The 144,179-nt window shown below is 36.7% G+C and overlaps 3 protein-coding genes and 1 non-coding gene across 4 annotated transcripts; 1 reads left to right on the top strand and 3 right to left on the bottom strand.

Moving 5' to 3' along the window:
- Window positions 1-19,690: 19,690 nt before the first annotated feature.
- LOC121428055 (glutamic acid-rich protein-like) lies at window positions 19,691-37,399 on the top strand. The gene is made up of 6 exons (XM_041624628.1): window positions 19,691-19,854; window positions 32,095-32,763; window positions 33,573-33,685; window positions 34,610-34,790; window positions 35,164-35,259; window positions 35,593-37,399. The coding sequence occupies exons 1-6, from the start codon at window positions 19,728-19,730 to the stop codon at window positions 35,754-35,756; spliced, it is 1,350 nt and encodes a 449-aa protein (XP_041480562.1). The 5' UTR covers window positions 19,691-19,727; the 3' UTR covers window positions 35,757-37,399.
- Window positions 26,608-26,679, bottom strand: TRNAS-UGA. Its single transcript has one exon. It is a non-coding gene; the product is annotated as a tRNA-Ser (tRNA).
- A 16,341-nt stretch (window positions 37,400-53,740) lies between the features above and the next one.
- Window positions 53,741-72,344, bottom strand: LOC121427229 (calmodulin-binding transcription activator 2-like). Its single transcript, XM_041623530.1, has 14 exons — window positions 72,309-72,344; window positions 71,901-72,027; window positions 71,208-71,339; window positions 70,076-70,161; window positions 68,921-69,117; window positions 66,051-66,126; window positions 64,727-65,641; window positions 63,644-63,849; window positions 62,248-62,426; window positions 61,781-61,845; window positions 61,101-61,175; window positions 59,748-59,941; window positions 59,308-59,388; window positions 53,741-53,827 (listed from the first exon to the last, which is right to left on the bottom strand). Exons 4-14 carry the CDS (start codon window positions 70,145-70,147, stop codon window positions 53,773-53,775), a joined length of 2,115 nt encoding a protein of 704 aa, XP_041479464.1. The 5' UTR covers window positions 70,148-70,161; window positions 71,208-71,339; window positions 71,901-72,027; window positions 72,309-72,344; the 3' UTR covers window positions 53,741-53,772.
- LOC121427838 lies at window positions 71,161-133,089 on the bottom strand. Its single transcript, XM_041624406.1, has 11 exons — window positions 132,956-133,089; window positions 130,297-130,394; window positions 117,194-117,261; window positions 95,197-95,332; window positions 88,314-88,385; window positions 77,378-77,537; window positions 76,519-76,562; window positions 74,806-74,944; window positions 72,309-74,572; window positions 71,901-72,027; window positions 71,161-71,339 (listed from the first exon to the last, which is right to left on the bottom strand). The coding sequence occupies exons 1-11, from the start codon at window positions 132,978-132,980 to the stop codon at window positions 71,161-71,163; spliced, it is 3,312 nt and encodes a 1,103-aa protein (XP_041480340.1). The 5' UTR covers window positions 132,981-133,089.
- Between the last annotated feature and the right edge of the window lie 11,090 nt (window positions 133,090-144,179).

Raw genomic sequence — 144,179 nt, 5'->3', positions numbered from 1 at the left:
GGAAATATTTAAAGAAATTGTTAATTTTCTTGAGAACATTGTTACATTTAGCTTATAAAAACTCTGTGATTATTGTAAAGTATATCATCTCGTATGAAGTGTGATATTCTATAGGTATTTTCATGCTAATTATATCCAAACTATAATTCATATACTTATCAATGAAATTCAGCCTGAAGTGATAGGCATTAGAAAGCATGACAATGTTTTTGGCCAAGGATTATTGAAATAAGATAATATTTATCTTTTGGGTGGGGGAGATGGTAGGGGCAAGACTATGAAAAAATGAGAGTTTAACGTCATTGAGAGGGTAAAGCGACTGAGCATTTCAAACTATTTTTTTTTCATTTTTAAATTATTTTTTCCATTATATTTTATTTCATTTTTCTGTTTCTCATTTCATTTTATGTTTGTTTTTATCATCATCATTATTATTATTTATTTCATTTTCTCTCTTTTTTTTTTTGGGGGGGAGGCTAAAGGTGACCTTTATTGTCTGCGGTCATGCAACAGTGAGATATTGAATATCACGCTCTGAAAGCAGACTAGTAAGAAAGACTATAAATCGAGAGCTATAGTTGGGTGAAATCAATGTCTTTTTTCATGTTGTATTCTAGCCAGAAATAAATTTTCTTGCCAATGTTGACAAGAAGATTATCAAATAATGGACTTAGTTACACCCCATGTACTGAACCTCCTTCCATATAGTAATCTTATCTCATTTGTTCTCAAAGTGTATAGGAAACAATATGCATTGTCAAGAAATGCATCTAAATTAAGTCTTGACGAAAGAAGAGGCGGTCGGATTTCGAAAGCGCATCGAAGAAAAGAGACGAAAAAGGGGTTAACAGACAGCATTAATTCAATGGGTTCTAACTTACTGCAAGGTGATATGTGATGGACACACAGATGATGCTGAAATGTGTGGTGGATTGATATGGAGTAGCTTGACTAATCACCTCGAAGTTTTACAGATTCTTTACATGTAAATTTCAAAATCCCCCGGAAAATGGTCAGCATTTGTTATAGCTAAAAAGTTCGATAGTTGGATCTCATCATGAAGATGTCAAGTAGATATTCTGGTTTGATGTTCGAATGATAGACATAAGTTTGGATAGACCGACCTTGCATGGAGCTACTAACGTTAGTAACTCCGTGGACCGACAGAACGAATCCAGACTAGGGTTCGAATGACGGGGGGGGGGGGGGATGACGTCTATGGAGTTACCTGTCTTGGCGCCAATTTAATCGGGTGCGGAAAAGTTCCACTGGCTAATTAATTAGGATTCCTGACTACATCATAAAAACTGGCATTCGAAACCAGTCCACAATACTCGATTATCTACAGTAAAATTTTCATTAGATATATTTTGGCTTGAATGAGGAGGCTTTTCATAGCCTATTTTCATATTTCCCTTGCCTTTGACTCCCTGCATTGAATGAATTTAGGATATCTTGTTTCACTTTTAGATAGTGAGGTTATTTTTTTCCAGGATGCTAGAAAAGCATAATAATGTAATGAAGCCGAAATCTTAGTCTTTTTTCTAGTCTACAATAATAGTTTACTATTTTTATCCTTGGATGTCTTTGGATAGGTCTAGGGATATTCCAAATGAGTGGTAATTATTATTCATATTAGTTAAGAGGGTATTATTTAAGTCCATTAATGCATGTTCTCATGAATGTCCTACCCTTAATATTTTGTTATTGTGTGAATCATCCACGTGTTTGTATGTGGGGGAGCATCTTATTCAAGAACTAATGTTGTAGCCCTTTTTAGCATTTGTCCCTTATTCGGCGTTGTAATAAATTTACATACATGTACGTAGTGGAAATACAAATTTTCGAGTAATCATTATGTGCTACCTGTAAGACGAAAATTATTGAGTTCATATTCCGGTGTAGGGATTACAGGATTCCTGTGTATTAATAGGAATTACATTTCACATTCTGGTGAGCGGCTGCCCTTCGCTCCCGGCCTAATTGTTCCATCATCCCAGTCCAAATGAATTCTAATTTCTTCAACGGTACCGAACTTTGTGCAACCACATGGAACGGTTAGCCAGCGTGGAAAGTCGGAAGCCAGGAAATCAACTTTCGCCTGCGACAAACATCATCAAAAAAGATGAAAGATGAAGGTAGAAAGGGTAAGAGCATCCGAGAGCTTCCATAATTAAATCTTGTTTCCAATTCGAGTGCAGAACGGTCAGGAGCGTAGACGGATGTAGCTCCGCAGCGCACATTATGATAGTGATTACTACTGCGTACATGCCTGCGTTACATAAACTACAAACATATAGGAGTTGTATGATTAATGTAACGCAAAAGTTCAAATAGAAAAGCAAATTACATTCATACGAAAAGAAGAATTGATTCATTAAAACGAATTTATTTTCTCTCATCCAAAATAATTGGTAGGCCTACGCATGCCTTTGCATAGTAGCCATCATTACAAAAAAAACCTCACCTTAAAATGTAGAAAATATATGATAAAAAGAGGTTGGACTGTCATTGAATTTGATCCCTAAGTTTCCTCCACGCAGGAGACTTGAAAAGGGGAAGAGCAATATGATGTTTAAATATCCATTTATCTTCGCCCAGATATCAGAGTTATATTTCATTTCGAATTTATTCCACGGTTTGCGAACAGGTCACCCTTTTTTTAATGCAACAAAGAAGGAAACTCGACACTGCCATAAGGTAGGCAATAACCTCATGATATCATACCCCTCGACAGATGGGTATTAGTCATCCCGTAGCGGTGTATGATATGTAATATCGCATCTTTCTTCAGCTTTAATGAGAGGTCAAAAGATATTTAGTCATCGTCTTTTGTTGGTGACCTCACAAGCATAACGGAGGGGGTAGAATCTTTTATTTTTTACCCACTCAATTACTTCAACAGGCCTGGGTCCGTTGCAGAAAGAGTTGCGTTTAAACGCAAGTCAAAAAAATCGATAGCAAATCCCAAATGCGCGCTGTTGATTGGTTGAAAATCAAGTTGCGCGTAATTTTTAGAGTTGCGATTGATTGCAACTCTTTCTGCAACGGGCCCCAGATTTTGGCGAAGCCGGTCCGGGTAGACACGGTCACGACGGGAAGGCTGCATTGTCGGGCAAGCTGATATATGTATCATTGACTGTAAAGTATGGCGGAGGGATATATTTTTTGGAACTCGTTTTGACGTGTTTTGTTGTTTTACATGTTTCAATAGCTTCATATTGCAAATTAGATTTTATACTTAGGCCTACCCCTTGAAAAAAGTGATATTGGAAGGGGTAAAATTAGAACATGAAAAATGGACGGGAGGAAGGAATATATGTGAACCTTAATTTGTCCATGGATACATCACGCTCCTGTATTTACCCAAGTCTTACCTTTCGTGCAGTAAAATTGCACACAAATTAAAATTTACAATTGGGCGAGGAAAAAAGGGAAATACATGTATCAGTATAGAAAAAAAGCTCGGTATATCCAATATACAGTATGCCAGGAATATTGAATAAGGAAGACATAACTTTGCATTTCATAGAGGCGAGCGCAGTAGGCCTACTCCTTCAAATTGTAAAAAAACAATGAACATAATCACAAGTATAAAGACCCCACAAACAGAAGATGCAAATCTTCCTCGTGCCATGGCCCATAATCACGCTAACGCATAATACTTTAATATCTAATGCTGAAAGCAATCTTTCATCATCTCATTAATCGCATAATATAAGACGATTGAGAATGAAATATTTAAGAAGAAAATAGTTATAAAAACACCTGCTACCCACATCAATTTTCTTTTTTTTTTAATTCGAACTTAGATATGTTTTACCAATCTCAAACCATCTTTATCTTGCACGTCAAAAGAATTAGATTATGAGAGGCGACTTATAATAATGACACTAGCACACGAACAAAACATTATCATGACAGCAAGAAGCCAGGCACTGATGGGCTTTGCATTGCCAGAAAAAGCAATAGCACGATAAACTTACCCGTAAAAGTCATTAGATGATGGATTTATGCGGGAAATGTTGTTTTATTTTTCTTGTGAAGATTTTATTTTCTACTCGAGCTTATTCATGGTTCAACCACTTCCATCAGCCATTGAACATTTCCTGGAATCGCATGGCAATCTTATTGGCAGAGCCTGGGACTTCTTGCTTTTATTCGATGGAGAGAGGGTGTTGTGTGGATGGAAATTGAATGATTACTGCTGATGGTTGCTGAAAGTCGATGTCTGTTTTGATTGGTTCAAATAACTCTGTTTTTCATGCCCTTTTATGTCCTTGTGTTAGTTAAGACTTATCTCCATTATCTCCATTCAATGAAAATTTATCTGAAACTTTTTATATTATTGTATTGTATTTATGTCTATATGGCGTATCCCGCGACAATAATCCTTATAGGGTATACGCCTTCTTCTCTAAACCTAACATGTACATATCTATGAGGCGCCAATTGTACCAATATCATATAGAACAATTATTTGCTATATTTTGTTATTAATAATGAAAAACAAGTAATCATTATTTATGAATAATGGAATGTCGAACTATTATCATTTTCAAATAATGAAGTATTATTTGGAATCATATAAAAATAATTCGAAATGTTATTTTATATAATAGTAATTATTTACAAATAAAAGTAAATTATATATGAATAACAGTTATTATTTAATAAATAATGATTATATAACAAATAATTGTTCTTTATAATATTGGTACAATCGGCGCCTCAAACATAATATTCTTCATAACAAACTGATTTTTGTATCAATTTATGTTCACGAAAAATGTAGAAGTTGGTGAAATTGAAGAAAATAGATGTTTATTTGCACTGAAAAAAAAATCATGCAAACTTAAGGGGTTTTTTTTATTAGAGGGCAAAGCCAATAACCATTAATAGCGTTGTGTACTTATTCGACCTACACTTTAAAAAAACCCCGTGATTTTACAGAAAAAAAAAGATTTTGCAGAAAGCAATTACAGAATCATTCTGTAAATTCATAAAACAGGAATTTTTCAGCAATTTAACAGAACAGGTTTAAAAAAAGGAAAAATGTGTTTTATTTAAGGAAATTTGTAAGATTCCATACACCAAATACTACTTTCCTGTAAGATTACACAATCTGGTAAGATTACATTAATTCTCGAGACTCTGCTGTAGGAACTTCTTATATTTTTATGATAAATTTTCTAACTGTGTATAAAAAGCCGACGCCGTTGTATTTTGATGTGTGTGTGGGGGGGGGGGGCAAGGCGACATAAGGCATAAAGATGACTTGATTTTTCTCAATTGAATGACATGAATAAGATAGAGCACCATAGCCTCCCCTCATTTTTTCTTTCCCCTCTTCTTATTGTCTTTTTCTGTTTTCCCCTATCCTCTTAAAAAAACAATAAATCAAGGAAAACTTGGGCCCGCAGCTCCCCCTCCCCTTGGTGCCGCCACTATCCGACATGCGCGATGAAGAATCGAACAAAACCACAACTTTCTAAGCTGATAATGCATTATTTATTCGAAAGACATAAACCCGAGAACCGGTAGAATTACAGATGAAACGAATCTGGTCTGTGGATGAATTTAAAATGAACAAACTGTGAAAAAGAATACTAAGAACCAAAAAAAAAAATGGATCGGATCTTTAACAGCAAAATAAAGGGTATTGGTCTAACCGAAGGTTTGTGAGGAAGGCATAGACACCTCGTTTCCAAAGAGGTCGTTAGAACCGCGAAAGAGGATGATAATTTTGTAGGAAATGCTGAATGTAGACGAGGTCTCGTAGATTGGGTGGTTCGATGGCGTTATATACATGTAAGTACGAACGAAATCAGTGCCTCAAGATGTTTGTTTCTGCAAATGAATAATGATTCATTCTCTTTCGACATGTTTAAATTATAGTTTCCGTGGGTGGCTGATTCTGATTTATAACCTTGTAATGAATAGAGCTAACAAGTGAATTAGCCATAAAGGTCCTGTTTGAGGATTTCAAGAAAGTAAGTTGCAGTCTAAAACACTGAAAAGAGATAGAAAATAATCTCATTCGTAAGAAATCAGGAATCTCCAGTCAATATAATAAGAAGAAAGAGCATGCAGGCGAAGATGAATGAAGGCGAAGAAGATGAGAAAAAAAGACGTGGTAGGATGAAGAGAAGAAGAATAATAAGAAGAGGAGCAGGTAAAAGAAGAAGAAGAAAAAGAAGAATATGAAGAGGAAGAAGAAGAAGAGGAAGGAAAAAACAAGAAGAAGTAGAAGAGAAGAAAAAGAACAAGAGGAGGAGGAGGAGGAAGAAGAAGACGAAGAATATATAGAAGATGATGAAGAAGAAGAAGAAGAGAAAGAAGAGGGGCATGAGAAAAAGGAGAGAAGTTGATGAGCAACATCAATGACAAATGAACAATAAAAAATATTACGAAGAATAACATAAAAACAAATTGAAATTAAGGAGACGAGAGGGACTTCGCATACTGCTTTTTAGCTTAAGCCTACTCCTGATTGCCCGATGTCATACGTCACGTGACCTATATTAAACCTCATCACAGAATATTTAGTGCCTGAACACCAACAGGAAAGATGTTGACAACATAAATGACATCTCCATTCTTTGAGTGCCACCTGCTACCATCCAAACGCAATTCTACATGGACCATGATCACGCTAACGCATATTGGTTTCTTCATTTCTGGTCTTCGAGGAAAATTGCCTCTATTTATCCTATAACATGGCTTACGATGCTAGTCTCCGGCTCCCCAGAAATGGCAGATTCCTTTCAGGTCTTCATTGTACTCATTCAATCAAATAGAAATAATCAAATGTAGACAGAATTAAAACAAACAACATTATTTTGTTTGATTTGAGCAATCCATCAGTTCTTCACAGCTACATGCTGTCAACGGCGGAAGATCACAGATTATTAGTTGTCGATGATTTTTCTAGTAGATGAATAGAATTGTCCTTTTGTTATTTGACTGTGATAGAAATGAGAATAATATTAAATCATGAATAGTATTAAATGAGAATAATATTAAATCATGAATAGTATTAAATGAGAATAATATTAAATCATGAATAGTATTAAATGAGAATAATATTAAATGATATTAACCCCCGCAAGCAACAACATGACACACAGAAAAAACTTTGGTGTTAACCGGTGTATATAGAGGACCACTCCAGTTATTTTACACCGGTGTTAAATTGGTGGTGTTAGTTTTACACCCATAGGTGTTATTACAACACCTTTGGTTGTTATATTTACACTCTTTGGTGTTATGTTCAATCTCTGGGGTGTAGTTTTAACACCTCAGGGTGTGGTCCTCTATCAACACCAACTGGTGTCAGTTTTAACACCACAGTTTTTACAGTGCAGTATCAACGCAACCCTACTGGAATGAACAGTGTCCTATAATGTGTTGACAGTGTGGAACACAATGTGAAATTCCCTTCACACTGTTATTCTTGAGCATTTTAACAGTGTGAATATCATGTTCACATAGCCGACCATGTGAACACACTGTGAACAGTCACACTGTCGAGGTGTCCACAGTGTGAAAATGTATTCGCACTGTTGAATTTGAACATTTAACAGTGTGAATGATATTTTCACATATTCCACTATGTGAACACACTGCAATGTAAAAACTGTGTTGTTAAAACTGACACCAGTTGGTGTTAATAGAGGACCACACCCTGAGGTGTAAAACTACACCCTAGAGATTGAACATAACACCAAAGAGTGTAAATATAACAACCAAAGGTGCTGTAATAACACCTATGGGTGTAAAACTAACACCACCAATTTAACACCAGTGCAAAACAACTGGTGTGGTCCTCTATGTACACCGGTTAACACCACAGTTTTTGCTGTGTGTGATCTCACTATGTAACAATGTGTTCTTTCCAGCATGGAACAGCCGAAATTGTAACACATTGTCTTCAACACCCTATAACAATCAGCACATACAGGCAGCTTATTTACGTCACCCTCCCCCTCCCCCACTCCCGATCAAAATACTACGTGTGGCGTTACGAATACACTCGAAAATTGCAACGATCCAAACGACCCAATTATTTTACATAGCTACGAGCTTTACAAACATAATTTTCTCTCAGCATCATTACCATGATTACGATCTCGATGATCTATAGACCAGTTCGTAGTTACTTCATGGACAATTTTGGTCAAATGACCTTTCATTTCTTTCATTATGATAGGCAGATTTCAAAGCAAGACATTACGTAAGCATGCCTTACATAGCAGGATGAAGAAATTGAATAGACCAGGTGACTAGAATAGCACACCAATGAACACTTTATGAAGGTATTTGTTGCATTCCTACTTTGAATGCATATCATAGCATGTTGCACAATGTACTTGGCAAGCTGTGAAATACCAGTCGTTCGTGGACGCATTGTTGTTGTTTTTGGATGTAAATGAAAAACACAATTCAAAAGAATATATGAATAATCAAGACATCAATGTTGGTGCTTATCTCATTAGATTTTAAACCACCATGTCACTTTAGTACAAATGACCTTCCTCTGCATGATCATGCGCAGAAAGGAACTACGAACAACCTTTGTTACGGTGAGCATTGGCTGATTCTGGAGGAGGGGGGGGGGGCAAGCCGGCTTTTTCGTGGACGAAAATATCTTGAATTTTGGGGTGAAAACCTCTTATCATTTTTCTATATTCTATTTCTTTCATTTGTCAATATTTTTTATGTGGACCGAAATGACCTTAAATTTTGGATGAAAACCTTTTTTATTCTTGGCTTCTAAAATTTTCCTCGGGGAAAGTGTGCCCCTCCCCCTTGGAAAATCCTTGATCCGTCCCTGCCTGTGAGAGTCCCTCCTTGCCCTTAAATTCCCCTCACATTCTAATACTATAGTCGATAATCTATATTACTTACTCATCAGTGCTGGACGCCTATCAGAATTCACAATTGCAATAATTTCGCACCCTCATCGAATCCGATAATCGAATCTTATATTCCATGGAATACAGAAAAACAAATTACCCCCGCCGTTTCAATACTATCCCCAGCCCGAGGGAAGGCTCGCACTTTCTTGTATAATTTCAATTTACAAACGACACATCATAAGAAAGCCACAATATATTTGATATGGATATTTGTAAAGTTCATCTCGCATTATGAAGACACTCAATTTTAGTATCATCGTGGGAATAGGAATCCATATCGGTAATGGATTTACGGTTGTGAAATTTGATGGAGTTTGCACGGGGAGAGAAACATGGCCGGCTCGTCTTACGCTTGTTTCTGAATTTGAGAATGTTCAGTTGGTGATGATGGGTTTTGGATTTCTGTAACATGTATTGTAGTCCTTGGGTCGTGTGTGGAAATGTTTAATGTTCAAGATTTATATTGGGGGATTCAGGTGGGTAGACAATGTGATATCGATCCTTTACACTGTTTGAAATGATATCTTCTTGTTAAACCATTTTTAACGTTTTATTTACCCAGGGTAATCACTACAGTTAGAAAACAACTCTACCAGCGGGCCTTGCACCTGACATTGACCTGCCACCCAAACCAACAATAGGTCGACCAAAATTCATATTGACATTTTTTATTGAGCTTGATGAAGATTAATTTCCTAAGCTTTGAAATGATATATAATATGTTAAAATTGACCGACAATAACCGTTAGAAGTACTTAATGATTGAATTCAGAAGAAATTCAGTAAGAACTTAAAAGATCAGGAACAAACAAGGCTTGAATTTTGGGGTTCACTTGTATGTGTAATCTCAATATAACTTACAAGCAGTCTGAAAAAAGTAGTGTCTAAGAAACTCTTGTATCTTTTCTTGTATTCATCTTCACGACTTCGAATTTTCAAAGTATGATGTAGAAGAGTTGTTCTTAAAGATAAGCCATTTTTTTTTATTTGGGAGACTAAATTACTATTTTGACAGAGAACCTTACCTGGCGACTCATTGGTGGTTTTGGGGTGGTAAGTCTTTGGTATGACTCGGCCAGGGATCGAATCCACGACCTCCTGTTCATGGGGAGGGCGCTCTACCACTGATCCACCATGTCCGGTGTAACTTTTCGTTAATACTTTACGAAAGAGGAATGATATCTAAGGAAGATATTAAACTAGTCACAACAGATCCTCAAACAAGTAGTGAATGGGGAGAGATGGGAAAGTTGTAAGCCAGGGTGTGTGTGTGTGGGTGTGTGAGGGTGTGTGTGTGAGAGAGAGAGGGAGAGAGAGAGAGAGATGAATCCAGTGGCTGATGATAAAGAAATGAATTATTGCTAGGCAGGGACATATAACGAATGCAGTGAAGACATAATGGAGAGAGAGAGAGAGTACTGAAAGTGCATTTTTTTCTAACGGGAATAATTGACGTTTGACTTATTTACGTCAGATAGGTACTTCACAAGAGTACATTAAGACAGATAAGCTCAAGCATAGCTTAAATTATGGCAAGCCCTGTTGTCATGATCATGCTGCTTGACTTGAATTGTGACGTTGGGATGCGAGGAAAATTATCAGGATTATTAAGCTCTATATGTACAATGTTCTGATGATCATCATCATTGTGAAAAATTATACATGTAAAACATGATGGCAACTCTTTTTATCTAATTGATGTGAAATAAATGGGATTAGAGAATAGTAGTAGCTTAATTCAAAAATCCTCAGAGCTATCTTTTTTTTAAACTTTGCTGAGGCCGAAGAAAATGTCTCTGTCAGGACTCGAACGTAATTGTTTCGAACACACACACAATTTATATAAAAATCAATAACTGCAGGGAACTCAAATAAAAAAAAAATCGTCGTTTTCCAGTGAGTTCCCTTTTTATTTCTGTAATTTATATTTTGCTTTGTAATTACTTTTCATTTTGACTTTGAAAAAAAAATACAATCAATCAATCAACAAAAAGATCGGCCTGTGTCTATAGGTTTCATGACGAGAATAGCATCGGGATATTGACGTCACTAAGGTGGATTTTCCTTGACCTTCGAATGCATTTAAATGATATTGATGTATGTTATATCGAAATAATGTACACGCAGGTTATTGTGTGCTATTTCCAGCAGAGTTATGTACGATCCTCGCTATCCGTCAATATTCATTTATACAAGGACATGGTTTCAATCAGCAAGGGTTCGGGAAACTGATGCCTCTTTCGATTTATACGTGCATTTATATTACGAATTTTCACAAATAGACTGTATCAAATCATTCATTTTCTTTGGTAAAATGGTAAAAAACGGTGAGAATATTGTCACCCCCCATAGGCGGCGGAAGCGGGGGGGACGGGGGGGGGACGTGTCCCCCCTAAATTTTAGGTGAGGGGGACGGTCCCCCCTAAATTTTTTTTTGATAACTTTTTTTTTTTTTTTTTTTGCTTGCCATTTTTTTTCCTGCGTTCCCCTCTAAATTCACGTGGACCCCCCCTTGAAACGTGTGTTGCCCCCCCTAAAATTTAGGTTGATGACCTTTTTCCTTTTTTTTTTTTTTTTTTTTTTTTTTTTTTTTTTTTTTTTTTTTGCTTGTCAAAAATTTGTGGTTAGCAACTCATAAAAAAAAATTGGGGGGCCAATTTTTTAACTGTGTCCATCCCAAAATTTCAGGTGGACACCCCCTAAATTTTTTGTCTTCCGCCGCCAATGCCCCCCCCCCCTCAAGGGAAAAATATTCGGCCTTGTACAGGAATAGTAAAACAGAATATCAAACGTAACCTCATATTCAGATCCTCTTGCCTCTCATTTGTTTAAACCTGTTTCCACCTCTCTCTCGCCCTCTCTTTCCAAATCTTACAATAGCGTAATGAGCCCAAAAAATGATGGTATCAAATTGCGTATTGGGCAGAATTCATATAAAAATTGTGAGCGAGCGAAACGATCAAGCAAAAAATGTACACATTCTTATTTTTTTTTTAATCAAATTTTGGGATAGATTTTGACATAATATTTAGGAGATTTTACCATTCTATCTTTCCTTTTATCTTTTTTTGGGTCGTGATATTTCTTTTCGGGGGGGGGGGCAAGGGAAGCACCCCAGCCCCATTTTATACGCCACTGCTCTCTAATAAGCAACCAACACGAGCCACACTTGCAGATCTAAGTGCAGTGCTAACGCTTCGGTACTGCTATTTTTATAGCAGTCATATCGTAAGAGTATGGGATGAAATGATTCGTGTAATCTGAAAAGCAAGAAGTCTGTAAAGCAGATGGAGCGCGGTATCTGTGTTGTGCTGTATTGGAAATTGTCTTGTCTTCTTCCTCCCTCCAAAGTGCATAGTCTACGTGCCTCGACAGCAATATAAAAAAAACGATTTCTAAACCAAAATTTTCCTTTAAAATCTGGTGTATATGCCTTTGATTTTTTTAAATTTTCAATTATGAAATTATGAATTCATCTTAAATGAGTGTTTTTTTTCTGAATACTTAATTAGAAACAAATTTGAAAAAGCAACCGATCACAGAAAGCGAACGTGTTTTCGATGGACAAATCCCAGAAGAAAGGCGGAAATCCCAGGGGGACAGGGTGGACGCGTCCCCTACCAAAAATAGTAGGAGGATACAATTTCAAATGTCCCCCTACTATTTTTGGTCTTTTATGATGAAAAAATGCATGTATTTTGGACAAAATGACCTTACATTTTGGGTGAAAACCTCTTTTTTTGCTTGTATTTTTTTGTTAAAATGACCTTACATAATTGGGTGATAACCTTTTTTGTTTTGTTTAAAATGACCTTACAGCTTTGGTAATAACCCTTTTTTTGCTTGTCAGATTTTTCAGTCCCTGTTCCCTCTTACCTTTGGGGACATATTTCTGCCCATATATATTTTATTGGAGACCCCATCACCTTAAGATTTTCAAGAAAGCCTTTATTGAACGATCGTAACTCCTTATTGCAAAGATCATCAATACAGCCTAGAATGGACTCATCTCTTACGTTTATTTATTGTACAGGGGCGAGTCAAATACTTCAAGGCGTTTTATTATAATTCCATATAGATTAAAAAAAAACGAATTTGAGATTCATTTGATTCAATCAATATTTTGTAGATTTATTTAATTAATCGATAACGGGAATCAATGAATTATCACTGACTATAATACCAAACTAAGCTAAGTAGTATCACTGTGATGTAACGATGAACGGGATGCTAGATGAACATCGAGTCTGAATATGTAGACTAGATCAAGGTGTACCTCAAGATGAGATAGAAATGATAGAGAGAGAGGAAGTCATCCGACGGAGAAGCAATCTTTTCTCCACGTCCCAGGGGAAATTAAAACACCAAAATGTGAAAATCGGCAGCGCATGAAACACCTTTTTCATCTGGCTGAGCGGTAAGCGAAGGAGGATGTAGTCTTTCATTCAAGTGAATACTCTTAAATAAACTAGTCATTATGACTCCATGGAGAGTGGTAACCTTATCTTTATAATTATCTTTTGGTCATATTCATTCTGGGGTCAAATTTGACTAGAACGCTGCTATTTTTTGTACTATGAGAGGTAATAAGACAAGACAGATTAGTTCACCAAGCTGACATGCTGACTCCAATTTATTTTAACTCATTTGTTTATTGTGAGTGTGTTAACCTTTGACTCTGGGCATTAATTTGAAAGTAGGAAGTTTTCGAAAACCAATGCGAACGTGAAATAGAACATGCAGAAGATTAAGATAAGCATCAAACCGAACCACCCACCCAAAGATGCGTCCCATGTAGCCATGGAACAGAAGATTCATGGCAGCTAATAACAAGCTGTGAAATAGCTTGCCCGGATTTGTTTGGGGCCGATAGACATGAAACCCCTCTTTTTATGAAGAACGAAACCTCGTTTGAACATGAACAGAAAACTCGTCTTAAAAAGGCCGGTCGTATCCTTTCGCCCCCATTGATAATTATTAATTAGGCATATATCATGGGTTAATAGTTCATCCTTCAGTAATTGGCCAAAAGACTGTCACGTGATTGTACGTATTTTCATCTATTCCATTGTGTTATGTGTTCTGTAAATCAATTATGATGTCACATCCATCAGTTTTCGTGATGAAATTCCAGCTTAAATTAAAGCCCAATTTCTATGGTCTGGCAAATCATAAATTCTAAGTAGATATATAATTTCATGAGTAGTTTCTGTCTAGTAATAATTTTTTTTTGTGATGAATGTTATTTAAGCGCCTTAGCATCTAATCAAGATGGAAAGTACGTGCGCTATATAAATCTTATGTATTATTATTATTATTATTAATTCATTTCATGGAAATATCTGTCGATATTAGAATCGTTCAATCAAATGATCAATATAAATATTTGGTACCAATAGGTAGCACATCGCTCTGTTTGTGATTGAAATGAATTGTAATAATTTGAATTTGTGACCGTTTATCAGAATCACTAATTACACACATGCACGTGACATACAAAATATATCCCCAGGAATTGACTCGAGACTAGCCCTAAACATCGTCACGCGTCCTCGAAGCTCGTTACGAGCTTTTGCTCGTCGATTAGAAAGGTGTCGAGAGAAAATAACAGATGTCTTCGCAATATCCAGGGCGATTTTTTCAATCCCGGAAAGGAAAACCAAAGATCAAAGAAGAGAGGGAAGAAGAAAAACGTGTTATTTTTAATAGAAACTTATGGATCAGGGAGTTTGTGTTAGCACGGATCAACCACCTTGATATATGGATACGCATAGATTCGTAATTCCGAAGCTTCGTTATTCCGAAGGTTCGTTATTCCGAAGGTTCGTTATTCCGAAGGTTCATAATTCCGACGGTTCGTTAGTCCGAAAACGAAATGAGGTTCGTAATTCCGATGGTTCGTTAATTCGAAAACGAAGTGAAGTTCGTAATTCCGACGGTTCGTTAATCCGAAAACGAAGTGAAGTTCGTAATTCCGGAGGTTCGTTAGTCCGAAAACGAAATGATTAACGAACCTTATTTCGTTTTCGGATTAACGAACATCGAGGTATAGGCAATGTACTTGTTTCGGAATTACGAACCTGCGGGATTACGAAGTGTAACCGTATGGATAGCGGGAGAGACAGATGGAGGCAAATAAAGGAAAGGAGAAATATATGTGTTAGAGGAAAGCAGAGAGAGAGAGAGAATTTTGATGGACAGGTAGAGACAGGCCGAAATACAATGGGACAGGTAGAGAGAAAGAGACTAAGAGACAGATATAGAGAGAGATTGATACTTTAGACGGTGGATATAATTTGCTGTCAGTTGAGGCGGAAATTGCATCAGCTGCGTGACAACATGCTTGGTTTATTCCTAGGTGGATGCTACTTTCATAAACACAGGCTTTCTTGTTAAAGGGTATGTTTCGTAAAAAAAACATTGAGCTAAATCGCTATCATTAATATGACGGAAGACAAACAAATTCAGTCGAAATATTTCACAATGAAATTTTAATTACTGTAAAAGCTATCGTTACAGTAATATACGTGACGAAAAGTTGAAAATAAAAATATTTCCATTTTTATTTTCCGCCTAACTTTGTTGTTTTATCGGTAAATGGAGTAGAAATAGATATTACTGCATGAATTATGGACTGTGGATGATTCTGATGACGACAACAACGACGATTGTGGTGGTGGTGATAATATTGATGGTGATTTCGATAAGAATATATTGATAATGGTGTTGTTTGAAACGATGATGACGGACATGATGGAGATGATGTAGTGATATTGATGACGATGACGATTGTGATTGTGACGATGATCGGGATGATGGTGATGATGACGACGACGACGACGATGATGATGATGATGATGTTGAGGAGGATATTCGTGAAAACGATGATTATTAAGACGATGATGGATTGATGCCTATGCTAGTTATAGTAATTTTTGTAGAAGAAGAGAATTAACACTAACTGTTAAACATTCACTATCTGATCATTTTTGTACATTGACTGTGAAAACAAATGTAAACTGGAGCCATATTGACTGTGAAAGCAAATGTACATGTAAACTGATGGTTTATTGAATAAAACATCATACTGGGTGAAAAAGAAACTGGGGAGAAAAGAAGAGAATGGGAATCACCGGTCAAAGAATGAAGACTGTGTAGTAGACCTAATATTGTATTGTATAAGGATGTAGGAGGCATATGCCTGAGAACCTGGTGATTATTACGATACCAATAATAACATCAATGATGATGGATCCATGATGGTAAGAGGCCTTGGGATATACCGCCATAATTTTCAACCTTCTGGCTCCCCCTCTCTCTTTCTTTCTTTCTTTTTTTCTTTCTTTCTTTCTTTCTTTCTCTCTTTTCTTTCTTTCTTTCTTTCTTTTCTTTCTTTCTTTCATTCATTCTTTCTTTCTTTATATCTTCTTTCTTTCTCTCTTTTATTTATTTCTTTCTTCCTTCCTTCCTTTATTTCTTTCTTTCTCCCCCCCCCCCCTCTGCCTGCCTCTCTCTCCCTGCCTTCTTCACCATTCTCGCTTTATGCTCTACAGTCATATTCTCATGCCCCCTCTCATACTCTTGGTTTTGCTCCTATTCTTCCCTTTCCGTTTATCCCCCTCTCCTCATTTCTTTCTCCGTTTCCTGTATCTTTCCCCCCCTTATTTTTCTCTCTTTCCATGCCTGACGCTGTCTCTATCTCTGTTTCATAATTCCTCTTCTTTGGAGGAATATTACAGTAGAGATATATGACATCAGACAGCCTTAAAATGTCTGAATGTCGCCCAAATCTTTATCAATACGTGTCTAAAAACACTATATGATGAGAAACAGACGTTAAATACATTTACAGGAAAACAACTATTCTACAAATTCTCAACCACCACCGCACGATGATAAAGGCGCATCATGGCGCATCCCTGTGTCTGCACCTCCATAATCCATATACATTCATTTTCTGACAGCCTTATTCTGCACCATACAGTATATCGCGATATTCCTAATTGCATTAACATTTTATAAAACCTGGCTTGTCGATAACACCGCTTTGATCCTATTGATGATTCTAACATCTTACTTTGACATGGGATTTTTTTCAAAGCATAAAACCACATCTGTGTAGAAAAAGAAACGCTTGAAAAAACTATCAATAATTGCCTTGGGTAATATTCTTTGAAATCATGGATTTGTCATTTTCGTTGCTGAGCCTATTATTGAGACAACGGGCGACGAATGTAAATTGTAATAGGAATTTCATTTCAATGAGTTGTTTTATAGTTCGCTTGCTTTTGTTGAATATTTGAATGAAACAAATTCGTTCAATCAATCAAAGATTTGGCAAGATTAGAACACCACATCATAGATAATGCCAAATCGTAATCATTTTTGAAAAGTGATCAGCCATGATACAATCATTTATCATGTTAACATATTCATGACATTAATTAGGATAATGGTGGTTGCCTAGCTTATTATCTTATAAATCTTTTATTCAGGTGCACAATAATATCAAAATATATGATTTAATTTTTTTTTTGTGGGGGGGGGTCATAGATTACGTTGTTCTCGAAAGTGGTATGCATTTCGTTGCTTGTATTATTGTATAGAATATTTTGCTTCGTCTGTCAAAATTATGTTTATGCATAAACAATACAACGTCATTGTCATAACCCGACCTACCCCAATGTATACCGAATTTTCGCCCATTGAAAATAGAGCAAGAATAGAAAAGTGGAGAAGGGGAGATTCGATGTCGGGTATAAAGGTGATTTTAATGTATAAGGCACGGACTTGATTCTCCTTTGCGACAATGTTGTGTAGGATGGTTTCATTCCATTTTGAACAAACTGACGTCTTAAAACACATTTTCTCTTCGCTCAGGTGCATAAATTATGCCACTCTCTATCTTGATATACAAACAATCAATCTTGTTGGCATTTCTTCCTACCTCATAGCCGTTGTTTGATTTATTGCAGGTCGGATACACCCGGGTTAACTATAGAGGAGGGGGGTGAGGGTGGATATGGGAGTCAGTGGCACTTATCAATAATAATAGTAACTAAAATAATATTTCTTTAGGGAACGTGAGATGGGAAGATGCTATAGAGACAGGTAGACGGAGGGGAAGCGAGAAGTGGAAACATTGTTAGAAAATGTATCCTTAAAATAAAACAAGTTCCTGCAGCAGAGTCTCGAGAACACCTGTAATCTTACCAGATTGCGTAATTTTACATGAAATAGGTATTTGGAGTATGGAACCTTACAAATTTACTTTAAGAAGACACATTTCCCCCCTTTTTAAACAGACCTTTTCGGTTAAATTGCAGAAAATATCATCTTTTATGAATTTACAGAATGATTCTGTTATTGCTTTTTCTGCAAAATCTTCTGGTTTTCTGTAAAATCAGGGTTTTTTAACAGGGGGAGAAAAAGACAGAGAAAGAGAAAAGAGAAGAGAAAGATAGAAATTGAGAGGAAGAGGGGGCATGGAGGGGGAGGGGGTCTTGACGGGGTTGATATTGTTGATATTTTTATAGTCTTTTGATATCTATGGTAGATTTGAAACTAGTATTCAGTATACTGTATATAAGCTTACGCCTTTGTGAAAACGGTAGAGAGGTATTGAGGAATTTCCATATAAATTGGATAAAATTTGACAAGTCTCTCTCCGTATTCATAGGCGGATCAGAAAAGCACTCATTAAAATGGAAATGTTCATTGTTCTGTCCATGTTGGAATCATCTTACCTGCAGAATCCCGCAATTTAATATCCATATAACTTACAGATGTTTTTTTTTTTTGGGGGGGGATTCAAATTCATTTTTGTTAAAAGCATTTCAACATCCAACATTGACTGTTTAACATGACAATGACATGGAAAATTGACTAATACAATGCAGTCAATTCATCACATAGTAATTTCCTTTCAATAAAAATATCAACTTCATTCTCTCGACGATATAAGATAACTGAATTTTCTCGCCAACGTTTGAGTATCCTCTCGACGTGCATTTTCCAGAGGAGTTCATCATAAAAATTCGGATGTTAAGATCATCGAGGGTAAGAACGAGAATGAGAGAGACTGCCTGGTGGTGGTAAAGGGGGGGGGGGTATCGGATTTTATGAAAGTTATGAAAATTCGTACTAAGTGGTTCCTGTCCATAACGACTAGTTTTCTTTCTTTCTTTAAAAGATCTTTACCATTTCACCATACGTAAAAAAAGTTTAACCTCTGTTGGGAATGGGCAAGTCGCTGTAACTATATTGAGTTTATATCATGCTCATTCATATGAAATGCTCCCATCCATCCACCGGGTGCATTAATGGACTGTTGTTTTAAGAAATTGCTCTGGCCGCCAGGCGCACGGGGAGTAATTTTAAGCATTACGATGAAGCGATCGCCATATTATAAGGATCACCATCCGCAGCTTTGGCATTATCTCAGATCAGAGAAAGAGGTAGAGGGAGAGAAAGAGAGAGGGACAGAATGGGAGGCGAAGGTGGAGGGGGAGAGGTGTATATTGGTGGCGACAACAGGGTTTAAAGAAGAAGGGGGGATTGGAGGGTGGCAAAGTTTTGAACGCCCCAATCTCATTCTTTGCAACCATTTATTTGTTTTGTCTAGTTATGATTTGTTTTTCTTCTATTAAAAGGAAAAAGTTGGGGCGTTAACCCCAAAGCTGCCTCTGACCTCATATTATATTTCAACCATTTTAACATTAAATGTTTTAAACATTCAACATCATATGTTCATTAATGTGTTTATTGTACTATCTTCTCTATTTACAGGACCACTAACAAATAGAGATGAAGATAGGGAGTATTCTCCAGACGTCTTTCGTCGTTGTCATGGTGATATTAGTGGTCATTGCCGGGGCGGACGCGAAAAAGAGAAACAGGAAACGCCCTCCCGATACTCCAGGGAAACTAAAAGGTATGACGTTATTTCATGTTGCTGACGATGCTGCTGCTGCTGCTGCTGATGATGTTGGTGGTGATGATGATGATGATGATGATGATAATGATGATGATGAAGATGATGATGGTGGTGGTGATGATGCTGATGATGATAATGATGAAGATGATGATGGTGGTGGTGGTGATGATGATGGTGATGACGACGACGACGATGATGATGGTGCTGATGACGATGATATCGCACCTATATTTTACCCAGTTATACATTCAGAGCAGCACATTAGTATTAAAAAATCATCTCAAACGATTTTCTAAGGTCATTTCGGAGGTGTAAGAGTATATATGATTCCAAATGTACTGACCGCACAAGTTTTATAACTATAAAATGTCAATAAAGTTCAAGACAAGCCGCGAAATGATAAGCAGAAGACAAAGGATCGAATGACCAATAAATGTAAAACATACAACCTGAAAGAGAAGAGTATGCCTTAGTGAGATGTAACGTTTCTTTCTCCCCATTTACGAAATGGCATCAGATTGTTACTATGGCAACCCCAGACCCATCTGCGTTTATCAGAGATGTACATCAGTCATAAAAATACTTTGAAAAATATTTGCTTGACATTTCCCTGCGTTACTTTCTCTTTCCTGCCCTTTCTTTTCATCCGTCTTTTTCAAGACGACTCACAGTCGTGATGTGTGTGAATTCGTCTTCTTTCCTAGCATTATTATTAGATTTTGATTGTCGATTGTTGACTGTATTGATTTTCTTTCACTGTCAATATTCATTAAAAGTATTTCTGTCAGTTTTGCGTGACTGTCATAATTGAATTTCAACTGCACTCTTCTCTGCTTCATGCGTGGTCTTACGGTATCTAAACAGCCTCGGTGTGTGTGTGTGTGTGTATGTATTTGAGTTTGGTCAGACGTGTATCAATCATATATGATTATTTACGTCTGGGACCGACCTTTAACGTCACCATCCGAAAGACGTGAACAGGGCTCGAACCTCGAACCTCTGCAATTTGTAAGTTCCCCACAGCTTGGATTACAGGCGCACGCCACAATGCCCAGTCATGTTAATGATTCTTAATGATTATCATTTATGTGTTAATGGGGGGGGGGGGCGAGTGTCAGTCACCTTCTGCCCCTGGTTCCGAGGCGGCCCCTGTGTTTTCAGTAAGAGTATATATGCTACATTGTTCCTAAAGAAAAACACAAGGAAACTCAGTAGTGACAAGTATGATGAACCATATCAACTTGATATTCGAAGAGGCTCTCGTAACGAATTTACGTCTCTCGTGTTTTTTTTTTCTAAATCCCCAAACTACTCCTGCTCACCATGCCATCCTAGTCTGTTGCCATGGAAACGACTAGAATAAGAAGATGGATAGTTAGCCATTATTTTTTCTTGAGATTTACATGCTCCGAACTTTATGGTTTGGGCTCGATACATATAATTTTTTTAAATAATAATTACGTTGGAATAAAAGCATACAGAGTGTGATATTTAAAGCTTTTCGTAAGTTACATAAGACCTTTGGAATGACTGGAATATGAAACGCCTCAATTCATTCTAAAAATGTGTCATTAATGTTTACCTAATACCTATAAACGTGTTCATTTATCCAACAAAAATCAGATTAAAACAAATACTATCATTTGTCCTGAAAATGCGTTTTTAAATACATTAGAATTTTAACCCTGGCGAATGTAATTAGTTATTAATATTCCTAGAACATTCATTTGATTTAAGCATTGCAAGGAAAAGGGGGAAAAGAGAGGAAGAAAATGCAAGAGAGAAAGTAGAATATAGTAAAAAGAGAGGTATTTGTTGTATAACTCTATAATACCTCTATAATAAATTCGTTTGACGTATTGTTTTTTTTTTCTCTCTTTCGTTAATGTATTTCGCGTAGGTTTTCCTGCTTGTAACTGTGTCAAAACTGTCTTGATCTACATTTTTATTATAATTACGATAACAATTCTTCAATAACTTTACCTTGAAATAATTGCTCCCGACTTCTAAGATTTGTCTTCAAGACCCAAAATGCGTTTAGAATCTTTTTGATTGACGCACGATTCGGTGAGCATGTGAATAATTTTGATGTTCTAAGTTAAAGTCATGTTCAATAGTAGATGTCAACATTGTTTGCACGTGATTTCTACTTATTTCCTTCTCCTTCTCTTCCTCCTCCTCTTCCTCTTCTTCCCCTTCTTCTTCTTCTTCCCCTTCTTCCTGTTTCTCCTCATCTTCCTCTTCTTGTTCTTGTTCTTCTTGTTCTCCTTATTCTTCTTCTTCTTCTATCTCGTCTTCTTCTTCTTCCTCTTCTTCTTCTTCTTCTCCCATACTTCTTTTACTTCGATCGGTTCCGGATAAGGGACACAGAATGGGGAAATATTTTACAAGAACTTTAAGCAAAAAGGTGGAGGTGGAGGGAAAAACACTAAATGGTCTTTCCCAACCTCTATTTTCAATTTTCAATTCAATTCTTTATTTCATTTCCATACAAAACATAATACAAAGTAATGTAAAGCAATACAAACCAAGTACAATTTTATAGAAGGGCATTCTTACTTCGTAAAACAGCATAATATAGAGCATAAATGGAAATGAGGCGGGTCCACTAAAAAGCAAAGCTTGTAAAGTGTGGATCCCCTTAGTAATGAAGAAATTATAGTTGACTTATTCTTATATGCGTACATGCATGTATTACAGGAAAGAAAAAGAGAACAAAAGAAATCATGTTGATGCAAACATAATTACTGAAATGATGCAAAGCTTTTCACACAAAGAGGTCTTCGTTGGTCTTCGTCTATTACAAGGAAGCAGAAAAAACAAGAGGCGAAAGGGAAAATTAAAGTTTGTCACTAGTGCCCCCCCAAAAAAGAAAAAGATCCACCCCGTATTGTACATCCTAGATACTTTCATGTCATTTCCTCGCATATCCCACAGGGTATACTGGGAATGATTTTACCCGAGATCATGCAGATGCCTAATATGAGAAACGTTTTCAGAAGCCATATTGCCGGAAAGCCATCCAAGTGATTGCATAAATAAATATAAATAAAATCCACAAGGACATCCGTTTTTTTTTTTTCTAGAAAGCCTTATCTAACATGAGTGAATGAATAATTACTCTGGATATTCACGCAGTGTGGCAACCACAATGTTCGGGATATTCCATTCTTACCTTACAAGACACATATCAAATTAGGTTTTTATTATTTTTATGGTTTGCGAAATGAATTATATTTACATGTTTTTCCTTTGCTTCGAAACTCATTAACCAAACAATATTAACTATCAATACACGTTGAACTATATTTTAAATCAACTTCAAGTTTAGATCCAGTGTTTGGCATGTCACTGGATTTCAAACTAGATATTTGAGCTTAACGCTTTTCTTCTGACGTGTCTGTAAGGAAATTTTCTGGTCGGCCATTGTTTAGAATATTTATAATGTTTACTTTGCATTTTGTGATCGTACGAAATTAAAATATGAAAAAGAAGACGTATTTCCTTTCAGCGTATTTATAGTTTTACAAGTTTTTACAAGCTTGTAAAAGTTGAAATTTTTTTGGATATAATCTTGTTTGTGTCTTCTTGATATTCATCCATTAATTTCATGAAATTTGTGATATTTGTGCGCGAATGAGAGATGTAAAATGCGTTTATTCGGGATTACTAAAGTTTTTAAAAGTCTTAAGATCGAATTATTTGATTTTCATAATTTGGAACAGATCATCATTACGTATAGCCGAATATTATTCAATTCATATCCCTTTAATTCCGAGCTATAATTTCAATCTTCAATTTATAATCTACATTATACCGATGGGGCGTATTTTTTTTTCATGAAGTGCCCTGATATTATTCTGACACGGGGGCGATCACCTCTTTTCCAGGTCTACATACTCTCCAGGCACGGTTGAATAAATCTCATTCCAATTAAGTCCCTTCCTGAAGTCCCCAGAGAATTATTCATAATTTCTTTTTCTCGAATCCTCTTTATTTCTTACTAGGCACACCGGCGCAGTCACTTTTCATTTTGAAATCCATCTCTTTCGAATCTAACTACAAAATAAGGTCTGCTAAGAGTGTAGTTGGAAAATAATTCCAATAATAAATGACCATTAAACTAAATTATATTCAAACTATATACCATGTACAACGGTGACAACTAATTTTATATGTTGGGCGATTAGATCTATGGTTTGTATACCAAATAAGCGAGTCTAATGCAAAATTTAATAATTCGAAATTCGAATTCTATTTGAGATACCGTAGTGGCCTCCTTCTTCTCCCCCCCTCTTCCTCCTTGATTTTACCATCATCATCTTCTTTTTTTTCTCTCTCTCTCTCTCTCTTTCGTTTCTCTACCTTTTCATTCTATAGGCCTAATGTAAGTTTCTTACTTATTCATTTTATTCGGGATGGGGATTTAAGCTTGAGACCACTAATCACCCTTCTAAATCATTTGATTCACCAATTTATGTGCGCTTTCTTCTTGATATCGATAAAATTAAAGAAAACGATGACATGTTTTGGTTGGTATTGGTACACTGAATAAGATGTCCCTCATAACCATCTCGACCAGGGACACTGCATGTCATCCCCTCGTCAATAAATACACCATGGGTTATAACTCAGACATTTTCATTACCCCAAAAAATGTTTTATTCATACAGTATCTCTATATACGAGGTATGATAATATTTGGTGACAATGTATTATGACAACCGGCAACATAAACGAGAGTGGAATGACAATATTGTGGGCTCCACGAAGAACCGAGAGATACTTGAATCTAACGCAGCTCTTTGTAAGTAAGATGGTCCAGAGGCTAGATTGATGTGATGCGTGATTTGACGGATTGAAATGATGTCAGATATAAATAAAAACTGATAGATATTTCATATTGAATATGAAATGCTTTAAGCTGGAAAAAGTTTTTAAAGGTCCTGTTATGCGCAATGGGGGAGAGATGGGTTGGTTACGGAACATGTTAATGTAAAATCTGTGAAACTAGTCTATTTCTAATCATTTTCACAAAAAAAAACTCCCAAAGTGCATACTAGATCGAAGTAAACCAAACCAATAACGATGAGTCCAGATTACACCTTTAAATTCCTATCAAAAGCAAATGACTTCTTCGTACAAGGTGAGGATTAACACATGACTGTATAAGCTTTTTAGTATGAATATTCATGTATATACCAATGATAAATCGGCTTGCAACCTTCATTCTAACCGGGGGTGAAAACCACCCGACATTTGGATTAATGAATGGGTAACGAGGGTTCACACTTCTCATAAATCACTTGTCGCTCAATCCTCAGGGGCCCGTTGCAGAAAGAGTTGCAATCAATCGCAACTCCAAAAATCATGCGCAACTTGATTTTCAACCAATCAACAGCGCGCATTTGGGACTTGCGTTTGATTTTTTGACTTGCGTTTAAACGCAACTCTTTCTGCAACGGGCCCCTGATATAATTACCCACAATCAATCACTGGATAATGTTTGAGTCGAAAGAGCTCGCTTTATCATTGAATTTTCATTTTGAAAGGGGGGAAAACGAAAATCACGCAAGGGGATTTTTTTTATTTCTTTTTGCCATTGACAAAACGCCCTCCTTTATCACTTTGATAACAACGGTTGTAATCTAAACGTTGATATTTTTGATGATTCTTATAATGAAATATTTTATTTTTTATGTTAGGAATTATGTGTTTTATGTATGTAGATAATAACGCAGAGCCTTGTGAAAGACCAGTGATTTTTATAAATATTTTAATTGTATATATTGTATAATTTGACATAATTTTGTATAAAGCTGAAAAGGCTACTCTGGAAAAAGATTTGCAATTAATAAACAAATAAATGAAATATTTTGTTATACTTATCCCATTGAAACAGACTCTCCCATTCCTTTACTTGAATCAAGCGATGTTGAAAGTTTTAATAATCAGATTACAGTTGCTTTTTAACTCAAAATTAATGACCATCTTCTGAAAAACATTTTGTTATGATTAAACCCTGTGGATGGGAAATGTCCTTAAAAAGAAGCTTCTGAACCCTTTATCACTTTCACGAAAAATATAAACATTTTAAATCAGGCTTATAAGGCTCACATTATATCAAAAGGTCATACTCAAGTTCGAATTTTAATAAGCCTACCTTCTTAACGACCACTTTTATGATAGATCGGTTAAACCTTGGGTAAATTTGACCTTATATCGTCGAAGTAATCACCTGATAAAAGAACGCCCTCATTGTGCGATAGAAGTGAAGCAGGAGGCAGTTTCCTGGAAAGGTCTCTCCAATTTCCTTACAGTCAACAATCTGACTGAATAGTGACGTTATCTACACATGACCGAGTATTGGGATGACACTAAAATCAGGAATACAGATAGTTGTGAAATGATAATTGTAAGGAAGAGAAATCTGCAAAATAAATAAGAATAGTATATTTTATGTAAGTCTATTTGTTGGTATACTGACCAACAGGAGGTTACATTAAGATCAGTTTATCATACTAATAACATGTTATAAATCACTAAAAATAATTATAATAATTTAAAGGTAAATATATTAAATTAGATATAAACATATGTGTGAAGTTATACATGTATAACAGCTTTGTCAACTCTTTTATTTAAATATTATGTAACAGAAATTGATAAAGAGAACAATGGTAGGCGTAGCTTAAATCAAGGTTCCCAAGAGCTATCTACCCTTTTGAAAAATTGGTGATGCAGAAGAAATGTCTCTGCCGGGAATCGAACCCGGGCCCCCAGCTTTCAACACTGGTCCCTTAACCACTAGACCACAGAGACGGGTTAGTTGTTAAGGCGACCCTGATCCAATTGACCGTCAGATAGACAGATTTTCGACACTATACCAATTATAATTTCCTTTGTCGGGTGAAGGTGGGTTTTGAACAATGACAAGCCGCCATGCCTCAGCTGGATCAAAGCTATTGCTTTGATAAAGTACACTATAGGATCCATAATATGATACTATTATAAATGTTATGAGGTTAAGGTACCCATCTTCCTCTGTTCTTTTTCTCTTATTAGTTGAATGAGCCTATACATTTCAATTTGGTTTCTATAGCGCTTTTCTTGAGTAGATTTTTCAATTACAAACCTGCTCTCAATCAATTATTTGGAACGCGAGTTATAGTAGCTTTTAACGTTGACAAATAGGGCTCGTCTGTATGGTATTCAGCATGTGACGATTATCTAAGGTAGATGTGGAACAAGTCTGGGGCCCGTTGCAGAAAGAGTTGCAATCAAACGCATCTCTAAAAATCATTCGCAACTTCATTTTCAACCAATCAACAGCGCGCATTTTTGACTTACGATTGATTTTTTGACTTGCGTTTAAACGCAACTCTTTCTGCAACGGGCCCCTGATCGAACAACAAAGTTTGCATCTTAAAACAGCTCTTAGAATTCCTCCATGATGATACTTTACATACCGTTTATCAATATCGTTGATATTGATGTAGTTTGTAGATTTCTATAGGTGTTTTTCATATATGTACATTGTTGTCAATTACTGATGTAAGGACCCCACTGGAAATAAGCCATCTCGGCTTTCATGGGCAATCCTGTCAAGGTATACACTACTGTTCATATTTTCATGTACTTGTTCACAGTTACCTGACAAATAAAATCAATCAATCAATCAATCAATCATTGTTTTGACAATAAAAATATTTCAATCTTAGGATGGTAGCGGAAAGGGGGATGAAAACTGATAAATTAATTCCAATTGATATTTTTTTTAATATAGGTGCGAAATTTACATCGTTTCAAAAGAAAATTGGAGCGTCGCCGTTTTTATTTGAAGACGAATCAGAGGATTTATTTCGTCAGCAGACATCTTTCATACATGTTCAGTCATTGTCTTTGGTGAAAGAGTCCCATCTGTTCAGCGTTACGGTGCAGTTACACTCGTGAAACCGACTCCAGACCGATCAAAATTGATGTGACAAGCATAATAGTTCGTAATGATGGTAACACTCATTATCTTAACGAGCCTTTTCTTAATTGAAAGTCCATCTACACCTGCGACTCATGCGTTTGCAGTATTTTGACCCTGGTGGCGCGAAATCCTCTTACGGTCTATTAAGCATTTCACGACACTTTAATTACACCCGAGCTGCAACGCGATGATTTATGACGAATCTCACACTTCATTTATAAACAACAACCTAAACATGCTGGACTTATGTGACTTAAAGGGAAATATTCATTACTACACTCCAAAATATATTGGGTGAAATGCTCAACGAGGGCAACTATGTGTCCATCCTACATTGGGCATTTCTTGGGGGGGGGGCATTTCTTATTTATCCAGTGTGATGAAAATTTTGCCCAATCTAAAGTAATTGCTGCTTATTTTTTAACATACTGGACAATATGCTTCCCTCATTGGGTAAAATACTGCCCCGAATTGATTTGACATGTAATTACCCTCGTGCTGGTTAGAATTTTACCCAATATTTTTTTTTACAGTGTATGCATATATACAGCTTAGTCAGGTTGCATAGACGATATCATGGATATGGTATAGATAGTATCAATACATGCATTATGTATAGGACAAACTCAATTTGGATATTAATAAATTAATAAAAATTATCAATTTTTAAGGACAAGCCATAGAGGATTATTGAAACATTGGATTTTATTCACAAATTCAACAGTACTCTGTTTCCAGCATTATGATTTTTTTTAACAATTATATTTCTGTTTCTGGCTGCCCATCAAAACTTCACTTTTTTCACATGATTAATCTTTATGCTAGTACATTTGAAATGTCGATTTTTTTTCACTTGCTCCGTTACTCCTCGCCAAGTTTCATTTTAGATAAAAAATTATTATACTGAACATGTCCGAAAGAAGACCTTTCCTTTAGACCCATGCATGGGTTTAGTAAGTGGGTCTCGCACGATCTGTCGAAAATGTTATGTTATTTTAGCGACACCATCGCATATCGAGGCACCAGCCACATAGATTAGATACTTTTAATTCACACCTCTTATATGCCAGGGGCGGCGCTAGTAGGATATTTTGATATGGAAGGAGGGGGAGGGGGAGACAACCTAGATATGATGTAATAGGGGTAGAGTTGAAATTGATGTTATTGGTTTTTTTTTTAGGTTTTATGGCACTAATCTATTGATCTCCGGTAATATACAGGGGCCAGACTTCTGACTGTTACATTACACAGTAAGAACACTATTTAAACATTTATTATAAAAACGTTGTTTACTATATCATAAACCTTACAGTAGTTGTTTAAATTGTTTAAAAAAGTGTTTGACATCTTAAACAGCAAAATGCAATTTTCAATAATAAATTCTCAATAAAACATAAGCATGGCTGTTTAAACTGTCAAACTACTGTAAGGTTCGTATAGTAAACGTCCTTGTAAAATATAAACAGCATTTTTGCTGTGTATTCTTCCTTTTTCGTCCCCTTTCTCCATCTTGTTTCCTTTGCTTTTCTTTATTTTACTACATGAAACTTCATAAGGGGGGCACCCCCTGTTCCAAGAGGTGTCGCCGCTGACGCCACATGTCTATGTACCATCCAAGCACTACGGGGGTAGTTCCTATACCCTATATGCTTTTAATTTACCCCTCATGCTACATGCAGTCATATTCACCTGTCTTCTATCTACCATCATTCATTTACCCTTTCTGGGGGCTGTTGCAGAAAGAGTTGCGTTTAAACGCAAGTCAAAAAGATCAATCGCAAGTCCCAAATGCGCACTGTTGATTGGTTGAAAATCAAGTTGCGCATGATTTTTAGAGTTGCGATTGATTGCAACTCTTTCTGCAACGGGCCCCTGTACAGACTCACCTGTATGGACGCAATTACCCATTAGCTCCCCAGGCCACAAAAGTAATTTGATGGAAAATTTCATTTCACTTTGGCTTCTTCTCAGTCACCGTACGCTGGTGATTGATCGCAAATTGAGTTATCATGCAAATTATGACGTCCCTATAATCATATTAGATGGCCACTATTGTAATATTTGAATTGGAGAAGGGGAAGTATATTATTGTTACTATTATATTGAAGCGATCTCCTCTGTTATAGCTTTCTATCAAATTGCAATAACTACATTTGTATTCCATCGGCCTATGTATAATACTGGACAATTTGAAGCCCAAACTATCTTGATGTAATCAGATATAGGGTGGCATTTTTGGGAGGTTGGTGGAGGGGGGGGGGGGTGAGGCGGAGAAAGAGTATGACACAAAGATTTTTTTTCTTAAATGTTTAACATTGTTTTATGTTTCTCTAAATATCATTTTTTCACTTTTTACCGCTTACAGTTATTCCTCGTAAATGTTTAGGAGGGGAGGGGGCGGGGCGGGGCTATCTCTCTTCTTCCCTATAATACCCTCCCTGTGGTCATGATCATGTTTCATTAGCGTATATGGCATTCTACTGAAATATTGCAAATGAATACAATTATATTGATAAACTAAAGTATATTAAATGGAGCTATCATTATCCTTACACAAATGATATTTTACCTTTTCTATTCGCTAAGGTCATAAAAAGTTCGATTATCAGGAACAATGGCTTTGCCAATTATAAAGATAGCTATTTCGTTACTTGAGTTTATATTGATTTCAATAACATAGATAGATTTTTTTCCATTAATGCAATTCATATTAATAAACATGAATGAATTGAGGTGAGATCGCCTCTTTCATTTAGTTTTATGTTTTATGGATGGGGAGGGGCAGTTATTGATTTTACTGACATGCCTGGGGGTAATTTGTTGGTGTTGTATTTTTTTCTTATTCTTCTCCTCCGTCTTCTTCCCATTTTGCTTCGATCACGTCTTCTTTGTTTCTCTTTTTTCTCTTCTTTCTTCTCCCTCGTTTTCTTATTTTTCTTCTCCTCGTCCTCGTTCTCTTTCTTCTACTTGATTAGGTTCTTACCCACTCACGACATGCGTGTCCATTTCATCCTTAATATAAAAATATCAGGACAAATTTGAAATAATACAGGCTCGGTATTGGTCAAAGAACCGCACCATTAACCATGCATAAACAACGTCTGAGATCAATTCCACTTGTCAGCACATATTATTTGCAATGTCATAAAAACTGATAGAAACGTGATTACTTGATTCTTTTCCCTTGGTTGTTGTTCTTCTTTTTTTTCGAGAATACCTTGTTGTTCTGCTCATCTTTTTTGATGGAAAATGGATTTATTTGAGGACAAAGTAAAATGAGAATCCTAATAATGCATTTTGGTGAGATAAGTGAGTAGTGGAAGGTATTACGAGAGGAGGTTTTTAAAGACACAACAAGCATGCGAGTGTGTTGGGTGTGTGCGTGCCAGGGTGTCCGTGCGTGTTGACAAAAACCAATGCATGTTCTCAGAATACCAATTCGGAGAGATTTTAAGGGTATTTTATCTCACTGATTTTAACGGAGATAAAATATTTTATTTTATCTCAGATAAAATGGATCTCAGAATACCACCCCTGGGCTTTTACATTTATATCTTTATGTGGGTTCTGACGTCACCATATGAAAGACGAGCCAAAATTAGGGCGTAAACTATGCACATTAGGTCGTGACTTCCACAATTTGATTTGTCATGAGAACACCGTACCCCAGTCAGATTTTCCTAAGTTAATTCTGTTATCTTTTTACATGTTTTAGTTTATGCTATTGTTGTTTCCAAACTTATGTTCTTTCAAATGAATACAATTACCCCCCCCCCATCGAAAACACTTTTTTCAGAAGAAAGGGAGAAAAGGAAAAGGGAAGAAATATGATTTTATTTTCTGAATATTATGTCACAATCTATCACAAAATTATTTGCTCGCTCGCACCTTCAAAACAATACCTCATATGCCATGTCTGGCCCCTTAAAACGTTTGGCTCATATACATGTACACTACTGATGTCGTCATGACTAAACGAAAGAAAATATTGAAATTTGGGGGAAATTTGTTACCAGCTGAAGAGCATTTTTATTTTATAGGGGTCTCGGAATAAATAAAGTACCTCTCGAGTAAGTTTATTTGTTAATGTGTAATGGTGGCATCTTTATGTAAAATTTGAATTCCTTGACCGTTGAAATCCAAATAAAAAGGCACATAATAAAGATATATAAATGATGAAATATTAAAACATGATTACAGAACATTTAAACATTGATCGACAGAAAATTTACTCGAAGATTGCATTCTCTCCTTTATAGATACACCGAGAAAGGGATCAAACAGTCCACCCGGAGCAGGCAACACTCAGCCAGGACAGGACACCGCCTTAACCACAACAGTCCCCGCTGAAAATGTCCCCCAGGCCGACCCGGCAGTCGCCCCGGAGGTCGAAAATCCGTCATCGAAATCGAAACAAAAAGAGAAACACCGAAATCGAGGCGGAAAACGACATCGGGATCACGAAGACGAATCGAGCGACGTTACCGATGTGAAGGAGAAAGGTAATCGAAAGAAAGATAGGAGCGAGAAGAAGAAGCACCACAAGAAACACAATCAGGAGGCTGCGATCACGACGACGAGGACGACGACGACAACGCTCTCGATGACTGAGAACTCGAATGAGTTACCTGAGGAACCAGTGGCAGAAAACGAGCCAACGATTGTGGAGGAAACACCGGAACCTGTTGCGGAAGGTGACCCCTTGGTTGAACCGGAGGTTGATTCAGATGACGACGTTGAGGCGACGATGATCACGACCTCGACGACGACGACGGTATCTTCGAAGAAGCATCACCGGGATCGTGAGGCTAAGAAACTCATGAGAGATCAAGCCCAGACTGATCGCGAAGCCAGGAAATTACGCAAGGAAGAGAAGAAAAGAGAAAAGAAGGAGAAACGGAAACTCGCAAAAAACAACCCTGATTCAGGTAACGATTATAATGATCTGTGGTTACCATGGTAACACGATGTGTCTTTAATCCATGATATGATTATGCAGTCTGCAATTACATTTTCCCAGGCGGTTCATATCCCCGTGATCATGGGAATACTGAAGAGGAAAAATGGAAGAAGTGCTGACAATGACAAATCGTATCAAAATTTACGACCATATTTTTTAATATCATGTATTCTTTTTCTTCTTCTTCTCTCTTTCTTCTTCTTCTCTTATGTTCTTCCATCTTCTTTCTTTTCCTTTCTTTCTTTCTCTCTTTCTTTCTTTCTTTCTTTCTTCCTTCCTTTCTTCCTAACTTTCTTTTCCTTCCTTCCTTCATTTCTTTCTTTCTTCCTTCCTTCCGACCGAACTTTCTTTTCCTTCATTTCTTTATTTATTCCTTTCTTTTTTTCTTACCTTTTTTTAAAATATGTTTCTTTCTTCATTTATAATAATAATTAAATAATATAGGTAAATTTACCCTGGGAAGCCACTTCAGTTCTGAAAACTGTTCTTCCAGGGGGCATGCTATTATTACTGTCTTTGTTTTTCTTATTTTTTCTGTCTTTCTGTCTTTCTCTCCCTTCCTCTTTGTTTATACTATTCCCTTTGGCCTTTCTTCGTTTTCAGTCTAAAATTATATCTTTGCAAAGCGATCATGACTAGTTTCTTATATTTAACAGATTTTTCCTTGATATCAAATTTTACTAATAATTATATTCCATTTTGGGCCTACAATTTTGATGCAAGTAATGACAAAATATCGATCCATAACTTTTTTTTATTTTCTTCTTCATCGTTTAGCTGATGAATTGGAGCTGACAGTGAACCCCACCCCCTCCCCCGTAGCCGATGGGATCAACCTCACTCCATCGGGACCATCGCCGGTACAGACAACACAACAACAACCAACACAGGTAGAAAACCACTCACGTGACTGTGGTATGGCCTCTGACACAGCACCGTTTTCAGGGGCGGACCCAACACAGACTGTCTGATTGGGCAAGGGGATGGGGGGGGGGGGTGTAAAGCGAAAAACCATCCACACTTTTCTCCGACCGAATCTCATTAAGCACTTTTTATACATTCATAACTGAAAACGCGACATTCTTGCCACATTTTGCCGCCTCGAACGAGATGCTTATTTCACTTTTCAAATGCGAGTACGAAACGCGACCTTAAATTCCTAATAATATACCGACATGAGAAAAAACATTAAAGGAGTGATTGTATGAATTTGTGATTAGGATAAACATATTACAATAAAAATAAAATAAAGGCCTTTCCAGATAAGTCAAAAAGTTATTCAGGAGGGATATAATGTAAGCCTACATATCTCACTTATCAAAATATAATGCGAGCGCGAAGCGCTTGCGGTTATAATTCTATTCAGATCTGGATCCCGAGTATTCTAGCCTCTTCTTGTTGCCTGTAACATTATTTTCTACAAGTAGTGATATTTTTGTATGGGAAAGGATAGATATATTGGCCCGTATTCTGAAGTCAGGTTTAACTCACACCATGGTCTAACTCTGTGCTAAAATTATGGAAAGCCAAAAGTGTCAACATTTTTAACTAAGTTGTATGTTTCTTATGTTTGCTGTGCTCTTTCCTGATTCATCGATGGTGAAGACAATCATCTATTTATACTTCCTAGACAGTTATGAATGATTTGAGAGCCAAATGAGCTGAAATATGGTATCTCTACTGTTAGTGATTTATGTAACGATTGCCTATCCATACTTAAACCACAACTTTAAACCCAGGATTAATTTAAACCCGACTTCAGTATACGGGCCATTGTCACCGAGTAAGCTTTACCTTTATTTCAATCTACCCAGACTGAAGCAGAGACAAACAAAAAGGACAAGAAGAACAAGAAAGAGAGATTGGCTGAAAACACCGAGTTATCAAGAACAGAGAAGAGGATACAGAGACTTGAACGTAAGATGCGAAAACTGGGGCACAACAGGAAAAACGCAACGAGAATCCCGTGTGAAGATCACGAGAATTGTCAAGAAGGTTTGTCAGAACTTTTAGGGTATGGAGAAATAACTATAACACATGTTAGCATATGGAATAAAATGTGTTTCCAGTCACTAAAGGACAAGATAATTACTTTATGATAAAAGATAAAATTCAGGTTTTATTTTTACAACACACCACAGAATCTGGTGATAAGCGGGACCTTGCAGATCAGATTTTGTAAGTAAAAATCATCGACCGTAACAGTCAGACTATGTATTTCTAAGCCAATTAAAGCCAAGGGGGAGAAATATTAAAAGATTTGATGGAAAGTCTCCTACATTATATACATGCATGTGTATATGCCGCACATCCATTGGTTTGACTGTGAACAACCGTTAGATAATATCACCCTTTTTATCTTTATCAGGTCAATGCTGTCTCTTAAGACGAGGGAATAAAGTATGCCATATTGTCAACAAACCCGAGGGACACCATTGCGTACATCCATGCATGTGCAGTCAAGGTGAGATTGTGTCGCCATTCTTATTCTTCTCTAATATTGTTAAAAAGCATGCTGCAAGATTAAAGGGAGAGAAATCGGAATTTTTCAAGGAAAAGGGTAATTGATATTAAGAAAAGAAGAACAAGATGAGAATTCAGGTTTCTATAGCATGTGTACCAATTTTCTTTGGTTACTTAAAGCAGGTATAGAAGATCGTATTTGATTTTCATTCACAATATTTTCATTTATTGAGTCAGATATACAAAATTAAAAAACACAAATAAAAAGAATACAAAGTAATGAAAAGTATACGATAATGATATATTTGACTTGCATTCAAATTCATTTCCCCAGGTCTAACTTGCCTTGGAAAGAATCAGAAGCAGAAGTCTTTAAGCAAAGGTCATTGTCGACGTATTGATATAGCTGAAACAGCCGTAGAGGGCGGTGTTGCCGACAATCGCGCCCCTGCTACAGTAAATGAAGGACGGACACGTAACGTGCCCAATGTTGGTTAAAAATGTAATTAATGTGTACACTGGTTGGATGGAATATTTCCAACGGGGGGCGGATCCAGGATTTTCCGAATGGGGAGGGGGTACATTTTCTTGAGGAAAATTTAACAAACAAGCAAGAAAAAAAGGTATAAATCAAGGTAATTTCGTCAAGGTAGAATTTGACAAGCAAAAAAAGGTCCTCCCGTGTGTACAAAAGGAATATTCCCACTAAAAATATAGGCTGTGACTTTCAAAAGCGGGAGGGGCTCACTTGTGTAAGAACGGCATATTTACATTTAAAAAAATGATTATGACTTTGGTGACCGTGTGATGCCAATTGATATTGTGTATATAGTCATATAAACCACCGAAATGGTGAGGTCGCATCACTTCGCTAATTTACCTCACTTCATCTGGGCTACCGTAAAAATATGATAAAAACGTGAAAAAATATAATAATCAGTTTAAAAAACTCAAGGGAACATGAAATTTACGTCAAGTTACACTTAAAATGTTAATCATTTTAATCTCCATGACTAAATTCAATTATGCAACAAACAAAAGCTTTGTACATTTGTAAAAAGAAAATATATATATCGCTTCTGACAATCGGGCTTCTTTTTAAATACTATCTCAATCTGCGCAAAACTGTGATAGGCTGTCATTTTTGTAATATTTATATGCACATTGGTTTGTTGTATTGCAAAAGTATTACATGAAAATGCACAGTGAAGTGTTACAAGAATTGACGTCGCTAGCCTTTCTGGTAGAAAAAATAGGTTTCTTTCCTAAGGATTATTTTATTTCTTTTAAAATTATTCATGTTGATAGTTAAAAAGTATTTATTGTTTGGCATGATTTTGGCAGGGTATAGTTTTAAATATCAGGACAATTGCCCTGCTAATTAATAATCAGTAAATACCTTGTACAATGTTATTATGTTGCAGTGCAATACGAAAAAAAATGTTTGATCATTCCGTATTTACATTATTACTAATCTACTATCATTATTCTGTTGTGAAATGTTTTTAAAAGAAAGCAATTCAAAAGTGTAAAAAAGCAATATTCTTGATCAAATTACGGAATTTAAGAATATAGACGAAGATTAACAAAAAAAAGTGAAAAAAATTGCTAAGTAAATTACAACTATTAGGTTTAGAATACAGTAAACATGCTAAATTAATATTACTTTTTTTGTTCTCGTTAAGTTAAATTACTTTATTTCAGAGATGATAGATGTAGAATTAGCAAAATATTTAAAGATAGGCCTAATTTTGTAAATTAAAATACATTGATATTCTCTAGGCTTTAGACTTCAATATGTTATAATATTATGATGTTTAAAATTAATGTAAATATATTGTTAAAGGCTAACAAAATTGCAAATAAATGTTTTGTATTGGTAGCACAGTAATTTTTCATGGTAGATTGCAAATTATTCTAGCACAGTTTTGTTTTGATCAAAATCGAAAAAAAATACACATTTTATGTGTGTGTGTGTGTGTTTATATTCGGTTTGTGAATGAATTGTATTGCTAAAATTCTGTCTGAAAACCTTCAAAATGATTTGAGTCTTGATTGCCATTGATAGTACACTGTAAAAACTGTGGTGTTAAAACTGACACCAATTGGTGTTAATAGAGGACCACACCCTGAGGTGTTAAAATAACACCCTAGAGATTGAACATAACACCAAAGAGTGTAAATATAACAACCATAGGTGTTGTAATAACACCTATAGGTGTAAAACTTACACCACCAATTTAACACCGGTGTAAAATAACTGGTGTGGTCCTCTATGTACACCGGTTAACACCACAGCTTTTGCGGTGTAGGTAGGTAGAGTCTATGAATGGGAATATATTGCAAATTGCTTGCAAAGTGCAGCTCTATCTTATTGTGTTTTTATCAGATAATGAGAATGATTCACTCAAGGTCTGAACATCCGACTTCAAACAAAGGTACACTCTAAAAAATGATTTACCCAATATTGGGTAAAATGGGAACATGCATGTTTGTTGGGTAAAAAGATACCCAATATTCGGTAAATTGTACGCACTGTTGCGTGGAAATAGCCCAATATTGGGTAAAAATACCTAGCAAACATGCGTGTTCCCTTTAACCCAATATTGGGTAGATTTTACTCAGTGTTTTAGAGCGTAACAAGCTATTCTAGGGGTGTTAAATTTGTCTCAGAATGGCGCTATAGCTGCTTGGGAGTCACATCTGTTCGTAGTCAAATAGACTTGTTGTCCAACAGGGGCCGCGGAACGTGGGGGGGGGGGCTGACCATGCTAAAATCACAATCATAATGGTCATTTTTACGTTCTTGTACACGATTTTGGAAAAAAGTGGGGGGGGGGTGGCCGAAGCCCCCCAGCACCCCGGTTCCGCAGCCCCTGTCCAAGTTAATTTGAGAGTCAAAAGTTAGTTTGACTCAGTATTAAGAAACTTTCAGCAGATACCACACCTTAATCACTTAATTTCATATTTCATAATAGAAGAATTGAGACCCAAGATGGTATTGTTCTGAGTCGGATTTGACACCGTGGAAATAAGAGGGTTTTTTTTACTAAAAAAAACATACAAGTTTTCTGATGCAAAGTATCGAAAAGCGTAGTCACTGATGAAGGACACGGAATTAAAGTTGAACTATTTCAAATTTAAAGTCTGTTTTCTTGTGAAATTTAGCAGTTGTTAGTGACGTATTTTTGGGGCATGAAATGAAGCAGGTAGTTTCTTTTCACATCGTAAGAAGTGTGATCTTTGCATTTGATATTACGATTAACCATCTCCGCTTCTATAAGGAAACTATTGATAATGAAAAGCGACCACAATGAAACTAAGCCTGCACGGCTTAGATGTGAAAAGATGTTGCAAGTCATCTCAAATCTTGTACTATTTATTTAATTAATCGTGTTAATGGTATGTAATTGCAAGTAACCAATAGATAGTTTATACTTATCATTGAATTTGATCTTTGTAATGATTTTGATTTATAAATTTCTGAGTAACTTGTTTCGTTTTGTTGTATATGTATACGTATCCATCTTATTATTTAATGTTACCACGAAGAAATCACTCAAACATGCTTTAACCTAGCCCACATACCGGTAATGAAAATATATTTTGGGCCAACAAACAAGTAACAATTGTGTGCTGAGAATGCCCAAAAAAATTACAAAAAATCATTTTCTATAGAACTTTCGTCGTTCACATAGGTGTAAAATGATTTAGAATACACAGATGCATAATTTTGGGGAAAAGGAAACATGTTTGATAGTACATCGTATCGTGATTTGGGCGCGATTCAATTCTAATCGTTTCACACACTTATTTATGGCTAGATATCAGGGGGGCGTTTCATCAACATTTTTGTCCGACAAGATGTCAGATCTGACATCTTTTTCCTTGATTTTGATTGGCTGAGAAGCACTGTAACTATGGTAACTGTCAAGTCTGTTTCATCAACAAAGTTATTATATCAATTGAAGTGGGTTTGTAAATGAAACCGCTCAGTATATCTTTATGTTTTTCAAATATTTTATCGGGCCTTGTCAATTTATTCAACTCATTAGGATTGAGCTGTTTTGTTTATCCGTATTAAATAGAGTTTGTTGTTTTGTATGGTTGTGTTTGAATTTGTATTCAACAAGACACATTGTACACACAGATTTCTTTTTTATGTTTTGACCGTTCTTTTGGTTTGTTTTGTTTCCAGAATTTTAACTGCGATGACTTGTTACAATTTGTAACCAAATATGAGTTTTGTATTGTAACGAGTACTGAGATGTTATTTAAACCTAATCTCTCTTTTTATATGGTGTGTGCGGGGGGGGGGGGTTAAGAGTTTTTGGATATCGTCTCTCGATGGAACTGGCGTACATATAGAGGGGCTTCAGGCCATGTGAAAAAAAATCACAACCAAGATAAAAAGGAGAAAATGAAGCAAAGGAAAAATTTACAAAAAAGATGAAATATGATATTATTTGATTATTTTTAAAATATGATGTAAAAATCAATAACATTTCTATTTAATTAAAACGGTCGAAAATTTTGCTCTCTCATTTGCAGCTTTTTATGAATTTTATCTTATCTTTATAAGCAGTACGCCCCCTGTCCGGCCCCTAAAACTTTTAGACTCACCAAACCGCTGACCCCCCCCCCCCCCTCAAAGTAAAAACAAAAGCCATCACGGAAATTATTGCGTCAGTATTACTTTTATGTGATTGGTGACATCACAAGGAACAACTATCAACTTGGTGACAAATTTCTAATGGTCATCTTGACCATGTCAGGGGTCAAAATGGGGTCAATATGGGTATTTCTTTTGGAATTGACCCGATTGTGTCGAGTCATATATCAAATTGTTTGTCTTGTTATACTGAACAAGAAAGTGTACACAATCACATCCCTGTTTATCAGACTTCGCCAATTCATGGAAGTAGATGACATATGCTGCCTGACTATATGTAGTTATTGAAATGCGGGCAAAATGAAAGGAACACTGACAAGCTCTTCAAGAAAATGTCAACGCAGTGAAAAGGGTGGTAAACGAAGCTGAAAAGCCATTACAATTTATGCAATTGCTTATGATAATATAATGAATAATCAATAAAATAGATTTCAAACAAATGGGGGAAACTCACTAGGTCGTATTCTTAAGTCAGGTTTAAAGTAGACCATGGTCTAACTCTTGTGCTAAAATTATGGGGAGCCAAAATCTAAAAAAATCTGCTTATATTGTATATTTCTTATATTCATTATTTTATTTAATGTTGCTTTCATGATGAAGAAAATATTTCAGTTACTAATATCATTCAAGAGTATTATAAATGATTTGATTGTCACAAGAGTTAATAAAATGAACAAGCACTACTAGAGATTTGTGCATCAGTTGATTCTCTATAGTCAAACTACAACTTTTATAAACCAGGGTTTGATTTAAACCCCGAGTTCAGAATCAGGCCTAAGTCTCACTTGAACATGCTTATACAAATTTGTTTCAATTATCATCCTATTGGTCAGATCAAATTCCTTGTGAAATGCCCCCCTGCTTGCAATTAAACCATTATCATTCATAATTCCAAGCTCCTTTACACACAGAAATAAGCAATCAAGATCACCACATAAGTAATTTCAATCCTACAAAGAGGAATTATCTGAATTTATTGTCAAAACCAAAATGACTCATTGCAAATAAATAGAACATTCCTTCTATAATATATATATCAAAATTGTGGCGTATCCACAGTGGCAGTTTGTATCAAATAAATAATTAAGAGAAAAACAACACAGATTCATTGATAATTATCATTGATTATTTTAAAGAATGACTTAAAATGACTCATTTGGCTTGCGTCACACTGTTAACAATGTTGGATTAAAATAACAACAGGTTGATTTTCTATATTCCATTAATATTGAGCATAAGGCCTTGTTTGCCTAATTGGTTTCAGATTTGTTTGGGTGCTGCTTTCTATGCAAAGAGCTATGTCAGCCAGAGGAGTTGAGGGAAAGTGTAAAGTGATGTATGAGGCAGACAGGGAAGGGGGCTTCCAGTTTTTTCATGCCCCTAGATGGGGACACACAATTTTATTTGATGTTTTGCATAAAAATAAGCGCTGTAACAGGTAACAAAGGCCAAAAAACCATTACATTTCATCCCATTCTTGATTCTCCATAATTTTAGAAGCAATTTGTTTCATCTTCTAATTTCGGACTCCTTCCCCTCCAACACATATGAGAGGTTACACATCCACCCATTCCCCATTAGAAGCTGACATAACTTTTAGTGTCCCGAACTTCAATTAGTTGTTATACTCTACTCAGATGCATAAGGACTTTACTTCCAAATAGAACAATTATTAAGGATCCGTCTTGTTCCAATGAATCATTTTCTCTGACTTCTTGAAATCTCACCCACGACAGCAAGCGAACAACAGCTATCCAATAATTTCTACTGCCACTCAATTTTTTCTCTTCATACATTCTTAAAGAGATAGTTTAACGTAATGTGTGCAACTATGTATATGTGAGAAAAAAATGCAAATATTCACATTGAATACCACCGTAATATATGAACATGTAGACTTTGTAAACATTACATAACAGTATATCGACAGCGACACTTCTATTCATCTTCAATGTAACCCAACATAAATCTAAGAACAAATTGATCTTACGACGTATGATCATACAACATATATTTATCATTATATGAGTTATTGATTTTAAGGCCATCGCACACCTTAAGACTGTTAGCGATCCGATTTTGGAACAAACCGCATTCTGCTCATTTTCTGAAAATGTGAATGGAACATATCAATTTATTTGAGGTTAAAATTAATTGAAAGAACACTAATAAAACCATTTTTAAAAATTGCAAACCTTTATTTTGGAGTAAAGGCCAAATTAGTTTCAAATCGTAGCCAATCGTACGACTGCTATGACGTCATTACGACTAGATATGAAATTCGCTTTTATTCTAAGAAGGATGATAGCATAGTCCCAGATTTGAACATAGGTAATTGTACGATGACTTAGAACATTACAATATTCCAAGTCTCAATATTAGCATCAAATTCTACTACATTTTATTCTGAAATCGGGTCGCAGACCAATCGTAAGGCGTGCGGTTGCCTTAAGATGTAAATCTTCAAGGTCAGCACTCAACCAGTGGTTTCTAGCAAACTATTGGGTTTCAAACCTTTCTGTGGTGGGCTGTTGGTTCAGTAAACATATATATAGAATGAAAGAATCTCAAAATGACATATAGTTTGTAATCAAATAATTCATAATCCACTTGACATCCTTTAGCAGAGTTCACCATTTACATTCAATGTTAATGGGACATCCATAAGCCTGTAAAAAGTCCACTTTCAATGTTCATATTTCTCCCTTCATGTTTCGTCATGAATACATCTTTTAAATGTTTGAGTCATCAGTTTGCAATATTCATGGGTATGGAATTCATACTTCAATAAACATTGTATTCAAGCAGGACAATACGTCAGCTACAATGACAAAATAATAATACTAATAATAATAATAAAGCGTTTCCAACATGGCAAGGCAAAGGAAAAAAGATGGAAAAAATACCATCAACTTGAATCGAATTGTCATAGCTTGACAGATTATTGAATATTTATTCCAATAATATTACTGTTGATTAAACGTCTCATTTATATTATGAAAATACTAGTTTATAAAAGCACTTATAAGGAAAAACATCTGTCATTTCAGTATAAATCTACCTGTATCTGAATCACACATGTATTAATGGACTACACCTAGTAGTAGTAAGTATATGAACTATAAAATTATGATAAAAAAACCATTCAATGGGAACATGGAAAAGAAGAAAAAGGGCTGGCTGGATACAAGATAGATTTTCTTTTTTGTTTGTGTGTTTAAAGACACCTGTCGGACATGAAAAACATATTTTACATTGCCGCAATCTCTAGGAAGAAGAGCTATTTTTCACGGAAATTTAGATCAGACTTGAAAGGATTGTCTTTTTATACCAATATCGTTATACAACATCATTAACTATTCATATAATTTTTTTTTCTTCATAGTAGTCTACATTCAATAGCACTTTCCTTTCCATGTCTCATACTATTATCATAATCATTAATTCTCAAAAACATTATTCTTATCATAATATCATTACATTTATCATTATTATTATCAATACCATACAACCATGTAATATCATTACTATTGCAACTTTCATCTACATTAACACTATAAATTAAGTATCTGTGAACCCATTTCTGATGCTATTGCTATCGTTGCTTTATTATAGAATGAATTTTGATATAACATACATCATTTCAAGCTTAATACAAAAAGTAAGGTCCTACTTATTCAACATGACAGAAATCGAGGTCCTGAGCAAAAACAGAACTAGAACGACTTATCTCTACGAGCCAGGAGTAAATTGCTGACACAGGCATGATCAATAAATGGGTTCACTTTATTTTCAACGAAGAAATATCCTCAGTGAGAATGGAGCCTTCTTATCACATAAGTGGGCATGGGCATAAATGTAGCACATTCATATTAAGTCATTGTTTGTATGACTAAAGACAAGAATTAGGACTTCATATTTGGTATTAAATTGCAACGTCATATTCTTGCCAACAAAAAGAGAGAAGGAAAAAGCAACAACAACAAAAAAAGAATAACAAAAACGATCTTTAGTGCAATTAAAAAAACTAACAAGTATACAAGCTTCATATCTCAAAAAAATAGGCCTTGGAAAGCGCTATATTTTATAATTATGACATGAATATAAACATTGCTCTGCCTGAGAGGAGTTGTCCTCATGAATAAGAATAAGATGATTATTTTCAGACCATTAAGAAGTTGCCAATATGGCCATATTTCTAAAATAAACCTTTTTCAAAGTTGCTCTTAAAAAAATTGAATTTTGAAACACAAGTTTTTAACACCCCACCGGGAAAATGTCAAAATTCAGAAAGAACTAGCTGCTTTTCGAGTGGCTAAAAACATTAGCCTACATTTTTTTATAGAAAACTTTTTAACTATTTGGTACGAGCCTATTTCTATAACAAATATAATACTGATGAGAGTATGTTTTTAAATGTAGAATCTCTAGGACCAATATACAACACAGCATGTACAGTAGAACAATCTTAACATATATACATTCAGCTGAAAAATGAAATTATCTTTTACATGAATTATCAAATTATGACCTTTACAAGGCTAGCAAAGATTAAGTATAAGAAAAAACTTACATCATATACAATAATAATTGATTTGATTCTTTCAGTTTTGTTGAATCTCCTTATCAAAAATTAATATAAATACTCTTACTGAAAATTTCCTTCTAACAATAATTCTGCTTGTTTTCAATGAAATTACCTCTTTCTATTCTGAGCTAAAGTTGTATTAAAGAACAAAAATTGAAATACGGCAAAATTACATCATCGAAATAGAACTTTTCACAGGTGGTTTGTAACAAATGCATTCCTTCGAAGTGAGAGCATCACCACTGTTTACAATTCAGAAATTCATACCCATTTATCAGACCTGGATGTATTGTACAATTAATCAACACAAACTCTGCAATTTGATTTTCTTTGCATATTAACATGTTTGTTATGTTTATCTGTCCTATATGAGGTCATGATTCTAACATGAAAACATGAAAAGACAGCCCCCACTCTAAAAAAAGAAAGAATAGAAATGATACATAGTGGTGCAATAGCAAGAAAAAGGGTTAATGCGACAGTTACAAGCAAGTTGTAGATTAACTACACGGACAAATAACTATTCAAACTTGCAAACCAATAACATTGCGGGGGAGTGTTTCATCAATATTTTTATGCGACAAGTTGTAAGATTTGACATCTTTCCTTGATTCTGATTGGCTGAGATGCACTGTTCCTATGGTAACTGTTGTATAAACTGGTACTTGTCGGATAAAATGTCTGACAGGTCCTTTCATGAAACGCCCCCAGGAGTCAGAAGCTTTTATGATGCGTATTTCAGGAACTGAGCGACTACATGTAGTAAGAAAAGACTAATCACTCAAACCCGGGTGAACAAGCCATCCACCGGGACTTTAGGAACCTGATTTGAATTTCTTATGTTAACCGTTGTTCCCGGCTTGAATCCTCTACCTGAGAGTTAGTGACCAACCAGCTAAGGTCGCATTCGCATCAATCAACCCCGATGATCCAGACCATAGAAGCGAACTTACAGGTCCCATGTCCTCATCACCCATTATCAGGCATTGACATGCTTACAAATAATTAATCGCAAGCAGTAAAATTCTGGTTCCAAAACAATCTCGCATTCACCCGGGTTTTGCCAGCTCCCTTCTTTCACCGCTAGTCTCGTTTCAGCCACTACTTGATGAACAATAAAGTCAACTCACAAGGCCTTGTCAAAAGACTATGATTACAAGAGCACAAGCAGCTAAACAAAACAAAACGAAGCTATTGGCTCTAGAACCCATTTCAATAGCATTTAACACAATGTACAATCAGAAGACAAGTGGAACTGACTTTGTGCAACTCGACCTTGAACCTCAACAGTGAATACAAACAAGTCATCCTAAAATATTGTTTTCCAATGCTCGACAACTTAAAACAAAACCTTTAGATATCATGTACAAGGTAAAACAAAACAAAGCGCAACAAAAATTAGACAAAATGCATTGCTGTCAAATGTGACGGTCTTTGGATGAAGATTTGGACGTATACATGAATCTGATAGAACATATCTCTAGTACATTACGTATTTGATAAATCACATGGAAATTACAAAAAATACAATTGATCACCCTTCTTAACACTCGATCAACGAGTTCAATCGTGGTAAACTCAATAAAAACAAATATATATTCAATTCATAACACAGAACAGAAGTAAATTAATTAGATGAGATCTATTGTGCTGTATAGTAAATTGTAAATCTTATAGTAAAATGGCTTGCAGTGTAAGTGCGGTTCTCATTTCTACAATTTTTATGAATACAATTCCTCCCCAGACCTTTAAAAACATCTGGAGTATACATTCATGTTCAGAAGCCTTCCAAAAAAAGTATTTTGTATATTCAGTAAACCATCACAATAATAATAAATCAAAATAAATATATTTTAATGCAAGCATTGATCTACTACTGCACAGCATAGTACTCATTTATTATTAAACAAATCAGATAAAAAAAGAAGTAGCAAAACTGTAGTCAAAGCGCTTACAAAAAACGAAAGTCTATTTAAATACAAAAAAAAATGGCACACATATTACAGGCAATATAGAGAAAAAAACTTATAAATAGTATTCCAAAAGCTTTTTACACTGATTTTACACAAATGCATGTACAGTGCAGATATATATAACTGCAGATATTTTACATGAATACCTTTGGTAAAATCAAATCCACTCAAAACTTGAATATATGTTTAGCATAAGCTTGGCACTTTAAATTATTCTGCAGGGATATATATACATGTATATTGAGTATCACCTTGGGGGAAAAATACAACAGAGAACACATTTGCATAGGCATAGCAAGGAAAAAAGAGAACATAATGAAAGAGCTCGTGCGGAAAAGAGTAATAGACGTAGTAGCAGAAGTAGATGCACTTTCTAACCAGATTGATCATTGAAGGTTTATTATAATATATTATTAAATGCAGTAATCATATAGGCTCTTCTCCCTTCATAAACTAACAAACAGTGCTTTATAGATGATGCCCGCAATCAACCAAGATGACAGTTAATCTTAATATGATTCTGACACACTTCTACAAAGGTGGGTGTTTCATAAACTTCTTTGTAAGTTAAGAGCGACTTTAAGAACGACTAGTGAACCTCACTTATGCGTAAATAATCACCAATGAACATTCAATGTTCTATATCATTTACCAGAAGGATCATCGGTCATTCTTAGAGTGACTCTTAAACTTACAAACAGCTTTATGAAACGGCCCCCCGGTTGAATGTGAGTCTTACTCATATGTGATAATACGATGATGGCTTGCATTTTCTACTGCAGGGGGAAAAAGTGATTGTTTTTTACTCGTGAGAGTCTGCCCTTTCCTGACTATCATTCATCATTCTGAGAAATCATTCCCTATATATCCCTCAAATAGGAGCTTGATTTTGTCTGATATAATGATGATTATTGAAAATAAATAATTCAGATTATCAAGATTTTCTTGATTGTCAGAAATTTTTGTTTCATCAACACCTTTTCTAACAAGTTGTCAGATCTGACAACAATTCTAGATTCTCTGATTGGCTGAGAAGCACTGTTACTATAGTAACTGTTGGAAAAATGAGACTGCCAAATAAAATGTCAGACAGATTCTTTCATTGAATGATTCCCTAATGACCTAAAGCTCTCAACTTCAAAACCTCTTTGGTATATAATGATCAGGCAGATATCTCTTATGGACTGTTATACTCTAGTCCTCTCCTGCAATCACTGTATGATTTCAACGACTGTCAAGAGATAAAAGACTTGTTAGTTCTGGGTATAAAGTATAGTCATTATGGCCAAATCAACCACAAAAACCTATATATCTATTTCATCAAAATAAAATTGCTTGCCACTGTGGCATTATATGAAAATTCCATTTCAGAGCTCTTGAACAAACATGTACCTTTATTTTTTGTAAAAATATTGTCAAAAATATAAATACAAATTGCTATTGATGTATAAAGTAAATATATCAGAATATTATAGTGTTTCACAAATTCCTAATACAATCTTGTCAAATGCTTCAAAGCTATTTCAGGGCTACTTCTATTTGTACATACCGATATTTATATACTTTCAACGACTGTTTTTGCATTGCTTATAAAGTAAACGACTCAATACATTAAACTGCGTAAATATGTAGATTCTAGGAGTATAATACTAGCAAACACTTGATTATATGATTGTCCAAGTGCATGAAGCAACAAGCACGCTTGAATATATATATTCAGTTATATAGTATTCCAGATACAACACCGAAAACCATGTTAAATTGTGCTATCACAGGTAAATAATTTCATATATAAAATAGTTTATACCATGTACTATTCACTGCATAACTTTGGCACTTCATACACTGCCAACTGTCTGTAATTCTATACATAATACTCTCCAATCTTCCATTATCCGATATCAGTAGAGACATGTTGTGCAGCGGTTCAAACCGGTTAACTTTCACAGGTCAAGGGCAAATGTGTGCATTATCTTTTGGAAACTTACGGGGCGTTACTCGAAATTAACGTGGAATTGAATTCGATGCCCGTTACAAACAAGGGCCTTGTCTCACCCAAACTGCAACAGGAGTAGATAATTGGGTAGGTACGAGATAGCGATTTTAGATCAATCGCAGTTGGATTCAAATCGATCGCAACAAGACGAGACCCAGGACCCTACGTTACAAGAGTTGCAATTGTTCTGATCAATCTTAGCCAAGGAAAGCAAGCAGCATCATGATTCTTTGATTCAATCAAATGCACTTTTAATATCCCGTTCTGAGCATGAAAGTAATGCTGATAGACCAAATAATGTAATATAATATAGGACTTGTATAGTGCACGTATCCACCTTGCAAAGTGCCCAAGACGCTCCTATATTACCTCCGCTAAGCTAGTCTACTTCCTGCCTATACCCATTTACATTGTACCTCACCTGGGTTGAGTGCAGGACAATGCGGGTAAATTTCTTGCTGAAGGAAAGCACGCCATGGCTTGGAATTGAACCCATGTTCTTCAGATTGAAAGACTAGAGTCTTAACCACTAGACCACGATGCCCCCACACAATGCACTGCTGATAAAGTGGTTGTTTGCGCTAAAGCAAATGTAATACTTATTGCATTTGTATCCCCACGAAAAAAAAACTTATGAATTCAGCTCTTACATGTACTTTCATATTTAAAGGACATGATTGTACGGGGACACGCATTCTGTGGGTGCGTCATGGTCTAGTGGTTCTAACTCTCGTCCTTCAAACTGAGGGTCTTAGGTTCAAATCCATCATGGTGTGTTTTCCTTCCGCAAGATATTTATCCACACTGTGCTGCACCCAACCCGAGGAGGTGAATGGGTACCCGTCAAGATTATATCCTTGAACGTACTGTTGCACTGAGCGAGATTGAAAAACTTGTAGCTAGAACTCAAGCAAGGGAATAAGAGCAGTGCTTTATGTCCTAAGGCAAACAGCACTTTATTAATCAAGCTAGTATTATTATTATCATTATTATCATTTTCATTAATACTATTATTATTATTTTCATTATTACTATTATTATAACTATTATCATTATTATTATTATTATTATTATTATTATTATTATCATCAGAAAATGATGTTATTGGCTTTCCATAGTTGTGACCAATCTGGGCAATGACAATCATTTGTAACGCAGGTCCCGGGTCCAAAGGAAGAGGACAAATTTAATAGCATGCATACCGCTCATCAGGGGGCACAGACATTTCGAGAGCAGTCACAGCAATTGTTAAAAAAACAAATCCTTATCACACATCACATGCTACCTGAGAATATTATGTGATTATTGTGCATCACTTGATAGAAAATATATCAGCATTATTTGATTTTGGCATTGATAATTCATCAAAAAATATCCCATGAGTTCCTTCCCAACTGTCCTGATCAATTCATTCATATTTGAATACTTTTTCTTAAAGAAAAATATATGTGAAGTTGTTCATACATGTATATGTCTGCAGCATATTTTACAATTCTCAATTCCTTCCAGATTAATCAATGATATTTCAAGGAGAAAGGGGCCTGCCCTAAAAGGTTGTTTATAAAAGTGAAAAGTGTAGAATGAATACATTTCAGGTGTAATATTCGATAGTTTTTTCATACAATTTCTGAGAGGAAGCAAACAAAATAATGAAAATAATATGCAAAATTTATAAAGCGCTTCATACAAAAGTTTCAAAGATCTGAAATTAAGAAAACTGATCCAATGTTAGCAAAAAGTTCATCAGGACTTGGTAAATCGAAAATCATTTCAAATGAACAAATGGGAGATATAAAAGGACGTATAAAACCCCTGTATGTCATCAGCCTTATTTGGCAACAGAATAATTCATATACCAAATACTTAACACTTAATTTCACCCACAGCATGCTTTGCAATGACCAGTTCTATCTCTTGCACACTGATAAAAGACATGCACGTGTATGCATATGCATTTTCATTTGAAAACATGAAGACCTGAGATGTCCGCATCTATCCAAGGTCATCTAGTGATATCTAAGTAAGTAGTGAATATTTGGTGAATATACTCTGTATTCATAGATATATTTATACAAAATTCTTTAGACCATACTGCGCCAATGCTAAAATGCATTGATTTTCCTACTAAAGTGTTCACATAAATGAACGTACAGGATACAGAAGACAATCAAACTACAAGGCATAAATGTATCTGTCTATGTACATTGTATAAACTGTATAGTAATTATCGTTAAAGGGATGGATCCGGGCTGAAAGTATTTATAGCTTGATAAATAGACTAGAATTCACTGAGCATAATGCCGAAAATTTCATTAAAATCGGATAACAAATAACAAAGTTATTGAATTTTAAAGTTAAGCAATATTTTGTGAGAACAGTCATGAACATTCATTAGGTGGGCTGATGATGTCACATCCCCACTTGTTTTTTTTCGTATTTTATTATATGAAATTAGGTTTATTCAAATTTTTTCTATCAAGAACTAGAAAAATTGGATTGACAACTGATTTAGTACATTAGATATTTATTGCAGCAACTTATTTCTTTATAAGGGAGACATATTATTCACACAAGTATGAAATAATGAAAAAAATATGATTTTATGTAATAACATAACAAAACGGAAAGTGGAGATGTGACATCATCAGCCCACCTAATGAATATTCATGACGACTGTTTTCACAAAATATTGCTAAACTTTAAACTTCAATAACTTTATTATTTGTTATCTGATTTTGATGAAATTTTTGGCATTTTGTACAGTGAATTCTACTCTATGTATTAAGATATAAATATTTTCAGCCCGGAACATCCCTTTAACGATAATTACTATAATCCCTTTAATATGTGAAATATCACTGATAATAATTTGCAAAATGTACACCATTATAAATCTTAGGGTCTTCCAAAGTGTTGTCACACTCACATTGGGGAAACCGATTCCAGATCGATCAAAGTTCTTACATTAGTTTAAATGGCATATTATCAGTTGGTTTGGAATCACCTTGTGGGTGTGGCTGTACTGTAGCTATCTGGGTCCCGTCTTAAGAATCGTTCCAATTGATCCGATCAATCTCAACTCTATGGAAATCCATCGATGTCATGATTTTTTGTACAGGAAATTTGCACATTGTCCTTTGTAAACAAAGAGCACGCTGAATTTTCAAGAAAACTGTGAATGTATGAATATACAAGCGGTGTGAGTGTCCAGATTTTTTATCTGATTTCAGATTTTTTTGTGTTGATTTTCAGCTGAATTTCAGCTTACATTTGGCTTTCCTCTGTACAAAAAGTATGGGAGCTCTTTATATTCCAGACTTTTTCAATACTTTTCAGCTTTTTTCAGATCTTTTTATTTGTGACCACTCACACCCCTGATATACATCATATCTAGAAAACGTTTTGAACAAGCATGTAGTGCAGATGTTGACTTTGCTGGCTTTCCATAGTTGTGGTTGATCGGATCAACCTTACGTCTTTGTAAGACGGGGTTCTGGGCCCCGTCTTACATAGAGTTGCGATTGAACCAATCAATCGCAACTATGGACGGCCAGCAACGTCAACATGTATTATGCATGTTTGTTCAAAATATTTTCTAGCTGTGATATATATTCATGCATTCATTGTTTTCTTGAAAATTCACTGTGCTTCTCTTTGGTTACAAAGGACATTGTGCAAAGTTCCTATAGATAAAACCATGACCCTGGTGGATTTCCATAGAGTTACGATTGATCGGATCAATCTTACGTCTTTGTAAGACTGGGTTCTGGTGTGTCCTCTGCCTGAAAGCAGCAAAGTTTGATCACAGTATCTTCAAGAAAGATGCAAAAGAGTGCAGGGCTTTCGAGGACAGAGTTTGATTATTCCACAATGCAGTGGTGGACCGTGACCCGGAGGAGACAAAGCATTGGAGGGGCACTGTATTGTTTGTGAACAATGCTGTGCCCCTCCAATGCTTTGTCTCCTCCGGTAACGGTCCGCCACTGCCACAATGAATTCCAGACCCACTTCTCAACAATTCGGAGTGCCCCCCAATGGCATATTTAGCCTTCAGTTAGGGTTGAATCAATGTATAGAATACTACCAACCATAGGAAATCAATAATACTCCATCTCTGGCTAGGTTCAGCTGTAATAATCCAGAATTAGCTCAAGAAATAACAGATCTTGATATCTGAACAGTGGTTACTTTATAATGGCAAATTCTGAAATGGAGTTGAGTCAACCTCTTATCTTGAATTGCCTTAAATAGTAAAAGGATCATTTCGACAACTCCTGACACAGTATGAATATAAAGGTATAAGTACGCCTTTGCTGTCCTTCACCTTGCATGCGATCCTCCAGCTTTTAAATATAACAAGAACCATAGCATCCTGAGACTTTATAATAAAGCTATAAGCAGAGTCTCCGTATCCATCATGGAGAGTTCTCTGTCAAGGGAGGCTATGTCATTGGTACAAACAAACAGGCATCCTTGTTGTCAAAACCGGACCTACTGAAACTGTAAGAATCCCAATAACCTTTGTGATCACGAGCTGATATTCCCTTTCATGGAAAACTATTCCTTCCTGGTAGGTACATGTACTGGCAGATTGTATGTACAAAGCTATTTTTACAAATATATCAAAAATAAACCTACTGAGACTCTAAGAATATCATTAGCCGTCATGGTCACGAGCTAATTGACGCCTTCTCTGGAAATTATTCCGTGATCAATCAGTTTAATAAAGTGATAAAAAGCCACATCCTTCTGAACCCATCGCTTACTGGAACCTAGAGATCCCTGTACGCAGGCTATGGGTATTACAGAAGTAGTCAACAGGTCAACAAGTTAATCCATCGCTTACTGGAACCTAGAGATCCCTGTACGCAGGCTATGGGTATTACAGAAGTAGTCAACAGGTTAACAAGTTCAATCTTCAAAGACCTCAGCTGCTAGCCTTAGTCTGACGATTCAGAGCATCACCTGCTTGATATACATTCATCTGGTAAGAAACGTCAATACCTATATCATACTTTGAATTCTGCAGCATACGTTCTTGTACTTCCACACAGTTGGACCTCTTCTGGCCGTTAATCTTCCTGAAAGCCAATAAACACACCACCCCACGAAGGGTATGGGAAATCCACAGAGGAGCAACCAATCTGCGTTCCAGACCATTTCTCCGAGGGGGAGAGACATCCAATGCTGTGCTTCACCGATCATCCTCTCGTTGACATGTCGTAGTGTAAGGGCGTGGTGTACTAATCAAGAAGAGATTTGAACCTCCGTCTGCCTCGCCTCAGTCAAGTGGTCACTTGCTTCATCCGGTTACCTTGTCTCTTCTTTTGGTTCATCACCCTGATGATGAAAGGAAATAATAACAAAGATCAATTATAATAATAATAATAATGAGACTTGTAGAGCGCCAAATCCACTCTGTAGAGTGCTCAAGGCGCATAAAGAGCTAAGAGTTAAATATAAAAGTTTTTAGAAGATTTTTGAAAGTTTCGACAGAGGTACATTTTTTTATGTCTTCAGGAAGGCTATTCCACAAAGTGGGGCATGCAAAAGCAAATGATCTTTCCCACCAAGTTTTTGAAACTCTTGAAATGACAAGAAAGCCAGAGGTGGATGAGCGCGAAGATCTGCCTGGTCTGTAGTGATTGGTAAATGAAAGACTGTATTATGACATCTAGCTGGTGCTTAAAGCCTTCTAAAGCCTAGGCGAAGGGGAGGTAATGTGAAAGTATAATCTAACTTTCATATAATGCATGAGTACGAACATTGAAAGTATCTCTTTGCCATTTCTTAATACATGTTTACTTTAGATATCCCTTCCAGCACTTACTTTAAAGATTTAGTAATTTGATATCAGAAAGCTCCTGACAAAGATTATTTTCCTAGTTCATCCAGGCTGGAGAAGTTGTTTTGCCAGGGATCCCAGGTTTTCAAGAAAACAAATGTCCTGATTTTTCCCTGATGAAGTTTAAAAATTCCCCGATATTTATTTAAACCCGTTCCCAGTTTCGCATGTTTTCTAAGTTGTTGTAGCAATTACATGTATTTTCAGTACAAAAACAATGATGTAAAACTAATTAGTACCACCACAACCAGTCATTCAATTGTTGTTTTGATATGCAACAAAATATAACAGAGTCTGACTGACTACCGTGCTTTCCACTTTTGGGCTGATCAAAATTCAGATTTTTCCCTCATGTTAGGTCTTTTCCCCTGATTTAAGGTATTTCTTAAAATCAAATTCCGCGATTTTTTCCAGACTGGAACAAAGTAAAATAATTCTCCCTGGTGGGCTGGGAACACTGTTTGTGTACTAAACAAGACAAAATACACAACTACCTTAATTTGGTCAGGCACACGATTAAATCAAGTCTATAAATTTATCAATTCATTAAAAAAATATGGTTGCATGTAAGCAGGGTATCCTAAAAAAATTCAATCAAGAAAAATATCAACTAATTAACAGCCAAGGCTAATTCCCTATCAATCAAGCACACAAAATCAACATTAAAGACAAAGTATAGGTGTGCATCATATTACAGATATACATAATTTGCACAGAAATATACTAGAGGCAGCTTACAATGTAAGAAGAGGACAGATTTAGATAGGAGAGGGGAAAGCTAGTACGCACGAGGAGGACATAAAAGAATAAATATGGGAAAAGAGACATAGAGGGGCATGAAGAGTAGAAATATTTTTTTACTAGTCAGTAATTCAAATTATTCTTCATTCAAAAAAGTTTTTCCTTTAAGAATATTGCGGAGACTACTCTGAGACAAGAGAGAGTAAAGAAGTTCAAAACAGTTCATTGCACACAAGTACATGGTGGGACTATGACTATATAATTTTTAATATACAAATATGATATTAAAACAAGAACACTGAAATGATAAAAAAACACATTTAAAGCAGAGTGTGCAACAACATGACATATAACAATTCAACACTGAATCATTGATGCACATGTACTTTATCATTGCTTGGGAAACATGCAAATTAAAAATTTACATGTACGCATGATACCAACGATATTGAATTATTTCTAGATATTCTTTACTAATAATTTTTACATGAAATGCATCTGCTTTGGGGGAAAATTCACCTTACTTTATGGCACAATACAAAAAAAATGACTTTAATGAAAGTACTACACATTACATGTGAATACGATTAGATATAAAATCAAACAATTTCAATAAATATCAATGGTACATATAAATATTGATTACAAGTTTACATGGACATACATGTAAATCTACAGGATGGACAATGGCAAATAAAGGCTGAAGAGAAAGTGGAGTTATGTATAAAATGAAGTAAAATTGTAGTATTTTAAGTATTTTTGCAGTTAAGAATGGGCTAAGCTATTATCAGAGGAACACTTTTAGAAACAAAACTTGGGTGAATGACAAGTCTCATCCTGAAGCAGACTTGCACCGTGGGGGCGTTTCATGAAAGGACATGTCAGACGTTTTATCCGACAGTTACCATAGGAACAGTGCCTCTCTGCCAATCAAAATCATGGAAATATGTCACATCTGTCAACTTGTCGGATAAATATATTGATGAATTGCTCCCCAGATCTTTAAGAAGCAGGGGCCCGTTGCAGAAAAAGTTGCACTCAAACGCAACTCTAAAAATCACGCGCAACTTGATTTTCAACCAATCAACAGCGCGCATTTTTGACTTGCGATTGATTTTTTGACTTGCGTTTAAATGCAACTCTTTTTTGCAACGGGCCCCAGGTCGTATGTAATACAGAGTCATGGATTTGAATTTTTCTACTCACAAAAATATCTTAAACTGGTTTATAAGCATTATTTTCTCCTGATTTAGAAAACCAGACTGGTCACTTGCCCGGCCATTTTTAAAAAATAATCTCTGCACGTTGCCTGTGGGTGCTGCAGGGAATTGCTACAACTGTACTGACCATATGTTTGTTCTTATGAATAAATACATGACATCCCAATTTTCAAAAGGGGGGGTGACATAATAGTTCAATCCCCCCCTGAACAATGAATTTGCCGCTTGAATTTACAACAGAAATACTGCAAAATTTGGCATTAGTGTCATATCGATGTAAAAAAAAGTTATTTTCAATGTTGGAAGAAGCAATAATTTTGACTATTCATATCCAAACTGTATCAATTTACAATAAAGAATTCAGTGAATTGCAGAATTTGTAAACTCATTAAGGAGGGACCCTTTTTACATCACAACTCCATTTTTTCTTCAGCTAAACAAAAAAAAATACACTTAAATATACGGCATTGAAACGCAAAACTCACCATGGAAGTGGGTTAAATTCAAACATCCCAGAAAACTCTTTTAGGATTGGAATGTGATGAAAGGTACGGGACGGTTAGGTAGATGAGTTAAGGTAATATTAGGTATACTCACAACTATGCACCGTCGCCCAAATTCACAAAGATGTTTTTTTTAAACCATCGGTTGAACCCATGGTTTATGCAGATTTCCTGTATAAATTATGCCTATTTACCACGTATATTTAAAAAATGTTTAATGCTGATGTGCGCTGTTGTCACAGTGGGCCAAATTGACAACTGTTATCACGGTTAAGTACGCTATTTTATTCATGAGTCCACTGTTTGAAGAGTGGACTCATTAACTAAAAACAGTGGACTCATGAATAAAATAGTGTGGATAACCCTGGTAAAAGGCATCAATTTGGTGCACTGTGACAAAAGCGCGCACCGGCATTGGACATTATTTTAATATACGCGTAAATAAGCACAATTCATAAAAGAAATCTGCATAAACCATGGGTTCATCAACTAAAGCCAGAGCTGCCAACCTGAACAAGAACATTTCAGTATTTCTAAATCAGTATTTTGGTGAGGAAATCAGTATTTTCAATGAAACACCATTCAGACAAGATACAAAACTGAAACATTAGAAATCAGTATTTTGCATGAAACCATCAGTATTCTTATTTTTCAGTACTAAATACTGAAAATCCGTACTAATTGGCAGCTCTACTAAGGGTTTTAAAAATCCCCTTTATGAATTCTGGCCTATGTGATCCGAAGGAATGTACCCCTATACTACATGAACATTTGAGAATGGTTAGTATAACAGGGTTTATCTCTTCAATATCAGCATAGGGGATGGGCCCAGTATCATAAACTTGAAAAAAAAGACCAAGACACAATGTTATGTTATAAGGTTCTGAAATGGTGTGATTAGATTGGCTGAAAACAAAAATGGACATAGATTTTAAGGAATTATTATTTGAGTATTATTGATGAAAAGACACTAGGAGGATTGTGCATGAAATGTAAGACATGGATCCATCCCTCAGTACAGGATAGAATTCCATTCTATTTTGCATTGTTTTCACAAGTATTCACCATGATTTCCTACCACCACCCCCCCCCCCTGATTAAAAAAAAAAAAAAAGCAGAAGAGTTACATATAATACCAGGGGCAGTTTCATAAAGCTTTTCGTAAGTTAAGAGCAACTTTAAGTACGACTGGTGATCCTCTAAACCATCGGTATATAATCTACCATAAACAAGAAAGGGTTTGTATATCTATGTAAAGGACCCCTTTGTAAAACAACGTTGATATGTTATCAACGCTGGGTAGGGCAATCCCTCCATCTTTTTAATGATCATTTCTTTGTAATTGTAAATATATCTATCATTGCTGTAATTTTTAATTGACTGAAAATAAATTATACAATACAATCACCAGTCATTCTTAAAGTTGTTCTTAATTTACGAACAGCTTTATGAAACACCCACCGGTATGGGGGAAAGGGGCTGTGAAAACCAAATGAGAAGGCAGCAAAACGATGTACCCTTTTCAGGTCACAAGATCAATTGAGAATGAAGGTTAAATACATGATGAAACACTACAGTCCTTGACAAAATATGAGTCAGGTATCAACTGGAGTGTGTAAAACAAGGGTATGGTGAACTGTTTTTTATTTAGTTGGTTGTATTAGATGTACTACATGTATATGGCTAATCATGAACACTGGTATACGTGTGTGGCCCTGTAAACGGGGGGGACTGACTCAAAAAGATATTGATGAAAATGGTATTTTATTCAAATACCACTTTGCATATATTTATAATCTGCATTAGATCTAGTCAGTAAGACCTCATATTATGCAGCTATCTTAAATGAATCCCTTTTTCTGATATAAAAGAAACATTAACTATTGTCAAAATCTGTGAGTCAATCACTTAAAATGACAATTGTTACCTTGTTCACTCTAATACTTCAATTATTTTCAGAATTCGTGCCTTAAATTGAAACATCAAAAACTTCAAATAGGGTGATTATGATAGTGATAGAAGTAGATTAAAACCATGAAGCCAAATCTCTGAAAAAACATGGATTATATTATTAGTCTGTTAGTACGTCTGACCATCAATGCACGATTAACATAAAAAAAATTAATACAACAATCACGGGTTGAAGTTTATCTATCTTTTTGAATTTCAATCTCTGGTAAAAATTGGCTTAATCCTCCCTCCCCCACACTACAAAAACTCTGGTGTCAATTTAACACCAGCCTGGAATCTATATACATGTCCACACCAGAAAAGTATTGAAACAACACCAGTATGGAATCAAACCAATGCTGTTCTGATCTGGTGTTAGACCAAAACAAAACCGGTGTTGTTTATTATAACTTCTCTGGTGTGGACATATACAGATTCTGGGCTGGTGTTAAATCAACACCAGAGTTTTTGCAGTGCATCCCTGCCCCTTATCCCTTCATATTTCCCCCTGCCTCCCCCCTTTTTTCCTGATACCATCCCTCCCTTCTATAATAAACTCACCTATTGTGGTACCTCCTTAGAAATCTTTGTATCTTCCGGGCGGCCTCCTGCTCTCGCTTCATCCGAGCCTTCCGCTTGTCCCTAAAGAAACAATATTATAACAAATTTGGTACTTTAGAAAACTATCTGGAATTCTACGCTTTATCAAAGGGGTATTCAGAGAAAGTTGCAATCAATTTTTAGGTCTCAAAATCAATCAAAAGTCTTACCATTAATCTAGGTCTAAAATTCAATAAGCGGTGTATTGGATGTAAGGTGTTGAAGTAAATCAAATAATTGCAATAAATTTAAAGTCCAAAAGCAATCATAAGTTTGACAATCAAACTTATCCACAATTTCTCTGGAAAGCGCAAATACAGCGCCCCCAAATTTATGAAGTTATAAATCTGCAAGATTTGCAAACTCATAGTTAGAGCAGCATAAAGCTACAGGGGACTTACCTAAACCTTTGTTGGATAAGAATGGCGGCATCCCTGCTCTTCCTGAACTGTTCTTGAGCGCGGTAAGTCCGGTAGCTGTTCTGGATGATGATGGCCGCCCTGCGACTCCGTTGGAACTGTCGGTAGCTCTGGAACGAACGGAACTTGTTTTGAATCACCCTGGCAGCCTCAGACATGGACTTGTAGTGGAAATACTGAGTAAGAAATGAAAGTCATGCGTTAAGCAAGTGGGTGACTTCACAAACCACTGGTTACCATTTCTTGCACTACATGAAAGGTTCCACGACATTGGATCCGCTCTAAATTCCACACTGATCGAATGACCAACTTCAACACTTGGCTTAACACTATACCCTACCCTAAACCTATCCTAAAACCCTATTGCAACCCTAACCGCACATCTTAGACGAATGTAAGCCCAGAGCAGTTGTTGCAGGAGCAAATGTCGTGTCACCAAATGACAGACCCATAGGTAACTGACGTAGCACCTACGAATAAGTACCAGTCATGCATTAAAGTATGGAGTAATTTTACAAGCAGCTCTACGAAACACCCACCTGGTTAAATAATAATAACGAATGGGTTCTATTTTTAAGGGGTAGCCGTTCCAGTATCAATGGTGATTTCTTTGCAATAACTATCACTGTATGCATTGTACTTGTTGGTGAATTTGACAAGATGGGTAAAGGCCACCGCACACCTTACAACCCGACTGGCTTGCGACTGAGTGAGGGGAGATGTGACGTCACAGCTCTTGTCAGCTTGAGCGTCGCATACCAGTCAGAGACAAGTCACAAGGAAAATCGGAAGGATTCAACATGTTGAATCCTTAAGACTGGATCGCAAGCTCAATCCAACTTCCAGCCAATCAGACAGCAGAGTTGCACGACGCGTATTATGATAAACAACGCGCATACGCAGTAGTAAGCGCAATTTATCAGATGCTATGCCAAAAAGCAAAAAGCGCATGCGTGACTCGCAGATCGAATCGCAAGGTGTGCGGTGTCGAGGCCTACGACTACACTACTTTGCGATTCATCTCCTCTCACTCAGTCGCAAGCCAGTCGGCGACCAGACGGGTATTAATGTTTGCGGTGGCCTTAAGGAGTGAGAAATGCATTCATGTCTTGATGCTAAACTATCAAGCCTGGAACAGATTTTTACTCAACTTCAGAATATAAGTGTGTTTTCATGACTATCTTTTTCTACATGTGCTTTCAATAGTCCTATTCGTGGTCTGTTGCGAGTTACCAAACGCAAATTTATTGCTCTCAATTGTCCTTTTTATCATTCTGCAGAAAAAAAATGAAAGAATTACTGAATGGGGATTTCAAAAACACCAAGTTGACCAACCTCTTTATATCTCCTGTAATAGCTCTGGATAATGACCGCTGCTTCCAATTCTTGTTGTTTCTGCTGTTGCCTTCCCTGTAAAAAACAATCAAAATCACAAAAATATAAAATTGTTTGTTTGTAATGATTCACAGGTTGGAGTGGTTAAGAGCAACATACTTGTACAAAGACAGGGGTACATGTATGCACAATGGTGCGACATGCAAGAGGTGTTCTTAGCATGTGCTTTTGCAATACAATGTGAATACCAGAGATACCTACAACACAACCAGCCCAACCAAACTCTAGACTGACCGCCAAGCTCAAACTTAAGCTTATTCCTAAAGACCCTCTGCAAACTCCCTTTTGCACGGATAAAGGGGGGGGGGGCATTCTTGACAAAGTCTGCAGTATATTCCTATCTAAAATTATCCCCTAATATTAACCACAAGAAAGCTGCTATACCAACCTCTCAAAGGATTGGATTAACATTTGAGAAAGTGAACCCAAATCTGCACATTTCAACTTACTTGTAGCCTATGCAATTAAAATATCGAGCCAAGCTGTTTGGTGTGCCCTATTCAAGCCATTTGTTAGGATGTGGGTTAATGATTTAATGATACAGCCCCGAGGGCTCCGTAACATGACGCTTAGCAATCGTGGGGCGGATTGAACATACACAACAATCAATGCAATCATACCTTGTACTGTCTAAAGGCATTCTGGATCACAATAGCAGCTTTGTACAACTGTCTCTGCTCTTCATCTGAAGAAAACAAAAATGAAGACAAATCATGCCAACCAACAGTTGGGGACAATAAAAGAAGTTATCAGAATCAAAATTAAAACTATCTTGAGACTTCAAAGAGTAGATGACAGTCTTCAGAAAGCAGATTCTTTGAAAAGCAATGGAAATCCATGAAAAGTTTCTTTATCTTTTAAGGCCACCCGACTGGTCAGCGACTGGCTTGCGACGGAGTGAGGGGAGATGTGACGTCACAGCAAAGCGTTGTAGTCGGATCGCAAGGTGTGCGGTGTCGAGGCTTATGACTGCCTTGCGATTCATCTCCCCTCATCCAGTCGCACGCCAGTCGGGTCGTAAGGTGTGCAGTGGCCTTTAGTCATCAGCTTTGCACTACAGTTAGATAGACTGGTAACCAATGCTTACCAGAGAGCGTGAGTATAGAGAAAGCCCATTGTAACGCATGGCCAGATCCCTGTAAGAAGTCGCTCCAGTCTGCCGGTGGGAAGTCCTCATCAAAGCTGATATTACTGGGACTACTGGAGGTTCGGCAGGACGACTCTGCACCACTGTAGGAACTAGCAGGTGAGCTGTCAATGCCCGTTCTGGATAGATGAATGTTAAAAATAAAGGTCACAGATAAATCTCTCTTTTGCCAAATAAAACAATTACAATAAAGAACATCAGGATGGATGGAATTTTAGACGTGACCCAGTATGACCCTTAAAAAATCTTCCATGGCTAAGCATAGTACTGAAACAAAACATAGATCAATGGTAAATTGGCCAGATGCACCATACCAGTAACAACTTTGCCAAATTTCCAGGTAATTTTTCATGCAACTTCCCCCCTCATCAAGATCTTGATCAGAAGGAAGATAGCAATATTTCTATTACAAAGGGGAACTCAAGTTGTTGAAAATATAACAATAAGAAAGCAATTGCTCTAAGCGCCACAAAATCACAGAGGCCCGAATTCACAAAGGTGGTTTTAAAAACCCACGGTTGAGTTGATGGTTTATGCAGATTTCCTGTATAAATTCTGCTTAATTTAGCGTGTATCGGGCGATTGTATAAAACAAGTCCAATGCTAATGCGCGCTTTTGTCACAGTGCTCCAAATTGACGCCTGTTACCATGGTTAGACACGCTATTTTATTCATGAGTCCACTCTTCAAACAGTGGACTCATGAATAAAATATCATACATGTGTATCTTAACATGGTAACAGGCGTCAATTCGGCGCACTGTGACAATAGCACGCATCAGCATTGGACATTTTTTATACACGCGCCGGATACGCGCTAAATTAAGCGTAATTTATACAGGAAATCTGCATAAACCATGGACTCAATTGTGGGTTTTAAAAACCAGCTTTGTGAATTCGGGCAAGAGTGTGCACCACCTTGCAATGCAATGCAATTCAACTTCAATCCAATTTGTTGAAGAATCGCAGACCAAATCTCAGAAATTTGACATGTCAAATCTTCCTGCAATTCTCTGATTTTGACAATTTGAGCTGAACAGATTTGTCCTAGGCAGACAAGACAGAGAACCTACACACGAAAAGAAGGTTCCATGGAGGTGCAACGCATTGCAGAGCTGTAATGTTTGTGCTGGCCTGTGATGCGATTACACCGAGAATGCGGTTGGCCGCTTCTTGCAATTGCATCGCGAAGTGTGCACTGGGATTTAGATGCAATTCTCCATTTACCAATAGTTTGAGCCAGTTTCTGTCAAACTCTAATTATGATCATGAGCAGTTTTCCTTTGAAATAAAAGCTTCAGTTTAAAAAATAAATCAACCTCTACACAATATCTCACCTATAAAGAGTGTCCTCCACACCTCCTGGGCTCGAGAAGGGACTTGCGATGGAGCTGATAGAGTCATGTAAGGACTCCTGGTCCACCTGGACATGGGGTCCTTCTGTCTCCACCTGGGATCCTGCTACACTACCCCTGGAGCCCTCCAGCTTGATGCGCTCTGGTAGAGCATCCAGGATGTGCTCCGCCAGAGACAGATATTGCTCCTGAATGAGGGAACAGGAAGTGGTTGGTGATGCACAAAGGGATGTTTCATGAATCTGTTTGTATGACTTTACATACCACCAGTCCCAACAGTAAATCTTTAACCTGGGGGCCGTTCCATAAAGCTGTTCGAAAGTTTTAAGAGTGAATTTAAGAACGACTGGTGATCCTTTTTAAATGGTAAATGGTATACACCATAAATGATGGTTTATCGCGTAAGAAAGGACCACCAGTCGTTCTTAAAGTCACTCTTTAACTTACAAACAGCTTTATGAAACGACCCCCTGGTGGGTGTTTCATAAAGCCGGTACGTAAGTTATGAGTGACTTTACGAATGACTAGTGATATTTTCTGAGGAGTTAAATCTACACAAATGAAAATTTGGTGTGCAGAATTTACCTCAAGGATCATCAGTCGTCTGTAAAGCCATTTGTAATTTACAAACAGCTTGATGAAACACCCTCCAGGGCTCTTGTAACAAACTGCAAGAGATTTATAAAATTTGGCAACCAAATATTATAATTGTTGTATAGGGACAAAACACTCAAAATAAACTTGAAGCTTATTTCACTGAATTCCTTGTCCATTCAATAAATAATGAACGATCGTTTGGTACTGCAAATTCAGAAAATAGAATTAAATTCAGACATACTGAAGCTTCTCAACATGCAACCATCATTGTATAATCACAGAATGAACAGAATCCTAACAAATAGAAAGAAACAGTGGATACCGAAAAACAAACTGTAATAAGCTGTCAAGCTTAACAAAATTAGCATCCAGCAGTTAGATCAGTAAGGGCTAAAATAATGCTTGCTCCTCAATGAACAGTAACAATCTTGAAAAGGGAATGACTCTGGCTAGTGAATTATAACATACCTTGTTTCCAGCAGCAGCCCTTGGTAGGAGAAGAGGCATGTAGTCATCCGTCTGCATGGGAGAATCACAGCGTTGTTCATCCTCCACATCCTCTAGATCTCCATGATCTTCCTCCTGTTGCTGAGCCGCAACTTGGAGCTCCTTGACAAAGCTCTCCCACATCTCCTTCTGGTCAGCGTGCTCCTTGTCTCCCAATGGAGGGAGCCCCATCATCTCCGCAGGGTCCAGGTTACCCAGGATCTGGCTCCCACTCAGGAATGCCTTGAGGGTCGCTTGGGATATGGGAGGCGGGATAGGCATGGGGCTTGCTCCTGCAGGAGGCTGAGGGCTGGATGACAGATGGTGGGCGTGGCTTTGTGTGTGGTGGTGATGAGGACTGGTGGACTTCAGGCTCACCCCGCTGTCCCTACGAAGAAATCCCGGTTGGACGTTGAGCATGTTGCCAAGCGACCCTGACGACGTCCCTGGCAGATCTTGCAGCCTGGGTGATATCTGCGGAGAGACTCCTGTGTTGGGTGTCACCAGCCCCTGAGAGACAGGACTCACCGAGAGATTCGACAGGCAGCCTGAAGACGGTGACTGCGCTTCAAAGATAGGTGCAGAGTCATCGGAAAGGGATGAACTTGGTGTGTTGGTGGCTGGTGATGACACCATGAATGCAGGAAGGGTATTGCGTCCGCTTCGTGGTATCTGTATGGGATCACTCTTGGGGGATGGGGAAGCACCAAGAGGTGGCCAAAGGTGAGGTTCTTCTTGACCAAGTTGCATCAAGGACTCTGCAAGGGAGGTGTGCCCTCGAGACTTTGCGACATCCAGGGGAAGGCGACCGAGGGAGTCACTCATCTTCAAGCAGTGGGGTCGCCAGCGGTACAGGAGAAGGGCAGACTCCATGTGACCTAGAGCACATGCCCACATCTGTAGGAAACAGAGCAATATAAAAAAATGAATGACATCCTTCAAATAATATTGAACTTCATGATACTTAAAACTTAATGTAATCCTTCTATCTTATATTTAAGTTGATAGAGTTTGAACCATCCAAAGCACAAATAAAATTGATTTTCAGAAAGTTAATTTAGAAATTACAGCATGTATAAGCTTTTATGAATGTGGTTATAAGATGAAAACAATTATTTGTACAAACAGCCCTGTTACTAAGGCCAATTACCAATACAGCAAATTCATCATACTTGTAAGTCTGTTATGATATGGGGTCCAACTGCTGGTGGCAAATAGAATTCCAATAACAAACCAATGGCAAGCAAATCAAGAAGAATTGATATCCCCAATAGAAAAAAAACCCTAGCTTCTGAGATATACCTACCAATGGAGTGCAGGATGCATTGTCCATGTTCATTGGGTCTAGCTCCAGCTCTGCAACTATACTGTTATGATCTCTCCTATAACACATGGAGGAAAAGAAGCATGACTGGGTCACTGCTGGCAACACATTTGAATTTCAGGATAATTGTGATCCTTACATCATTGAAGTTTTGGAGACATAAATGTATTGGTTACACTTCGTAATTCCGAAACACGTATATTGCATATACCTCGATGTTCGTTTATCCGAAAACGTAAAAGGGTTCGTTAATCCGAACATTTGTGGCGTTATTCCAAAGGTTCAATAATGCGAAAAGAATATGAGGTTCGATGTTCCGAAGGTTCGTTAATCCGAAAATGAAATAAGGTTCGTTGTTCCGAAGGTTGGTTAATCCGAAAACAAAATAAGGTTTGTTAGTCCGAAAACGAAATAAGGTTCGTTAATCATTTCGTTTTTGGACTAACGAACCTTCGGAATTACAAATCTCACTTCATTTTCGGATTAACGAACCTTCCGAATTACGAACCTCACTTCTTTTTCGGACTAACGAACCTTTGGAATTACGATCCTCATTTCGTTTTCGGACTAAGGAACCTTCCGAATTACGAATGTATGTGAATGTATTTGTGTCCACAATGAAATTCAAGTTGCTTGGTGAACACGAATCTACATTTACAATCTCAACAAAGGTGATAAAAACCAAATCATCAGCAGGCTATTATGATCGGAAAATAAAAGATAAAGGGGACATTCACCCTGAAGAAAAAATATTGTTGTAAAAATAGCAGAAAAAAAATATATATTGGTTAAGGTTTGAGGAAAATCCATTAAAGATTAGAAAAGTCATGAACAAGCAGCTATATGTTATGCAATATAAAATGCATAAATTTCATTTTTTTTGGTTCATGATGACATATTTTTGTTTTCTTTTTAGGTGTGAAATTATTTGTCTATTGCTCTACTGGAGGTACAATAAAAACCATTTTCAATTTTATGAGATGAAATTTTATTGATTTTTTACCATACAATATTTATAGAAAAAGCTGGCAGCCTATGACATCACAAATCTTAAAATTTTAATCACTTGTTTATCCTTTGATGGATTTTCCTCAAACCTTTGCCAATCTTTATGTTATATTGGATGGATAAGAATGGACTACAAGAAATATTCCAAGAGTTTGGGAAAATATTCCACAAAACGCAGATTAGTGGAATATTGGCCCTAACGAGTGGAATATTTCTGGTATTTCATGAAATTACGCCATCCAATATAATTATTATCATCTAGCCCCCCCCCAAAAAAAAAAAAGATGGAGAAATCTGATTTGACTAGTCATATCACTTATAACTTTATGCCATTATCACTTCATAGGATAATAATTATTTTGGTCGTTGGCATACAACTTGCATGTAGTTTATTTTGACATCATGGAGCGAAGTTGTGCTCTATGCTGTGCATCGCATTGTTTTCATTGGTGTACGCGTTGTATATTTCACGCATTCGCGCACGTGCCCCAAACTGTTGAATAAGCTCTCATATTCAATAGCAAATTTTGTACAGGAGCCTATGGGATATTCGTCAGATTTCGGTCCTTTTAGGAATACGCTCTTCTACTACACGGGCAATTGATGCCGACCAAAATACATGTACGTGTTTTTAATGCATCGCTAGAACACTCTTTATAGATAATATAATTGTAATAATTTTTTCTGTTATTTTTACATTAAACTTTTGGTCAGGGTGAACTTCCCCTTTAAGAGCTGAATATGCATAGAATAATTTTCATTACAAATAATATTCTGGGTGCCTTCCACCATATTTTTACAATCTACCTATTGTAAAAGGTACCAAGTCCAAATCCCGCCGCAAAATTAATGTACTACGGCAAGGCATTAATTTACCAAACTCAACCCAGCTGAAGTAAATTGAAACCTTAAAAATGCTTGTAAGCTATAAAAGGCATTAAAGGTATTAATATCTAAATTCCTTTGGAATTCCGTAGAGAAACGTTAGGGGTAAGGGATGTATGCTATACAAAAATGGAATATACCTTGCCATAATATGGACCATAATGGTTGTGAGCTTCTCCTTGGAGAAAAGACAGTATTGTCATTACCAAATGTATTTGTATTTTTTTATGTAAATAATATATTTATAATGTTCAATTGCTATACCATGTTATCGTTTTATTGTTATATTTTGTAAATCCAATGCAATTCAGTCTAAATGGCTGCAATATGTGGATATTCTAATAAAACCTTAAACTCATGTACCTTCATACCAAAGCCTGGGTAATAATAATAGCAGGGCCCGCTGGTAGAACAGTTTTCGAAACTGAAGTGGCTACCCTGGGTAAATATACCTACATGTACATTATTATTATATAAAAACATCTTATTTGTTTTATAACTATTCAAGCTGTAAAAGGCTGCAAGGCTAAAGCCAATGTGGCAATATTAAAGTCTTTTGGAACTGCATAGACTCATAGACCCGTATTCTGATGTCGGGTTTAACTTAGACCATGGTCTAACTCTGTGCTAAATTATGGGAAGCCAAACGGTTCAAATTTTTTTTTACAGTGAATGTTTCTCATGTTTACTGTGCTCTTTACTCATTCTTGAATGGTGAAGACAACTGTCATACTTATCCTTCCCAGGCAGTTAATAATGATTTGGGAGTCAAATGAGCTGATACACTGAACCTCTACTGTTAAAGATTAACATCTGGCTTTCCATAGTTAAACCACAACTTAAAACCAGAGTTTAAATTAAACCTGACTGCAGAATACAGCCCGTAGAGACATTATATCATAATGTGATATATGTGCTACACAAGAACTGCATAATCATTATAATTAAACATAACAAACCTCCACAAGAACAAGGTAGATATGAGCCGACTGAATCCGAGTGCTGCTGCTAGGTGCAGGAGCGTCATACCATGGTCTGGTCTACTGACGGTCTGGATCTGAGGAACGCTGGTTGGTGGTCTTTGTCTCATCAGGTCCTGACAGATACTGACCACCCTGTCCTCAAAGGAACTGGATTGAGACGTACCTCCAGGAGGCTGCAAGGTATAGTAACAATTCATACACTTTCATAATGCATGCACCACCTATTAGATTTATCATCATGGAAAGCTTGTGTGTTGACCACGTTTTCTGAACACATACAGTATGGCAATGGGCTGTGAGTGATGATTGAAAACCTGAAGAAATGTTTGACTGAATGAATCCCAAGCGCAGGAAAAACTACAAAGTCTTTAGTAGAATTATAAGTAAGATCCCAGGAAAATAGGGTTTTCATCACTTATAAAGAGAAACACTATGACTAACAGATGGTGTTTAGTACACAGGTTGACAAACTTTTCAGGATAAAATGCAAGTGAGTGATATCATAAATAAGGGTTAAATATGCGCACATATTACAAAACACAAAAATGTGCGACAGGATGGATTAAACTGAGGTACCCGAAACATCATTTTCTTCAGCTTCAAACATTGTGGAAAATCACACTGGGTTTTCAAATCCCTATTGTTTTGGCTAGGAAGAGAGAGAAATGCAAGAGAAAAAGACACAGAGCTGTGTCTGCTACAACCTGCTGCTGAAAGTAGCTCTGAGCTTGATTTAAACACCACTGCTAAAGTACTTTAATAAAAGTTGCATCTTTCACCTTTAACACTCAAAGGAAATGTGCAGTGGCTTTTCTGATCCCTAGTGTTTCGTCTCGGCAGAAATGTGAGAAAAGGCATTGAGCTGCATCTGGGATAATCCGCAACTAAACGCGGCTGAGAAATTTGTTCAGAAGTACCTGAAACCCAACGTAGGAGAGCACATGGAATCACATGGGATATCCCTTCCTGAATTCAAGTCAGGTCCGTTGAGTTTGCATGCACATAAGGAATTTAAAATGTAGTACAGCTGACAAACTCTGGAAGACTTTTGATTCAAATGGGGGTTTTCCCCAATAGGGTAAGAGGTAATGAAAGAACAAGGACCCTACTGAAATAAGTTGTTTTCTTTACCTGGCTTCTTCCTTGGTTGCCTGTGTTACTAAGCCTTTGTTCCATCTGCTCTAGGCGCTCCAGAATAGCCATCTTGAATCGATTCTCTGTAAGACAGATGAATTGAACAATACTCATGCCAATAATGTAGAGCTGTAATGTCAACAGGGGACCGTTTCATCAACATTTTCGTCCGACAAGTTGTCAGATCTGACATCTTTCCTTGATTCTGATTGGCTGAGAGGCACTGTTACTATAGTAACTGTCAGATAAAATGGGACTTGTCGGATAAAACGTCCAACCAGTCCTTTCATGAAATGCTCCCCAGGAATCTGAAATACATGTAGAAATAGAAATCTACAGAATTGTACTATTCTTGATCATACGCTCTCCTATGTTAGTCATCAAAACTTTGTCTTTTCTTCCATCACCTTCTTTGCATTCTTCCTGACACACGACACCCACCCTTCCATCCTTGTCTTTTGTTAATGTTCATGTTCACACATTCTTAAGGAATGCATTGTTGTAACATTAGGCATCGCTGCCACATTGCCAGTTGTAACAGGGCCTCTGTTGGCGCATTGCGAGTGTCAACGACGTTTCTGTGCGGTCAGTACTGGTAATTATCCACGAAACAGTGCACAAATATGATTGGCATTACTCTTGCTTAGCTATGTCCTGTATGAGAAAGACTTCCTTGCAAAATCTGGCAAAATAGTCATTGCTCTCCTCATGCTATTCATCATCAGGGATACCTATCTCAAAAAAACAATTGAAGTAATTTGAAGGATGAAGAAAAAATATTTTGGGTTGAAAAACAAAACATGCAACAGACATGTGGATAATTAGGGGAACCAATTATTTATGAAGATTGCTTAATTTAAAGAAGCGTTCAATGTACTGCAAATAAAGAACAGTTGGCATGTCTGTCTCACAAGAATTCATCGAAATTAAAACAATTACACTTCATTGCCCAGCAACCGACACTAAGATGTCGTTAATCAGACATGTCTAAGTGCTGTAAAATGATGCAACATGACTGCCTTAGTTACAGAAATATGTGCAACATTTCATCAAAATTTGGGAAATAAATATTTGTTTCCATTTCAGTAGACTAGAGTCATCTGGAGGATATCAATGGTTGGACACTTACCATCTAGAGAAAGCCAGTCATGTGACGACGCGACCGACTGGTTGCTACGTGCTCTGTATTCAAACGTGAGGGGCTTGGAGATTAGCAGTCCGTTACAGGTTACATGAAGCGCACATTTCCCTGCTTCATGGGCTGATAGAGACGAAGGGATGGAAAGAAAAAATGTTAATCTCTTCACACAGACTCTGAGATTAATGTTCTTATAGTCATACATGAGGTATTCAATCTCAAACGGCTAGGTGATACCACACTTAATTAGATGATGAAGGTGCTCCAGAGCAAATTCGACAATGAAAAAAAACATATATATGTATATACATTAAAGGCTCAAACATTCTTACAATACTCAAACAAATGTACTGTTACAGAATAATGTCTTCAGGTTACATATCACACATTTCTGCCTCAAGGGAGAAAATAAGGGCACTTCTTTCATGCATATCAGAACACTACTTTGGTAAGACAACTACTCCTATGGGAGGACAAGACTGAAAGATTATTCTGAAATTTAGAGCACTACTGAATAAAGAGAAGTCTTTTTGAAACACTAAAAAATAACACTTTACACTACTGAGTCAATCTTAGAGGGTTGGAACTCATTATCATTCAATATTTCATTTTTTTAAGGCTTCATTTTGGGTAATAATAATTTCACCACCATCCTCAGAAGCATTTAATTTTGTTAACTATTACCTGGACTATAGCAGCGTAGGACACCAGTCTGTACAAGTGCAGCTGCTACACTGGTCTGGTCAAAGATACAGCTATAAACATCCTGAGTGGACTGCCAGGGCCCTGTCACTAAGACCTTCACTCCACCCTAGGAGGGAAAAAGCAAATGGGTCACTCATTTACAAGAAAACGTTCATAGAGAACTGTGTGACCATTAGATTAGACAGTTAGATGCTGGCAACTGCCCTATCCCCCAAGCCTTACCTTGTATCAAGATACTGACAGCACTTGTTTGCAAATAACATCAGGCACAAATTAAGCTGATAAATCAAAAGAAAAACAGAATGTCCCATCTTAGAAAAACAGAATGGCCCATCTTAGAAAAACAGAATGGCCCATCTTACTTTGGAAAAATTTATCACAATTTACCTCAGTGTACGACCAATCTGGTGAGAAGTCGGTGATCTCACAGAGGTGTTCTCCGGAATGGTCTTCACCAGCTAAATCCTGTTGCCTTCCATCATGATTGTTCTGCAGGGGTGCCGGCTGCTCTTGGTTGGTGCCATGGTTGAAGTCGTCCAGACTAGCATTGGGACTGGATGAAGTCAGCAGAGCACCTCCAAGTTCTGGAAGCGGGCTCTCCATGAGCTCAAAGGTATCAAGGTCCAGCTCGATGTTGGAAGGACTGGGGAGGGAACCGAGATCTGATGTAGCACTACCAGACTTAGTGAAGTCGTGCCCAGGATCGGTTGGCCCTAAGGAGTTATGGAAAGAGCCACTAGCAGACAGAAGATCAGAAAGGACAGAATTCTGGTCACTGTGGCTAAAGTTTCCATCCTGATCCATGGCATTGAACTCAGACAGGGTGGGAAATTCAGAGTTTTCATTCTGGCAGTATAGATTGCTGCTGTTTACGGAGTGCTGGTAAGTGATGTCTATCCGACTAGGACTTGTATCCTGAGGAAGAGTGCCTTCTTGGGGCATGTGCGCGGGATCTGCAGTGTCCTTTTCACTTCTTTGGATTTTCTGAAGATGGGCTTTTGAGACTGAGCTTTGTTGGGATATAAATAGACTATTATCTTGAGGATTCCTTTGTTCTTTACTTGCTCTTGCATCTGTCTGTGTTTGAAGATAGTGTTCCTGCACTCTCTCTGGGAGCATGACAAGGTCACTACGGTGGTCTCTGAATCGATTCTCCAAAGTCTTAAGCTTAGGGTCTCCATTCACCAATTCCCGCAACTCCTGTGATTCCTGCCCAGTAATCTTTAGCTGTCCACTATGACTGTTAGCCATTTTTTGCATTGTCTGGTTATGCTGGTTATCTCTATTCTGCCCAACCCAAATGGAATTTGACTTTTCTGAATTTGATGAAAACTCAGATGTTCCTTCCAAAAAAGAAGTTCTTGTCTCTGCAGCTACAATGTTTGCATCAGCTACCATCTGAAGCAATGATGGGTTTGATTCAGACTGTTGGAGTAGATTGTTTGGAGAGCCACTACTTGCAAGGATTGTTGAAGTGTTAGATGTCTGTGGTGAGGCTCGGCCAATCTGGGGATTGCCAGCATCTCCAGAATTCACAGCCTTTAGGATGAACTGAGGGGAAGCTAAGCCTTGTGCTGTCATTGAGGCTGTGCCTTCAGCAGGTTTGAGAATGAACTTTGGTGTTTCGCCTGCTTTTGGCTCAGAGGCCTTGAGAATAAAATTAGGGGGTTTTCGTGAGGAATTTGAGGGCACTTGCTGGAGAATCAACTGAGGAGTACCTACTGAACCAACATGTCTATTTTCTGCTGGCAACCTAACTCCTGGCACTTTGAATGTACCTGAATCCTGCACTGAATTTACAGAATGAACAGCGGTAGCTGGAGGTGTACTAGCTGTAATACCTTGGTTTCCCAATCTTATTGACTCCATTGTATCTCTGGATAAATTGAAAGGATTGCACTGTTGACTTCCAGTTGACAAGAGCTGTGGCACCTGATGCGCTTGCTGACTCGGGAACAATTGCGGTGATGACACTATCAACTGAGGAGACCTAAGGATGCTTCGACCTTGGTGCGAGGGTCCTGGCAGAGAAGCCTGTGTCCCAGCTTGTTCTGAGGACTGCTGTCTGATAGGTTGTCCTGTGGAATGTCTCTGCTGCTCTTGGAGCTTTTGTTGATGGCATATATGTGGTCCATTACCTTGGTGAATAAATGAAGGCATCTGGTTCACTACATTGGGGTTCTCTTGAAAAGCCGAGCATTGGGGATCACAGGCCTGTAATTGGTGGGCCGTAAAAGGAACTCTTCCTTGCGAGCCGTTAGGGGTCATCGGTGAAGACATAAACGATTGATTGTGAAAATGTCCATTTATTTCATTTCTGCTTGCTTCGGCATTGACCTCAGATGAAGCCCTACTGTTCGCTGTGACATCAGACACACATTGCACATTGCCAAGTCCTTTGAGGACCTCAGATATATTCTGCGAAGAGTCCACAGGAGCAACACTCTTCACCTGGAGTTTGTTGCCAGCATTGTTTTGGTTCGCTACCACAATCAACAAGTTGATGTTGCCACTGTCGTCCATCTTCACCTTGTTTGACACGGCGTTGGACAACGTATTGTGGTTGCTGCATGGCTTGGTGGTGTTGTCCACAAAATGGATAGACCCGTGGCTGGTGGATGCGATGGATGAAGACTGGCTGCTACAAGAACCTATAAGATAAGAAAGGAGAAACAATGATAATAACATTAATAATAATAGGCATTCATATAGCACACTCGATCTTGAAATGATCTATTAAGAGGTAAATTTTCAAAGGAAAATACATCCCATGATATAAACAAAAAATAGTGAGGAATCATTCAATGGCCATTGGTAGAATCTTGGAACAACCGCTAATCAATAAGGCCTCTCATTGTGTCAAATTGGTTGACGGATGACTCACCTGCAGGACTGGGTGGAACTTGGGCCATGATCCTGAGCGTTGTACAGTCTAAACAGCTACAGTTCCTAGAATCACTGTTGTTATCCTGACGGTGCCCATGCAAGAGATACTTGGCTATCACTTCAGCAGAGTCAGAGGGCTGGGAAAGAAGGGAAAAAATAGACAAAGGTGAATGAATCTCTGTACTTGTATTACATGGAAAACATGTGTGACTTGCCATCCCCAAACTCGTCCACCTCCTGGACTGTTGTTATTTTGCACGATACGACTACCAAACATATAACACACTACATCCCCAAATAACACACATACACAAACCCCTTAAATTCTTGGAAAGTGAATCAGTGGGTAAGGTGAATCACTGCGGGTAAGTGAATCAGTGGAGGGTGTGTGTGTGTTGGTTATGTGTGTGCGCGGGGGTACGGTCCGATAGGGTTTGCCCAATCAAAAATCGTCCGGGACGTTGACTATCCCCAAACCAATAACAAGTCGCTAGTCGCTGTAAATGTTGGCAAGTTACATCATTTTAAATCTTAGAATGTGCCTTTTCAAGAGGAATAAAAATCTCAAAATTTATTTTTTGTGACTTAATGTTAGTGGGTTTTTTTTTTTTTTTGGGGGGGGGGGCTGGTTACAAACCATGAAGAGATCTACTTGTACATGTGTAGAAAGCACCCCAACTGACCATAACACTACGTTTTCATTGATATCATGGAAAATTCAGTCATGCCCTCTGGCAATATGAGAAGAAAACAAAACAGTCGACTCTTCTCCCACATAACACAAAACTCCTAAAAAGCAAGTAGTCATAAGATTTATTTTATGCGATTATAAGCAATTGATCACAATTATGACTGGTTTTTACTGAAGATTGTATTCATCATTATCAATACTACAAATCAATTTATGATCACTTTGCTAAAATTTATAGCATCTGGCCTAGGCTGGCCCTTTGTTATTAATAGGAATTTTAGCAGTGACAATCTTAAACTTCTAGTGACTACATTATCATTCACCAAGGTCAATTTATTCACATGACGTTTTGCAAATGATGACAAAGATGGTTTTACCAGCATTCAGTGCTTACCATGACTTTATTAACATATAAACTTATAAAGGAAACATTAAATTGCACATTTAATCAAAATAATGCACAGAGCATACATTCCAAAACCAATCTAAAACAAAGTGAGCACATTTTGTCATATGGTTCAATGACATTTGATGTAGAGCCATAAAATATAATACAAATTTTATGAGAAGAAATACAATAAAGCTCTATTATTTCTCTCTGTGCTCATTTCAGCAGTATCTTATATTTGATTTGAAAAAAAAATTTTTAGGGAAATAATAACAGATTTCTTTAAAATGCCAATGCGATTATGATGGAAAAATCATTGTTCCCAACATAAAATGGAAAATGTTGAATGTCTACAAATTAAAAAATATTCTTCCTCAATCTCTTTTCTTTCTTGCAGACCTCAGAAAGAAGATCCGGCAATGACACACAAATATTGATGTTGCCAATTTGAAGAATATACATGCATGTATGAATTAAAAAAAATATCCTAAATACCCACATTGTAATAAAGTTTCTGTTCTTCATCAGCTAAACTGTACATATTCAATGCCCAGAGGGAATATACAGTTTAAATGAAAGTGAAACTAATTTCTAGTAAATGCAAAGAGTCAATATTTTCTCAACAAACTTACTGTTAGCTCTTGGGATCCATTGAGCTGTATCTGGTATCCATGTACTGTCGGCAAAATGAAACAACATTTAATGGATTATTTGTCTTCATTTCCTCATCGAATTACATATTTTAAAAAAAAAATCCCTTTTCTACTTTTACATTGACATTAATTCTATTTCTAACGACAGTTCTTTGGATTATTTGTATTCATTTCCTCATTGAATTGCACATTTTTCAATTCTATTTCAAATTCTATTTTGTAGTTTTCAGTTGACTTTATTTCTATCTAAAGAACTAGAAAACTTAATTAAAGAAATGTCTGAGCGTTGATTGACATTTCTTACTACAAGCAAATTCATTAAAATAGTTTGAGTCACTAATAAGTCTTCTCTACACTATCAACACCAATAAAATCTCCACAATTTGTATAATTTTACACAAGATGGGATCACTAGTCATTTGTAGAGTAGCTCATAAAGTACAAATTATGAAACACCCACCTGGTAGGCGTTTCAGAAAGCTGTTCAATCGTTCAGAGTAACTGGTACACCTTTCTTTAATATGGTAAATGATATACAAAAAAATGTTCATTGGCGAGGGTTTTGTGTAAGAAAGGATCACTAGTCGTTCTCAAAGTCACTCTTAGTTCACAAACAGCTTTATGAAACACCCATCAGACTACGAATTTTAAACTTTTAGGTCAAAGCCACTTTTCTACAGGGCAGATCTTCATTACAGTGTAAATGGAGAAAAATAAGGAAAGGCACAAAGAATTATTAGAAATTAGCAGTGAGGCCAAACTATAGCCTGCTCCATCCGCACGAAGCTAATTCATGGCATTGATCAATGGCAAAGTCCTTTCAAAGACATGTACTTACACATTGGAGTGATCTGCTTGATGAGGTCTTCTGTTGACCAGTTGGAACCATCATGCTGTGGCAAGTCAATCAAAGAGCCATTGGTCAAGGATTCCAAGGTCAGCTTACGATCCTCGGTGACCGGGACATTCAGGTAATGAACAAGGATGATGTCAGGGTTCTGCAGGAGACAACAAAAGTAAAAGATGGTGCGAGGAACTGACGAACGAGGTACAATAAAGTCCACCACATTGCAAAAAATACCTTTAAATTGCTACCGGCATAAATTTTCAAAGTAAAAAAAATCCACATTTTTTTTCTTTCTTCACAAGAGCCTAAAACCATAGAAAATCCCTGTAAAATGAGCCTTTAGGTGAACAATAAACTTGCATCCTGCGTAAAATCATTCGCTTAAGCGCTGCAAATTTCCCTGAAACCTTTATAGAAAACACATACTATGCAATGTTCTCATAATTTTGAAAAGCATAAGTACATGTATCTTAAGAATTTCTTTTGGAGAAATAACAATAATACTTTCACAGTCAAAATACCTGGTATTTTTAGGTGGGTTCAAAAGCACCATTTAATGTAAGTTGCAAATATATCCTGTGTGCTGAGCTTTAAGAAGGAAAAAGTACATGGTAAATCGGCTGTGCAGTAGCGACTTCAATACCAGTATTTCATATTGACAGTCGTCATCATGGGATCTATTATCATGAGGTCAAATTGTTAAGATGATTTCTAGCTGAGGTTGGTTTGCAGCAAATGCAGAACAGACATTACAAAGTGCATCAATGGTGATGTGTATGAGCAAAGGTAATATCCCTTTCCCACCTACATGTAGCTAAAGACTTTGGCCTGCCCAAATCTATCGGATACAAGTTTTCTAAATGATATTTTTAGTCCAGCAAAAGTTTTGTAACAATTTTTTCCGACCAAACCATCCGCTACAGAGGTATGGCTGGTCAAAATATTTTATTGGCAATCTACATCTAAATTTTTACCAGCCAAAATATTGCTTTGGCTTGCCAAAATGGAAAGGGGTAAAGTAGAGAGGAAGGTGTATGTGGATGGAAATGACTATCCTACTGAAAAAAATATGGAGGAGACCGGGGTTACATGTAGTTGGAACATGGGGTAAGTTGAAACATTGTAATTTTCTTTAACGCCTGTAAAATAAATTCATGCAATACTGCCCTCAATTTATTGCTATCAATAATGCAACAGTGCTGAATTATTATTGCAATAAATTGAGGGCAGTATTGCATAAATCTATTTTACAGGCATTAAAGAAAATTACAATGTTTCAATTTACCCCATGTTCCAACTAACCCCGGTCTCCCCTACTGGAGATGAGAAGCAAACAGATCATTTACACATATTCTACACTCTAGAATATATACAATGCCATTCAATTTCAGGTGACCAAAACATTTGCAAATATTACAAGGCAACCAAAATCTTCTTTTCTTTTTTTTCCAACACAAGTATCTTGAGATTACAGCTAAAATATATTTTACGGCAACACAACTTTACAAGGAAGCTTCATAAGGTACATGTACATTTACCCGTACATAGCAAAAACTGTGGTGTTAACTGGTGAACATAGACAACCACACCAGTAATTTTACACTGGTGTTTAATTGGTGGTGTTAGTTTTACACCTATAGGTGTTATTACAACACCTTTTGTTGTTACATTTACACTCTTTAGTGTTAGTGTTTAATCTCTAGGGTGTAATTTTAACACCTCAGGGTGTGGTCCTCTATTAACACCAATTGGTGTCAGTTTTAACACTGCATTTTTTACAGTGTATAACAGTGACAAATAGCAATTACCCAGTAGGTCACTAAACTACATGTAAATATGTATTGGGGTGGGGAGGGGGGGGGGTCGCACTTGTCTTTGCCCCAAGCGATTTTGTGCATTTTACGGGGTAGCGCTTTACTTATACTCAACACTCCATTCAATAACTGTGATAATTGGACAATATGGAAATGACAAATATACATTGTAGGCCCTTGACAGATAATGCCAGCAGTCATAAAATCCATTAGTCACTAGCCGAGCGATAACATCCATTTTGACCGAACCCATAATGAACAAACAATCTAGGTCCATTAACCCATATCACATATTTCGTTTTTTTTTCACAGCCAACGGCAGTCTTGATGGGACATGCCCATGTACATGAAGGGTTGCTATTTGAAAAGATATTGGTCAATTGAATACCGGTAAATGATCTCAAATCCATCTACATAATACTGTACGTATGACTAGTACGTGGTACTCAAAGGGTTAGGGATCCCCGCCAGAAAATGAACATATTTAAAGGTTAAGTCTACCCCAGGTAAATGCTGACTTGAATAAATAAAGAAAAATCGAACTAGCATAGTGCTGAAAATTTTATCAAAATCAGATGTAAAATAAGAAAGTTATGACATTTTAAAGTTTTGCTTATTTTTCACAAAACAATGATATGCACAACTATGTGAGACAGTCGATGATGTGCATCACTCACTATTTCTTTTGTTTTTTATTGTTCGTATTATACAATATTTCATTTATTATAGATTTGACAATAAGGACCAACTTGACTGAACCATACATAGTATTAAACAATGCTAATTCCACGTGTTCAGGGAGGAATTAATCATTATCACTTGACAATGAGGAGAAAATGAGAATATTTCATATAATAAAATACAAAAGAAAATAGTGAGTGGATGATGTCATAGTCTCCTCATTTGCATACCAGCCAGGATGTGTACATAACTGTTTTGTAAAATTAAGTGAAACCTTAAAATGTAATAACTTTCTTATTTTACATCCAATTTTGATGAAATTTTCCGTGTTATGCTTGTTGGATTTTTCTCTTTTTATTCAATCAACTTTTTGTTGGGGTGGACTTGTCCTTTAAAGTGTTCAAGATCTGTCATGTTTTTTCTTTATAGAATATTTATGATTTGTGAAGTCAGGTGATAAAGTATCACATTCAATCAAGTTAGTTTCTCTGGGCTCATTGAACATTGTAGTGTTGTTATCTACAATCAACACTCGGCATGAAGGAGTGTATTTTTTGATGGGGTTCACTATACTTTTTAGCACAATTGTACATGTACGCACTGCACATTTAAACACAAATGTTTGTTTCAAAAAATGACCTGGGGCACATTGCAGAAAGAGTTGCAATCCATCGCAACTCTAAAATTCATGCGCAACTTGAATTTCAACCAATCAACAGTGCGCATTTGGGACTAGCGGTTGATTTTTTTACTTGGGTTTAAAAGCAACTCTTTCTGCAACGGACCCCAGAGCTCCAAATGCTAATTCCTTCATTTCACTAAATCGCCTCACTCAAGTCTAGGTTACAATTATAATGCAGATAATGTATTGTGTCAGTTATTAATAATGTAGATACAAACATGTAGTTGTAGTTGAACAAAACTTTAATCATTTGTATTGTGCAACAAGGAACAATGAAATACCAGAAGAATTTTCATGAAAACGTGATTTTCTCAATGGGCAACTTCCTGTTCACCTTCTCATCTAAATATGGTTCCAAAAAATATATTGGAGTCTGTTAAAACAATTATGTGACTAATATGACTACATGTACATGGAGATGACTACAACTTGTTTCCTTTTTATTGTTAAATTTTGAAGTTTATTTCCTGTATTAGTGACATAACAGCCGTCATTCATACACAGAAATATTTTGATCTGATTTGTTTGTTCAATATTTTCTTCCCTATTCAATATACAAAAGAGAAAAAGAAGCACTAGCAAACCTTTCAGCTTATCAACCAATCTACAATATTCAAGTTTGGTTTTATAGATTATTAAAAAAATCATGGTGAAAATTCCTAAGACTACAAACGGTTCAAGATAATTTGAATATATGCTATATATCAATCAATAGGCGGTGCTGCACCATCCCGAGTTTGCTCAATCTCGAGATTTAAGCACGATTGGCAATCTTCGCGATTAATCTCGAGATTCAAGAAACCCCGTCTCCACCATCACAAGAAGAGCGATTCCTGCTCGACTGAGGCATCGATGCATTATGGTCTGACGCCGTGATAAATAATCCCGAGTGCGCCTGCACCTACTAATTAGCGCGATAATTTGTAACATAGCGCGCTATTTTGCAAATAATCCTAAGTTGAGTTGAGATTGCAATCTCAAGATTAAAACCTACGTACTAGGGCGATAATTGCGTCTCCATTGCAAATAACCTTGAGATTGTTCAGATCAGGATAATTTGCTGGATCAGAAATAGCGCGCTAATTTGAAAACTCGGGATGGTGCAGACGGCCCTAATGAGATGGACTAATTTCATCAAGGGGAAGGATCTCGGGAGAAGAGTTAGAATTGTTGGAATCGCTCAATTGTAAGTGGAAGCACAAAGAGCATGCCTCATCTCATCCCAACCCAACTCAGAGAGCGAACTGTGTGTGGTCTCTCATTGACTGTGTTTTATAAATACATAATCTTATAATATATTTTTTCAGATATCTACTAATACTATAGAGAGAATAAATTGACCTATAATTGTGTTTCTATCTTCGTAGAGAAACTTCAATTTTTTGAGAGGAAAATTAATTGTATTGCTACTTGGTAACATACTGTAATAATTGCGGTATAAATGTATTGAGTACTAAATTAGCATGTTATCATACAAGTGGGTCTATATTGCTAGACTACAGCAGCATTATGGGTCAGGAAATGTGCCCAGGATGATTAGTTGAAGACTCAAGATGGCGTTATATAAATTTGTTTCTGCTTTAAATAAAGTTTTATTGCTATTCAGTTCAAAGTCATCACACCCAATGCCAATATAGTTCGACATCATTTGGTCTATCATCAGTTTGTTCAATACTTTGTATTGACCATAACTAACCAGTCATCATTTCATCCAATAACCAAAATAAATGTACAATAGGCCACAAACCATTCCATCTAATAAAAATCCACAAGGTCCATAATGCCAGCTGTATGGTCTATTACCATTTTGTCTAATAGCCATTTAGTCCAATGATGATTGTTCTTAATTGCCACTTGGTCTAGTTCTCATTTTGCCTAATATTTGTATAAACCTATCATTTTATCCAAAAACCAATAAGTTGAAATCATGGGCGGAAATCCCAGGGGGCGACGTGTACCCCCTACCCAAAATAGTAAGGGGGGACACAATATGAAATGTCCATTTTGTCTTTTAGGATGGAGAAAAAAAAATCATCATTCACAATCAAAATAATACATGCATTTAGGCCTAAATGACCTTACATATTGGGTGAAAACCTTTTTTTTTTGCTTGTCAATTATTTTTGGGTTAAAATTACCTTACATTTGGCTTTTTTTTCTTTTTTGCTGGTCAAATTTTCCAGCCCATGGCCTGGTCCCTGGTCCCCCCTACCTTTAGGGACAGATTTCCGCCCCTGACTGCCATTTGTCTAATGATCATTTGGTCTAGTGTGCGATTCGGTGTGAAGTGATAGTGATGCATGACGAGATAAAATTAATTTTCATTCAGAAAAAAGGAAAAAAAATAGATCTCAATCCAATTCAAGCTTCTTCCTGTCTCTGTGTGGATCCTACATACATGAGCATATTGCTAATGATGGTTGGAGAATTACAGTATGTACATGTAGATCGATGTGCGCATCATGCAGCAAAGTAGTAATGGATTCTTTCCATTAAAAAAAACATACTTATATCAGCAGTTTGGAATAAAATATCAATGTCAGCTCGGAGAGGAATGTCAAAGTGTGCAACATGAACAGTAGAGCTGCTGCTCATTGCAAAGTATTAAAGGGGGAGTTCACCCTGACAAAAAGTTTATTGTAAAAATAACTGAAAAAATAATAAAAAATATTGCTGAAGATTTGGGAAAAATTCATCAATTAAAAAGTTAAAAAATTAAAATCAAGGATTTTCAATTATTTGATTTGTGATGTCGTATGCGAGCAGCATTCCTACATAGCGATTGGTAAAAAATCAATGCAATGTCATTTTATCAGAAGATTGAAAATGGTTTTCACTGTACCTTTTGTAAAGACAAATCATTTCACACCCGATCGTGAATAGAAAACAAAATTAAGTAATCAGGAACCATACAAAATTTGAAATTCATGCATTTTACATTACATAACACATGGGGAAGCTGCTCGTTTATGACGTCACAAATCCAAAACTTTGAACTCTAATAACTTTCTTACTCTCTTAAGGATTTTCCTCAAACCTTCACCAATATTTTTTACTATTTTTACAACAAAGTTTTCTTCAGGGTGAACTTCCCCTTAAGTTTTTTAGGCAAGGGCTCAACAATAAGTAATGAAGTAACAAAATATTGTTTGAGAGTATCCATGTATTTCATTTGAGAAATACCCCTAAAAAGCCAGAGCTTTTGTATGAATTGTTAACTCTTTGTCATTGGTTGGCTGTCCTCAACCAAGGACAAAGGTCATGTGGTCCAGTAGTTAGAGCATTGGACTCATAATCGCAAGGTTGTGAGTTCGAATCCCAGTTGAGCCCACGTTTAGCCCAAGCTTACCCCAAGGCAGAGAGCTGGCCCCCCGTCCCCCTCTTTGTAACCGAAATTGCATGGACCCATAGAGTCACTTAAGTTTTGATAACCCAAACACACATCAAGCTGTTTGCCTAAACAAGAGGGGTAACACGACAAAAGGGACAAGTCACAACTTAAACAAGGGATGATCTGGTCGTGGGAGAAGAAGAGGAGACATCGGATAACACCCAATAAAATAATTTACTATACAAGGGAAGCGATGTACTCTATCCATTCATACATGCATCACAAAACTAAAAATCCACTCCACAGTTGTGAAAACATACAGATTTAAAAGCGTGTATTTTTTTTTTAAATACCTGCACTGTAAAATTGGACCTACATTGTAAATGTCTGTAGTATCATTATTTCATATTTTATATCATTCTATCAAAATCACGAAAAAGAAGAAAACTGATAGCCCCCTCCCCCAGGCAGATGAAATGTATCCTTCATTAACTGTCATTTTCATACAGGTTGAAATTCCATACAGAATTTCAAAATGGCGATTTCATTCTACCTTGAAATACCAAAGTTGAGATCCAAACAGCTCATGCAGCACGCAATACAGTTTTTTTTTCGGCTAGCAAAGTTGCTACATTTATATGCATAGTGCTTAATATCCCTGGCATATGGAATTCAACAAAATCCTCTCCAATGCCGTCTATTTGTAATCATCATAATCATCAGCCGAGTGCAGATAAGGACATTAGCTTCAAACACTGGACATAATCAATGCCCTTTTACATCTCCCGATAAGGAAGAAACGGTAATAAGGGGTTATTTTCTTAAAAGCATAAATGTATGCGCAGAACTCAAGGTAACTTGCCTGTTATTAGGCAGATATGCTTTAAGTGGTTAATACACCCACTGCTCTTATGAATGCCATTCAGCTAATGCACTTAACGCGACTAATCAAGACAAAACGCCTTTTCATACATCTTTCATCCTTACTCAAACATGCAGGAATGAAAGATTTTTGAGACCCTGAATAATTACTTCGATGAGTATCATTATGCATTTATTTACATATCTGTTGATATACGACTGAAAATTCAGCGCTGAGACAGTTAATCCTCAGTGCTAAGGGGTAGAATATTGCTCTTAAAACATTAACCCCAGGAGGGCTAGCTACAGAGCTGAAATGCAATGCTGAACTGTAGAGGAATATTATTGCTTTGAACAGTATCATCATGCTTTGAACAGATTCTATTGGGGAACAACTGTTAATCCTCGGTGCCAAGAGGTTTACCATTGCCCAAGCATTAAACCCTGGACAGTAGGCTAAAGAATTGAAAATGTCCATGCTGAACTTGGTTTAAATATTACTTTAAAAAATATCAAAATTACATGACCACACACTTTCAATCTAAACTTCAGCACTAAAACTGTTATTCCTTCACTGTAAAAACTGTGGTGTTAAAACTGACATCGATTGGTGTTAATAGAGGACCACACCCTGAGGTGGTAAAATTACACCCTAAAGATTGAACATAACACCAAAGAGTGTAAATGTAACAACCAAATGTGTTGTAATAACACCTATAGGTGTAAATCTAACACCACCAATTTAACACCGGTGTAAAATAACTGGTGTGGTCCTCTATGTACACTAGTTAAAACCACAGTTTTTGCTGTGTTGGTGCTATGGTATCACCAAGCATTAACACCTGGAGGGGTAGCTATTAGAATTGGAGTGACACTAAACTACTGAGGTCTTATTATTGCTCGAGTATCACAATGCTTTTTAATGTATAACAGACTCTTTCTGTGAATAATTCAGCACTTAAACTATTAATCCCCAGTGCTAAGAGGTTTACTATCGTCAAAGCATTAACCCCATGGCGGGCTTCAGTGCTGAAATGCCTGGATGCTGGACTGTTGGGGTTTTGTGCAAAGGTCATGTTTAATGGGCTCGACTTGACAGCGATGATTTATTAGTCTGAGCGGCTAGCCTTTGTTTTCTTCTGAGCAACAGTGTGGTTCCCCTGTCTGAGTAGAAGCGTCTGTTGATTGGCTAATGCCTTTCTCATCAAAGATTCTTCACATTTGCTTGACATATTTGATTAGCATATAAAGGAATATGAGAAAAGTTTCACCTTCATGTAAGTTCTGTACAGTAATGTGTAAAAAAAAATAGCAGCTTTACAAAATGTGGAGCAAGTCACAATGCGATATCAGGAACATCATTCTGTTTTCTGATCAGGAATCCAACGGAAATCATAAAATGACAGATATGGCGTGATTTTCTTTAGCAAGAAATTTATCCACATTGTGCTCACTTGACCCAGGTGAGGTGATTGGGTACCCAGCAGGATTAACTCCTTGAATGCATGAGCGCTGAAAGGCAGCTCAAGCTAAAGCCGGGGTAATAATAATAACAATGCGCCTTGGAATATAATATTTCTAGATAGATGGCGCTATATAAATGCCTATTATATTATTATTATTTTGCAGGTGTAAAAGCAAAACACAATATCTAGGAGAAACAATACCAACATGTTTGATAGTACAGCGTAGATGATTGTCAACTTTTGCAGGGCCATGGAAGGTTCTCAAATGGTCAGAGGGATTTAAGGTGTGCAAAAGCAGTTCACTAGAACTCTTATGTATATTAAAGGCAAGAGACTTTTACAATTAAGATAGGAATGGTATTATTGTTGCTGACTTGTAGCTCAGAGAGATGTGAATACTTACAAACTATTGAAAAGAAATAATTTGGAAGATTATGAGGCATGGACAAGTTCTTGAAGGTTTTGGGGGATGTCAAAGTTCTGATTATGCGACTATACAATGGAAAGAACTACTGCTGTAGTCGCATTTCCCCTACTTCGAAAACACCCGTTTTATTCATTTTTAAAAATTCAAACCACCTATTTATGTAGCTGTTAAAATGCTGATGTTAAAATGTTAAAACGACTGTTTTTATTTCGCTGTACGCCCGCCATAGGAGAAATTTGAATGCGTCATTTTAATAGTCTCAGAGTGTTTGCGCAATGATGAATTTGTATAATGCACCTAAATGTAGAATGGGTATGGACTTTAAAAACATTGGAATCCCCAAAATAAAAAATTGCAATGTCTGGGCCCCATAACCAAAGGTTAGCAACTGATCGTACGCTTGATTTATACGATTGATTGTACATTGTAGTCAATGTAATCAATCATGATGATATACTTCTACAATGACTGCTATGCTTTGTGTATACTGGGCCCTCGATCTTCATTAGATATGAAGTCATCCATTCAAAAGAAATGTGGCCTGTACTGATCAGACTTTATGGCCCGAATTCACAAAGGTGGTTTTGAAAACCCTAAGTTGAGTCCATGGTTTACGCAAATTTCCTGTATGACTTACGCTTAATTTACCGCGTATAAGGTGCGTGTACAAAACATGTCCAATGCTGATGCGCGCTTTGACTTGTCACAGTGCTCCAAATTGACGCCTGTTACCATGCTTAGATACGCTATTTTATTCAGTCCACTGTTTTATTCATGAGTCAGTCTTCAAACAGTGGACTCATGAATAAAATAGCGTATCTAACCATGATAACGGGCATCAATTGGCGAACTATGACAAAAGCGCGCATAAGCATTGGACATGTTTTATACACGCACCCGATACACGCTAAATTAAGCGTAATTTACACAGGAAATCTGCATAAACCATGGACTCAACCGTGGGTTTTCAAAACCACCTTTGTGAATTCGGGCCAATCAGATTGATGGTTTCTGTAGCTTGTAACTGTTATTGTAATATTGCATACTATAACAAGTTTTATGAAACCAACCCAAGGACAAATTAAAATTCAAGCAAGAAAAGTGAGAAATCTTGTGTGAAAATTGTCTTCCGATCATTTAATCTTTGTAATTAATTTTTGGTTTGAGATCTAATACCATGAGACGGTTTTGATATACATAATGCACTTCAGATCTAGCTAATCCAGTTTCTAGATTTTTCATTCATTTCTTATCTGTGCACCCATTTTACAAAAAAAGTAACAGTGATGCCCCAATACAAATAAACATATCAAGGTTTAAAATTGAATATTACATGTAACAATAATGAAATCTAGAAAATATTCAGACAAACCAGTTTCAAATTTTATATTTATTTTTATCAGGGCACCCAGTTTAAAAATATAACCACAATGCTTGTCAATACTAAATATTACATGTATGTTAACATGCTTAATAATGAAATCTAGAATATTCACACAAACCAGGTTCGAATTTTTAATTTACTTTTATCAGGGAACTCGGTCTATAAAAATAAAAATGACCCACCAATAGTAAATATTTAAACACAGACCAGTGATCACAAATAAATAAACCACACGTCCGATGTGAGAGCAATTGATAGGACTGTGCATACATCAGCCTTACCTGTAGAAGCCAGTAGCATCTCCTGTGAAATGTCGGGATGATGGCCGAGTGAACGTAGTTTCCATAGAGACACTGCAAGGAGGATTTGGAACATCGAAAGAGACAAGAAGGAAGAAAAAAATCAATAGCAAATAAAGTAAACAACTGGGGAGGGGTGGGTTACTGCAGATCTACGCTCTAATTTTGAGGAGGAGGTGATGATTTGTGCGCAGAGGATGGACGTGGAGTTATTTGGAATGCACCATTTCTGCTCTACACTTTATAGTGCACGGCACATACATGTATCAAACAGATGATTAAACAAAAGAGAGCCGTTGCTCATTTTGTTTTTATTCTCTTGGAAATTTACACATCTTTAACTGTTTATACATGTAGAATAGGGAAGGTATTTAGAGAGGCGTTATTTTTCATCAACAAAATTTATAGAATATAGTTCATATACATGAAGAGTAGATTGTATTCTATTAAAAGATACAATGTAATATATTCAAAACTGTACCGGTATTTATTAGATTTCAATTCAAAAGTAGAGATTCATGTAAAATATTATGTCTGGTGTACTTCTTCTATAATGACTTCTTTGATATGCTTAATATTCAGTTTAAAATGCTTTTAGTCCTTCCATTCTGACAACTGATTTCTTTTACTTATCATTGTATTTTAAGTTTGTGAAAAAAATTCTAGTTGAATCCAATCTTGAAAATCTTCAAAAAGGTACATGAAATGGTTGAGATACAAAAGGACTGGTTACACTTCGTAATTCTGAAGGTTTGTAATTCCAAAGGTTCTTTATTACGAAGGTTCGTTATTCCGAAGGCTCGATAATCCGAAAACGAAATAAGTTTGGATGTTCCGAAGGTTCGGTAGTCCGAATAGGAAATAAGGTTTGTTGCTCCGCAGGTTCGTTAATCCGAAAACAAAATAAGGTTCGTTAATCATTACGAACTGGGTGTTGTGGCGTGCGCCTGTAATCCAAGCTGTGGGGAAGTTACAAATTGATGCAGAGGTTCGAGCCCTGGTCACGTCTTTCGGATGGTGACGTTAAAGGTCGGTCCCAGACGTAAATAATCATATCTGATTGATCAGAATGCTCAGTAGTGAGCATATTATTTACTAACAAGCTATACTTACCTATACCATCTCATCAAATTGCTATTCGTTACCCTGACTCGAATAGCCACCGGTAAAAACTCCCCGAAAGAGGCTAACTGCAATCAGATAGCCTGGGAAACCCGTCACGGGACGAGACCCATAAAACCCCCTCGCCACATATAAGCCTCCTCTTTCGTTGCCAAGGAGGGGCGAGGTCTGCTGGGGAGGACGGGAGGGGAGCTATAGGTAAGTATAGCTTGTTAGTAAATAATATGCTCACTACTGAGCATTCTGATTTACTACACTGCGCTATACTTACCTATACCATCTCATCAAATTGCTAGAATAGCACGGAAAAACTGGAGGAGGGGCAGAAACGAGACCCTTTCCAGACAAGTAGGCAAAACAATGATAAAGAAACTGATTTACTATAAAATGGAGTAGTCTCCCAACTGGAGAAGCTACTCTTGTAATAAAGGGATAAAAATCATCAACCACGTTAATGAAATATATCAACTGGAAATAACCTAGGAAAAATTAGGACAAGACAAGAACCGCCAAGGCAAAACCTGTGTCTTGGCTATTACATCAAATAAGTAATAAGATACAAGATATTGAATAGGTCCAATAGGATGCCTGGAGGATCTCCTCTAAAGAGGTACCCTGAAAAGTGCCCAAGATGCTGCTATGCCCCGTGAATCGTGGGCTCTAAAGGATCCTGATAAAATGGCATTTTCTCCATCTGACCTGATCCCCTGCACTAACCTTCGAGAAAATGTAATTGGATTAACAGAGCTGTGAGGTTCTATTGAACTAATGAACAGTTGGTGGGAAGTGCGAATGTACTTTAATCAATGTACCACTTTAAGGCACGTACGGGACAACATAACCTATCTTCGGAAACTGACGAGAGACTGTAAAATCACATTGTTCACCCTAGGACTTGAACCTGGGACTCCAAGGACGCTAGTCAAGTGCGTTATCCATTCAGCCATGATATCCCCCTAATGGGTGGAAGAACATCACAGAATTTAGGGGTTTCTATTTCTTAGCTAGGAAATCAGGTCTAGGGATCAAGCGGACTCTGTCCTTCTCCCAACGAATATGACCCGGTCTCACCGTGGTGTATGAAGCAAACTACGTCTTAGACTTGAAGCTATAGTCAACAAGAAGGCTGTCTTAATGGAAAGATCAAGAAGGGAGCAATTATGGGTTTAAAGGGGAATTTGGCTAGGGCACCGAAGGACTCTTGGCAGGTTCCAATTGGGGAAGAGTCTTCGGCTGGGAGGAATCTGTTAAGAAGAAGGATCTTGTTAGTCTGGTAAGGACAGCTGAATTGAGGTAGTTTCCCTATTATAGAAGCCTGAATGAATGGCTGCTATGGTTGACCAGTAACCCCTTATAAAAGAGACTGATAAACCTTCATCAAATAAAAAAGGAAATAAATCTGCTATCTGACTTAAAGAGGCAGAAATTGGATCAATTTGTAAACTGCCACACCATCTGAAGTATCTCTGGAGTCTAGAATCATGAGTGTTCTAATTATGATGTATATTCATGCATTCATTGTTTTCTTAAAATTTCAATGAGCTTCTCTTGTTTACAAATGACATTATGCAAATTTCCTGTAGAAAAAATTTTACGACACTGATGGATTTCAATATAGTTACGATGAATTGGACGATTGATTGGATCAATCGTAACTCTTTGTAAGACAGGGCCCTGGTTTGAGAACAAACCTGTCATATCATAAGATATAACCTTTCTGGTGGAATCCCTAACAAATCTAGAATTGTCTTTTCTTATTTTCTATCCTTTTCAAATAGTTATTTTGGATGGAGACCTCTTTACACAGCACTTGCTCAACCCTTTTGATAGTTGTTGGATTGCTGCAAGGTCCATAGGGACCACATTTTTTATCCACATTGCGCAGCACTCAATCCAAGAGAGATGAATGGGTACCTGGCAGGACTTTATTCCTCGAAACCCCAGGGTAATAATATCCAGGTCTTTGGACATAATGTGATATGTGCTAAACAAGAACTGATTTATTATCATTAACCAATTCCTGATGAAAGTTGCAGGCAAAATATATGAGATACCATATTGGCCTTCAATTTGATGTAGGCAAAAAATTGACCACCCCTTGTACACTTTCAGAACCAGTTAGTTGGATCAGTTGGTAGAATGTACTTCTCACAAACAGGTGTGGGGGGTATTTGCTACCACCCTGTTCGGCGTTCAACATTTAGAGTATAGAGCCTCATCGGTCTGGAGCTGCACAGTGGCTGCCGGGCTCACAATAAATTGGGTAAAAAGAATTATGGAATATTTCTAAACTCAGATTTCTATTACGAACATTAAAATATTATCTTAATCACAATCCCTGATTGAGAACTCTGGGATTGTATGGGAATCTTTATCATTGGAACACACAGTAGATTTATGTCATAAATATTTCCAAGGAGAAGCTGATATCATTGTGGCAAGTGTGGTAGAAACTGATGGACAATAGCAGCAATTCTTAAGGGTTCACCACCCTCAGGCCTTGGTTTGAGATCTCAAGACTGTCTGAGCATCCAAAGACCACTCCATAAACCACATCTACAAGTTACTTCTGTCATTGCTTTATAAGCCAAAAATAGTGTAGATATATACCTCAGATGCCACAAAATTATCAAGAATATTACTAGGTCTACATTCTATACAAGTGAACGCAACTTTGTAAGTAACCCAAGTTTGGCAAGTTTTACCATTATGCCTGTATGATTTGCCTGGTATGATTTTGACAACCTCATCCATCACCACTATTTCCTCCTTTCTATGTTCTTCCGATATGAAAGGGTAGTTTTTTTTTTTTTTTTTTTTTTTTTTGGCACATGAACACCTCAATATTACATATTGCTGTGGACTTGGAACAGATTTCAAATAATGAAAAGTAAAGGCAAAGAAATAGTCTTCTCCCTACTGCTTGTGGGGAAGGGTTAGTGTTAGATTGTCATAAGTCCCGGTTATGAGTGGGGGCCCTGAATATGGTGCATTGAAAGAACGCCTGGCGGCCCCGTCCCCCACCATGAGGATTCCTATGACTTTCCCAGCGGCCCCTTTCATTCCTGGCGTCGCTACCAGAGCGAGGGAAGAGGGGGATGACCCTTTAAGTTCATTATAGGTCTAGGGTATGGAGCTAGAGCTAGCGTATGGAGGTCTCTGGTCTGGGCCTGGCCCTGGACTAGGGCCTGGCGGACTAGGTCTACTCGAGGAGAGCTAATAAAATGTCTTGTCAGCTGTGGTGTTGGCTGAAAAAGACTTGTGCAATTACTTCTTGAAAGTGTCTATAAACAAGTCCTTACCTTCGCAAGGAAGCTTATTGAGAATGAGAAGTCCAGCTCAGTAGCTGCCCCTTTCTCAATCATCTTGAGAGCATCTAGTCTTTAGCCCTCCTTGCCCTTTTGCAAAGCAGTGTTGATTGCTGCTTGCTCATTGAGTCATACTGGAGATCAGCGATATTGTGACTCTAGCAATAAGTTCTTGTCATTGGTAGAGACTCAGTCCAAGCCGCTTAGCTTCACTACGAGCGGATATCAGATACCCCTAGTAGGCCTACATCGCGAAAACCATACCGCTCCGGGCGGCACGTCCAGCGCTGCAACTGTAAGCTGATAGTCGGCTGAGTGGTAACCAGTGCCGCGGCGAGGGTTACGGCCCGATCTAGTCTTCCTCGCTCCCGCATCCCCGACACGGAAAGCAACGTCCGGGGCCGAAGGGATGCACAAAAAATCCTCAAAGTCTTGAGCAGCAAACCGATAAAGTTCGAGACTTCTTTACTGATGGGTATAAGCCGAGAGTGTTGCTTATCTGGGAGCGGACGTCCCGAAAGCAGGATCTATATACGGAACGTCCATCTTGATCGCAGACGGACGAGTTCAGGCGGAAGATTGACTTCTCTCTCGCTCATTATATTCGCTACGTATACGTACGCTACTGGTATACTGTTTTCGACCCGAAGATGAGGGCAGTATTTAAAAGGCATGTTCCCACTAGTCGGAGTATCGCGTTTGAGTAAGCCAGAACTCTCTCGTACCCCTAATGGTGAATCTCTTCGATCGAATCCCATTTGCTGGGCAGCTTTCAGGGAATGCAAGGAGCTGCTACACTGTTAGAAAATTTATCCTTAAAATAAAGGAAGTTCCTGCAGCAGAGTCTGTTCTGTTGAATTGCAGAAAAGTTCCTGTTTAATGAATTTACAGAATGATTCTGTTATTGCTTTCTGCATAATCTTCTGTTTATTTTCTGTAAAATCACTTTTTTTTTTTTTTTTTTTTTTTACAGTGTACAAGAATTTGATGGGGGGAAATCGCCCCCAATCTCTTCTAATGAATTGGGTCGGTGGTAATCGAATTCCGAATCAGATTCTCCCACGATGGAAAACTATTATCTACGGCTAGTACGAGGCGAGTTATCATTAGCCCCAACTCCGCGATCTGTATGAGGCGATCTAGGCCTCTCTCTCTACGTCTAGAGCATTGAATTATGGTCTAGAATGAGTCGAGTTTTCATTAGCTCATTGTCTCGGGCGGCTAGGGGTCGATTGCAGCACCCGATGGGGGAGGATCGCCTGCAAGGCTTCCAAGATCCAACTACTACAATTGTAATAATTTCTCTTAATGATTATTATTTCAGACCGCATGTACGTAGAATAGATCTTAATTCCACAGCACTGTATGAACTCCTGCACAATTCTAAAAGTACGATGATACACCAACCTGGTGGACTGTACTATAGATAACTGATGATGACCCGTCTCGGCGGGGTCTGGCAATGAATGGACTGACCGGTCACAATCCCGGGCCAGTCGAAGCTTCTTATAAAATATAGGGGTTGTAGTGGGTCGTTAACTCGAGCCTGATTGTCATTAGAACACGAGTGGTCATCGCGAGGCTTCTTCTTGCCCGCCCTATACTCTTTGATGAGGAGTTACCCCGATCGGAAGGAGTGTAAACAGCCTCTTCCGATTTATCCGTACCCTTGTCTACCTCCCGCCTAAGGGGCTGGGTGTCTGATTGTGTAGTGTCATTAGCCGGCGTTGTCTTGGCCGGGTTATAAGTGTTAGACTTCTTATTCTTCGGCTTTATCTTGGCCGCCTTATCATCGTGCTGTTATTATTTCTCGGCTTTGTCTTGACCGAGATAATGGCCCTCGGCTTTATCTTGACCGAGTTGATCTCCCCTTTTTATTGAGATCTTTAGGGTTGGAAAATAATAATGTTTATTTCAGTTATTTCTTCAGACATCGTGATTCATAAAAAAAATTTGCGCGGTGGCTAAACGTTTCGAGTGTACTCAACGACGTCGCGGTAACGAAAGAGGAGGCTTATATGTGGCGAGGGGGTTTTATGGGTCTCGTCCCGTGACGGGTTTCCCAGGCTATCTGATTGCAGTTAGCCTCTTTCGGGGAGTTTTTACCGGTGGCTATTCGAGTCAGGGTAACGAATAGCAATTTGATGAGATGGTATAGGTAAGTATAGCGCAGTGTAGTAAATACACGTCTGACAAAACTAAAATACACACACACACACACCTTACGTTTTTGGACTAACGAACCTTCGGAATTACGAACCTCATTTCGTTTTCGGATTAACAAACCTTCGGAATTACCAACCTCACTTTGTTTTCGGACTAACAAACCTTCGGAATTACGAACCACATATGTTTCCGGATTTACGAACCTTCCGAATAAAGAACCTTCGGAATTACAAAGCTTCGAAATTACGAATGTATGCGAAAGGACTTACATCCACTCCTTTGATTTTGAGTTTCATGTGATCCTCCCTTGTTGTCTTGCAATCTTTTCTTTTCTTCCATAGGTATCCATCGTTCCTGTATTTGACCTTCTTCCGATTGTACAGGAACAAACTCCCACTCTCCGCCCTGTATGAAAAAAAATATTGTTTTTATGATCAAATCTTTGGCCGTATTCTGAAGTCGGGTTTAACTTAAACTCAGGTTTGAAGTTGTGGTTTAAGTATGGGAAGCCAAAAGTATCAACATTTTTATTAAGTTGTATGTTTCTTATGTTTACTGTGCTCTTTCCTGATTCATCGATGGTGAAGACGATCATCTATTTATACTTCCTACACTATTATGAATGATTTGAGAGCCGAATGAGCTGAAGTATGATATCTCTATTGTTAGTGATTATGTAACAATTGGCTGTCCATACTTAAACCAAAACTTTTAACCTGAGTTTAACCCTATATAGCCCGGGCTATTTTGAAATTGCATAGACCTGGCTGAGATCTGAGGGGGGGGCCTAATAGGCCCCCCCCTCACATCTCAGCCGTTTATCGACCGATCGCGACCAAATTTGGTGTGTGGGTGTCTCATTATGTATTTTACAAGAATGCATTGTCAAATTTGTGATATCTATTATCATTTTTTATTTATCTAATTAATTAGGCAAATATTAAAAAATTTTCAAGGAATTTTCATTTTTTGTAGTTTCCCCCCATTTTTTGAGAAAAATCAATGGAATCAAGCATATTAGTAGCCAGTCATGTAATCTAAAAGACAGCTCACTCAACTGTATTGAAATTGTATAATTATTAGATTATAATAGAAATTAATTATGCGCATATGCTAATTTTTAGGCTTTTAGGCTATTTTGTTGGATAATATTCTTGTTTCCTTCCGTGTTTCCAAATTCTTATGTATTTCTTTTTTTTTATTTATTATGTATTTCTATGTTTTGAAATCTCTATTTTTTATTGTTTTTTTTAAATCTAGAATAGTTGGTGATAGCCCAAAAGAAAGTTATGTAAGGAAAAACAGAAAAAAAACATTCATCTGACAACACTTCTTGTAAAACCCATACATTGTACACACAAAAGTCGATGGAAATTGCCATTTTCGGTGACATTGGTCAAGAATATGTGCTATATCTGTGCTGTACCCCGATTTTCGCAAACAGGGTCTCAAAATGTGCGGGAGATGTGAAAGAAAAAAGTCATGCAATTTCAATGTATTATTTTTTGCATTTAGAAATTCGCGAAAAATGTCGAGGGGGGGGCTTTTAGGCCCCCCCCCCCCCCCGGGCTATATAGGGTTAAGTTAAACCCGAAATCAGAATACGGACCTTTTAGTTAATATGGCTGGAGTGGGAAATACTGGAAAATACAAGTAAATACAGTACTGGAAATCCCACCTCAATATTTTTTAGGAGAATGGGAAATAGTTGGAAATGCAGGGAAATATTGCACCTCTTGAAAATATTCAGGTAACTAGTCCCAGGTGGTTCTCCAGCATATCCTGGCAGTACTTCCCAACATTAACACAATTTTTTTCCCATGTAAATGAAAGGGCAAAGCAAAGATTCCAAACCTATATATTTCTAAAAGAAAAAAACATACTGCAACCAAAACGTACTAAATATGCCCAAAACGTACTGGTTGGCAGGTCTATTTGTGTTGTTCTTGCCACATGCCTTCCACGTAATCAAGGGAATAAATTCAGTTTTCAAATTTGATTAGGCTCTCCGGTTGTCAGCAAAAAGCCTTTACGTATACTCTCTGCAGTCTGATGTAAAAAAAAGTCACAAAAACAAAATTTTTCATCTAGCAGTCATTACAAAACGAGGGGCAAATTGCAATACCAGGAAATCCATTCCCTGTAATCATATTTTCATGACAAGATATTAAAAGATAATGCACTTTTCACAAATAAATCTGAGATAAATCTGCCAGACCTTTTTTTACGGGGAAATTGTTTGACGAAGACTGCAACTTGAGAAAGAAAATATCAGCAATAGAACATGGAACATTCAGAATTGATTCAAAAGAGCAAAAAAAGTTACTAAAACCGTTCAGGATAATGTATAAACGCAAGATTTTATATTAAAACATGCATGTACAGTCACAGTATATAATGAAGTTATCCTTTTCTCAATTTTCCAGTGCATCTCATTCCAGAGATATAAAATGCAGATCTATAAAACCAACCAACCAAACACCCTTAAAAAAACACTTTATAGATACAGTTTTATGTCTCAAATTGTCCATGAAATTTCTGATTTAAATTCATGGCTTCAAGCCTTCCCATTGATCAAAATGATCAAACATTTGCAGTTAAAGAGCAATTGAATTTCAAATGCCATTCTTCAAACTCGATAATAGAATACCATGAATAATTCAAAATGAAACAGGAAAGTTTGCCTGGCCTGTTCCCTTTCTCACCAATCTCCGGCATTTATATTCAGTGTTGATGAGACTGTTTATTTGGAAAGAGCCCTCGTATCTCTTTCGAATTTGACGAGAGTGTTTCACGGCGATGCTGCGACCAAGCAAAATTGATCCTTAATTGAAATGCTTATTTGATAAATGGTTGGCGGGGATTGAAATTAAATCTGAATGGCCTTCCAAAAGAAAAATGTCCCAAGCTATTTGGCTGGAAGCGATTGAGTAGGTGGCTTGACGATGAACAGAGAGGGGTTTTTCCGGGTGGTTCTCTTTGGAAAGTCACAGACAGGGTCATCCTGTTTTCAATTCTTGCATGGCTTTGATAACTTCAATAATTCAATTCAAAAAAACATTTATTTCCAAAGGGAAGCATTATTCACAAGAGGACATTTATTTAAGTTACTCCATATTGAGTTGACAAATTTGAAAGCACAGCTTGTAACAAGTGCATCGAAGACACATAAAAGAAAAAAAAATTCCAAAGTTAAAACCAAACAAAAACACATGCATGCGCAAATCTCAAATGAAACATTAAAAGGGGAAATTCACCTTGGCAAAAAGCTTATTGTGAAAATGGCAGAAAAACATAATTCTAAAAAGATTGGTGAAGGTTTAAGGAAAAATCCATCAAAGATTATAAAAGTCATTAGGATTGTAATTCTTGTGATTTGTGATGTCATATGCAAGCAGCTTCTCAGGAATCGTGAATTGAAAATACCAAGGAAATGTCATTTTTTCAAGAAATTGGAAATGGTTTCACTGAGACTTTATTATCAACAGACAAATTATTTCATTCAGATTTTAGTCAACATGACCCATTAAAAAATTGAATATTTCATACATCATATTTCATATTTTAGAACATCTTCATACTGTTATACATTTGTATTTTAGTGTTGTTGTTGTTGTTTTTTTTGTACACTATATTTTTCTTATGTATTATTATCATATGTTTGTATACATTATTTTCTTTTGTATCATTATCATGTCATGTAAATGTGTTGTACTCTCATACCCCAGAAGGGGGTAAGAGTCAATAAATTCTATTCTATTCTATACATGTAACTGGGGCAGCTGCTGGTATAAGATGTCACAATTCAAATTCAAATTACTTTGATTAATCTTGAATTAATGTTCCTCAAACCTTCACCAACAGATTTTTTTACAACAAACAGGGTGAACTTCCCCTTTCATAAATCATCAACCAATCATCCAAAACCGAAACTAGACAAATCAGTCAATCTACATGTACACACAGTAAAAAATATCATACAACTCTGTTTACTATATGAACCTTACAGTGATTGTTCAAACAGTTTAAACAGGTGTTTAAATCTTAAAAGCGAAAAGGTTTGATTTTTAATATCTAATTTTCAATAAATTAAACACGATTGTTTAAATGGTTAAACAAATACTGTAAGGTTCATACAGTAAACAGCATTGTATAAAATCTTAAACAACATTTTTACTGTGCATGTAGGGACCGGACTGGAAGTATGAAGTTTTTCTTTAATAATGTGAATTTATGATCAGGGTGACAATAGATTAGAGTGATACATCTAAGTCAGCAAAAGTTTGATCAACAAAAGGTGAGCAAATATTTACATTTTTACTGAATTTTGAATGGTTGTGTATAGAAAATGGAAAGTATATTTGAGTACATGTACATGCAAATAATGGATAGAAAATTATGTACAGTACTTTACAAATTATGCCCTAAAATGTCTTTCACTATTTTACGAGTAAATACTCATTTTGGGGGTCAAAAGTATGAATGTTTCTATAGGTGCATAATTCAAGTCAGTTTTTAAATTACGATACAAGTTTGGTTTGGCTGTTAAAGTACATGTAACATTACACATCAACTCCTGTGTGCTGGATTACAACTAAAGAGGATTGTACATATAGTTTGACATGTGTAAACATTTATGTTGTGTGCAAGAAAGTTACATACAACTTAAAAAAATAATCATTCAACCACTAAAGCCTAATAACCATTGCGTTCAGATGCACTCATAATTAAACCACTAGAAAACTAGAACATTTAATCATTTGAGACAGGGCCCCATCTGTGTGTTCACTGGTGCAACTATCCGTACAAAAACCTGTCTCCACTGTTCACCATCTAGCCTAGTCCCTTTTCAGAGAAAGTTGAAAATTGAATTTCAAGAAATAAAAACTTCATTTTAGATTTTAACGCAATGATGATCATGTAGCTACAACGTACAAAGTTTGAGTTTGTATCACAATGAAAAAGCAAAAAAAAGAGACATTTTAAGGGTACTTCATAGTCCATCAAAGGGAAAGTTGTTCACATTTGACATCACACATCCTTGTCGCATTGCCAATGGGAGGATCTCCATAGCATTAGTGATTGCAATATTCAAATGCTCATAACTTTCTCATTATTTGTCCCATTTTTTCAAACTTTCTTTGTTCTTATTCTTTGATTTATATGTTTCGACACAAGCCTACCTGTTCCAAAGGTTTCATTCCCTTTTAAATGGGAATAAAAAAATCAACAACTAAGAATTCATACCCATTACTTGAGACAACACTAGCCGGAGAATGATTGCAGAGAAACAAAGGCAACTTTTCCAAAGTTCAAGGAGAAAAGGCTTTTAGAAAGAATTGTTCAGCCTTTAGAAATCGCTGTCATATGGGATAATCTGGCTGCATTCAAAGCATGACATTCAAGGTTCCATGCACAGGATCGATGAAGGATGAATGCACTGCGTTAAATGCAGAATGAAAAATGGATGAGAAAAACTGCGCGGTCCAATGATTATCACCAAAGCACATGGGTATTACGCCTCAGTCTAACCAACAAAAAGAAATAAAAAAAAAACACCTGCCATAACTTAAAGGTAAATGACAATTGCAGCAAACAATTTATTTCAAGACTAAGTCTTTAAAATCAAGGTTAATTGTCGAAATCCAAATCGAAATATTATCATAAATCTAGATCTGGTACATTAATGTAAACTTATCTTTATAAAATCATGAAATCTTAGCTCAACATCAATGATCCTGATGATCACTAAAACACAGAAAAGCATATGTGGGACAGTGTATTAATATTGCTTCGAAAAATACCCGACATTTGATGAAATTCCGTGCCTATTTTGCTCACTGCTCAGCACATTTTCTTCCAGACCTATTTGGCACATATTTTCTATTAATTTTGTACATACAAACGCTTTGGTGGCAATTTCATTGGATTCTGAACGAACTCATTTTGAGATCGTTACCACAACTGGTATTCATCTTTAAAAATTGATGTATCATCCAAAAAATGTAATGTTTTTGATCGGTTATGTCAGTGTGGCTTCAATATACACCGTACTGCACATGTACAGAAGGCGTCGTGGTCTAGTGGTTAAGACTCTCGTCTTTCAATCTGAGGGACATGGATTTGATTCCCAGCCATGGTGTTTTTGCCTTCAGCAAGAAATTTACCCACATTGTGCTGCACTCAACCCAGGTGTGATGAGGGTACCAACAGGAAGAACATGTAATTCTTCAAAAAGCTGTGAGCACTGAATCGGTTGACTACATGTAGCTTTATAGCCAGGGTAATATAGGAGTGCCTTGAGCACCTCATAAGGTGTCCCAGGCAGTGGAAGGGAGATTGTAGGTCAATGTGATTGTGAGCCTACTCTGTCATTATATTCTGATCATTATAATCATTATGATTTTGCGCAGATTTATGAGAACAAGAACAGGTGTTTGGACGATTCACAGTGACTGCCGAGGCATGTCTGATCAATGAAGTATACAAATGATGGTTTCCAGAATTCCAGTACACTCATATGTAGGTCCATAAAATTTTAGATTTCAATGTTGATACACCAATATGGTCCAAGTTTATCGCCCCTTAACGACTTTTGACCGTAATCATGCCAGCTGGAAATTGTGCGGGACCATCAGTGATACATGTACTTGGTTACCTGTCCAAGTTTTATCAACTATTAATTTTTTTTTCAAAGTTATGATGATGTTTTACACCCTTCACAATAACATAGTCAAAGTTCATTGACCCCAAGTGACCTTTTATCTTGGTAATTTGACCTGAAATGTATGCAAGATGATCAGTGATGCATGTACCTGATTACATTAAAGCCCAACTTCAAAAACCGAACCTACATGTAGATTACAACATTGATGATGCCACCAATGCCATCGGTATCAAAATTAATTCAAAACTATTCCAACATGTACTACATGTACTATATAGTTAATTATCATCAACAGAGAGTGAGTGTTCTAGCGATGCATTAAAAATGCACATTTTGGTCTACATTTGTACATCAATTGCCCGTGCAGTATCAGAGTGTATCCCTAAAAAGGACCGAAAACCAAGGCTCCTGTACAAAATTTGCTATTGATTCAACAGTTCAGGGAATGGGCGCGAGTGCGTGAAATATACAATGCGGACAACAATGAAAGCAACAACGCATACAACAATGAAAGCAATGCGATGCGCAGCATAGAGCACAATTACGCTAGATGACGTCATAATGAACTACATGCAAGTCGCATGTCAACGACCAAATTTGATCTTATGAAGTGATGATGCCATTATGTGATGACTGATATGACTTGTTTAATCAAACTTCTCCCTCTTTTTGATTGCTAGGGTTGGGATAGATAATAATCATTATATTACACTGTAAAAAATGAAGTGCTAATTCAGCACTTACAGTGCTTGTATAGTGACTGCACTACGAGTGCTGTTTTTTTAGTTCAAATTTAAACTAAAAAATCAGCTATCGTAGTGCAGTCACTATACAAGCACTTTAAATGCTAAAATAGCACTTGTTTTTTACAGTGTAGATGGCTTTATTTCATGGAATACCAGAAATATTCCACTCGTAGGGGCTGATATTCCACTCATCTGCGATTCGTGGAATATTTTCCCAAACACTTGGAATACTTCTGGTATTCAATTCTGAGCCATCCCATATAATATACTTATTACTTTAATAAAATGTAATATACAATGATAGTACATGATGGAATAGGGTGAATTCATTCATCAGAGAATAACATGCAAAGAGTACACAGATAACGAAGAGTATACAAATAGCGAATAGGCATGAGTACGATGGTGCAAGATTTCGCATGAGGTGAAAGAAAGATGCTCTATTCAACTCGGCTAATGCCTCGTTGAATAGAGCGTTTCTTTCTTTCACCGAATGCGAAATCTTGCACCATTGCACAAATAAGAATACTCGCTATTTGTGTTGTACAACGCCTCGGAATCTAGCGATAATATGGAGTTTTTCCCCTCCAGTAATCTATGAAAAGGAAGCAAAAATATTGAAAGCGAAAAGCAAAATCCCACAAGCCGGGCCCAAAAGCGCGCATGATCTTGGACACCATTGCGCATTTAGTCTGCGGGCTATATGCGCATTGTCACCTTATTCAATGAAATTGCATTGTGACGTCACCTCCTAAAGCCGTGCAATGGTACATTTTGGATGGTACGTCTTGTGTGCAACGGTACGAATGTGTGACAGTCAGCCTCCCTTTGATCGCGTACAAGCTAAGTAGGCGTTGTACATGTACAATCATTAATATTAATATCTTACGTGCAGATACATGTAGCAATCAAATGGGGAAATCTCCAGTGATGATAAATGTGATGACAATAATACATGTAATTTGAAGAGAAACAATATTTACTTTTCACATAAACAATTAAATATTTCCAGAACTTCTTCAGAACTTGGCCCTGCAATTGATACTCTCATAATGTATGTACATGGACATACATTCCAAATTCATATTGATTCATTCTATCAACTTGCTACGCTCTTGGATATTGGATGTTGCCATGGAAACCTGCAAACCTAATGACATCCTGCCTCGCTATTCTAGCCTAATTTTGAATTGGTATTACAGATCTGTCAAACATGTGAGTCTACTATTAATGACAGTCTACTGCAAGAAAAAAAAAACGTTTAAAATTCTACTTTTCAAGTCCAAGTATAATCTTCCTATGAGATTATATAGGTCAGTTCTCTGCAATGTATTTATTTGGTTGTTCATCATCATGAAAAATATCAGGATATCAGTTTTTATAGCATTTTTACAACCCCCCCCCCTAAAAAAAAGGACCCATGTTTTATGACAAATATCATTTGTAAGTCATACAGCTCAATCCCACTATCATCCTGCATTTACAATTACATGTACCATTTCACTATTAATCAACTCTCCAATGGCAATCATATGAGATAATCATATTGATAACTCATTTCCTGGACAATATCTCAAATCATTTCACCTTTGGGAAGGACAGAAGCAGATGACATAACCTTGTTCGTTATTACTTGTCGAAGGCTGGTGGGGACGGCCAATGTTGCACATCTATTGAATAATCTTGCACACAGTCCGGCATGAACAAGTGCATTATTGATTGCATTGTTTAATGGGGCATGCTGTCTGCCATCCAGATTGAATTCAAATACATGGGCCTTTGTATTGTGTACATCACATTTAATAGGCTGTTTCACATTAAACACAAAGGCCTTTTAGAGTAAGATGAATTTGGAAACAACTACATCAATGTACAATTATGCAATTTCTCATACTGAGCTTTGCAATTTTCTATGGAATTGAACGGCATTATTGATTATATTTTTAAAGTGAAATCTAACCTTGGTATTTAAATCAAGTACATGTGGGAAATCACACTATTAAAGAAAACCAGAATGTGGAAAGTTTGAAAGATATTGGAAAAGGAATAGATGAGGTTCAAGTATGATTGCCAGGGCAATATAAGCAAATATTGCATGGCAAATACACCATGGAACAGTACATGTAGTTCATCATCCAGAATATAATGATGACCCAATTCTCCTGGAGATGCGGCACGCTGCATACATTAAAATTCAAGAACCAAATTGAATGGTACTTGCAGCCATAAACACGTTGAAGATGATTTGGGGCAGATATCCAGTACATGTATGTACAGTTGAATTATAAACGTGATAGACTCCTTTAGCATGCAGAGCTGGCAGACTGATCTAACGGTACTAACGTGGCATGCATGATAATAGGTTAGACATGTAATTGACCCTGAGCCTGCGTTGGTGTTTTGAAATTTTAATACCAGTTTGATGAAAGAATTTGATTGAATGATTGCTCTTATAATGGGCAACGGATTAGAAAAAAAAAACTCAAGATGCATCTTATATTTGAATGCATTAGCAACCTACAAGAAAGGTGTCAAGCTCTATTCCGTTTGTTCCCAGTCGGATGGCATTGGGGTATAAAAAGAATTTCATAAATGTATTTTCCAGATATAAACACATTATCCTATTACACCATAATGAGCAACAGATGAAACAGAAAACAAATTCTAATGATTCTCATTACTCAGTAGTAAACATTTACCAACGCTGAACAATTTTAAAAGAAACTCAAACTTCTCCCTCATTATTCACCCCCCCCCATCCTCCACTGTAAATCAAACCAACTGCAAAATACACTAACTGTTCTCCAAAATTAGTACCTAAATGGACAGGTGCAAATTGCTGCCTGGTCTTGGAAAAAAAACTAGATATGGAAAAATTTTTTAAAATTTATAAATTCCCTAAAAGTGATTTCACATCTCCTGAAGATAAAGTGTCTAATGCAAAAAAAGAATTTTTTGAAAGGCTATTCGGAAAATTAAGCGAAAAACTAACTGAGAGTTTCTGATTTGTTGAATAAGTTCAGATTGACTTTTGGTGTTGCATTTGATTGCAACTCTTTCAAACTTGTAAGGGATTGCAGGAGACATGTACTGTTACACAAGTAATTCCTACACATTAATATTGTTTGCACACTAAGCATTTTCATATTATAACCCACCACTAGTTATGTACTGAAGGGATGTGGTACTTCTGGGAAAGGCTAGATACATCTATGGTTGTGTCTGAAGAGTTCTTCTAGATGAAAGTGTTATATTGTTGTTAATAATAATAGTAATACATGTAATAATAATAAATAGCAATAACAATTCGCTTTTATATAGCGCGTAATACATCGAAATGACGTTCCTACGCACTTTACCGATGAATTATTACCCCGGTCATCGGATTCAATCAATCATTCTCACACACAATGTGTGCACATCCTCCACTCCCTGGGGAGTATTCCAGTCAGTCGCCGGTGAGGCGCACACAGTACTGGACAAGCTACAATGATTTTCACATCCTACCGCGTACCTATTTAGCACCTGGGTTGAGAGTGGCAAAGTGTAGATTCACGCCTTGCCAAAGGACGCCAGACTGCGGTGGGATTCAAACACACGACCTTCTGTTTACAAGGCGCGAGTCAGAACCACTGCAACACGGCTCCTCGTTGATCTAAAACTATCCTGTTTGAAGTCTTGTTCTCTTAGCCAGGTGTATTCTAACCTTTCCAAACTTGTATCACCTGCAATGACCTTGTCTTTCTGTGTCTGAATTTTTTTTCTGAATCACCTTTAAATAGGAAGGAAAACTCTGCCACGTCTGGGATTTGAACCGAAAGCCCCATGTTTTAGAGTCTGGAGACTACATGTAATCCACTGGGCCACAATGCTCCACTTTTCTAGCATTCTAACCAGTTGGACATCAAATTAAGTTTAGCCAAAGTGATTATTCCCAAGGAGTAATTCTGAAAACCTGTAATCATAAAGAGAGCACTTTAATAATTTTGCTGGGAATGAAACAAATCCCTCCTTTCCTGTTTGCCCATTTCCCCTACAATGAGCACAGGGATCATATTTCATTTCCATCAATTCACTGATTACATGTATTCCTCACTTCATAACAAATTGGATTTAATCTCATTAAAGGTGTGAATAATTTGCCTGATAAGCTGGCAGAGTGGAACCGTATCAGATTTTGAAAAGCACCTGAGCATTATTAACTTCAATGCATCCAATATTAGGCATACATGTGGAAAGGTGTAAAACAGAAAAGGGAAGACTTGGCTCACCTGAAAATTTCATGTCTTAAATAAATAATTGGAAAAAAGTATCAACAGATATTTTTAATAGGGACTGGAGTATAAAGTTGATCTACATGTATGTTATTTTTCTTAAATCAGTTTTGAAGTTGAAATATTCTAAATGCCATAATATTTCTATATAAAAAGAGAGACAAATTCGGCACATATTTTAGATTCATCTGGACGGGTATTACTCAACATATGTACATGTAGGTGTACTTGAATTCATTGATGAAATTTGAATTCGAATGGTGAAAATTAAAAAAAAAAATAAAATAGGAAATCAATGATGAAAAAAAAGGGAATGGGATTCAGACAAAGACAACAATATCAATTAATTCTAAAAAAAATTATTTTGGTTTTGCTCTGTTTTATGGAAGAAAGAAGAGAATCAATTTCAAGCAAACTTTCATGTTACTGATTTTTTTACATGACATGTTCCTCACCGAGTGCCTTGCTCTTGAGGAACTACTTTACAGATTGTACTGCCATCCAATATCTCTTTACAAATGTGCATCTTTCTGGCTGTTTGCAAAAAAAAATAAAACGTCAAAAATCACAAGATTCCTGGGCTGTGCATTGACCGATAAAATCTTCCCTCATGAAGAATTTCATATCTACTATTGATGACTATCACTTTAATAATTTGGGGCTTGTTCATATAACAAAAGTTCGCAAGAACGCTTTATAGTAAAACTATCAAAAGAAACATCACCCCATTCATAATAACGAAATAACTCTCAAATACATCCCCCCCCCTTTAAAAGAAGAAATTACACAAATGCATTTCATGACACAGCAAACTGTAAGGAGCACATAACATGCATGTATACACGTACATGCCAAGTCTGAACAGGCCCAGTTTGAGTTTCATCAGGTGCATCATTAGATGCGAGGCAGTCTTAAGAGATTAAACTCTAATGTATTTGCCTACCGCATGTGAGTAGACATGTCATGCGAACATGGGCGGGAATCCCAGGGGGGACAGGGTGGACGCGTCCCCCTACCAAAATAGTAGGGGGGACACAATATCAACTGTTCCCACTACTATTTGTGGTCTTTTATAATGGAAAGAAATCCATCATTCAAAATCGAAATAAACATGTATTTAGGACAAGTTGGTCTTTTTTTTGTGTGTGATAGACTTTTTTTTTGTGGGGGGGGAGCTTGTCAAATTCATTTTTGTCAAAATGACCTCACAAAGATGTAAAAAAAAAAAAAAAAAAAAATATTGCCTTTTTTTGCTTGTCAAACTTAGTTTGGTCGAAATAACCTTTCAGATGGGGTGATAACCTTCCCCTACCTTTGGGGAGAGATTTCCGCCCTTGCATGCGAACTGAGAGTGCCCGTGCCAAAAGGTCATGTTTTGGGTTGTTTTCTTTTCACAAGATGTGAAAAGAACATAAACAAGAAAGCAAAGAAATTGTTCATGGGTGTATATTTTTTCAGCCTTTATAATGGATAGAAAATAAATGCTTAATAGTCCTCTACATTAATTCATAGACTGAATTTTTCTTTTAATAATATAATGTGGAGCGTTGTGGCCCAGTGGATTAGTATTCTGACTTTGAAACAGAGGATCATGGGTTCGAATCCCAGCCATAGCGTAATTTCCTTCAGCAAGAAATTTATCCACATTGTGCTGCACTCAACACAGGTGAGGTGAATTGGTACTTGGGAGAAATTTATTCCTTGAAATGCTACCGCGCTGTAAAAGGCTGCGGGGCCAAAGCCGGGGTAATAATATCCAAGTCCTTTGGAAGCGCATAGCCCCCACAGAAATTTTCAAGCTTGCGGCGTGCGACTACATGTAGCTTGCGCAAGCTTGCGGCATGCTAGTAACTAGCATGCGGCTAGCTTAATAAGCGTGTAATCTTTTAACGAGCAGGACTGTTCGTTAGCATGCACTCGCTTATTAAGCGAGCGCCATGCTAGTCGCATGCTAGTTACTAGCAAGCGGCACACTTAAATTTCTGTAGGGGAGGGACGTTATGACATTACGTGATATGCGCTATACAATTAGAACTGCATTATTATAATAGTTACAGGATACAATTACACATCATTCACTGCAATGCTTACACATGTACTCTCTCATATCTGATAAAAAGAGGAAGATTACTGGAGATATCAAGGGGGAGGGGGAGATGAGGGAAGAGGAGAGTAATAGGGAAAGAGAGATTAATCTCTCAAACGAAAAAAAGAGCCCGATCAGCGATCGTACCAGATGTCACCGTGTTGCATTTTACATAAGATGACTGTTATCCTAAGTACATGTATGAATTATATTCCATTGCCTGCACAACTGATATCAATCTAACTGTGCATGAGGATTAATCAGTCATTTTCCTCAAGGTACTTAGTCAAGGAGGAGACACGTGCATGAATGAGACAGGCTTCCTATTCCTTCCAGACCACACTCTAGGATCACAAATGATCTGCATACATGTCGGCACATGAGATTGTAATCACAGGATGTTCTCATGTTGCATCTTCTCATCAGCAGTGAGGCCGTTCTCATTACGCTTATTAAAACTAGTTTACTGGAAACCGATTCAGGAAACCAGTTTGGAAGATCGCTTTGCTAGCGTTCCCACTTGATCACACGAAAGTGGTTTCCAAAATCACTTCACGTAAAGCGCTCTTGTTGCTATGGAAACGCTCTCAGTGGGGTGACAAGTTTCGCCCGAAATTCGAAACCGCAGCATAGGCATTCTTTCTACACCTGTCGTGTGGAGTAGCGCGCTCAAAATATGCGAAGATCGCTTCCCGAAGAACGATTGTGTCCTCACTTACGCTAAAACCAGTTTAACGAGGCAAAGCGATCTTGAAAACTACATCGCGAGGTGGCTTTCCAAACTGGTTTGGAGATCGCTTCCAAGACCGCTTTGACCATTCTCACTACGCGTTAAACTAGTTTCCACTTAAATTGTTTTAGGAACGTAGCGAGAACAGCCTCAGTGAGTGTCACATCCATGGGGATAGACGGGACCGGCTTGAACACAGCAAAAACTGTGGTGTTAACCAGTGTACATAGAGGACCACACCAGTTATTTTACACCGGTGTTAAATTGGTGGTGTTAGTTTTACACCTATAGGTGTTATTACAACACCTTTGGTTGTTACATTTACACTCTTTGGTGTTATGTTCAATCTTTAGGGTGTAATTTTAACACCTCAGGGTGTGGTCATCTATTAACACCAATTGGTGTCAGTTTTAACACCAGTTTTTACAGTGAAAAATTTACGTATGAAGTGGTGAGTGTTTCATAAAACATCTTGTCAGTGCTTTTACCAAGCCAAGAAGTAATTCTGAGCCAATCAAATGCAAGTGATCTCTTCATGAAAAGCTCCTCAGGAGAGTGTTTCATAAAGCATCAATGATTTTCTGAGCCAATCAGTTGCAAAGATGTTCAGTAGCTTGTAACATCTGTCGGTGAAAATCATGGATAGATCTCTTCATGAATAGCTTCTCAGGAGAGTGTTTCATAAAGCATCCAGGAACCAATCAGATGGTTAGATAATAATAATAATGAGACTTGTAAAGCGCCAAATCCACTCTGTAGAGTGCTCAAGGCGCATAAAGAGCTAAGAGTTAAATAGCAAAGTTTTTAGAAGATTTTTGAAAGTTTCGACAGAGGTACATATTTTTATGTCTTCAGGAAGGCTGTTCCACAAAGTGGGGCATGCAAAAGTAAATGATTTCCCCCCAAGTTTTTGTAGATTTCAGCAGCTTATAACATTTGTCAGTGAAAATAAGTGTGTATTGTAAAATGTTCCCCAGTATTAAAGTCTATGAACTCATAAGGATCTAGAAAGAAACCAATCAGCAATTGCTTGTTCATTTTTTTTACAAATTGCGAAAGTTATATTGCAATAACATCTGTACTGATAGTATTAAATGATTTTAATAAAGTTAATAGAAAGAGTACAAAAAAATTATATGCACTTCGACAGTTATAATTTTTCTGCACCATACAATGCACTACTTCATGCTAGTGTTGAATGTAAACAACAACACAATAGGCGAACCCAGAGGTACAAACTTGATTGCATGGAATATTTTATCGCCTCACTTCACAGAACTTTAAAAATCTAAGGCACGGCAGAACTTGGACACTAAAATGTTCCTTTTTTGATGTGGCTCACTGACTTTGAGCCCCTCTGTCTGCAGTGCAATGTACAACATAACAAAATGTGGAGAGACATTATTTGGTAATTAGCTATTCAACTAATTGATTTGTTTTTCTCCTTTTCGACTGTTTATACTTCATTTGTTCTCTGTTTCTTCCAGTATCATCTTTGTATGTTTATCTTTGATGTATATTACATACATATTTGTAGATATGGACCTGTGCATTTTATATGCAGCTGTGTCTAGATGATAAAAATCTTGAATTGAATAACTGAATTTCCCTAGATGCTCCTACATGTACATGCTGTACATGATTTTACTGTAGGGCTAGTATGTTTTTCTTATATACATGTATGACCTTATATAAAATCATTACATGGTTTTGAAAGCTATCATTTACATGTCAAATTGCTGTCTGTACTGTGCATCCAAAATCAAATCTCACCTGTGTGCATGTATGTTGGAAGGACAGATTATATGCCCTTGACAAAATTTATGCGATCTCTCATGCACCTGAAGTCTTTCATGAGATTCAAGCTAAATTAAATCTTTCATGACACTTGACTGAAAATCAAATCATCCATGAGATTACACAGTGCGTACATGTCATGTCCCAAATGATATTTGCACTCTTAGAACATGTACAAGTAGAGTGAGAAAAAGAGAGAGAGAGAAACAGAGAGAGAATGCTCAAGTATTCCAATCAATGGCCATAAATTTTTTTTCCGACCCTTTAAATTCAGATTCAGCACTGCTCTGTACATCTAGCGCCATTTCTTGACATCTTTATTTTCCTTTTAAAAACGGGTCTTTCAACTCGAAAAGTGTATAATTCAGCCATTTTCAAATGTGCAATATGAGCAACAGTTGGGAAAAGAGTAGAGTACACACTAGTTTGTGATTGGTCTATTGCCGGTCACATGATATTCAATACAGGCATGTTACATCTTCATGCCTGGCAGTTGTTCGTTGGATGTATTGACCAGCCAGTCGAATGAGTGTATTTCTAGCATTGAATATCAATGCGCCTAAAATTCCCCTTTCCGAGTTTTTTTTCACACAGCTGGCCAAACCTGAAGATGAACCCTAATAAATTGATTTTGAGAACATCATAAAGGCAATTGAGGCTACATGTATATACATGCCATATAAAATTGATCAAATTAATTTTATCATCGATTTCAAAATCAAAAGCAATCATGCCCCAGGGAATAATTTTACCTGGTATTGCATCGCAATATGCTCATTTTCCTTTTAAAGACTGCTATGCATAAAGTCTTTCGTACCGCATATTTTTACATACGACTGTACATAATACTTAAATATACATGTACATGTAGTTAAGAGCTTTTCAAATTTGTAAATTTTCAAATTTGTAATGCAAAATTGTTCCCTGAAGCCCTATTTCTTGGAATATAATTTCAAGACATTTCTTACAGTCCAAAGAATGTCCTTCAACCTACTGGTCAATACATGTATCTGAACAGTACTGATATTCTGCAGAGTACATGCATTTATGAACTTGTTGTTGAGGAAAGTTTAAGAGGTGACTACATCCCAAGGGGAATAAAAGTGGGGAAACGAGGTTCTTCATCGTCCGGATACTCCACATACTACGCTGTAGATCTCAAGTGCGCACGTGCAGCACTCTTCCTTTAACGTGAGCAGGGTTTTTTTAAGAGGATTCTCATAATACTCTTTGGATGATGATCTGTAGCCTAGCAGCATGTGCTGAATGCTTTGGCCTTAAAACCATCTTGAAGTGGATCGGAAAAGAATGTGCTCCATTTGTTTGAAGGGTGGTAAAACAAGTTGTCGGTTTAAAAATTAATTGTGTGATGATGTGATCGGTAGACGTAGTTGGATCTTAATGGAGATTAATTGTTGGATCCTAAGAATATTCTGCAAGAAAATAGCCCGGAATGAAAATACATTGGAATGGAAGGGAGGGGGGATAGCTGAGCAATCAGATCATACCGTATCTGACCACTGTCCAGTCCAAGGAAATGGCAGTTTCAAAAATTGATGAAAAATATTTGGGATAATATTTTTTCTAAAGTAGTTTCCTGATCGACCAACCAGAGTGAAACTTCTCGACTTTAATAATGATTTGTTTTTAAGTAATGGGAAGAGTTGTTCATAAGTGACATCACACATCTCTGTCGCATTGCCAATTTGAGGATCTCCATAGCATTAGTTATCGCAATATCAAATGCTCATAACTTTCTCATTATTTGTCCGATTTTTCTCAAACTTTCGGTTGATCTGTTTCTTTGATTTTTCTGTTTTCACACAAGCTATATGTAACTTGTTCCAAAGGTATCATTATTTTTTAAACATGTAAATATTCAAATTGAAAACCACTGAAAAAAAGCTTCCATTTACGTACATGTAGGCCTCCTACCCTGGTAGGCTATGGAAGTACTTAAAATTTGAATAAAAACCTGATGAACATACATGTAGTACAGTATGTACACCATCACAGTAAATCAGACAAAATATGATTTTAAAAGATCAGACCAATATTACTTGTCATGCCCCTAGAACATGCACATATGTATGTGGATGCGTGCGGTGCCATAAATTCAGCACTCATTTCGGATGTTGAGGGAATGGATCGAGATAAAATATCCAGAAAGCTGCACCTCGCAAATTGTATAACGATTTTAGAATGCATGTACACGTTTACTGGATGAAATGTCAAATCATACTGATTGGAGCCTCGGGAGGTTGACATGAACGAATATGAACTCGCAAATATCGTGTCTTCCTCGGTCCTCTTCTGCCTCTTCTACTTCCTCTCTCTCTCTTTCTCTCCATCTTTTGCTCTAATTTGTTTCAAAGGGTTAGTGCAGACCTGTCAACCTCTATGAATGAAACACTGTATTCTGTGATAAAAAAACCTGTATTTTTCCCAAAAAAAGTGTATTTTATGATAAAATGCTTGGTGCACTCGCTCATCACGGCGCTCAAGCTGCATGCAAGCTAAAATGCGCACTGCTCTTGCAGATGAAAAAAAAAACATTAAAACATGTGTATATCTCACCCTGGTTTTAACAAAATGATTGAAAAAAAAAGCTGACTGAAATTACATTGATCCATTAACCATATTTGTGTACGTTTTTTGAAATACACTGTAGAGACATGTAGAGAGATGATTTTTCCCAATGAATTATGAATTTGTAAATCTTGTAAAAAAATATATATATTTTTTTCTTTTTTAAACAAAAAACATATTTTCTAAAGAAAAAACGTACTGCCGTATTTCGGTTGCAAAAAGATGACATGGAGGTGAATTTTCTTTACCCTTCTTTTCATTATACAGTACTTGATGAAAATCAATAGGGGAACGATCAACCCCCATCACAACCTGCTCCAGCGCCACCCATTCTGCATCTCTATACATGAACATTTACATGTACATGTATCTTCATGTAGTGCTCTTTTGATATTTAAAAAAAAACTTTCTCCCTTACTATGAACTACATACACGTGTACTTGTGTATTCTTTGCTTTTACATATAAAAAATAAAATAAGTTTTACTGGAGAACACACACTACATGCACATTTAAAGGCTACAACCCCAAAATACTTTTTTTTATATCTTTAAGAGCATTATTTTCAGATTTCCCCACCCCGAAATACAACCCCTCCCCCACCACTTATCATTTTGTGGTGACGATTTTGGAAATCAGGAAGGGGGGGGCTCTTTTATCTGTTAATATGCTACACGTTTTACAACTACACTGTATACACCTAACCAGACAGAAGTGGATGGGGGGGATCACTGGTTTGTCAACCAAATTTGAGGCTGTTCTCACTACGTTCCTAAAACTAGAAACTAGTTTAGTGGAAACAAGTTTAACACGTAGTGAGAACGGTGGAAGCGGTCTTTGAAGCGATCTTCCAAACCAGTTTGGAAAACCAACTCGCGATGTAGTTTTCAAGATCGCTTTGCCTCGTCAAACTGGTTTTAACATAAGTGAGGACACAACCATTCTTCGGGAAGCGATCTTTGCACATTTTGAGCATGCTACATGTACTCTGTAGAATGCCTATGCTGCGGTTTCGGATTTCGCGCGAAACGTGTCATCCCACTGAATGTTTCCATAGCAACAAGAGTGCTTTACGTGAAGTGATTTAGAAAACCACTTTCGTGTTGTCAAGTGGGAACGCTAGCAAAGCGATCTTCCAAACTGGTTTCCTGAATCAACTTCCAGTAATCTAGTTTTAGAAAGCGTAATGAGAACTGCCTCTTCGACTATTAAGATGGAAGGAAATATGAACTAGCACCCGTTCATGATTCTAAATTTATCCTGATTGATGTATAGCTGAAACGTAAAATGTCAATGTCTCCCTTGAGGGTTCTACTACACATGTAGCCAGGTCTTCCGGAGAATGTTTGCAGATGCCTAGATTGGTGGTGTATTCCCTTTTTACCCCTTTTTAAAAAGTATGATACATTGTACAAGTATAGTGAGTGTAGGGACAGTGATTTTCCGCGATCGCGGAAAACGGACGGAATTCACGGAATCGGCTGTTTGAAACGGAAAGTGGCTTTTCAAACGGAAAATCACGGAAAACATTTTTTTTCTCAAAATGCACAAAAAAGCAACAGAAATTAATCCCAAATCCTCAACAAAATACGAATATCAACTGAAAAAACACGATCTCACTTTGCAACAACAATCATCGTAACTACACTCGAGCCTCTCCATCACTCGATCGTATCCAAATTAGTTTACACTTACGTCCGCATAGAAGGCAGAATCCGGCCGTGTGTTGCTGCCCTCTACGTTCGGTCATAATATAATGATCACGGTGATTCATCAAATCCAAAATGGCGGATATTCGGAAGTCGTCGACTGCTCAAAACGATGTCCGAAAAGTCCCCAAATCAGCGATAAAATCCCATTTAACAATAAAATAATGCTAATAATATGAAAGGTGAGAATATATTCATGTTGATTATGTTTCCCTTAATATTTTATGAGCTCGAATCTCTTCGATTAATATGGATTTTAAAGCGATGTTAGTACATTGGTAGATGCAAATTTTGAGCAGCGCTAGCATTTTGACATCACTACTCGTTGCGTATTGCTTTTATATGTAAACGGAATTGTTAATTTTTCTTGTACACAAAGTCTATGGGAAATGGAATTTCCGTTTTCAGACATGCTGAAACGGAATTTGAGATTTTCTGAAACGGAAAAGGCAATTTTTAGAAACGGAAAATCATTGTCCCTATGAGTGATTGTATTATCGACCAGCCTTGTATTACCAAACGGGCGCATCATACGCGTCAGAAAATAATTTCATGCATACACTGTATGCTCAAAATTTTGCAACATATCCTTCCAAAGGGAACTTTTAAAAAGAAAGATGATTTCGAAAAATAAAATATGGTCATAATAGCTCATCAGCGAGTTTGTTGTTTTCTCAACTTGTCCCATAGAAAATACACATTACAACACACGTTTGGCAATTTTCAGGGTCTTTTTTTGGGGGGTGGGGGGTCATTTTTTCAGGCCATTTTGCATACATTTTGCTTTTATCAATGTTTTGAATAATGTTTTTCAAAATATGAAAATGATTAGCGATTAAATGAACCCAAAACCCAAGGAGAGAATCAATCTTGATATAGGACATAGCAAAAAATGAAAGAAGCAATTTATTACAAGTTCCAACAAATTCAGTTGTAAACTAAAAGAGTTATGAAAGTTTTAAAAGTCTTGTTTTATTTCTATAAGGACCCTCAAATTGGCAAACATGTTTCATAATGGCTGATTTTGTGGACAACTCTCCATTTGTTTTGTACATACACACATTTTTAGATTTTCCCCATTATCTTTCAAATCGCATCTTGCCTCCTTTTGAGCGCAATCATGGGAAGAGAAAATTCACACAACATATGTGAAGGTCAGGAGATTATAAAAAATATACAAAATTGAGGGAGAAAATTGAAAATTTGCATACAAAAATGGAGGTTGTTCACAATGAGCCATTTTGAAGTATCTTTGCCAATTTGAGGATCCCTATGAAAAATGTTGCAAGACTTTTCAAACTTCCATAACTCTCTTATTCTACAGGCCTAACCAATTTTGATGAAACTTGTATCAAATTGTTCCTCTCATATTTTTCTTTCCGATCGACACTCTCCTTGGATTTCGGTTTCCTTTTAATAATGATTACTGCCAAATTGAGGAGCTAATCCAGAATAATATTGAAATAACAAAAGCCGTGTACCTGAAGATGAAAAAATAGATGAACTCCCAAAGGAGGAAGAGATGGAGACTATAATGCACAAAGACAATGTAACAAATAGAAATGGGAGTGGAGGAAAATGATATCTAAATCTAGATAAGATATTGGTTTCAGATTGGAATAGAGAAGGATTTGGGCGGAATCGAGAGAGACATGAATAATATGCTCACCTGATCTTCACCGTCGATGCTAGCCATTGATTATGCTTGTCAAACTGGGTCAACCAGAATGCAATCTCCTGCGCACAAACAAGTGAGATTGAAACAAAAAATAATGTTTAGGGTGTTATTAACTCATTTATGACAGAATTATTACCAGAGGGTTTAAACATTCAACCTAAACATCAAGGCTAGCAAATATAAAAGAACCACACTGGTTGGTTCCTGACCAGTGTTTTTAACAAAATGTGCCTGCATCAGTTATTTTGATTGGCTGTCATTAAATCTGAATTGATTACATGTACATGTAGTACAGTGTAAAATACTTTGGGTTACAGATTCCAGGTCCATTACATTTACATGTAATGTATTTTTTTTCAAATCACCTACATGTACATGTATATACACACAAATTTAAAAGCAATATTTCAGAAAAGAATGTTGTGAATTCCTAAACTATAAACTTCCATTATCCAGTGCACATCATCACCACGTAATACACAAGTACATGTACATGTAGTTGACACGAATTTGTCCATTGCTGCAAACAGTACAGTACATGTACATTACATCATGTACTAAAATGTTGTTTTGGCTATAAAAAAAGGGATGAATTGAATATGATAGCACAATCTAAGGAATCATATGAGATGTTTATTCCCTTATTCCCTCATAAAATCAAGGCTTAAAAGTTGAAACATCGTGAAAATAATTTCTTCATGTACCTTCCAAGTTGACACAGGTATACCTCATCAGTCAAGTCAAACTCACTGCGCAATGTAGGGGGCGGGGTGGGGGGCATGCATATTGAACACTCTCTAAAGTGTATTTCCTTCCCATTTGGGTTTGGTTTTGATTGGCTATCCCTGTCACAGGTTCTAGCTTCAATTGGGCGTATCCTAACGCTCCAGCCATACCAATGAAATAGACCCCAAAACGATCGGCCATTGGAAAGGACGTAATATCGTTGATCGGTCTGGAGTCGGTTTCGTGAGTGCGACTGTAGTCTGGAGGTGTAAACATGCCCAGTGAGGACAAGTCTCTCATGGAGTAATGCATGGTATGGCAGGCATGTATATCACATTCCTCAGCCATGAAATGAACTGGGACGCTAGCCAGGTCTTCAGAGAAATATCCAACTCGGCAAGGATCAACAAGACATGATGATAAGAAGACGGCAAGACAAAACAAAACATACATTCAATATGATAACCCAAGGAGGAATGATTAGATGGCTAATTAATCCAGGCTGGCATAGAAGAGAACACGGTAGTATGATCCAACAAAAAAAATGAACGATGTCTCCATGTACATACATGTCGCCTGGTAACATGATACGAAAAGTGCATGAACTGACAAAACTTCAATCAACAGTTCAAGTACGAGTCCACAAGAACCAATGCATCGTCATGTACACAAATGTTACAACACTTGCCACCATGGTAATTTCACCATCTAATGGCAACTTCAATGAAATTCACACTTGAGTTTTATTTCTATTATATAATGTTCTCTTTGAGTAGAAGAAATAACCAGTTGTCTCACGGTGTATCACACGTCGCTTTCCTAATATGTTTGATACATCATGAGACAACTGGTTATTTCTTCTACTCAATCCTTCACCTCGATGAACCTCTTCCGCATCAATGTTCTCCTTGGATGGAAAAAAAGTCATGGCAAAGATGAAAGCAAAAACTGTCGGCTATCACATTATTTTCATATTTTCCACAAGAATACAGCACAGGATTCTCCCATGCCCCTGGATTCAAGCTAAAAAGTTAGACCCCCCCCAAAAAAAGAAACCGATTGTGAGGGGCTAACATTTGTGTTGTACAATAGTCCCTTTCATGTATTTTTGTGTGGCATGCATGACTCTCAGCAGCGTATTTAGCACATTCCAGTCACTTTCGGCCACTTTCTTCAATATTTCCAATAATGAATAAACACGGCCCCTCTCAAAGAGTCACGATTGATTCAATCAAATTCAATATGGAAATCCATAAATGTCATAACTTTTCCAAAGGAAATTTGCATAACATCCTCCTCTCCCCTCCTCCTCCTTCTTCTCCTTCTCCTCCTCCCTCTTCTTCTTCTTCTTCTTCTTCTCCACCTCCTCCTCCTCCTCCTTCTACTTCTTTTTCTGCTTCTCCTCTTCCTCCTCCTACATGTACTCCTTCTTCCTCTCCTCCTTTCCTTTTCTTCTTTTATTTCCTTCATCCTCCTCCTTCTGACATTTTCATTCTCCTTCCTCATCCTCTTCCCGTGGAATACAATTTGTGTAGAAAATGTGATCAATCATGTGCATCAAGATCGTTCTTCGTGCAGCACTTTCCACTGCACTGAGGCATGGTACATGTACCTTCTATCAAGAAAGGGTTTTCCCCTATAAAGCGATGACATTTAGAAGATGCTTTACCTACTTTCAAGAGATTTGCATGGGATCAACATCTTCCATGAACACCAGGAAACAACTAGAAATGCAGAACTGTTCAAAAGAAATAGACAAACTTTAAAAGTTCACATTTACATTCATGAGCTACAGTACAACAGACGACTGTACATTGCTATCTTATATAGATGTTAAACAACCCCATATTTTACATTAGATTTTTATTATGCCTCTCAAGGGAGGGGGGCACAGGCCGGATGTGCTCCCCCCCCCCTGGATCTGCCATGGGGGGATATGACTTTTGAGTTTCTCTCTCTCCCTTTCTGTTGGGCTTTGAGGAAAGTAGTTACCAAAATTAAGGGTCCAAACCGGACAAGCAAATCTCCCTCTACATTCATGTACATGTTCTACATACACACATGTATGTATTTCAGTATGTCCGTGTGTATGTCCTGCAGGTTGCTTGTCTTTTTGAACATATTAACATGTATGTACTTCCTTGTTTAATTTACTTCTAATTGTTTGGATTTATTATATGTACATGTATGTATTTGTAATACTTGTATGCAGGGCCCGCAAGATTAACAGTAGTCCACTGATGGGGTTACCCTGGGTAAAAAAAAAACAAAATAAATAAAATGTATGTGGGGCTTTGAAAAAGGACTGTCAGGAAAAGTGGGGTCATGAGAATGCATTTCTTCTATACATGTAGATGTACAGTGGACATGCATAGGCACTTTGAAGTTAATGGCCCAAATACATGTAGGTGGTTTAAAACATCGGTTGAACCCATGGTTTATGCAGATTTCCTGTATCAATTACGCTTTAATATTCACTGTGTATATCAAATAAATGTCCAATGCTGATGTGTGTTTTTGCCATAACGCACCAAATTGATGCATGTTGGCATGGTTAAGTACACTATTTTATTCATGGGTCCACTGTTCTTAATTAATGAGTCCACTCTACAAACAGTGGACTCATGAATAAAACAGCGTACTTAACCATGGCAACAGGCGTCAATTTGGCACATTGTGGCACAGGGGCGGCGGAACATATTTTTGTTTGGGGGGAGGCAAAGCAAAAAAAGGGCATTTTGGAGCAAACGGATATTTCCACCATGAGATTATTATCTATGTGAAGTTTTTTTAAGTGATTTCTGGTTGGTAAGTTATATTATAAGTTATATTTAGGCTTTATTTTTTGCAAGCGAGCAAGCAAAAGGTTTGGAAAAATGTTCAAATCTGAAGTTGTAAAACTTGCTTTTCGGTCATTTATGGACCTACATATGTACATGTAATTACTTTTTAAAGGCATCCTTGCGAGATGTTGCGAGCGGGAATCACAAGCTCAAACTTTTGGAAATTTCCTGTAATACGACATGAAAAGTAGGCATTACGAGCAGTTTTTGTAATCATTAAAAAAAGATGTGAATCTGACTAAAGAATTAATGCAAGCGCAAGCTGAAATTTTTAATACACTGACCAGAAAAGGAACCTTTTAAAGACTGCATTTTGTGACTCATGAATAGGATACAGGCTACATACATGTATCTCACCAACTGAATAATGCAAGGAAAAAGCGCAAGCTGAAAATTTGTGATATTCTAACCAGAAAACTGGACATTCTAGGCATTTTACCAGGAACAGAATGACTACCTTCATAAACAATAATTGGTGTGAGCGCAAAACGCAAACCTGAAAACTGGACATGTTAAGCATTTTTGTAACCATGAACAGGACGAATTTCTGTAATTTATGCTAGCGCGAAGCACGAGTCAAAATTTTTGGGATATTCTAGCTTGTATAATACTTCAAAAAGGGTATTTCATTTTCAAAGAGGGCTCATTTCATTTTGAAAAAAGGGTATTTTTCATTTTGAAAAAGGGAAATTTTTCCTCCTGGGAATTTTTTTAGGGGGCACTTCCCCCCCCCCCCCCCCCGGGTTACGCTGCCCCTGCTGTGGCAAGAGAGCGCATCAGCATTGGACATTTATTCAATCTGCATGAACCATAAGTTCATCCAATGATTTTGAACTACCTTTGTGAATTCGGGCCTCGATTTAGGTGTTCAGAGTCATGCTGAAACCATTCCGATTGCAGTTTGATGGGAAGTAGGAACTGCTTCGGAAAAGTAATCAAGATTGGGGCGATGGAACACCCCTCCCCCCTCACTGAAAACCTCAGCAAGACTCCCAACAAGAGAGGAATTTCCTCAGCTGTGCTACCACGCTGGTCATTTTAAATGCTTTAATACCAACCTAAGTCAGGAAATCGATTTGCATCAGGATCAGCAGGTCCCTCATTAGATGGTGTCAACTGGTGTTGATATCTAAAATCACTTTTGCTTCCCCAAATCAAAATAACATTCAATAGCATTCTTCCTACCAGGTACTGTGCAATTTATTTATGTAGGTTTATGTGACATAAAAAATATATAAAATAAATAACTGAAATCAATAAATCAATAACTATTATCATAATAATAAATAAATAACTTAATTAATTAATAATTATTTAATTGATTAACTAATTGATACATATATATATTGTATATGTACAGAATAAATGGCTTAAAGAACGTCCTCAAAATGTTACGTGCGTACATATGTACGAGAATTCCATCTTTACACAAGACCTATTAAATTTGCATTGAATTAAAAATGGCACCAATTTTTTTTCTCGAAAAATAAAGATGTGGGGGCGGGGAGTCCATGTCCCATCTATAATCAAATCTCATAAGTTTTGTTTTCATTTTCTACAAATTTTTATGATTATCCGATCCCATACATGTATGAAATGCCCCTCTTCCCAATTATGCAAATTAGGTGCCCCAAATTTGCATAAATTTGCATATTATCAAACTTTTTTAATGAAATTGTAAAAATTCAACATTTGGGCTTTCTTATACAAACAAAGATAACTTCTTAAAATAGAGATAAAATTTTGACTTCTCGACCTTTTCTTGGACTTGCCCATGAATGAAATAAATTGTTGATTGTACAAAAAAATATTCATACAATAATAATAATAATAAATAAATAAAAACAAGACAATAGAGATAAAATGCTTCCACTATATACATGTATTAATGAATTTATAAATAATCAAGTAAAAGAATTAAACCAAAAAAAAAATAAGAAGGAAATTTTGCTTTTTTACAATTGCTCTCTTCAGAACTTCCATCCAAACAAACAATATTGGAGAATCAGCATAATGTAATCACTGAAAATTTGATTACAGCCATGTGTCTTGAACTCGTCTAACAAAAAGGTGGGTTTGTCACACTTTTTCAATTCTCATTCGTTTTAACAATGTAGGTGTCCATGTACGCACATGTACGTATGTTGTCTCAGTTGAAGAGAGATACATGTATATTGTCATGAAATTGGTATCATTTTAAAGCTTCATGTACGTATAATACTCTATAATGTCTGAAAAAATGAGCGCAACAATAAAATATAGCATACATGTATATGTATTCGCATCGACTCGATTGATAGAACAAAAAGTGGCGAGGGTGGTTTGGGGCTAGTATTTTATTTTGGTCTCATTTTACAGATACATACATGTAAAACAGGTATACACTGTAATACACCTCTAAGTCCTCTAGATACATATCATACAATAATTAATTAATTACAAGTACATAGTACGATTTATTAGTAAATGTAAAACTACATGTATTTTGATGTGTTGGTTTTTGATATTTGAGATAACCTTGATGAAATTATTGAATCCCCTTTAAGGTACAGTACATGTCTACAGTACAGTGTACATGTCATTTAAAACTGAATTTCTTAAGCCACACAAATCAGTTAAAGGTATGGGCAAAGAGAAAACAAATATGGATAATTTAGCTTGTTAATTTGTTTAAATAGCCTTGAACTTATTATCAGCCAATATTGTTTGTTACTGTTATTTTATGAAAACCAATAAAAACAGAAAAAAAAGAAAACAAATATGGATATCTGAATTGAATTCTTAAAATATCTAAAAATTTGAACATTTTCATCCTACCTCATTTTTTATGCCATTTTTGTAATCCCCATGAAATTTCCTTTCAGAAAAAGTATACTTTTGAATGGATAGGGTGAATATTTTCAAAGTTATGACTATTCAGATTTGGGTGACAGAACACAAATAGGGCGAGTTCAAGATGCATGGCCTTTATAATTAGAACTTAACTGTTTTGTGAACACTATTTTTTGTTCTTCTCACAAAATCAAATTATATTTCATGTATGTACAGAACTCTTGTACATGGTACTCTACTTGCACAATATAACTTCTTCATTCAAATTTAACCTGAAATACTTATGCAAATTAAAACACACTGAATTTATTATTTTTATTGTCAAATGCAAAAGATAAACAAAAGCAAAAGTTACCAAATAAAACTAAAATAAAGATTATACAAGTATATGCAAATGTAATTATAGTTATAAATCCAACACAATATCAAAGAAGATAAAAAAGCATGTTCATTAATTAAATATTTAATATTATCAATTAATAATGGATGTCACTATTGACATCTCACTTTCTACAGACGCTGTTCAAAGAAGGGGGGCGCAGGTGACCCTTTTTGGTGTGGAATAGATAATGAGCCTTGCCGAATTCCAGAGCTGGCAACGTGTGTGCAATCATGTTGGTTTTTTACCATAATCATATTGTCCAAACAGAGGGCATGTGTTGGGAAGAAATTCACCCCTGGAAAGAACCAGTGTGCCATACGCTGTGCAGCAAATAAACCTAATAAACCACACTCGGTGTATTTGTCCTTTCGACCTACGAATTAAGGATTCTTGATATCTTGGTCTCCAGAACTTGAAATGAAAACAAGGAGGTAGCTCTACAGTAGATGTCATGTATGTAGTGCAATGCAGTGGAAATAAATAAAATCCCACCCTGGCTCGTATGTACATGTTTAACTGTATCATGCAAGTAAAATTCAATGTACATAACATACCCAGTATGAATCAGATGCCCCCCCCCCCCACAACTTATTACATGTATCGGCATAAATTAAGGGCAAGTCCAAGAAAATGTCACCCTAGAATGCAAAATTTCATTTTTAATTTAAGAAGTTATCTTTGGTGGGGTAAGAAAGCCCAAATGTTGAATTTTAAAATTTCATTAACAAAAATGTGATAATATGCATATTTATGCTAATTTGGGGCACCTAATTTGCATAATTGGTAAAATTGGTGTTACGTATGGGACAATTATAAAAACTTATAGAAAATAGAAATGAAACTTGTGAGATTTAGTCATAGGTGGGACATGGACCCCTTAACATCTTATTTCTTTTGAGGTGTCATCTAATTAATTATGCAAATTAGGTCTTGTCCAAGTATAGAATGTCCCATGCACATGTACGTAACATTTTGAAGATTTTTTTTAGTTATTTCTCATACAGTAATACAATACTTGTATTGTTGCATCTCTGGGAAGTTCTAATAAAAATTATAAAGTATGAAAATGTTATACCCCAAAAAGTTTCAAAAATAGAGTTTACTTTTTAATTAAAAGTTAATTAAAAAATTGTTACGTATGGGACATGTCACGTATGGGACATTTACACACAATGTCAATGGGGAGATTTGTGTACATGTACAAAGTGAATGGAGAAAAACAAATTTCAAGAGTGCTCTAAAAAGTGATTATTTACCTTTTCTTTAGTTCTTAAAGACTGATTTGTTATGAATACTGATTAATGAAAACAATTGAAGCGAAAAAGTTGTGAAAATTGAAAAATATGAAAAAACAAAAAATAATAGAAATACATAAGAAATTCATGAAACCATGAAAAACAAGAAAAAAAAGTTGAAATGGCTAATTTCCTTTTCAGTCATATCAAATATGTCTCAATAGAACATTTTAAAAGACAGAAACTATTTTGTTATTTCCATATTTTAAATTATTTCAATTTTTTTAATTATGGGGAAAATTGTGTACGTTCTCTATGGGGACAAAATGTCCCATACGTACATGTAACATGTCATTAATCTGTTTAATTAGTCTGTAATTAGAGGGATTTGACTTATGACATGAAACTTGCCTTAGATATACTAGAGTATTGTGACTTCTATCACACTAAAGTTACAAGTTGTCAAATGAAATTCTTTCAGAGAATTCTCAACTTGAAAAAAATGTTTTAAAAATTGTCTTTTTTCTGCATCCCATACGTAACGGCCCATCTTTTCTCTCTAAAAGGTCAAGGTCATATGTCACCATTTTTTCCATGATTATTCTTCTCCTAGATGTCTACCATCATGAGGGTATTCAATCTAATCAAAGTCAATTAACACTATTTTTCAGGTCATTAAAGCCTCTGAAATGTCCCATACATAACGCGTGCAAATTCTTGGACTTGCCCTTTAAAAAAAATGATTTACAGGTAATAGATTTCATTAATTATGAAAAAGTAAATTCAGCAATAAATGTTATCAGCTAACATAATTTAACATAAGTTACTGTAAACATGTATATATTGTACAACTGTAGGTGGCCTTCCTTGTTTCTTTTTTTATTTCAAAATTGACTTCAATTTGAAATACAATTAAAAAAAAATCTTCTGATCAATGCTCTCATCAATCAAAATATTAGTTTAGCTTTAACCCAGCCATGAATGGACATCCCCTTTACCAGGTCTTCATTATACTATAGAGTTGTCTGTAATAGCTCCATGATTATGAGTATGATACTCACAATATTGAGGGGTTTATTAATGACCTTTGACCCTTGTTGAATCAGAAGCTCTCTCCGTCTCTGGAATTCCAACTACATGTAATCGACTTTCCCCAAACGGAATGTCAAGATCACATACATGTATATAAACAAAGCAAACATTCATGACAGATGGTTAGATCATCGTAGTACATGGCCAACGTCACAAACATTTTATTCTAGCAGCATGGAGTTTCGCAAGTTGCGTATAATTATGAAGTACTGTATGTTGCGTGCCACTGCGCGGGGGAAGCAAGCATTGATCAATGTGAAGCTGGATGCCAGCCATCCATGAGAGAGGGACATGATGTATTCGACATATGACATACCAGAGGGCTAACGAAGGTGATTTCCTCTGGAGTATTAGCCTACAGACTGCTCCTGTGTGATGATTGCAGTCCCACACATAGACTGTCTTGTTTGCATGTCTTCCTAACTTGTCTCTATGTATGTGACACATAATTAAATCATGAAGAAAAGAGCACGACCCATGAGATGCCATGCGATTATTAAAGCCAGCGTGAGAAGACAACATTAATGTCCATAAATTGTATAGTGCATGTGTACTGTACTGTATACTATCTTGGGGCCTGGGGGTCCACTACAGTATGTACATGTAGTATACTGCTTTCTTAATCAAATTTGATCAGATTCTTCCATTTCTTTTTCTTCATTAAAACTATTTGTAAAACTTTTTGTGAAATCGTCTCCCTTTTTCACCTTTGTTCGCTGTAATTTTGACACCAGGCTTTACATGTACAATGTACCTACATGTATGTTCAACAGGAAAGTATAATTCACCAACATACATTGTACATGTACTGCACATTGTAGTTGAGTGCCCCGCCCCTTGAGGAAATCTTTACAAAAATAGGTCATCGTTGGTCTGTACATTATACAAGACTGAACTACAGTACAGTATCAATGTTCCAACCTTGTAGGCCAAAAGTGTACCTTCACCTTGGTCTTGAAGGGAAATTATGTGTTGTAGAGGCATCAGGGGCCTGGACTCAGCAATGTCTTGAATGAAACCATGACCATATTATTGGTAGCTTAAATTTTCATCATAAATTTTATTTGAACTACATGTACCATCAATTCACTATGTACATTGTAATACATGTATGTAGGCAGGTTATTACTTTCATGAAACATGCCAATAACCAGCATGACCCCCGTTTTCACAAACATTTACGTTCCGAAGCCCGTTCCAAGGACCCTTCTTTTTACAATAAGCCAGCTCCAAGGCCCCCGCTTTTTGTCTCGCCCGCGGCACACCCCCACCACTTTTTTGGTCGAGTGCCCCCCCCCCCCCCCCCCCCCCCCCCCGGGCATCCAAAGTTTGCTCAATCTCAAGATTTTAGCCCGATTGGCCCTCTTCGCGATTAATCTCGAGATTCAACAAACCCCGTCTCCACCATCGCAAGAAGAGCGATTCCTGCTCGAGCGAGGCATCGATGCATTATGGTCTCACGCCGAGAATAAATAATCCCAAGTGCATCTGCAACGACGAATTAGCGCGATTTTGTAATTTGTAAAATAGCGCGCTATTTTGCAAATAATCCTAGACTTGGGATTGCAATCTCGAGATTAATCCTATGAATTAGGACGATAATTGCGTCTCCACTGTAAATAATCTCGAGATTGTTCAGATCGGGATAATTTGCCGGATCAGAAATAGCGCGCTAATTTGAAAACTTAGAATGGTGCTGACGGCCCTTCTAGGGTCTTGAGAGAGTGAGTCCGTTGTCTTATTTGCAGACACTAATCTCTTGGTCTCGGTATGTCTCCAAGGGTCTGTCTGGTGTATAACACTGATGAGACAATGAAAAAGTGCTTCTGTTTCTGTTTGTGGTAACTCCCGTAGGAACTCGGCAGGACAGCATTTTTGCTGGTAAATGCCAAGCTGGTATTTAACCAATTACCTATGAAACATTTTACGTCTAGTTTAATCAGTCATAGTGGCTGACTTTATAGGCGACAGAAAGTGGAGACAATGGCAGAGTTGGGATTCGAACTCACAAACTTGTGATTATGAGTCCAATGCTCTAACCACTGGACCACATGACCCGTGCTTGGAACCTTACTGCTCCGCTTCAAGCAATATCGTAAGTAAATATATAACATGTAGTATTGTGGTGAAACCACAATAATATTTGAAATGATCATGATATGATGATGACTCATTTGCATGAAATCCGGAATGAACTTTGGAAATGATTCATTAGTCAAAGATTGCAAGAACATGGGTGGGACATGGAAGAAAATGTGTGCATTACATGTACATGTATGGTGTGTCATAGGTCTGTCATCTTATTAAAAAGTGGTTCCACTGTTCCATGGTACAAAACTATGGATTGTGCAGATTCTTCATCACCATTCTTCCATTCTGACGGCCTTTGCCAAAAGTATGTATTCAATTTTTTTCTCAGTGTACATGTACATGCGAGTGCGTGATGATATAAAGCACTTGTACATGTACATGTAATTATGCACAAAAATATGCCGAGACAATGGTTTTGTACAATAAATGAAACCTCTCTCAAGAATAAGGGCCACTGCGTGTGGAGGAGCCGCGGTGAAGTGGTTCTGACTCTCGCCTCGTAAACAGAGGGTCGTGTGTTCGAATCCCACCGCGGTCTGGCATCCTTTGGCAAGGCGTTAATCCACATTTTGCCACTCTCGACCCAGGTGCTAAATGGGTACCCGGTAGGATGTGAAAGTCATTGTAGCTTGTCAAGTACTGTGTGCGCCTCACATGCGACTGACTGGAATACTCCCCAGGGAGTGGAGGATGTGCACACATTGTGTGCAGGAATGACTGATTGAATCCGATGACCGGGGTAATGATATATCTGTAAAGCGCTTGGACACGTCGTTACGATGGATTAAGCGCTACACAAAAGCGGGTTTTTATTATTATTATTCTATCAAAGCTGTGGTCTTGAAGGTTGACTGTATATCAGTCTTAGGCCATGTTTATGCTTCCACTTTTCAGGCCCGAATCAGCGTTTCCAAACGTGCTTAGTCCAAAACACGGTTGCGTCCATGCTTACTTTCATTTAAACGCTGTTTCAAAACGCCGATCGTAAACTCACAAAAAGGTGCGTCACTTGGTACATGCTTCCGGTGAGATGAAAATCCGCGGGCAAATACAGTCGTATTGCTCCATGTTATCTCTACGTAATAACAACAATCAGAAAAAAAACTTTCGAAAGATCTCGCTTTACGATGCGAAGCCAGCTGGAGATCATGATTTGCTCTGAAAAGTTATAAGCATAAACAGCACTCCCAGAACCACGTTTACGATCGGCGTTTTGAATCAACATTTGAAATCGCTGATCCTGCCCTCGCAATGGAAGCATAAACACACCCTTAGCTGATTCTAGACACAAGTGTCTCTGCCATGGTCTCTGCCTCAGGGTTCACATCTCTGACCAGAAACTGCAAGTTACACAAAGCTTAATAGCAACTGATCTCTTGACCAGTTTTCACTTATGATTTAATACACTAGCCATAAGAATAAACCTCAAACAATCAATGCACTTGATTACGGTAGTTGTACAACAATCAACCACCGATTACTGCTTTTTACACTAATATAATGTTTGCCCAATGTTGATTTCTAATTTGAGACAAAAGAACATGGCTATAATAACAAAGAGCAAAATAAAAATAAAATTTATGCTAAAATGTACATGTAATCAATTCCAAACATATTAACTCATTCAAGACACAGCAATGATGGCCCGTGTTGATATGCATGTCATAGATATTTAAGCGAGTCAGCTCGCTCATACATGTATACATGAATGTGTGACCTCTGGTGCTACAGATCATAAAATAGGTTAACTTGTTTTTTTTATTTTTGATAATCCAAGAATTTTGATTGTATCAAACTATCCAATTGTTTACCTTAGCAAACAATCAAGAAAATATTTGTCCCAGGCCTAGATTTTGTAGTTTTGTACACACAATTTGGTGATGATGTACTTACCTCATTCGTATTCCATCTCTCCTGTTTCTTGGGAAGGTCACCAACTTTCTCCAGATCATGAAGAGCCTTTGGTAAGACAACCTTCTTCTGAGGTATGTCTGCAGAGGGAAAATAAAATATGTGGGAAATACATGTATCTGTCTTAAATTAATTCAGTTGTGCAGCTGGACAGAAGGTCTCTTTTCGAACAGGAATATTCTACTTGATACATGCTTCATATGCACTCATCTGTTCTTGACATTTTTAGGAGTGCTTTTATGATTCGGAGGTTGATTTTAATCAGGGAGAACCACCTTAAAGGGATGGTCCGGGCTGATATTAATTCACTGAACAATATGCTGAAAATCTCATCAAAATAGGATGAAAAATAATAAAGTTATTGAAGTTTGAAGTTTAGCAATATTTTGTGAAAACGGTCGTCATGAATATTCATTGGGTGGGCTGATGATGTCGCATCTCCACTTTCCGTTTTCTTATGTTTATTACATAAAATCATTTTTTCATTAAATTTCATACTTGTGTGAATAATATGTTTCTCTTATAATGAAATAAGTTGCAGCAAGAAATATCTATTGCACTAATCAGTTGTCAATCCAATTTTTCTAGTTCTTGGAGGAAAAAAATTGAATAAACCTAATTTCATGTCACAAAATACAAAGAAAAAGTGGGAATGTGACATCATCAGCCCACCTAATGAATATTCATGACAACTGTTTTCAGATTAAATTACTTGGACGCACATTATGAGAGAGGGATATTTTGAAGGTGATTTTGCGGAAACTTTTGGAAGCTGTCAAGCGAAACTGCATTAGCATTTAAAATCACATCAAATGACAAATTTCAATCTAAATTCTGAAATCTGGCCAGCCCATACATGTACCCATGCCATGCCCATGGCATGCCTGGCCTGGCACTGGTGTACGTGTACTATAGTCACGTATTGTATTACCGGACACTATCATATTTCCGGATGCGCCTATATACTGCTTACGAATTCAATTTCTTACTGTAAGACTTCTGCAGTTTACTTTCACAGATCAATTCAAAGAACGAGAATGCAAACATAAGGCGGAAAAATCGAACTTTTTTCTTTTACATTTCTATAAAATGACAGAAAATGCTTAAAATATCATATTTATATAGTTTTGCATTAACAATTGATCCCAATTGATCTATTTTCAGATGGATATTACGGTCTTGATTTGTCGAATTTCAATCTCGTCCGCTCCATCGATCAGATCGTCGACAGCTACATGTAGTTCACAAGGTAACCGATACCCCGGCCGTGCGCGAGGTTTACCATGATACTAGAGAGCCGTCGACAATCGACAGTGCATCGATAGAACTTGATGACTGACAGTCACGATATGAAATAATACTGGAAAGTGCCATATTGAGCACGCAATTAAAAAAAAATGAAATTAGTTAGCAAACACAAATTTATTAAAGATCTGCTCAGAAGCGATATAAGAAAGCAAACAAAAACTTAGAATTTACTCATGATAGGATATATCCTGAAAAAAATCACACCAATTCTTTCTTACATAATTATAATCAAGAATATTTTTACCCATCCGGCATGTCCAGCGTGTCCGGAATTGTGATGTAATTTGTCACACATGAAAATAATATTTTCTCGCGGAGGGGAATGCGGCAAGTGCAAGTGCGGTGCAAAGAAAACAGTTGGAAAATATAAAATAATTTCATCATATTCATAATTTTCAGAATATTTGGAATAGCAAGTAATAATTTTCTTGATTGTATTTCCTCTAGACTCTAGTTGTCATTTTTAAAGTGCTGAAATAAAGCCGGCAATGAATGAATAGGATAATAATTAACATGATTAGCCTAATAGTATGGTATAGTGAGTGATTGTATTACCGAACGCGCGCATCATATGCGTCAGAAAATAATCAAATACGCTCAAACCTTTGCAACTTCCTTCCAAAGGGAACTTAAATAGAAAAATGATGAAAAATTATCAAAAACACAATTTCGAAGTCTTTATATCCTCAAAACAATAAAATATGGTCAAAATAGCTCATCAGTGACTTTGTTGTTTTCCCAACTTTTCCCATAGAAAACACACGTTCGGTAATACGATACCTTTTCAAATGACCAAAATATTTCACTTGCGAAGAGGGGTCCGATTGGAAGCTGATGTCGTAAAAATGAAAAACAATTTCGGCAAAATTTCTGCATGTTTATATTTTGTAGGTATTTGTGTATTTATGGTGAAAGTTTCGTGAATTTTATTGGAATAATGTGTTTGATATGATCAAATTCATGAAAAGTGTTCGGTAATACGATCCACTACCATACATGGATGAATAACATAGGATACCGATTACCGTACACTGCCAACTATTCAATGGTGAAATTTCTGTGACACTCATCTCATACATTCTCATCTCAGAATCAAAGACATAACTTAGGCCTACAAGAACACTGACGTCTTTGTCGATGCCACTTGACTACATGTAACAAAAGTTAGACAGGGTCATGCAGACAGACAGGGCAGCCGCAGCTCCGGCAGCAAGAAAGCCGGTCTTCCGCACTTAAATGAACGGCGGCCGGGTGAAAAATACCCAGACGGTACACCAAAATAGTCAACAGTCTGTTGGAATAAATCGCAACTTATCGTGATTCAACAACATACCTTCGTCTCCCGTAAGAGCCATCATATTACACAACACCAATATCCATCATCTGTTTATGATAAAAGATGGGGTTTAAGATAGTAAAAAAAAAAATCCGCTTCCGAACGTTGTTATTCTCCGCAGTTGATGGGGAAAACACCTAAAAACAACAGAAGAGCGCGCGCTTGGCAGATCGAAGCGCGCGCGCGACCGTGCCGCTTCCGCATTCCCCGACGACGATTTTCATGCACCAGGCATACATGTAGGTGACCCCATGACCCCTTTTCTTTAATTTGAATGATATAGCACTCGCTTCATCTTCTGATTTTCCAGGTGGGGGGGGGCACAATTTCCCGAGAAAAATTCGACAAGCAAAAAAAAAATTATCAACCCCAAAATATCGTCATTTCGTCAAAAAAAGACAGCTAAAAAAAAAGGGTCTTCACTCTTTCTGTATATGATATTTTTTGTGTTATGCTTTACATTGTAACTTTTGTTAAATTTTGGAATGAAAAAGAATAAATGCAATCAATGTTAAAGGGGGGGGGGGGTTGGGCACTTCTGTTTTTACGGCATTTTTACATTACAAATTTTAATTGTGCCTCTCAAAAGAGGGGCACGGGTCGGCTTTGCCCCCCCCCCCTCGGTTCCGACAGGTCAGTGATGTATATTATCCTGCAAATTTTCAGTAGTTGGAAGACAATTTAAATGATGTCCAAAACCTCTTTCAAGTGGTGTGTCATTAATTGGGCAAAAAATAGGCCTGCGTATATACAATACACTAGAAATTATGTACATTTATACTACCATCTTTCATTAAACGGCCTATCATGACTTTTACAGTTAATGTCAATATGCAAGCTAGCGAAGTGAGCGAGCAAATTCTATAAGAGACAAAATGAAGTCCGAGAATCTTTTAAGTGGTGTAATTATCACATCAGGCGAGGAATATGTATGGATATGTAGTAAATGTAGATTATGCTACCATCTTTTAACAGTAAAAGGTTTATCTCGATTTTTTTTCTCTAAGGTTATTGCCGGGTTATTGTCGTGGATATGTTGGGATATAAGTAATGAATTACATTTCAATTGCGAGAAAGCAAAGGGAGCGAGCAAATTTTCGATGGTTAGAAGACAGAATGATGACCAAAATTCAAGTGGGGTGTGTAATTATTTCAGAATTGCATGCACAGCGAGTGGACGTAGCAAGCGAGCCTTGATAAGGTTGCTTTGAACAGTCGTTTAAAATGATGTGCATAATTACCGAGGATGATAAAGGTAAAATTATCTATGAATTAAAGTTGAGAAGAAAAGGTTTAAAAGAATATAAAGAGCAAGTATGTATTAGACAGTGTATAACGCATTTGCTCACTGTGAGATAAGAATGAAAATAAGGGATCGTGATCAAGGGTGCTTTATATGATGACAGACCGCAATATGAAACCCTGTACTGCACAAGGCCATGCAGGATGCAAAAGAAAAGGAACATTCAGAAATGATAGATTTTGAATGAATGAATGAATCTTTATTTCGTTTCAAATCCGATAACAAACAACAACAACAGTAAATCAATGTGATACAAGCAAATAGCAAAGAACAAAAAGTAAACATTACAGTATAATATACATAATACATGCACTACTTTTTATATAATATACTTGTAACACCCATGAGAATAGATGGAAATGAAACGTGGTGACCTACTAAAAAAGCTTAGCTTGTGGACCATAGGCCACCAGAATATTAAAAACTTACATTAACAATCGTATAAAACATCATAGAACAAGCAAACAAAAAATTGTAGTAACCAAGGTACAGATAATCATATTTACAAAAGATACACTAAAAAGTAACAGAAAATGAAATGCAGAATGCAAACAAATCCTATTAGACCTAAACTATAAGAATCTAAAATTCAAAAAGAAAGAACAGAAGAAAAAAAAAGAAAATAGACAGAGCTCTATTTTTGCATAGATACTTGTGGAAAGAATACAATTTATAAAATTAGACAAGATATAACAAGCAGGCATTCGTTTACTGATCTAAGTATTTCTTAAGCAAATCGGTCTTTAACTTGTTTCTAAAAACACTGAGGCTAAGTGATTGCTTCAAAGAAGAAGGAAGGGAGTTCCATAATTTTGGCCCAGTATAAACAAATGTATTTAGCCGAAAACTAGTTTTGACTAATGGCAAGTGGAGAAAAGAAACTTGTCTTGTATATAGTAAGAATGGATTTGGTCATTTCTAACACATAATGAATAAAGGGCAAGAGGAAGTTTTCTTTTATTTAATTGATACATAATGCAACCGAGGTTGAGATCAAATATATCATGTAAATTAAGAAACTTGTTTTCATGAAACAAAATATTAGTGTGATATCGTGAACTAACTCCACATACTAGTCTAATTACCCTTTTCTGCACTTTTAATAACCCAGCCAAATGAACTTTAGCAGCGTTACCCCAGGCAAGGATGCAATAATTCAAGTAAGGCAAAATGAGAGTTGAGTACAACATGCATAAAATATGTTTTGGGAATATACTCTTCAATGAATTAATGACTCCTGAATTTCTGGAAAGTAGTTTACATAAATGAGATATGTGAACTTTCCAATTCAGCTTACTATCAATGTGTACCCCAATGAATTTTGTACTCAATACTTCAGTAATCTGAACATCATTAATTTTAATATTATCTGGCAAATGTTGTAGGGTATTACTGAATAACATGTAGTTTGTTTTAACAAGATTTAAGGAAAGCCTGTTACACTGTGAAAAAATTGGGCAATATTTTACCCAATATTTTGCCCAACGTTGGGCCGATAGTCAACCCTACCAACTACTGGGCAATATTTTACCCAACGTTGTTGGGGCATTAATGTGCCCAACTGTTGGGTAATATTTTGAACTACATTTTGGGGGACATTAATTTGCCCAACTTTTTAATAAAGTTATTAACCCAACATCTGGGCAAGGCCTACACTCACTTCGTGTACCTGGTCCGTGTCGATCCGGAGACCTTATCCGAAAGTGCTTTGCATGCACAATAACGCTGCATACAAGTGCAAGTGCATATCTCAAGTGAGCAAAAACAAAACAGCGTCAGATATATGTCATGTATGTAGGCCTATTCTGACAAATTCCTTACAAATTATGCTTAACGTAAAGTCCAAAATAAAAAAATTAAAAAAACGTTTAAGCAACTCATCTATGAAAGATTCAGCGAGGCTCCCCAGCCCCCAGTCATCTAGAAGCTCTCCATATCTTATCGACCGTGTGTAGCATGCTGCAAGCGCAACTCGTGATCGTAAAGTTTCGCAACATTTACCACTCAGCAGGGCAATTACTAGCCCAACAATTGGACATCTGTATTTTGGCAGCGGCAGAGTAAAAATTTGCCTAAGTATTGGGCACATAATGCCCAACAAAACAATAACCAACGTATATATTACCCAACAAAAAAATGACCAACGTAAATTTACTCTTTTTTTTCACAGTGTAGCAATGATCCATTCGTTAACAGAAATCAATTCTGAATTGATAGTTTGCAATAAATTGCAGGGGTTCTTTTCAGAAAAAAATATGCTTGAGTCATCTGCAAACAGGATAAATGAAAGGATTTTTGATGACTGAGGGAAATGAGAAATAATATAGGTCCAAGGAGTGAACCTTGTGGCACTCCACATGTAATTGACTGCATAGATGACTTAACACCATTTAAAAATACAAACTGTTTTCTATCAGAGAGGTTATATTTGGATATTACGCAACATTACAGAATTGAATTAATGTGATTTATAGTCTCCTAAAAGGATTAAATCTTAAAGTGTGTGCGAAATATTGCCGTCCTAACTTGCTTCTGTGTTTCGTTAGTGGCATGCATTGATTTGGTCAATGTCATCATCAGCAACTCATCGTACACCTTACTTGAAGTATAATAATGTAGGGTATGTCTAGATTTGTTTCTTTTTACAAGCTATCTCCCGCCTCTCCAAAGATGCTAGGATAATTATGATTTACCCCCCCCCCATCATACACGCCAGTGTATTCAAAGAATGTTTCGACTGTATGATGGTGATGGTCAAACTTATATATTTAAAAGTCTTTCAACAATCTAAACATTGGACTTTGCAATGACCAAAATCTTGTAAGAGTAACAGTAGTTTATTTAAAAAGAAAAATGAAAAATCGTCTCTGTCTTGAAAAGTGGAGGGATGATTTTACAGGCCGTCTCCCCTCTTCCAAAGAGCGGGGGGGGGGGGCATTTCCTCCCCCCCCCCCATTCCTACCCCCGGATTTAGGCCCGTGCACACGGCATTCCTTTCCTTAGAAAATCCTAAAATAGCACTATAGTCTTATTTTTTAGTTTGATGTCCACATATTACTTTGTTATTTCCCTTTTAACCGAACTCTTTTTTAATATTTTTAATTGAACTTAATTGAATTGATTGGTTCCACCCATGCATCAAACAACATGTAAGCATATACACAAGAAATACATTGTGAAACAAGATGTTAAGTATAAAAATGGTGACAGCTTTTCTATCCTTTAAACATATCAAAGTTTAACGTTGCTTCCAAATTTTTCGTAGCAGAATGAATAGCCAATAAGAAGAATATTATGCTATCGGATTAACAATTCCTGATAAATGACCTTTTCATGATAGACAGGTCATCCCATTCGTATCTAACAATGCTATTTTATTCTTTTTGAGAAACGCCTTTCTTTGGAACCTAAACTGAATTTTAATTGTGAACCAAACTGAAATTAGTTGTTCCATTTTAAAATCTAACAACATTATAAATTGGGTAGAAATAAGAAGTACAGGGTAAAACAGGGCATTTCGAGATTGGTTAAAATTCGGCATTAGATACGGAATTTGAAAAAAAATGAAAAGAAGCCAAAGCCTCACTTAATCTAAAATATGGCTTACTGAACGTCTGATATAAATGTCTAGCATGAATAAAACAGAAACTTACCCATCAGTGCATGCATGGTATTCATGTATTATTAGTTTTCAATTCCCTTTTTTATGATTGACCAATGATTAATTCCGTCATAATATTATCTTCACAGAGAATCAAAAGAGGACAATTCATGATAAGGAGTGGGGGAGTCACCCCTCCCAACTAATAATAATGATTATAACAATAAAATGATAATGATAATAGTAATATTAATAATAGTACTCGCCAGAAGATGACAGAGGGCGCAATTTCAATCACTTCGTTGTTGACCGCCATCTACGAGTCTCAGAGAGATAATCACACCTGTGACCCTTCTCCTCATTTCCCATCACGCCCGTCATGAATAAAGAGGAGTGACGGGAAGGGGACTATATAACTTCTTTCCCTTTATTATGCCAAAGTCCCGCCCCCTAGTGTCATTTAGGGTATACGCCTATGCTTGTTCCCTCCCTTTGAAAGCATCCCCTATCTCATGTCTGCTAAAATGTCTGAACCCCCCTTTCGAGGGCTTTTCGCGGGCTTTTGCTGCCTTGGAGACCCCCCCCCAATCAGGAACACTGCTCAATCTACCCCCTATCTCAGGTGAGCTCTCATTCCCACCCCCATCTTAGGACAGACACCCCCCCCCCCCCCCTTCATCTCAAGTAAGCTGTCATTACAATAGAGACAAAACAAAAGCAAAACCATGAAAACAATGACTTTTCATAGTCTGATGCACAGGTTTTTATTGTTTGTCCTCCAATGTGGCTGCTTGTGGGAACCCTCTATACCTTAGGACAAAATTTTTGAAGTTTAAAATGAGATCTCAAAACTCAAATAATGCAGTTTTCAAAAGGATTACAAAAACAGGCCTAAATTGTTGGATAACAAATCTTAGCAATGATATCGTTCATAATTATAATGCTTTCATCAATTTGAAAGAATCTTGAAACAACGAAATGTTACAAAATCATTTCATCGAGTTCTAATACGTGATAACTTTTCGAGCGAAAATGTACGGCGTTTTTATGACTCACTGCCTCTAACAAAAATATATTTATTAGAAAGAAAAGACAAAATATGAACAATTTTATGAGGTATTTTGTGTGCTTGCGCTATATTACAGTGTATAATGATGTCACATTTAGTCAGAAAAACAACAAATGATATTTGAGATTATTAGTTGTTTTGTATCTAAATTTACCAAAATATCAATATTTTGTGTGTGGCTTAGTGAAAGTGTTAAGGAAGGGGGCTGCTGACCGTGCAAAAAACTCAATAAGATGACGATTTCATTTTTATACACATTTCTTGGGGGGGGGGGGGGAAGAGAAAGCTCAGTCCCAGTCGCATTGGCGGCGGAGCAGAGGATTATCTTTTGTGTTTGGGGGGGACGGCTATTGTTGCGTCCCCCCCAAACACAAAAGATAATCCTCTGCTCCGCCGCCTATGCCCAGTCGTCTTAATAGGGATAAACTTTGAGTAATATTTAGTCATTGAGTCAAAGCGAGCTGCTCAAAAAAAAAAAAAAAAAAAAAAAACAGAGCCATTAATGGCTCTCGGTTATAACTTTGAATACTGCCCTCTAGAGTTTGGAGAGAGATAATTATTTAGCAGACCTAGATGAAAAATGTGAATTAAGGTTTTTATCCGATTCTAACAACACGTCCATCTAATATTATATACCAATTCATTTGTGACGAACCAGTACACATTGCACGTAGTTAAAGAGAATCCCTATTTGCTATAATGCTGATAACCTCCCCCCCCAAAAAAAAAAAAAAAAAAAAATCGACATAGCAGCAGTGCTGACTTTGTAAACAGCTATTGAATAATCATTCACAAAAGAAAACACTGATATGATAATAAAGTACTATGTCCCTTGACCAAACATTATCTTTGACCATGATCATCGTGACCTAAGGCATGTACAAAACATACTTGATTACCCTTATGTCTATGTTTCATGAACTACATGTGTAGATCCATAAACTTGTAATTTATGATGCCAATTCAACGACTACCCCCAACAAGGCCGAAATTCATTGACCTTAAATGACCTTTGACCTTGATCATGTGACCTGAAACTTGCAGAGGTTGTTGCTATTACCTTTATGCTGAATTTAGGTCCATATACTTTCCAAGTTATGACAACATCTCCAAAACTTAACCTTGGTGAAGATTTCGATATAGATTCCTCCAACATTGTCTAAGTTCATTGACCCTAAAGGACATTTGACCTTTGTCATGTGACCTGAAACTCAGGCAGGATCTTAAGTAATGCTTGATTCCCCTTATGTCCAAGTTTTATGAATTAGGTCTGTATATTTTCTAGGTTATGATGACATTTCAAAAACTTAACATTGGTTAATATTTCAATGATGACGTCGCCATCGCAGCAGCCATCGAAAAAACGGGGCCTATAGTCTCGCTCTGCTATATGCAAGCGAGACAAAAATCGTAGGAAATATATCTCTGAAAAAAATGCAGAGATTGGGAACAAACTGATATGTAAGGACTGTAAATATTACGCCTTATGTTTTCATTCAACGAATTAAATCACAAATTTTAAATCACCATCTTTATGATAATTTCATTTGTATAGATGCTGAAAATACATTTTAGCATCCTCTATTGTGACACAATATTAAGCCTTCAGAGAAGAAAATATTGATGAGGATAACAGTAAAATTTAAAGAGCGCCCTCATCTGATGATAAGGTTATTATGCAAATCTCTCTCCCTCTTTAAAAGAAGATTAAAACATTACCTAACTTAGAAATATGTCTAATTTTGCAGCTTTGTTACAATTTGATACCCACAATATGGATTTCCTCAAACATGTGTGTTATTTATCATATTTTTGTATATATCCTTCACCCCTTACTTATGTCTTCTATGTTATATAAATGTGATCAATCTTGGCGACGTACGTGTACTGGTCTCCTTCATAATTATATTTGAGATCAGTAGTATGGAGAGGGCCGTAGCAAGGTCAATACCCATCTTCATCAAGCTTTCGGGCACAGGCCCGGGTTCGATTCCCGGCAGAGGCATTTTTTTCGGCATAACCAATTTTTCCAAAGGGTAGATAGCTCTGGGGAACCTTGATTTAAGCTACGTCTACCATTGTTCTCTTCATCCATTTCTTTACTATATATATATATATATTATTTGCTTTTATTATAATATGCAAAGTACCTCCACATAAGCATTTGATAGTAAAGGAGACTTTATCTCACAAGGCCATTATACTGGCTTTATTTTAAGTCTTCCTATTTCATTTCTTCTATGACTATACAGGCCAAATTACATCATTTGTATCTATCTTAATCTATTTTAATCTATTTTTGTATGATTATTCGCTTTATTCGCTTTATTATTAATCTGTATACTTGATGTGTATATATGATACAAATATTTACTCAGTGTTTTTAGAGATGAAATAAATACGAACTTAACTGATATTATGATATTCATTTTGAAAATCAAAATATAATTTTTAATTCATTAATTTCATCTTTTTATTCATCTCCTACTTCTTTTTCTTTTCTTATTTTTTTTATTAAAAAAGGGCATCAAAGAGGAAGAAAGAAGATATAAAGACTGTGGAAAGAGATGTCATGTTAATATGCCCAGTGGCGTACCGTGATGGGTCACGGCATGGGGGGGGGGACCAGCAAAAAAATTAAGTCACTTAATGAGTGCGCGAAGCGCGCTCAGTTGCCAGCTATACTGACCTAACATAGATATTTTAAGGACAGTGCCATTAATAATAATGCGAGCGCGAAGCGCAAGCTGAACATTTTTGATATTCAGACCTAGAAAAGAATGTTATAAGCAAATTTTTGTTATCATGTTACGTACCGGTCTCGCTATACAAACAATGCCAGTGCGAAGCGCAAGCTGCATGGAATTTTTGTATATATTGACCCAATACAGGGACATTTTAAGGACTATATTAAAGGAATCAATTAAGAGTATACATACCTCACCATAGTCATCTAATGCGAGTGCCAAGCGCTTGCTGATTTGGTTAATTGGAATTACGTCTAAACACATGAAGCACTTTATGTAGTCATTGTAATCATGATTATCATACGCATCTCACTAATCAAATATTGCGAGCGCAAAGAGCGAGCTGAAAATATAGGAAATTCAGACCTGAAGAATGGCATTCTACGGCTTGTTTGTAGGAATTCACTAAGACAATACGTATTTCACTAACTAAATGGTGCGAGCGCGAAGCGCGAGCTGAAAATTTTTGATATTCAGATCAGAAAAGGGACATTTCAAGGACTGATTTTAGGAATTTATGAAGAGCAGACATATCTCACCAATCCTTTAATGCGAACGTAAGCACGGACAGGAAATGTTTTATATTAAGACCTTAAAATGGGGCGATCACTCTAAGAAGTCATTAAAAAGAAGCATATGTCACTACATAAAACAATAATACCTCGAAGTGCGAGGAATTATATTTGGTGTATATTGACTTGTTTTGACAACGTCACGTCTCTCAAATATACTTGAAAACTATAGTATTCCGAAAAATATTAGATCTATTATATCTTGTTGTACAGACAATGCGAGCACCAGGAAAAATGAAGACATAGGCCCTGAGCAAATCATGTTTCATAAAGTTATGAAAAAATTGTTTTTTATGTAATATACAGTAACATAACATAATTATAATATAAATATAACATTATTATGAACAATAATTTCTTCTTTCCCACTACGTTTCTTTTCCTTTCTCCCTCTTTTTCTGCTCTTCTCCTTTTCCCCGTTTTTTTTGAACAGCCGATTGGGGGGGGGGCACGTGCCACCCATGCCCCCCGTAGTTACGCCACTGAATATGCCTATTTTTTATTTTAAAAAGAAAAATGAAATTCCTTTTAAGTTATCTTGAGCCCCAACCAAAATACCCGAGCGCAGCCCTTAAACACAATCATGTCGACATGATCGCTCTATAAAAAGCTCTCAAAATATCCCTTGAAGTCTGTTTGTCTTCATCTGTTCTTATACCGTTACATATTCTCGCTTTTGTATCTCAAAATCACTGTTTCCTCAAGTAATATTGCGACCTACATTCACTCCAGGAAATCGAACGAAAGAAAAAGCGCACCTGCAATTTTAGTTGAACGAAAGAAAATACGACATTGTATTCTTTTTTCAATATGCTCTATAACAGAAAAGCAATGCTAGAGGCTTGATTTTCTTCTATTTAAGCCAGATAAAATCTGACGTCATTGGGTCATGTTCATGATCAACACGACTGAAGGTAGAGTAAGTCTGCACTTTATCACAATTTGAATCATGAATCGATTTAGAAATGAATGACATTCTCATTCAATTGAACATTATCGCTCTTTTACTATGTTTTTCTTGAGATAAATGAAAAAAAAGGCAGTTGAAAGCCATCAAAACAAGTAGGCATATTCCTAATCTTTATATATCGACAAATATATGTAATACGAATAAAAGAAATGATAAGAAATGTAAAACATTTGGATTGAAAAAAAATCTACTTTAGGCAAATTATATTCTGCTCCTAAATGATCAATCTTGTCACTAAATCCGAAGGGCCTTATATGCATAATACAGGATATAAGGAAAGACCTGATGACTTTTAGGCATTGAAAATTTGTTATTCATTAGATTTCATTCACCTCGTTTTGATAGTCATTAAAGGTCAAGTCCACCTCATTAAAGGTCAAGTCCACCTCAGAAAAATGTTGATTGGAATCAATAGATACAAATCAGACAAGCACAATGTTGAAAATTTCATCAAAATCGGATGTAAAATAAGAAAGTTATGACATTTCAAAGTTTCGCTTATTTTCAACAAAAGAGTTATACGAACAAGCCAGTTACATCCAAATGGGAGAGTCGATGATGTCACTCACTCACTATTTCTTTTGTTTTTTTATTGTTTGAATCATACAATATTTCAATTTTTACGAATTTGACGATTAGGACCTCCTTGCCTGGAGCACAAAATGTTAAAATATTGGAATTCCACGTGTTCAGGGAGGAATGAAACTTCCTTTCACATGACAATGACGAGAAAATAAAAATATATCATATTTCATATAATAAAATACAAAAAAAAATAGTGAGTGAGTGATGTCATCAGTTCCTCATCTGCATACCGACCGAGATGTGCAAATAACTGTTTTGTGAAATGAAGCGAAACTTTAAAATGGCATAACTTTCTTATTTTACATCCGACTTTGATGAAATTTCTGTTTGTTGAATTTTTCTCTTTTTATTCAAATCACGTTTTTGTTAGGGTG

Source organism: Lytechinus variegatus, chromosome 14 (genome assembly GCF_018143015.1).
Source record: "Lytechinus variegatus isolate NC3 chromosome 14, Lvar_3.0, whole genome shotgun sequence".
Taxonomy (NCBI): Eukaryota; Metazoa; Echinodermata; class Echinoidea; order Temnopleuroida; family Toxopneustidae; genus Lytechinus; species Lytechinus variegatus.
This window is presented reverse-complemented; position numbering and strand designations above follow the sequence as displayed.

Excerpts from the sequence above, each read along its gene's own strand:
- LOC121428055 (XM_041624628.1), top strand. The coding sequence starts at position 19,728 with ATGAAGATAGGGAGTATTCTCCAGACGTCTTTCGTCGTTGTCATGGTG. Across the intron at positions 32,764-33,572 it reads AAAAAACAACCCTGATTCAG|CTGATGAATTGGAGCTGACA; the intron begins GTAACGATTATA and ends TTCATCGTTTAG. Across the intron at positions 35,260-35,592 it reads TCCATGCATGTGCAGTCAAG|GTCTAACTTGCCTTGGAAAG; the intron begins GTGAGATTGTGT and ends TCATTTCCCCAG.
- LOC121427229 (XM_041623530.1), bottom strand. The coding sequence starts at position 70,147 with ATGGCTATTCTGGAGCGCCTAGAGCAGATGGAACAAAGGCTTAGTAAC. Across the intron at positions 61,846-62,247 it reads CTCTATACTCACGCTCTCTG|ATGAAGAGCAGAGACAGTTG; the intron begins GTAAGCATTGGT and ends TGTTTTCTTCAG. Across the intron at positions 59,942-61,100 it reads ATTACAGGAGATATAAAGAG|TATTTCCACTACAAGTCCAT; the intron begins GTTGGTCAACTT and ends TTTCTTACTCAG.
- LOC121427838 (XM_041624406.1), bottom strand. The coding sequence starts at position 132,980 with ATGATGGCTCTTACGGGAGACGAAG. Across the intron at positions 95,333-117,193 it reads GCATCGACGGTGAAGATCAG|GGCGGAGAGTGGGAGTTTGT; the intron begins GTGAGCATATTA and ends TTTTTCATACAG. Across the intron at positions 71,340-71,900 it reads CCTACGCTGCTATAGTCCAG|CCCATGAAGCAGGGAAATGT; the intron begins GTAATAGTTAAC and ends CGTCTCTATCAG.